This window comes from Gymnoscopelus braueri (genome assembly GCF_963280865.1).
Source record: "Gymnoscopelus braueri genome assembly, chromosome: 22".
NCBI lineage: Eukaryota > Metazoa > Chordata > Actinopteri > Myctophiformes > Myctophidae > Gymnoscopelus > Gymnoscopelus braueri.
In genome coordinates, this window is record NC_137624.1 from 20,346,806 (window position 1) to 20,463,879 (window position 117,074).

At 41.6% G+C, this 117,074-nt stretch overlaps 2 protein-coding genes across 3 annotated transcripts; one reads left to right on the forward strand and one right to left on the reverse strand.

Annotated features, from left to right (window-relative positions):
• Positions 1–12,003: 12,003 nt before the first annotated feature.
• dbh (dopamine beta-hydroxylase (dopamine beta-monooxygenase)) lies at positions 12,004–40,357 on the forward strand (the record flags this gene model as incomplete). The annotated part of the gene is made up of 12 exons (XM_080420230.1): positions 12,004–12,360; positions 22,442–22,588; positions 23,033–23,290; positions 23,809–23,985; positions 27,340–27,442; positions 29,285–29,451; positions 30,304–30,447; positions 35,052–35,090; positions 36,007–36,066; positions 36,388–36,515; positions 38,292–38,451; positions 40,235–40,357. The coding sequence occupies 12 exons, from the start codon at positions 12,004–12,006 to the stop codon at positions 40,355–40,357; spliced, it is 1,863 nt and encodes a 620-aa protein (XP_080276356.1).
• A 1,354-nt stretch (positions 40,358–41,711) lies between these two features.
• Positions 41,712–102,097, reverse strand: sardh (sarcosine dehydrogenase). Of its 2 annotated transcripts, none has more exons than XM_080419089.1 (22): positions 101,967–102,097; positions 94,496–94,681; positions 93,638–93,774; positions 91,469–91,647; positions 89,914–90,093; positions 89,434–89,557; positions 88,041–88,141; positions 86,730–86,834; positions 81,687–81,816; positions 78,253–78,339; positions 67,456–67,546; positions 67,123–67,264; positions 60,055–60,138; positions 59,677–59,790; positions 58,131–58,269; positions 57,795–57,908; positions 57,038–57,185; positions 51,607–51,700; positions 49,613–49,775; positions 48,211–48,379; positions 47,806–47,941; positions 41,712–44,442 (listed from the first exon to the last, which is right to left on the reverse strand). In XM_080419089.1, exons 2-22 carry the CDS (start codon positions 94,675–94,677, stop codon positions 44,314–44,316), a joined length of 2,748 nt encoding a protein of 915 aa, XP_080275215.1. In that variant the 5' UTR covers positions 94,678–94,681; positions 101,967–102,097; the 3' UTR covers positions 41,712–44,313. The 2 variants fall into 2 exon arrangements, with proteins under 2 accessions (XP_080275215.1, XP_080275214.1); XM_080419088.1 differs by lacking the exon at positions 101,967–102,097 and adding an exon at positions 96,905–97,092.
• Between the last annotated feature and the right edge of the window lie 14,977 nt (positions 102,098–117,074).

Sequence of the window (117,074 nt, forward strand, 5' to 3'; positions counted from 1 at the left end):
GCGATTTTGACATTTTTATATCCACGATATAGATACGAGAGTAAAAGTCAGACTCGATCAAATATCTATGATAGTCTTGATCCAAGGCTAGTCGAATCAAGAGTTGTGTGGTCCTTACCTTCAGAGATAAGATGAAGTTCCTATGTCACGTCCACGGTTTGTTTCCGCTTGAAAGATGTCAACTCAGTCGACAGTCCAAATAACCCCCCGAACGTCGGTAAACTGACTGATCTCGACAGCCTAAAACATTAAAGCTGTTCATATAATATGCGACTTTCATACAAGAGGATGTGTCTTTGTGAACAGATGGGCCCCCCCCCTTATTCCTCCCTCCGCCTCCGTGTTAATGTAATTTAACCGGAAAGGTTACGCGGTCCAGTAAAGAGATGTTTAGGACGATGTTCTGTCTTGTTTTCCCTTTACTTTTCTACGCACCTTCACATTGTTATTGACACGTAAAAATAAATATATGATCAGCCGCAGTTACCGACTCTTCTCATGATCAAGAAGAGATATATAGGCTGCTATTTCAAAGCCAATAGGGGATATATAAGTGACGACAGCCGCGGTCCAAAGGTTTTTTGTTTTGTTTGTTTTTTTAGATTTTTTTTCTTTTAATAAAAATATCTATAAAATGTATATTTTTTATAAAAAATATAAAAATGTATATATATTTTTTTTTTGACACAGTCACTGCTCCATACCATACATCGCCAGGTGCCGATCGAGTTGCTCTTTGGTTGTATGGATTTACACGGACGCCAGCTGGAGGCTGGCAAACAGCACTATATATCCCTCAAAGAAAACAATCCCACACGAGCAGCATGTGTGATGGATGGATGGATGGAGGAGACGGAGTGGAGGAAATCACGACAGCTGCGGTCGCCCAATATTAGACGACATGGATGTAAAAAAAATATATATATCGTATATCCGAGTATTTAAAGGCAAGCCCTGCTATAATACGCGCGGGCAGTAGCTGTGGTACAAGCGCTCCTGTTCCTTTTCTCCCGTCTAATTTCCTCCCCTACATACGCGCGTCTATATTCCTTTATCAAATGTATTTTTGGTCAGTGATGATCGCTATTATACTCCAGGCTGCAGCAGGTTATAGTCCAAGAGAGGCTGCTGGTCGGTCGGTGGCTCTCTGACTTGACTCGTCTCCACCGCGGGGGGAAAAGACCGTAAATTCAGCTGATTCCCTCACAGACCGACAGCGCCGTAGTGGAGAGAAATACGGAGGTGATCCACAACCTATCGCTCGCAGGCCCACGATGTGAATGCAGCCTGGAGCACAGGCTATGCATGGCGAGGGGGGGGGGGGGGGTGTTTAGACACAGGACGATTGGCCACAGAGCCTGGTATGGCTGAGACTCAGTGATGGAAAAAGTACTAATTTGTTTTACTTAAGTAAAAGTATCAATATTGCAATGTAGAAATACTGTACAAAGGGAAAGTCCGGTATTCAAAATGTGCTTGAGTAAAAGTGCAAAAGTATTGGCATCAAAATATAATTAATAAAAGTAGGCTACCAAAAGTCAAAGTACTCATTATGCAGAATGTCCCATTTACCAATTGTTTTTAAAATGTATGAAAATCCTTTGAAAATAGAAAATCTACGAGCTCAATGGTTAATGTATGTTTTTGAACAATAATCATAATCTACAAAGTACCTAGTAACTAAAGTTTTCAAATAAATATAGTGGAGTAAAAGTACAATATTTGGATCTGAGATTCAAAATGGTACTTAAGTACAGTACTTGAGTACAAGTACCTAGTTAATTTACACCACTGGCTGAGAGAGTAAAGATAAAAGGATGAAGAACAAAGAAAGAAGGGAACATTTGCTAGTGACTAATAGACGTTTCAATTATAAACTAGTGCTATGATACTTGACCAATCAAAAACTAAACTAGAAAGGGTCGCCCTGCAGAGGGCACATCTCCGCCTGGCTGGGTTGCCTACCCAGGGCTGTCATGGTTTGCAGCCATCAGGACCCCAGGAAGCTGAGGGGGGGTGGGGGGGAGAGATACATTGGGAAATACCAATGATGCTGATTGGTCCAGCACTTACCAAGAATAGCTGTGCACAGACACAGATAGGGACAAAAACATAATCACCTCACAGCCTGTTGGAGATAATATAACAAATATTAAATTTCATGCCTGAAGAAAAAACTTTACAACAACTAAACTTCAGACACACGTAGGCTTGAGTAAAGAAAATAACACTCTGCTTTAAAAAAAAAAAGGCTACATCCTGTTTGAGATGGGGGTGTATACCAAGCATTTATGCCACCAAACAGGGGCATCATGCAAGCTAAATTCTGAAGGGGCACAATTAGGGTCATGTACAGTAGGTTTTCCCCCAGAAAAATACACACAGACCCTCTTATACACTGCTCGTCTCCTACAGAGCCACTGTATACATGTACAAGACAGGGTCTAATAATAACGGTGTGGCTCCCATATGGATCTCAGACTTTTTGTAGCTGGTCATCTATGAATCATACTGTACTTAGGCAAGGTTTCTTACTTAAAGTAAAATATTTCAAAAAATATAATATGTGCCAAGAAAATGCATGGAAGTACTTCTTTGGCCTACTGGCAATATGCACACGAAAACAGACAGACAGATCCATTTGCACACGTCTTGCTTCTTACAGACTCGTCTCACACCGTAAAAATATTCACAATTGTGTGAAACACATTAAGGGATTTACTTCCTTGGCCTACTGGCAGCGTGCATAAGAAATATGTCACTGATTGGTCCAGTGGTGTGGGTGATTACACAGACAAACACACACAGACCTTCTTCTATGGCTCGCCTCCTAGGGAGCCATGACGCAAAAATCACTTATAGGTCCCAGCTGCATCACCCTGCACCTGGGTGTGTGGAATCTTGAGCTGATAGCATAACTGTGCTTCAGGCTTTGTGTGCTAGTGATGATAAGAGTATAGTGAGTAAAGTCACTGAGCATTGAGCTTATGGTCCTTAACACATTCCCTGCCAGGTATTATCTAATTAATCCATCCGCTGCTGCCAGCGTATTTTACCTTGTTTTGACGATCTTTAGAGAGCCGCAGAAGCCACGACGTGCACGCGAATGTAAAAAAGTGTCTGGGGGGTGGGGGAGGGTCTTGTCTATCCACCGGAACACATTTCTTTTTACCGCGATTGGCCATTTTGTTGCTATCGCCCGTTTTCACCGATATATTATAACTCTATGGTTTTCACCCAAAAAAAAAAGAATCCGAGCTGGAAGTGTTTTTCTACAAATCCTAATATAGGAGTGGACAGAAGGGAAGTTCTTTGGGACGACGTCACATTCGTCCATTCCTTCTATCAAATTGTTTTTTGAAAAGACGGAGCTCACCGTCCATGGCGGTGAACGGTTGGATTTGAAATGACGTACTGTAGATATCCGTCCATGGCAGGGAATGTGTGTTAAATGTAATTGTGAGACATCGTCATTCTGGCATTTTGTGGCATGGTACTATAGAGCACTGGTTCTCAAACATTGTCATGCATTTGGCCACAGACCCCCATCGGAAAATATTTTGTGCCAGGGGCTCCATAAGAGAAGATTTGTGTTGTTAAAAGCTTTCAAAAATGTTCTCAATAAAAAGATTATTTTCAAAAGTACAAGAACTACAAACTCACACCACGTTACGATATGACGCATTGTGAGCTTGTTATTTTTTAATTGTTACTGATTTTGCTGGGGACCCACTGTAACCTAACCTCCCCCAGAGGTCCCCGGACCCCACTTTGAGACTGCACTGCTATAGAGAGCTTAGTCTCATGTGGTCAGACCCACAGTTACGTAATCTCCAGCGACGGAGGGTCTGAATCAGACTGAATCAGCATGTCCGGGTTTTGCCCAAGGAGTATATATTATATGAGAGGTCACACAGAACACGTGCTAGGCACTGGGAGGGAAACTGGAGCTCTAAGTTTCATGGACTGCATTGGAGTCAATGTGAACCGGGTGGACAATCAGATCAGGAAAATAAAAGAAGACAAATTGTTTTCAGAGCTCTTGTTTTTCGATGTGCACACTATTATTTGATTGAGATATCTAAAGAGCACAGTTGGCTGTCAGCTGTCAATGAGCACTGTGGGGCAGACCAAAGCTGTCAAGGGAAGAAAGCTCCTCCCTGCCTCCCTGCTAATGAGCTAATGAGCAAGTGAAATTATATAATATATATAAAAACCCATCTTGGTTTTGATTCATCACAACTATGAATAATTATAAACAGAATAATGAGTCAAACTCCAATACATTCCATATAACTGTCAGCTCCAGTGCGCTTAGTTAGTAACGTGATGTTTCTGACCAATCCTTCTTTACATACTGTAGCCTTGTTTTGCCAAAGAAAATACAGTATCTGCTTCATACATCATAGATGACTGATGTCTAGACTGGCACATTACCTGCACATTTTTGACACTGCTGAAAAAGATTATTGATTATTGTCCCTGTCTCACAAGATCCTAACCCAAAATGTTATTTCTATTGCATCCAGTATTTTATTCTTAGCTTTCTATTACCTTGATATTGTAGTGTATTATGTTAGGACAGTTCTGCCGAAGTCCCACCAACATTTGACTGCTTGTACTTGTATAAGTAAGTGACAAATGAAACCTTTCTTTATTAGGGGCCAAGCACGTAGTGCCATGGTCCCCTATTGTTTTCCTTGGTTATATAATTATTCTTTGCCGTTTTACGCATAATCGCAGAATTAGCCTAACCATGCAGTCGGTTTTTAAGGTAGAGGCAATATGGTAGAGGGCTATGTCAAATTGCGAAGAAACGAAACCCACAACCATTGGCCAAAGGGTGGCGCTATAGCAATCAATTGAATGCAAAACTTTGAACAGGTATAACTCATGCCCTGTTTGAGCTATTGCCAATACACACATGCGTCTCCTCATGGTTCCTAACAACTTGACTTTTGAACTCTGACGTTTAGATCTCCCTCCATTTTGAATGATATGAAAAACTGTTCAAATCTACTCCTGGGATTGTTGAGCAATGTGCACGAATGTTTCTACACATGAACTTTGGACCAATATCTAAAGAAATTGTTGGGTTTTTGTTTTTAAGTCAAACAATTTAGCTTTTATGAGCTAAATTGCAGAGTCACATTTTTATGAAACTTTGCAGTATGGCAGAGGGTCATTCCAAATACAACTGAAACCAATCTTACTCCAATTGGCTATAGCAATTGTTTGAAAATGCAAACTTTGAACAGGCATAAGTCATGCCTCGTTTGGCCTAAAGCCATGCGACTTGCTTACACATGTGCCTTGACTCATGAGGAACACATCTGTCTCTTTAACCAGTAAGCTCCGCCCTTAATTTTTTTGCCATTTTGAGCAGTAAAACACTTAAACCCGTTTTTCTCCTGGGATTGTGCAAACTTGTTGTTGTGATAACTGAAAATTTGTTTTGCAATCTGCAATATACGCAACACAATACAGAGATACATTACGATATCTACATTCCCTCAGCACACTGCTCAGCTGTTTAGATTGCTCATTTGTTAATTGCATGGGCTGCTGTCTCTCAAGTTCAATCCATTCTGTTTCTATGGCTTGTTGCATATATTGCATTTTCCACATTTCCTGTTGCATTCCTTGGCCCCTGTATCGCTGCTTGCAGCTATATTTCTTCTTGATCTTGACATAAGGTCGGAGACCCACATGGAAGCCACACCGTTATGTGGCTTGTGTGCCTGTCTTGTTGTTTTTGTGTTTTTCATTCCTTAATCTCTTTTCAATAGTTGAAGATGTTAGATATGCCAATTGTCTGGCTACTGCAAGACTACATCTTGTCAGTGAGTTGTGTTGCTAGGGAACAGCTCAGGCCCAAGTTTATTTCCTGTCAGCTACTGATATTACACAAACACTGCAACGTGGACACGTTAATATATGAATATGTGTGTTAGGAATGTTTAACATAAAGATAAAGAAAGGTTTATTGTCCATTACTTTAACATGAAATGGAAATTTGCCTTTGGCACACCGGCATCCAGTTTACTAACAATAAAAACACAACAAAATACATATAAAACACAAATGCAATTAAGTACAATAAAATACATAACAGCAACAGTGATCATGGGCTGTAGGGATTGAGTGGTAGGGTTATTTAAAAATGTTCTTATTCAAAATGTCCACTGCAGATGGCACAAAGAATTCTTGTAAACCTTATGTTGTTTTAAGTGTGGAAAAAGTCTATTCACTGTCACTCAACAGTACAATTTTTAGTCCTAATGTTCCTTACATTTCTTGTAATTATACTCTAGTCACAGTCACATGACATTTATCCAAAATGATATTACCATAGACTGTGCACATTTCAAACATGCCCACTGCGTTTGGACTCAGGTGGCAGCAATAGCGCAGGGCCATGCTTGACTGATGGAAACATTTAGCCAGTGGTGGAAGAAGTACTCAGATTTTTACTTAAGTAAAAGCAGCAATACCACAATGCGGAAATACTCTCTTACAAGTAAAAGTTGTGGCAGCAATAGTGCAGGGCCATACTTGACTGATAGAAACATGGATGGAAATACTCTGTTACAAGTTAAAGCTCCGTATTCAAACTTTTACTTGAGTAAAAGTACAAAAGTATTTGAATCAAAATATACTTAAAGAAATCAAAGAATACACTCATTTAGCTTGCATACAACATCCTACTCATACAGGGTAGTACACAGATACACATGTATCTATGTTCCCCAGGTTCTATGTTCCCCACTTACCTAACCCTAAACCTAAAACTAACCCTAAACCCTAAGGTAAGGGTGCCACACAATTTTTTTTCGTGCCACACAAAATACACACATCAGAAATAACATGAAACATAAACATGACATAACATACCAGGCAGCAATGCTTCCGTAAAGGCAGAACTGAAAACAGGTTAAATCCAGTTATTATCCTCCACTTTACAGGAGAGATATGGACTGTGTCTGCTGCTTTTCCACAGTGATGACTGACTGATTACCATCACCTGGCTGCATCCTACTCACCGTATTTTATCAATGAATTAACTCAACTAAACTCCTGTCTTAAAGGTACACAACACATTTTGAATACAAGACAGCACAATTATCTATATGGATCACAGACAAACCCTCAAAACAATGCAAAAATAAACAGTTGGAAAGTAGGTATGTGGCGAAAACTCGAGTATACTAGAAGTTGAGGAAACATGGATCTGAGTCTCCAAACAAACTATAGGCTAACTAAGGATACATTTGAGCAGCTATGATTTTAAGTGGGCTATTGCCTTCACCTTCACCTATCTGTTGCTTTGTTTTAATCCTTGTTGTATTGTTTTATTACTCTATTTATATACCTTTATACTCTGTTGTTAACTTGTTAATTTTGTTTAATCGTGTTCCATTGTACAGCACTTTGTAAACTTGTTTTGAAATGTGCTTTATAAATAAAATGTACTTACTACTACTTACTATCTTGTTCTCTCCACCAGGCCGGAGAATGTTTTCGGCCCTGTCTGTCTGTCCGTGACCGTCTGTCCGTGTGTGTGCACAGCAACTCTTACAAAGCCCTGGCCCAATCTGCTTCAAACTGTGCATACATATTCCTAATAGGCCAAGGAGCACAGTCCACCCCACATTTTGAAAATCGGCCTCATGGTGGTGCTTCAAGGGGTGCTATGCAATCAACTTAAAATTTCAATCACACATTGCGGGGCCTCCACACACAGAGGCAAAAGTGTAGATGATAAGTTAGGCAATTATATGCAATAATTAACCAACCTATCGATCGAAATCCAGGATCTGACAAATAATCAAAAGAGACGTTAAAAAGGTATGTAAAAAGAGGACACACAACAGCGTATTAAAATAGGTTATTATATTTCATTAACTTAGCACAAAATGGAAAAGATTGGAGGCTGTACAAACAAGCAGTCTAAAATGCGACTGTAGTCTATAATAAAAAATTCTCTTCTGCTTCGATAGCATGATATTAAGGGGTTTGTTTCGAGTCTGACAACCAAGGGGAGTTGAATTGTTATCACTTCAAGGAGCCATGATGACCTCGTCTGGGTTTCTTCAAGACCATCCACCGTGATCTCCGGCAAAGTAGAATGATGTTCTTCAAGCAAACACTGCCAGAATGCTTAGGCAACACATATAGTAGGTTTCCGGAATCCACAACAATACGCAGTTCTCACCGATGTTAGTCAAAACCAGGTGCATGGCCAGACGAATTAACAACATTTCAACTAGGCTGTCGTACAATACGCAGTTAAAGTTCATGGGGGTTGTGTGCAGTCTGGCAAAAAAATCACTCTGTGGCCTTTTATGTATGTACTGTTGGCTGTTAATGTTAAAACCCAACACAATATGTCTTATACAATAAAATCATTAATACATAGATATCAAAATAGACCCATCAGTAGACCCATAGGAAGTGCCACAAATGAAGTCAGAAAAAACTACAGACCTATAATTTGCAATGACTGGTGCGTGCGTGCGTGCGTGCGTGCGTGCGTGCGTGCGTGCGTGCGTGCGTGCGTGCGTGCGTGCGTGCGTGCGTGCGTGCGTGCGTGCGTGTACTGTATGCCCACGTGTAACCAAAAGCGCTCTATACAGCCAATACCTCAAGGTTTGTGGGTTTTTGGAACATTATCACTTTTAAGGTTGCAGCACTTTGTCACAAACTATATTACCTCAGGGTGATGATATGAGATGGCCAACCCAATAAAGATAATTTAGAAATTACACTTGTCCTCTGTCCAATGCTCAGACAAGGTGGAAAAACAAATGAGGACTGTGTCCAGTACAGAACGCTCATTAGATTACATTACGACAGACATGACTGTCCTCTGCACAATCTCTCCTCTCTCTCTCTCTCTCTCTCTCTCTCTCTCTCTCTCTCTCTCTCTCTCTCTCTCTCTCTCTCTCTAACTGATTCTCCAGCGATAAATGGAAATGTTCTAAGAACAACAAAGTATAAATTAGGCTTTTTATCTCTCTCTGTTTACCACCCTTTTTTCTTTCCACACATCAGAAAGTAAACCATGGGAACAGAATCCAAGCAAAAGAGAGAGCCTGCATTTACATTAGGCTGTTTCTGCTTTTGTGCATATTAAATACTTAATTGTTTAAGTCCCCCACTCATTTTCTTCCCGTTTCTCTGCATTCATACCATTTCCATCCTTCTTCGTCCTCTCATATCCCCAGGTGTCTCTCTGTCTCTGTCTGAATTTCATCCTCTGTCCCTCCTCTGTCCTTTCAGTCTCTCTCTTCCATCATTCCATCTCTCATAGCAATGCATTATGTTATTGTATATATTAGAATACAATCCACAAAGAACAGTTATATTCTGCTAATGACCTGTGCATCTTATCTGAGCACAGTGCATCATTTCTGACATGGTGCTGATAGGATGCAATCTAGCGTTGATTTCTAATTTGCTGTGAGTGTGTTTTTGTGTCTGCAAGCTGGAAAGGAAGACACACAGTACAGTCTGCCTATTTCCCTGATGTCTCAATCTGAGTGCTGTGCAGGATAGGAAGGTTTTGGGGAAGAAATTAGGAGATTGTTCCAGGCAGGATAATGTCAGTTAATTCCCCAGGCTCTCTGGACACACATGCACGCACATCGCACGTATGAACCCACGCACGCACGTATGCACGCACACGCACATGCACACGCACACGCACACGCACACACACACACACACATTAAAATTACACACATGCACAAATGGAACATCATTCTCTCACTCAGACATGACACTCTCTGTTTCAATATTCTGTTTGAGCCCCCCACCCACCCATCGTCTGTCTTTCTCTGTCGATCACAGCTATCTTTCTGATATCTCTTTGGTGTACAATATGCTGACAGTATAGCAGCAAAGAGAAATGTGTGTATTTAACCACTTGGTAAGACTGTATATTAAGGTCGGGTCTATCATGCATTATAAGCGCACTCAAAATGCATTAGAATGCGCTTATAAGGCATTGTAACATTTGTTATAAATGTTTAAATCATGTATGACAACTTATAACAACGTATTATAGGTACTGGTCATAATGCATTATAAGCTCAGCGGAGCAGCACATTATAACTACTAAAAGGCAAAGAGAGAAACAGAAAGAAAGTGTTAACGTGTGTTGTTTATATGTATATTATATGTGCATATGCATGCAAATGAGAGCGAGCGAGCGAGAGAGAGAGAGAGAGAGAGAGAGAGAGAGGGGGGGGGGGGGTAAAGATTCTATGTTATCTGCAACAGGGCATATACAAAAGAGAGAGACAGATCTCTTTCTTTGCCTCTGGCAATACATGCCTTTATTACATTAACCAACACTCCTGCTCTCTGCTGCATGTTCTGCTCTGCTCTGCTGTTCTCTGCTCGGATCCGAACCTGTGCTTTTCTGAGCCTCTGTGGCTTGACGTCCCACACATACAGAATTTAATCCGGTGCTCAGAATTTTAACTCTGTGTCTGAAAGATAGAAAGAAAGGAAGGCCATAATTCAATTCTATGGCAAGTATACAGGCTACAGAATAGGTCCACATGAAACTGGAAGATATATGAAATCTGTCTGTTTTCTTCTATCAATCAACTCTCTGTAAGTAATTAATCCTCCTCACAACTACAGTAGCCCCAGCTTTCTATCCCCCCTGTGTGTGTGTGTGTGTGTGTGTGTGTGTGTGTGTGTGTGTGTGTGTGTGTGTGTGTGTGTGTGTGTGTGTGTGTGTGTGTGTGTGTGTGTGTGTGTGTGTGTGTGTGTGTGTGTGTGTGTGTGTGTGTGTGTGTTACATTAACAGCATCATTTCCACAGGGGTGGAACTAACCTTTTAAGCCAACAGGACGGTGCCCATGTGTCTTGGTTGAGAAACACACAGCTGTCACTTTGAATAGGTTGTCTCTGGCCTCAGGCATCAGGTTAAGTGGGGGGCTTAATGCTGTTTACACTGACTTCTGCCCTCCAGCTTTTTCTTTGAATCAAAACACTTGAAAAGCCAGGTGAGAGTGGTATAATGTACTGTTTGAATATGTTTAATTTAATTAAAGTTTTATTCATTTAGTTTAGGGTGTGATTTAATTTCTTTCAATATAGTTTTGTCTAGCTTTTCTGGTGAAACATAACATTTTCATGATGCACTCTACAGTGGACATAATCACTGAAATGCTAAACATTTCTGTAATTCTGTCATTTCTGTGTAAACAGAAAGGAAAAACTCCACTTAAGTCTATATACGCAGAGGAAGAGATTGAGAGGACAATAAACTTCAGTTAGTCCAAGCCGATTGTCATTGATAATGTCCATGGTTCAATTTGGATCAATTAGGGTCTGGCAGATGTGGAGAATCATGCTTGACCCCAGGGCTTAAAGAAAACAATCCAATTACCCTCAACAAACCTAATGCCATTAGGCTGGATAAAGACAGACAGCCCATAAGGGAGGGGTCTCTTAAAAAGCAGTGGGATGAGACAGGTCTTTTAAAAAGCAGTGGGATGAGACAGTGCAAGATCAGTGGCACAGAGAGGAGAAACAGTGTCCATTAGGTCTCAGAAAAAGTAGAAATGAAAGAAAATGGAGCAGTGAAAAAACAAGAAATCTTCAACGCAGAAATCCTGACGCTAAACGAGGGCATAACTACAAAGAAACAGAAAGAGAGAAGAGGAACATTTTGTGTGCAGCAAGAGACATCTTATTTGACTGGAAAGGAGTAGGCTCCAAATGCGAAAAAAGCAAACAGAGAGGCGTGAATTTGGAGAAGTCTGGTTCACACAATAGTCTTGAAAAGAAACTTCCTTCACAATTTAATAAAAGTGAACGAAATATTGACCTCCGTTATCGACAGAAATACACAGACACACTGTGTGTGACACACATCGAAAGGACAGGCAATAACACCCAGAGGCCAGTGCACTTCAGCCATTTGGAAAACACATCTTTCCCTGCAATACAGAAATTAGACAGGACTATTCTATCATCAGGACCATGAGGCTCAACCTTCGACTACAGGACGTCACCATCGTGTATTTCACCGTCCTGGCTACGCTGGTGGTCATCTTGGTGGCCTCCTACCAGGCTCCCGCTGCCACCGTCGTCGACCCTTCGTCCTCCGGCCCCTCCGTGGCGCTGCCCCCTCTCCCCATGCCCTTCCGTGTGCCCCTGGATCCACACGGGGATCTCCAGCTGGCGTGGAACATCAGCTATGCCACTCAAGAGATCTACCTGGAGCTGAAGATAGCACAGCTCACGCACGGGGTGGTTCTGGGGATGTCCGACCGCGGGGAGCTGACCAACGCTGACCTGGTGGTTCTCTGGGATGATGGAATTAAGAGCTACTTTGGGGTAAGCAGCCGAGTATCTGTTCGAACCAATCGATATGTATGTATGTTTATCATAGTTGGCCCGGTAATTGATTTGATCTAATGATTTTTTCGTCCCACGTCATTAATGTTGGATTATATTAGGCTAACCACACATTTCAGTGAGGTGCAACATAACCATGAGGCTAAACTGTTATGTTTGGGAAACTGAATTTCCCCCGTGGGATTAATATGGTATACTGCTTTCCATGGTGACTTTAACCACTTAAGCCCTATTTTATACTTGGGCTATTCAAAAATAGATGATCTAAAAGCTCACAATGTGTCACATCGCATGTTGTGAGCTTGTAGATCTATTCTATTTTCTATTCTATATTCTATTCCATTTTTGAAAAGATTGGACAATACACTGTATACACAGTTATCAATACACATTAGTAGCCTACATATTAATCAATCAGCCCAACTTTACACAACACACATTGATTCTGCAAGGCATTTGGGACTGTTTGTGTAAAAAAGAAAAAACACGCTAACATAAAATGTACTTTTGCTATTTTATTAATGGATCTTTTATAATAAGAAATCAGTGTCAATAAAGAACTGAAAGGTTCAGATTTGGCAACGTTAGGGGGGATAGTTCATAGTTAAAAAAAATATTTTCAATGTCTAAGTGGCCTTATAGCCGAGGTGAAGGAGGATTGCGTGTTTTGTTATCTCATAACAGAATAACAGGTGGAAAATTTAGCTGCAAGCATTGGGAAGTTGAAGCTGATAACCCCCTCAGCATGACAGAATGAAATGTTGCTATCTCCTTCTTGTTTTAGGTGTGAAGCTATTGACGTTATGTAAACATGTTAATTCTGCAAGTGAAGTCATTGTTGAGCTTGCCTCAGTGTAGAAGTAGAACCCCCCACCCCATTGCTAAAGGCATAAAAGCATTGAGGACGTATGACATTCCTCGAGGAATGTAGATTTTCCTTTTGTTCACTATTCAGCATCTATCTGTGATCGCTGAGGTGTGAGATTGGTGTTTTTGCTTGAGGAGATATAGTGGATGGTTTTGCATGATCTCATAATCACAAGCAGTGTTTCCTGTCTGTGCTAAATGGGAATCATTCAAACTGCACTCATAGTACACATTCATCAGAGAACCATTAGCAGATAGCTAAATTGAAATATCTATTGTGTTTTTATAGTAAAAAAATAAAGAAGAGAAAGAAAACGTCCTTGCTCAAATTGTATCTGCATGCGTTGTAATTCTACCTCTACCTCTGTATGATTATTTCAATGTTCTGCAGTGTGGTTGTATTACAACACCCATGCAGTATTTCTAAAGAGACAGTCAAATGTGCAGCAGGTATAAGTACAGTACTCGTTACTCCTAACAGAAAGCCATGCAACATTGCACTCAGGTGACGCAGGGGTCCACCACCGCAGAGTGTAGGGGTTGCATGGAATCCACGGCGATGCATCCGGTTTGGTTGAGTGTTTACACAAACACAATTGGTTATGTTTGTGGGTTAAGGTTAACAATCCCTCCTGGGCAGAGTGTAGGGGAGCAATCTTTCCTTGTTGCATTATAGCAACTCCGGGGCAGGTGGTGTTGAATAGGGGGGGGCATTATGTCCTCCTAGAGGGTGCTCCTCAAATGTGTGGGGAGAGTTAATTGGCATAATGAATAAATTGGGATAAAAATAAATGGCTTATCTTAAAAATAAAATAAAAGCCATGATACTGTAAGTGACACTTATCCTTATTCATAAAGCAACAAAGGGTTATTTTCTATCTTCTCTAGAAACATCTTCAGTCAGTACTTTTCATTTATTGAAAGGAACAGGGGGATGCAAATATTATTATTATTATTTTCGTAGTAAAGGACTAGGATGCTTCTATCCTGCATGCCATCCACATCCACATGTGAGCTTTAAGCTGTGTGTCCGTGCAGATCCTCTGCTTTGGTTTCAGTGAGCTCTGAGGGACTGGCTCTATAAGTTACAGTATGTAGATTTCCAGTGGCCTCACAGCAGCAGAGGTGGCTGGCCATTTATCATGCACTAATCTGGGTCTAGTTATTTTATTAGGCTTTTCTTACCTTATTGATAGTCATAGTGTATGGCATCAGAGCCTATGTAGTACGGGCCCCAAGCGTGCCACAAGCGTGCATGTTGAGGGGCCTCTATAGACTCTATAGAGGCTCTATAGATTATGAGACTCAGAAGTGGAAGCAATTTTGGAGGTGCTCTATAGTATAGAGCACCTCCAAAATTGCTTCCACTTCTGACCATAGGGGTGCCACAAATGCAATAAGTTGAACCGTACAGCGTACAAAAGCTATTTCTCCCTATGGATCCCTCGACTGGATGAGCAGTTCTCTTTTCTCGGAACTTCATCAAACATCATTATAGTTTTCCTCAGTGATTAGGAATGTACAATTAAATATGGTTGCAGTCCAGACCAGTTTGACCTTGTCCTGTGAGAGGAAATGTATTTCTGCAGATGTTTTCTGGATTTATAAACATGTTGTGGTGTTTCATTTTCCATTTCAATTACCCTTTGGGGTAAATCAACAGATGGTCCTTGCCATTAATGAGATGTAATGGTTTTTCTGATGTCAGATTAGAAACTCCCACACTCTTACAGAACTTTATCAGAATTGATGAAGGTCAGTTCGACCAAAACATCATGTTTCCTCATAATTACTTATTGGGAATGTACAATTAATACTTACTTACGTACTCCACACCATTTTAAATTTGTGAGTAGAAATGTTGTTTTTATGCTTTTGTTGACGAACTAGAATTTGGTAGTCAAAGGTCAAAGTCACTGTGACCTCACAAAATACATTTTTGGCCATACTGTAACTAAAGAATTCATATGCTACTATGACAAACTTTCATACAAATGTCTATCAGGGTGTATGAAGTGAGGATTTCGGTTGTCAAAGCTGAAGATTAACTGTGACCTCACATCTGTCTGTCTGTCCGTCTGTCTGTCTGTCTGTCTGTCTGTCTGTTCCTTCAAAGTATTCAATACATACTATTATATGTCTGGACAGACATGGATGCACCTGGTTGGCTGAGGTATTGTACGATGGGCGTTATGTCTAGTTATGTGGATCTTTGCTGGATTCATGAAAATTCCAAATTACCCTGGGGGAAATCAACTGCAAAAGGAATACTTCACCCCCAAAATAACTTTTTTTCCCCATCAATTACTCACGCCGCGAAGCCTTCATGGAGATTTTTTTAATTTATTTTTTATATTAGGACTTACTTGATTATAAACTCCCACACTAATAGAACTTCATCAAAGATGATGGTCAGGTCGATTGATTGGTTTTTCTCATACCAAATAGTCAAAGCCAGCTTGTACTCACACCACAAAATCAGCCAGTACTCATATCACATAAGCAAAACCAGTTGGTAGTCATACCACATAAGCAAAAGCATTTAATACTCATAGCACATAAGCAAAACCAGTTAGTACTCATACCACATATAGTAGGCAAAGACCTTATCATAATATATTGGGTTTGGATGTGGCTCCTGATCTGTGCTGCATGACATCTCTCTCTTCCTCTACCTCTCTCTCACTTTCCCTCTCTTTCGCAGATGTGACTTATATTCATAATAAAAGTCACATCTGCTCTCTTTCTCTTGCCGTCTTCATCTCTCTCTATCCATTCCGTCTCACCACAATGCAGATTATAGGTGTAAAAGAGTGGGTGAAATAGTTTTTTGTGCAAGCCCTAAACATTGCATTTACAGGGAGAGTTAGAAAGGGAAAGAGAGAGCAGAAATAACAGGAAGGCACAGTGAAATCAAATATATAAAGTCCAGTATGTAATCCTGGGCGCTACTCTCCCTCAGAACTGAGCTCATGCCTCCTTCAATGCATGAAGAGCTAGCAAGCCGCTTCTTATCACCTGACAGGGGGGGAGTTTCCCAGGTAGGACGTAGTGCATAGAAGGAACACGTTATTCCAACCAGTTCCTTTCCCCTCCATCAGGCGCCCCGGCTGTCAAGGGGGAGGCGGTATAGTGACCAGGATTACTGCATGTTTTTTTGTGAGGGTACCTACCCTAGGGGACACGGGGAGAACATGCAACGTGCAACATCCTACCGGGGAAACTCCCCCCTGTCAGGTGATAAGAAGGCCAGTTGGCTCTCATGCATTGAAGGAGGCATGAGCTCCGCTCTGGGCTCCCTAGGCTGGCAGAGGGAGTGTAGCGCCCAGGATTACTTAGACAATTGGCACTGGGTGAAAAAGGGTTGCAAAATCGTGGGATAAAAAAAAAAGCTATTGTGGTACGTACTCAGTCGATTTGGGGTCCCATCCAAATTCCTCCCCATCCTCCAGCAATGTCTTGATGGTATAGGCAAGCCGGGGTTCAAATAAGTGTCAGTCTGACCTCTTCTGTGTCAAAATAGGAGTGAAACAAGATGTGTCTTAGCTCCTAATCCTATTATCTTCAACATCTTCCTCACAGCAGTCTCACTTATCTCCCACAACTATCTACAAAGCACAGGTGGAGTCAGTATTCCATCTGGATTGAAACCTATTCAACATACAGTGCCTCCAGGCATCCACCAAGACACCTGCACTGCCCTCCAAATATATAAGTTTGGTATGCTGATAACAGTACTGTGATTGCCCCCTGAGTGCCGGTGGTTAGTAAAAGATCGCCACAAGGACCGTAAGATTTACTTTAGTCATAGTCTTCTGAATACAATTCCGTTTAATTTAGTCATATTTTAGTCATCAGATTTTTTTTTAGTTTTTGTCTAGTTTTAGTCGACTAAATATCGAAAGATTATAGTCGATTATAGTCGACTAAAATGTATTTTGGCGGTGCCTTGATGGCGTCGTAATGGCTGATTTTATACTTGGTTACATGCTGAAAATAGATCTGCTATTTTCAGAGCGTAACCAAACTTGTCTTTTAGTTCTACTGGATCTCTTCTCCACTCGTCCCTCACTAACATTTTAGTCTAGTTTTTATTTGTTGACGAAATTGTCATTATATTAAGTCTTAGTTTTAGTCATCATAGCTTAGTTTTTATTCATTTACTTTGAGTGAAAAAAGGTAGTCGACGAAAATAAATCGTCATAGTTTTAGTCGACAAAATCAGCACTGCAGTGGCATGAGCGCACCAATCGTCATCATCGATAACGATGGACTGCCATTAGAAGAAGGGGCTGGGCAGTTGCAAAAAAAATCCCTCCTTGCATTCGGCTCCCTCCATTGTGACCTGTCGGAGTGGAGGGAGCTTGACTCGTCGCATGGTCATTATCTGACCATATACTCCTCCACACCATCACCTCAAGCAGCCATTTATAGCAACACCTGTCAGGGCTGCTTGGCTTCTGAACACATCGACGGCATTTCCGTGTCCTATTCTCCAGGGCCTGCCTAATTCTCCCTCCTTGTCATGTCTCCCTCTCTCTCCAAACCCATCATCATTTAACCGCATGAACCTTAGCGTCACTATTCTGGGGGGCGAACATCGAGCAAAAATTGCAGATGTACAAGCTTGCCTTGTGTGCTATTTTCGGGGAGGAGAGAGGAGAGGAGAGAAGAAAGGAGCGGACCGACTATAGACCCCTGGGGGACCCCGGACAAACGCAGTACTGTACATAGAGTTTAATTAACTGTTGTATCATAGTTAAACATGGTGTATAAATATACATTTCTGTTCTTCCTTTATCCTCTCTTAAATCTTCAGCGCTGTCCTCCATCCTGCCATCCTTCTCTCTTCCTCTCCTCATTCCATCAGTCTTTCCTCCCACAGGGGAAATAATTACGAGAGGAAAGGTCACTGCTGTACTACAAACACTTCTGTCATCTCTCTCTCTCTCGCTCATTCACACACACACACGCGTGTACGCACGCACGCACGCACGCACGCACGCACGCACGCACGCACGCACGCACGCACACACACACACACACACACACACACACACACACACACACACACACACACACACACACACACACACACACACACACACACACACACAAAGTGACTAGAAGTTTAAGCACACTGTACCTTTTACATGCTGTGCTTCCATTATCTTATTTTTTTAAGAATATTGTATAAAATAAAATAATTACTCCATGGCATTTATTCCTTCATTTGCAATACATGTGTAAAAATAATAGTACACACACATGCAGAATGTAAAAGGTCATATTAGACTCCAGTTGAGCAACAACCAAGGGAACAGAAGCTAACAGGGTGATAGTCTCGCCTGATTAGGAAGATTAACTTCACTATAGTATATTCACAAATATGACTTTGCGATTAAAGGAATCGTGAAAGCATACTTGTGTAATTCCTATCATTAAAGAGAAAGGACCAATTTGCGATTAAATGAATTATAAAAGCATACTTGTGTGATTGCTATCATTAAAGAAAAAGGACATCAAGTGTATTTCCAATGCTTTGCCTACTCAGTTTTCTTTTCCCCCCCACAAAATCACATTTAATAAGCATTTATTCCAGCTGAGATGAATGCCGTGGTGGTTTGCGATCATCATAATTAACGCTAATTCGCTAAATGGAAATTGTGCTGGATGATGTGGTATGGCAGATCACCTAGAACAGCTGGTCTGAGTTGGTGTTTTTTGGTGGCTTCTCTCTGATTGGCTTAGCTTTGAACCTGGCTTCAATATCACTTGCAGTCTGTTCATATTTAGCATAGATTCAATAAAAGTACATACTACTTTTACCTACTGTACTGTACATGTCTGTACTGCATGCATAGCATACATCTTACATTCTTACATTACAGTCAATGTATTGTGTTAAACATCTGTGTATTCTGCAATGTTCTTTTGCACTGTCCGCAAGTCTTGTGTATCTCTTCTTCTGCCTTACATCTCATCCAGAATTCAGCAGCCTATCTCACATTTAACTTCTTTTCAGTTATTCCATCTGAATGCATTCCTCCTTGCACGCTCCACTGGCTACCTGTTACAACTCACAATGAATTCAAATTCAGTGCTGTGTTCTATTGACTTCAAAAAGGCATTTGACCAGTGGTGGAAGAAGTACTCACATTTGTTACTTAAGTACAAGTATCAATACTGAAATGTAGAAATTTAATTCAGCAAAAGTATTGGCATCAAAATATACTTAAAGTAACAAAAGTAAAAGTACTAAAATGTTTGAAAATAGCAGATCTACAAGCTCACAACGTGTCGTGTTGTGAGCTTGTAGATTTGCTATTTTCAAATAGCTTTGGTAAAAATAGGGCTAAAGTGGTAATGTACAGTATGTTTTTTTAATAATAATCTAAAAGTAACTAGTAACTAAAGTTTTCAAATAATTGTAGTGGAGTAAAAGTACAATATTTGCCTCTGAGATGTAGTGGAGTAAAAGAAAAAGTAAAAGTATAGAACATTGGAAATACTCCAGTAAAGTAAAAGTACACGGGTACAAGAGACAGAGTGGTGACCACAGATGGCAACAGTGAGGAGTGTGACATCCTGGTGAGTGTGTTGCCAGGGGACCCTCGCCTACTTCCTCTTCATTAATAGTCCTGGACAATGCACTTATAAGCAAGCCATCAGTGGCCAGGGGCAAGAACTCGGCTTAAAGGGCAAAACACTTTAGTGGAGGTTTGGGTTGTGTAGTCACCTTGCCATGATGTATCTTAGAAATTGATGATTCAAATTAAGCTCCTCATTGACTTGCATTGTACGGTGAAACAGCTCTTAAAATCACTCTTTTAGCACGTAAACAAACACAAACAAAGCAGAACGTCACGAAACAGTACTGGGTTTTGTGACGTTCTATTATGTCTGAATCAACTTTGTTTGCATTCGTTTACATGCGAAAGAGTTTGAAAGCTGTTTCACCGTAATCAATGGAGTAATTATTTTTTATTTCTTGTCCACATTTGGAGTTACATCATGACAAGGTAACTGAACGACCCAAACCTCTACCAAAGTGGTCTTGCCCTTTAACTATTACACCTTGGAGCGCTAGACAACTCCCACAGCTGTAGTCTTAACAGACCTAGACTATGCAGACGCCTGCCTATCTGACCATGTGGAGCAGGCACAGATGCTCCGGACCAGAGTGGAGACAGAGTGTGCCAATTTGGCCTTGCCCTAAATGCCAAGGTTATCACATATATATAACACCCTCTCGGACCATCCACCTCTAATTACAACAGAAGGCAATGCGCTCAAAGAAGTCTATGCTTTAAATACCTGGGCTCATAGGTCAACTCAAAAGAGCAAGACCTTAAAGTGAGTCAAGTGCCTGCATGGAGGGCTCTGTCTGAATATCATGGCCAGTGTGTGGAAGTCCAACCTCCACCACAAGCTCAACTTCTTCTCAGCGACTGTAGAGTCTATTCTCCTAAACGGCTGTGAATGCTGGACCCTGAGAAGTCCCTGGATGGGCGCTACACCAGAATGCTTCATGCAGTACGAAACATCACCCAGGATGAACACGTTACCAATGAGTATATGGGGAGTGAAGATTGTGGCCAGGAGAATAAAGCTGGCCAGTCACTGCCATCAAGAGGGAATCCCACACCTACCTTACTAAAGAACGATGCAGGGGCCGAAAGTATTGGGGGCGAGCTAACCAGATATGTGGTGGATCAAGATGACTGGAGATGCCACTGGCAGGCTCGTCTGAGGATGACATAGAGAGAACAGATACATGATTTTTTAAAAGATTAATTCATTACTATTATCAATTTAAATTAGTGGGCTGGGCAGAAAGTTACATACCTTGGGTTTTCATCATCCTTTAAGAATGTATGTGGATGGATATGTAACCCTAATTTGATGTTCAAAACAATCCCATGGGTTTAACACTTTCGTGTTCAGTCCTACATGCTATTGTAGCTTGTGCTTTTCTTTCTTCCATTACTTAGTTGCATTCCATGATTTTGACTCCTCTCAGTGCTGGCTTCTCAGCTGTGGAATGACTTTACTCCAGTTCGATCAGCAGTCAAAAGAAATCCCCCATCTCCCAACCCCCACCAACCTCACCCCACTGTCAGCCACCAGTGTTGCCATGTCCGCTTATTAAAAGCGACCTCGTTGCTCGTTTCTCTGGCAAACCAGCCAGCCACCCCATTAGTCGTACTTCACCTTGAACAGAACTTAATATGTATGCTTTACAGTACTTACTACGTTTTTTTTCTTTTGGTGTCCATCCTCTCCGTCTCTGTCTGTCCTTGTCTTTCCTGTGTGTGTGTGTGTGTGTGTGTGTGTGTGTGTGTGTGTGTGTGTGTGTGTGTGTGTGTGTGTGTGTGTGTGTGTGTGTGTGTGTGTGTGTGTGTGTTGCAAAACAAAATCGATGGGATGGGATAAATGTTTTCACAGCAGATAGTTTGATATTAAATAGTAGAGTTAACACAGGTACATCTTCCATTTAGGTCAAACAGAGAGCCAGGCCAGGGGGGGGCTTGTGTTGGCTCACAGAAAAGACTCTGCTACATTGGACCTTAAATGTATCATAGGTAACACCTGTTTACCTTTCAAGTCAAAATGGCTGCTGTGAACCCCACTAGAACAGTGAAGCGGCCGTCGCCTGTGGTCAAATCTGGGATAGCAACACTTCCGCATTTAAAATGCTACTGCGCGTGCATCTACCGTTTGTGCGCCTGCTCACAACTCTATGGCCGCTCTAATGGACCCAATATTGGTACTTCCGGCACCCAATGGACCCAATAAGCCCAAATAAGCAACTACACTTTAGAAACAAGGCCGGAAAAAACCCAACCACCAACATTTACAAGCGACTACAGAAAAACAAGCCCAAAGTCGCTTATAATAAGCGGACTTGGCAACACTTGCACCGCAGGTGCTCTCTGGGGTGCGGTGGGAGCGTTGCAGAGCCTCAGAGCGTAACTCTGAATGCACCACTGGTCTCCTAGACCCACATGACCCAGATACAGGAAATCAATCAAAGTTAGTTTGGGAGTTTTGCTTTCCCATTGCCTTTGGGTCTATTAGACATTAATAATTTAAAATGTGTGTGTGTGTGTGTGTGTGTGTGTGTGTGTGTGTGTGTGTGTGTGTGTGTGTGTGTGTGTGTGTGTGTGTGTGCGCGCACCTCCCTCTCCAGGATGCATGGAGTGACAGTGAGGGTCATGTGTCATTGGACAGCCAACAGGACTACCAGCTGCTAGAAACCAGACAGGGTGCTGCTGGATTCTACCTGCTGTTCAAAAGAGCCTTCAGCACCTGTGATCCCAGAGACTACACCATTGAGGTGTGTGAACTGTGAACCCCTGCATTTACACTTTGGAGCCCTAAAACCTTGACCACTAGTTCACCCAAAAAAGTACCTTTTTCCTATCGATTAGTCACCCCATGGAGACTAGAATTAATGGATATTTTTTTGTTTTTGTTGCATTCCTATGCCAATAATTTGATTAACGGCTGTGTTTCCGGTAGGAGATTCCAAAGAGACTCTTTGGGTCTCCTACCGGAAACACAGCCCGTAATTAAATTATTGGCTTAGGAATGCGTCAAAAAAAAAAAAAAACACTGCATGAATTCAAGGCTTCATGGGGTGTATAATTGATCGAAAATATTTTTGGGGGTGAACTAACCCTTTAAGGCCTATTTTATACTTCATCGTACAACAACATAAAAATAGCAAAAAAAATGATCTTATACAAAAGAATACAACAATACATCTTTCATTATTCAGGAGGGCACTGTTCATGTGATATATGGAATACTGGATCGACAAATCGCGTCGTTGGAGCAGTTGAACCTGTCCCGGATCCAGATGGGGGTACAGCGGGTGCTGATGCTGCGGCCTGACACACAACCCCCCTCTCTGCCGCCAGATGTGGAGACATTGGAGGTCCTGGCCCCAGGCGTCACTATACCGAACCAGGAGACCACCTACTGGTGCTTTGTCCAGCAGCTGCCTGAAAACATGCCCAAAAACCACATTGTCATGGTATGAATGACCTTGAACGTCGACACACACAACGCATACAGTAGATGTATACATTTATGCTTACATCAGGGACACTCCAGGTACCAGCCTAAAACCTAAGCAAAGTATACAATACATTTCCATGGAGGTTCAGTGGTAAGCAGTGCACGGACAAACCGTTTGCACAAAGCTGTAGACGGTTTGTTTTTAATACAAAATAAAGATTTTAGAAGCACCCTGCACAACAAGCTGTCCCAAAACATCCTCAAAAGCCCCATTGTCATGGTAACAACAACAAAACAACATAAATAAATAACGTGGCTGTCATGGTAACAAATATCACCCGGTTCACTGCAGCACATTCTTTTACACACAATCGATACAGTGCAATACAATTCAGTTTAGATAGTATTGTATTTGTAGGCGTGACAATTGAAACTTAATGTCAAGGTATGTTAATAATATAATGTACAACACAACACGCAACAATGATTATGCTGCTCTCATGCCTTCCCTTTCCCTTTCTTTGTCTCTGTCAGTATGAGTCAGTGATTTCTGCAGGCAATGAGGCCATTGTGCATCACATGGAGGTGTTTGAATGTTCTCCTGATATCCAGAGTGTGCCACAGTACAGCGGCTCCTGTGATGACAAGATGAAACCTGGGAAGCTCAATTTCTGCCGCCATGTACTGGCTGCCTGGGCTATGGGGGCTGAGGTATGCTTACAGACACGTACTGTATACTGTGATTTGACTGTATGTATGGATTGAGTGTGTGAGTAGGGAAACAGTGTTGTGGAAATACATAGAGTATAAGGCAGAGAAGAAGAGGTGTCATCATTTCTTATGATTACATCCAGCCAGAGCCAGCAAATTAATCATCAAACAAAAAAACAAAAAATGAATGAATGAATGAAGCAGCTAGACAGTCAACAAGCCAAATACTCAGCAAGGAAACCATCCAGATAAACCATCTGGCAACCAGCCAGATAAATAAGCCATGATTGGGCTAGCTAGTCAACTAACTAGCCGCTCAGTGATACAAGCACCCAGAGAGTTAAGAAACTACTAACTATAGAAAACATAACTGACCTACCAACTAAGAAAGCTAACCAACGACCAACCAACCAATTTACCCGTCAGCCTTGAAACGTTGAAGTCAGGGGACAGCACGTTTGTAAACCATTCTACTCTGCTTTGCCTCGCACTGCATCATAAGAGCCCAGTCCCTCTCTGATTGGATTATCTGTCAGCCAAACAAAAACGAGCTGTGAAGGCAAGATTAGGAGAGAAATATTCAGGCTTCTTTCATTACTTCTTAATAGCGTTGTTTTATTCTGCCCAGCACCTTGGAGAGAGGGGGGCAAGGAGTTTGGGAGGAGGGTAGGAACATCATTGTGTAATATTCTTAAACAGATACTGTAAGAAAGAGGAAAACAACTCATGAGAAAAAGGAACAGAGAGGAAGAGAATGCCACCATGTGTCATTCAGAATTGAACCATTCTCTCATTATCTCAAAAATTCCATTCTCCCATTATGTATGCATCAAAATAATTGGTTTGTGGGTTTGTTTAAGAAGGGTCTTGACACACTGTATTGAGTAAGACAATAACGGCAAACAAACAAAATCAAATGTCCTTGCAGTAATTATTTGGAGTTTCAGTTCCTGTGGCCAGTGCTGAGACAACAATTGTATTTTGCCTAGGATAAGCAGAATGTTTTTATTCACACATCAAATGAGGAAAACAGAAAGAAAACAGTGATCCTCTAAAACAGCATTATTTAACATTTAAGCCTCAAGATCACATTGAGGGCGAGCCCTTCATTTTCAATGCCACGAGTTACAACGAAACAGCAGCAACAACATAAAAAACTATTACAATTAAATAATATAAGATTAAAGGCCACATTATAAGATTGCCTTTGAGACCATTTTCAAAGAGTTTTGCAATTAATTCCAGCTATATCTGTCTCAACAACAAAAAGCTGTCTGTCCCAATAAGAGTTAGGAACCTCTGGAGTAGAAGTCAGTCCTGCATGTGTGCATGATAGTAGAAATCGATAGTGCTAATTTAACTCACGGTGTACAAATGGACCCTCCATTTGTACACATTTGGAGTTAAATTAACAGTGAGGATTGTACTGTGTGAAGAGTGCTAATGACAATGAAGTTGAAGTTGAATTCTACAGTCCAACAGAGAAGAGAGGGAAGGGCAGGCCAGTCAACCTTTTCATAAAGCGGTAGTTCTCAAAAGTGGGGTCAGGGGACCCCCAGGGATCATTGAGGCTTTTAATAACAATAATCTTGCATGGGGCTCCCTGGCACCAAATATTTTCATATGGGGGTCTGCGGACAAATAAAGATTAATTTTGGGGTCCTTGACATGAAAAAGAGAACCATTGGTATAGTTACGTCTCCATAATCTAAAAATCAAAGCAAGAAACTGCTCCAACTACTATGTGCAAAAGATGAGAAGTGAGAAGTAAGTTTGTTGTCTTTCCAAATGCCAGCATATTGGGTAATAACGGGGAGATTTCTCACTGAGAGTGCCATTTAATTAAAATGTAATAAGGAAATGACTGCAATAAAAAAATCTCCACTCTGGAGAACAGCATACACTGAAGGAGCATTGTACATTATTGGCAGAAGACTGTTGAATACTTGAATTAGCACAACAATGCAGATCAATATCCTCTGGATATTACGATAATTCGATAACTACAGGTACAGAGGTACAGTTTCTCTCAGAGGTACAGAGGTACAGTTTCTCTCACTTTTACACATTGATTTCTAGAGGCAATTTTGGAACCACAGACAAGCAGCAGAGACTAAGCTTATGTTCCATTGTCAGGGTATTGAGACATGTATTTGACTAATCTTTGCATTCTCAGCTTAGTTGTGAGGACAGGATTTATTTTATTCAAACACAACATTAGGGTGATATCCTATTCATATAATTCTCCTATACTGTGTAATCTATGTAACCAAATCTGTTTCAATTACTTTGGAGGAGGTTTACTGCAGGATCTTCAGATGTAAACCTATCACTCTGGCATATACAGTATATGTACAGTCGCTGTGTCATGGCTGTACAAACAGCACCTTACTCGAGGTCTCTGAAGACACATTACTATTTTAACACACTTTAACTGTAGCTACTTATACACTATACTAGGAAATAATGAGGATATCATTTTCTCTAGGGAGCACCTTAAGACTTGGAACTTTGAAGCGCCTAATGGGGAATATGAAAAAGTGCCTGTGTGTGCATAATTAGAATCTGTTTATCGGCCAGGTAGGTTCAAGAAGAATCAGAATCAGTTTTATTGTCATATCACAGGTTTACAGAAGTAAAAAAGTGGGTGAAAATCCTTGAAGTAAAAAAGTGGGTGAAAATCCTTTTCGTGCATAGTTCCCATCATATCGTTATTTCTATAGAAGAAAGAAAGGGGGAAAGGTACGAGATCAAACAAGAAAAACTAAAAACAAATAACAAATTATCTACATATTTACACATGGTACCTGAGATAAGATATAAAGGTGCGTGAGCATAGCAGCAGATGTATACTGTGCATGATATACTTATGGACTTATAGTTAAGGTGCTCGAAAAAAACAGACAAAAGTCAGTGCGTTGTACATGGGATTAAAGGGACACTTCACCCCAAAAAAACGTTGTTTCAATGGATTAGTCACCCCATGGAGACCTGAATTCATGGATATTTTTTAGTTTTTGTCTCATTCCTCAGACAATAATTTGATGACCAGCGGACCGGTAAGCAGCGGTTCCGGTAGGAGACACAACGAGTCGTTGTGTCTCCTACCGGAACCACCAGAAACAGGATTGTGTCAAAGGTCTTGTCCAATCTAGAAACAGGATCTAAATGTCTCAATAAAAGAGCAAGGAGAACTTGTATTAACATACTCTACCATACAGATTGGACAAAATAACATTTTATTCACTAAAGAAAATTACATAACGGAGCTTCAATGTATTAATATTAATATATGTAAATATCTATTATTACGCAATTCAAATATGTTATGTTAATACATTTGAACTGTTGCAGGCATTTTACTACCCTCCTGATGCAGGGCTACCATTGGGTGGACCAGGTTCTTCAAGATTCCTTCGGCTGGAGGTTCATTACCACAACCCCCTGCTGTTGTCTGGTACACACACACACACGCGCACGCACACACGCACGCACGCACGCACGCACGCACACTCTCACTTGCACACTCTCACTTGCACACACACATGCAGTAAAGTTATTAAAGTTTTGGATTTTACTTTTACTTAGTTTTGACTATATTTTAAATTTCAGTTATTTTTAATTCAACTCTCTCACTTTCTCTCTCTCTGTCTCTCTCTCTCTCTCTCTCGCTTTCTCTCATCTTTCGTGCTCAGCAGGGACTCTCCTTTCTTTTCCCCCCAGAAACCCCAGTCTTTTATCCACTGAACAGACTACTTCAAATACAGACGATAGACAGCTTTGATCTTGCCTACCTCTAGTCAATATAGGGTTCTGCTGTCTCATCTCCGCCATTGTAATTCTTCTCACTCGACTGCCTTCCCTCTGACTGTACAGTAGCTGTTCTTTTTCTTCTTTTTTTTTCACTAAATCCCTCCTCAAAAAAGCATGTTCTTTGGTTTCTTCCTTCTCAGCATGTTCCCCTTCCTTTGCTTCTACTCTATTCCAGTGATTCTCAAACTTTTTTAATTTCAAGGACCTCATAACTCTCAAGAGTCACAGACCTGTGAGGGTCCATTTGGAAGCCCCTAAGGAACCCTGAGGGTCCCTGGACCCCAATTTGAGAACCACCGTTCTACTCTATTCTCTACTGATGAGTTCTTGGAGTTTTGCTTGTGTACACAGTACAACCCACGTTAATTTAACACTCTGGTTTTTACTGTGCATAACTTTGCCTTTTGTGTTTAGTTTTTAATTTACTCTTTGTAGATTTATTATAGTCTCTCTAGACCCTAAACTCCTGTTTCGTCTAAACTTTTCTTTTTTAGAATAGTTTTTTTTGTGTGACTTTTCTGCCTTTCGTCTACACTTTTTAATTAAACCATATAATCTTCCCCCTCGCCTTATCTTTTTTCCTTTTAAACCATAAATTTAAAACACCTTCATGGTCCTCTCCACTGCTATAAACACTCACATGTATTGTTCCTCCCATAATGTTATAGCCACATCAAGATCAAATAGTGGATCATGTTCATAATAGAATCTGTAATCACATTGTCATGGAAGTTAACGCTTTTTCCAGTTAATTGATACAGCTGTGTCTCATGTGTAAAGATTTTTGCCTGAACATCGGGGCAAGATACATAATACATGCAGGGATCAGAATATTACTTTTGCTCACTAGAATTTGGCACAAGAACTTTGCACAGACCTCTCAATCCGGACCAGCACAAAATTGTCATTGTTATCTAGAATGTATCCAGAATTTGCGTTTGCATGCACAAAACCTTTTCAGATGGGGGTCCGCGGACAAATATATATATCAATTGGGGGTCCTTGTCCTTGACACGAAAAAAGTTTTGAGAACTACTGCTTTAACCCTTTAAGACCTGAAGCCGATTCTACAAATGTTTTCTAAATCCCAACAGTATTCTGAAAAACGTGTGTTTCTATATCAGTGGTTCTCAAACTTTTTCATGTCAAGGACCCCAAAAATTATATGTATTTGGCCGCCGACCCCGGTCCCAAAATATGTAGTTCCAGGGACCCCCAGAAGCAAAGATTTGAGTTTAAAAAGTTCCCTTTAAAAGAATATATATATTCAAAGATTTGCAGACATTTTCACGTTTTTTCAAAAATAGCAGATCTACAAGCTCACAGCGCGGCACTCGGTGCTGCGCTATGAGCTTGTATATCTGCTATTTTTGAATAGCCAAAGTGTAAAATTATGCTTTTTTAGCTAAAATAAAAAAATGACCGGTCTTAAAGGCTTCAGTTTCATAGTTGATTATGGATGATGTTCTCTATACTGTACATGCAGGACGGCGTGACTCCTCTGGGATACGTCTGCTGTATACACCCAGTCTGAGGCGCTATGATGCTGGAATCATGGAGCTGGGCCTTGTTTATACTCCAGTTATGGCTGTCCCACCAAAACAACACAGCTTCTCCCTCACTGGCTACTGCACATCCAAGTGTACCCACACTGTATGTATAGACATTTTTTCTTTATTTAATACTTTATTAACAGTTATACATATTTGTTACGTTATCGTTTGTGAATTAAAGGAGTTCTGCTGAGCTACTTCTGCTCCACTTATTTAGTAGATTAGAGAGAGAAGTAGAGACTTTTTGGTGTCAGTACAGTGTACAGTAGGAATCAATTGTTGTATGTTATAAAATCTTGACACTATAATGAACAAAGAACTTTGATAAGCACCTTCATGAAAAAAGATGTACTTCTTCATCAGCAGTGTGAAGTAACTAAGTACATTTACTCAAGTACTGTACTTAAGTACATTTTTTTAGGCATTTTTACTTTACTTGAGTATTTCCAATTTTCAATACTTTTACTTCTACTCCACTACGTCTCAGAGGCAAATATTGTACTTTTTACTCCACTACAATTATTTGAAAACTTTAAATACTAGTTACATTGTAGATTTTTATTATTATTACAAAACATACATTAACCACTTCAGCCCTATATACATTTCGGCCATTTGAAAATAGCCGATCTACAAGCTCACAATGCCTCATGCATTGTGAGCTTGTAGATCTGCTATTTTCAAAAGATTTTTATACATTTGATTTGAAAACTTGTGAAATGGGACATTCTGCATACTGAGTACTTTTTACTTTTGTACTTTAAGAATATTTTGATACCAATACTTTTGTACTTCTACTTACAATTTTTTATTCCGGACATTTACTTGTAACAGAGTATGTCTACATTGCAGTATTGATACTTTTACACAAGTAAAAAAAAGTACTTTTTCCACCACCACGGTTCTTCATTAAACTTTTCTTTCCCCCTCTCCCTCTCTGTCCTCATCCCAGGCCTTGCCTCACAGGGGGATCAACATTTTTGCATCCCAGCTGCACACACACCTGGCTGGGCGGGGCGTGAGGACCGTGCTGGTGAGGGACGGCAGGGAGCTGGAAGTGGTGCAGGAGGACCAGCACTTCAGCACGCACTACCAGGTACAGTTAATAAGCAGGACTGATGTTTCCTAAAGCATTGGTTCTCAAATGTTTTCATGTCAAGGGCCCCCCAAAATGATATGTATTTGGCTGCGGACCCCCATCGACAAAAAAATATCTTGTGCCAGGGACCAGGGTTGCCAGATCTACTTATTATAATTTCCCTGTAAGATTTTATTTGAAAATAGCCCAATGTATATGTTAAAGTGTGCATGTGGCCGATAGTCGCTTCTTTTGGGCTGGTTTTCCTAGACCTGGTTGCTTGTTTCTCTCACAGAATCTGGCAACACTGCCAGGGACCTCCAGAAGCAACGATTGGAGTAAAAAATGTTCGCTTATAAAAATGTACAGATTCTTCCAAAATTGCAGATCTACAAGCTCATATAGGCTCTATGAGCTTGTATATCCGCTATTTTTGAATAGCCAAAGTATAAACTGTGGATTTATACTTTGGCCCCCATGGACCCCTGGGGGTCCACCCCACTTTGAGAACCAATATCCTAAAGGAGACCACTATTATCATTGTTCTCTCGCTGTATATTACACTGTATAATGCAGCGATTCTCAACCTGTGGGCTATGAGGATATTGCAAGTGGGCCCCCAAATAATTGGCAAAACATCAAGATTTGAACGATAATATAACATTAAAAAAAATGTATAGGAAAAACGTCATAGTATTTTTTTGTTTTAATATACTGTATAGTGTGTTAGTTCCGTTTATCCAGGCCGGATCATAATCAATTGATTGATCATTAAAATATACAGCTCTGGAAATGCACACGGCCCGCTCATCTGACCACTTTTGGCGTTATTGTGTCCGCTATACTGTATTTTGATCACCATGGCACTGTAACACTTGTTGGTTCTAATTTGAGAAAGAACTTGGGTTGTAAATACCACAATACTGCCCCAAATACACCATAAGTGATTTTTTTCTTTGTACTGCGTGTTGTTGAGCAGAAAGCCCTGCCCGATTTAGCAACCTTGTGACAACATTCGTATTTAATTGCACTTTACAGTAGTACCAAAGCTGGGAAATTGGATTCCACATTTGGACGACGCACAGCAACCGTACGCAATGTGCAGTTTCGGTAATGAGCAGACAGGAACAGAATCGTTTTTGGATTCATCAAAGCCATTTGTTTCATTTGGGCTCATTAAAGCTTACTAGGTAATTATGTAGTAGCGTGGTGGAAGAGGCGCCACCTGAGACATGAAAAGCTAAAGCCTTTGTTAGACAATTCACTATGTGCCAGAATAACAAAGAAGGTAGACCTTCAATCCCATGGGAAATTCAGTTTCAGCTTCCCCCGGCTGATGGCTGCTCAGGCGTTTGGGGTGGGGGGATCGGTTAGGGGTTACATGTCTTGCTCAGGGACACTTCAATACACACAGTATAATAGGGCAGGCAGGGAAGCGAGCCGGTGACCTTCTGATTACCAGATGGGACGTGACTGAGAAAAAGCCCTGTCACCCCAGGGTTGGTTTCTTTGTCGTGGGGACATCCAGGAGGTTGGCATCACCAGACCTGAGGGAACGGCAGAGGGCGTGACAGTGAAGGAGGTCAGAGAGGTAGGGGGAGCTTGGTTGTTGAGGGCCTTGTGGGTGGTGGTGAGCAGTATTTGAAAATCTATTCTGTGTTTGACTGGGACCCCCAGTGGGAGCCAGTGAATACAGTTGTATTTCACTATCTGTGTTGACATACAGATACAGAGGTCTCCATATATAGGCATAAAAGAGACACAGACAGACAGACAGACGGGTACTCTGGCAATGGGCAACACTGGGGCAACACTGGAGCAACACCTCTGGCACCTCTGGCAATGGGCAACACTGGGGCAACACCTCACCTCCAATCTATGCACAATACCTAAACACAAGCAGTCTACATTTCTTTCCAGGCTGTGAGATAGCATTTTATAAGACTTTAAGATGTTAGTTCTTTCCTTCTTTTTTGCAAACTACATTCATTCATGAAATATTACATTATGTCCTCTAGTAAGAGAGAGAGGGAGAGAGAGAGAGAGAGAGAGAGAGGGAGAGAGGGAGAGAGGGAGAGAGGGAGAGAGGGAGAGAGAGAGAGAGAGAGAGAGAGAGAGAGAGAGGGAGGGAGAGAGAGATATGCAGCTGTTTCTATGCCCCCTGCTGATTTTGACAGATACATGCGCAAGTGCTCTGATTAACAAATGCATTCTTTGACTTTGATAAAGTAGCCTATGTTGTGGTTATTTAGCCTTTATGTGACTACTGCGTGGTTGAATCATTCAATTTTATTTCTCAAAGTTCAGTCACTTCATCCTGGTCGCTTGGGATTAAAACTCAATTTCTAACCACCAAAGCTCAAAGTGCCTACACTATATGCATGTAAAGTACTCGGCGTACTTTTACTGTGTTACATTATTAGCTATGCGTAGTGTTTATGGTCAGTGCATAGAATTGCTGTTATGAACATAACATTGCCTATGAGCTATTGCATAAGACAGTGTATATATCATTATTGAGCCGTGCCTCCTGGTACTTGATCATGGTGCGAAGAGGAACATTATGTACCGTTGTTAAATGCAATAATAATATTATTGCATATATTATACTTGTTGTCTGCCCTCCAAAGCTCCTACACCAAATAGTCGCATTTATTCTGTCACTCTGTAGCTCTTTGTGCTCCGTTACTCAAACAATGCCGCTATAATAGGATGACAGCTTTACGCTCCAATATTACAGCATAAACAAAAACACGTGATCAACACATACAGTACACACAGTACAGATTCTAAGCAATGCAATTCTGCCATCACACAACCAGTCATTTTACCGACGCAATGTTTACTATTATGCAAGTGCATGCGACCGTACAACATACAGTACATGTTTGTTGGGTGGATGCAATGCCACCATAGACTGTATAAAAGAGATGGACAAAGCCAGACCGCTGGTTTCTAAAGACCGAAAATGAAGCCGTTAGTTCAGGAATTTGAAATCCGCCATCTCTAATATAAGCCCAAAAGCATGTCGGGAACAGGAACCGGAAAACAATCCCCAAAGAATGCTATTGGTTGGGTAGCTTGTCAATCAAGAGCGGGGGCGGGGAATGAATGCTATTGGTTGTGTAGCTTGTCAATCAAATCATCCCGCCCCTCTTAGAGAATCGCCTACTTTATCATCAATTTTAGAATACATGGGACCATAATTTAGCAAAACGCATATCATGATGATTGAAAGGAGACTTTAAACTAGCGACTGGAAGCATATAGAATTTATGAAATTTTTTATTAAGGTAAGAAAAATCTAGTCTAAAGTTTGTCAAAAACCCATCCGCTTGCGTTAAAATAAATTCAAGACACCTGCAGGGGTAAAACAGCGAAACTACAGGTCATTCATATGAACTGTCTCTTCCGTATTGGAGTCAATGTAAAAAATCTCAAGCTGGCCCCTTGAATGCCACACACCAGCCGATGTCACATCTTACCAGGTACTTTGGCCTAATGCAAAAGCTGAAAAGGAGGGTAGAGCTACTACTATTTAGTGACATTACACAGCCCTGGGTAGGCCACCAGGCCTGGTGTAGATCTGCACTAGGCGGAATGTCCTTTTCCACTACCCTGTAGTTTTAAGTCAGTCCAGCATACTGTACGTGTAAGTTAACCCAAACCTTATGCACACTGGCTGGCATTAGTTAATGCTACTGTCACTTGCTGTTGATGTCGTTGTCACCACAGGGTGAGTCAGTCGTAATATCCTCAGAAAAACTGAGTCAGACTTCACCCGGGCCAGGGACACTCCAGTTGTTCCATAGAGCTCATTGAGGTCAGGCGAGTCTGACCAAACCCAGAAGAACAGCAGAGCAAGTGTCTATTTTGCCGCTGGGTTTCCTTCAGAAGCTCAGTGGAGCCTATTGTAGTGTCACCTCATTTCCACAAACAGGGATGCTCTGGCAAGCTCCCTGACAGTTTTGTCATTGCTATTCAACATGTCACCAAATGGGACAGCCTTGTGACGTAATTCCACTCCTCTCTTTCCTGTTTGGTGTGAAAGCTAATGAATGTAAAAAGTGCATTATGTAAAAAGAAAACAATTTTATCGTTTAGCTCACTTAATTCTTTGCATCCTACAGTATGTGAAAATTGGAGAAAAGCTGTTGACTCAATCCAATCAAGCCTTGCTCTTTCCAATCCCCTGCTACAGTATGTTACTTTTCCATCCAAGGTTAAGTCCATGTTGCGACCACCAACCTCCCACAATCTTGGTTGGTGTGGTCGGAGTGTGGCGGTCGAGTAGGGGGTCCGTGTGTACAGTCTCATGCAGACTGTACACAACTACACGTGGATACACTTTGAGTTAATAAACACACACGCCATAATAACAGAGGCATCTGTTCCACTGCCAGATAACGTCTCCAGCTGTTATTGAATGTACACTTGTCTGAATGCCTCCTTCTAATAAAGGCCTGCCTGGTACCCTCTGCAGTTGAGGCAAATAAAAGCCCCAGCCACTAATAGAGGAAATAAGGGAATTTCAATAATAAAATATTTAAATAAAATGACGATGTTGACGGTGGACACTCCTTTTCATATTTTGTAAATGTTTTCTGTGCTGCTTCTTACAGACAATACGAGTTCTGAGGAAGATGGTCAATGTTCTACCTGTAAGTACCTGCATTCACAATAAAATTTAACACTGAATCTAACATTGAAGAGCAATGGTGGAAGAACTCAAATATTTTGTATTAGATAACTACCTTTTATACAGTATAGACAAGGATTGGTTTTACAGGCACTGTGGTTTTCAAAGTGGGGTTTGGGGAACCTCAAGAGTTCCTTGAGGGGGTTCCTGGGGGTCCCCAACTAAATTAGTAGATTTAACTATAATTCAGTTTGATTGATATTACAATACAAACAAAAATAATAGAATTGTATATATCATACAATTATGGCATTTCATTTAAGCCAAACTTCCTTATAACAGAATAATTTGTTATGGCCGAATGAAATTGATTTTGGGGTTCTGTGACAGGAAAACAATTGAAAAGCCCTGTTCTAGCACATTGCTACGTACAACATAGTAGTCTCAACAGGGACAGTTATGTCAAGATGTTGGCCACATCTAAGCATAAAGTCTCTTTCATTCTCCATTTTGACAATAATATGTCTCATGATGTTTGTTGGGACAGACAATGTTATGTTAATGCTATAACAGCAGCCGTCAGGCATAGGTACAAGAAACCCACAAGGCAACAGTCCTGTTATTGTATCTGTTTGTAGCCTTATAACCACATGAACCCTGGCATCCATATTCTGGGCATATCATAAATAGATGGAACATTCGGCCTAACATTTGCTGAGAATAGCAGACCTGCAAGCTCACAAGCCAACTACAAGCTCACAACAAGCCGCGTATGGACCCCGATAAACAAAGTATACAGTATACTGTAGGGTTTAAGTGGATAATTATGTCAGTTATATTCAGAAAAGCAAGATGTAAAGTCTGCTGTTGACTTACTGTGTGTGCATGTGTTTGTGCGATGTGTTTGCGTGCATACTTGGCCGCACTTCAATCCACAGGGTGATGTCCTCGTAACCAAGTGTACCTATAACACAGAAGACAGAACCAAGCCAACAGTGGTAAGCACCACAACAAGTGCATAACCTGGAGCTATGTTTAATTGACCAGGGTATATACAGTACTGTAACCTTGGGGTCCCACCATCATCATCATCTCTCTCTCTCTCTCTGATCTACTCCTCTCCAGTGTCTCTTCCCCTTCCTTTCTTTCAGCCCAGTTGATCTTTCTTGCTCTTTCCAAACTCACCATTTCACACACACTCATCTACCTCTCCAACTCATCACCTCTGGAATTAGCTATTAAAAAATAAAAAGGTTATTCGACAAAGTATCCATAACTCTTTGTTGTACCCCACCAACCTTCTGTCTCTGTCTCTGTAGGGAGGTTTTGGCATCATGGAGGAGATGTGTGTGAACTACATACACTACTACCCTCGCACTCAACTGGAACTCTGCAAAAGCCATGTGGACACTGGATATCTGCAGAAATATTTCAGCTTCATGAACAGGTAACAGGCATACATGGAGCTACAGTACATGTCAAAGCACTGTATGTATTCACTCCATGCACATTAAATTCCCCATTGTTAATTTAACTCCAAAGAGGGTACAAATGGAAACAAATCGACCTGTACACTCTTTAACTCTCTGAGTGGGCACTTAGGGGTGGAGATAACTGGGCACTAGGAAGAGTGGGCACTAGGGAAATGTGGGCACCTGGAAGACTGGGCACTAGGAAGAGTGGGCACTAGGTGCACTGGTGCACAGGCAGTGCACTGAGATTGTTCACCCTTCCATATCTCCCCCACGATGAGTTCTGGAATGCCTTCAACATGCTTCTATACTCTGTCAGTGAGCAGCTCCAACCCCTAAACAACTGCATCCGCAACACGTGGATTGATGTCCGGTGGAAGCCAGAGCATTGGAGCGTTTACAAATGTGCCATCAGGACCAACAACGATGTTGAAGGTTGGCATAACCGTCTGAAACGAAAGGCACAGCAGGGAAACGTGCAGCTGTACCTCCTGGTGAAACTGCTGCATAATGAAGCAAGCCTAATCCCCATCCAGCTCCAGCTTGTCTCAGAAGACAAGCTACGCCGCTACCAGTGCAAGCAAACTAGACTTTTTCAGGGCAAACTGGCCAGCTTGTGGTCTGCCTATGAGATGGAACAGCTGACTGTCTGGCAGATGCTTAAACAGGCTAGTGGATTGACTGGCCCTGTGCATACATAATGATAAGGGGGGGGGGGGATTTTTCCTATAATTTCTATGTACTGTTTAGCTATGTTTTCTCTATCCTAGCATTCAGTTCAGCAATTTGTTTAGTTCAGTAATTTTTTCCCCCCTCTATTTTTAACAGTAGGCTACTAATTTGTATCATTTTTTTTAACAGTAGGCTACTATTTATCTCATTTTTTTCTATCATTTTATAGCACACTGTTTAGCTATGTTTTCTCTATCCTAACATTGATCATTTGAACAAAAAATGGTATTGGCAATTTTTGGGGGGGATTTTCCCAATTTGTTAAATTTTTTATCAGTACTAATATTTTGGCAAATACACTCTTATATTGTACTTTGAAACTATGTTATAATGTGCTTTTGACCTCAGGACTATTTTGGCAAATAAACTCTTATATTGTACTTTTGACCTCATTGTTGTGTTGTTATCCCGGTGCCCACCTTTCCAGGTGCCCACTCTTCCTAGTGCCCAGTCATCCCAAAAATATGGTGCCCAGATGTCCCTAGTGCCCACCTATCCTGTATTTGTGTGAATGCGGTGAATGTAATGCGCTTTGGATAAAAGGTGCTATATAAAAGCACCATTTACCATTGCAGATGTGCTAGCTATATTGTGTTAACTACCATATTGGTTAAACTGATGATGATGATGCTCATCGTGTGATGTGGCAGTAAAGTTGTTACTGATTCTGACTATTCAGTAAAATAAGTTACGGATTGCAGCTTTAACAACTAAGAGTAAGTACTCTCAATAGAATTGTTTGCCCTTCAGAATCCTCCTTCAGACTCTCCACATGTCTCTCTGCTTCTATTGCTCGCGTGACGGAGGCTCTAGTCTATCCCCATGTTCCTACAGTATGTACTGATTGTTGTTTATCACAAAAGGCCAGATGCTGTGTGTCTTTTAACAAACTGCTGCGTGCCTTTGTAACACCAGTGGGAAAGGCTTTCATTGTCTCCTTTTTTTTCCAATTGCCCTCCAATACTCACCCTAACTCTTTTTCTCTTCCTATGGCTTTCTGCATCCCACGCACTGTCCAGGTTCCAGGGTGGTGACCAGTGTGTGTGTGCTGAGGTCGGTGTGACCGAGCAGTATTCCAGGCTTGACTGGGACACATTCAGTGGAGAGGTCCTGGATTCTCTGTATAAATCAGCCCCCATCTCCATGCACTGCAATCAGTCTTCTGCACGCCTCTTTCCTGTGAGTCACATTCACATTGCACACACACCTGCACTTGTGAGCCCACACACATGCACAGCCAAATGCAAAGAGTGCATGCAAACAAGAAAACACACTTGCGCATGCACACAAACACACACACACACACACACACGCACACACACACACACACACACGCACGCACGCACGCACGCGCACACACACCTTGTCATGAAAGCTACTAAATTGCTTCAAAAACCAACTCTTTAATCGAACGAAACCTCATAATACATTCATTCACCACTTGTGATTGCCGTTTGATCAGGAGTGAAATGTAATAATTGACTATAAGTCCTGACTGATAAGAGTGCCATAGATCAAGTTGTTTTTTTGTCAGATGAAAAACCAAACACAACCACCCGCGTAGGCTGGAATCTACATGGTTCAGTGTCAACTTTAGCCTGATTATCAGCCTGAAGCTGCGTGGAGCTTCAGTCTGAAATTGGCTCCAGTGTCGGCGATTACAAGGGGGAGGGGATTCGAATTTCCCTAAACCAATCACAAGAGATCCACGGATCCGCCTACATCTGACGTCATCGCACGGCTTGCTTTAGCAGATATTCGCTGATTGGCTTGTCGTTAGACCCACCCCCACCGCCGACTCTCATTGGACGGTATTTTTGTACCGAATAAAGTCCTAGGTTCACATTTCAACACCAGACCAAACGGGGCAGTCCACTCAGAGAGTGGGCGGGGTCTATGGTCTGGAACCAGGCTATGTCAACTTGTGACTTTGTCATCTGTGACATCTGACAGTAAAAGAAAATTCTCGCCTTTGTCTTTCAGCAGCTAGACTGGGCCAGAGTGGCCCAACAGACGCTACGCTTCTGAACACAACATTAAACCATTTAAATTGATTAGCAATAGCAGCTCCACAAGTCCCCCAAACCAGAAAGCAAAATAAATAAGATTCAGGTGTGTCCAAAATGTAGATGGAATTTAGCTAAAGACAGGTTTGGGTTCACTTTCAGTTCAGCCACAAACACACCCCTCTCTCTCACACACTAACATAATGGTGGATTACTGAATTAGTGTAGAACCCTGCAGTTTTTGTAGCAGCAAACATTCACACACTCACAAACACGTGCATACACACACGCACACGCACACCGACCAGTCAGTTATACAACAAACATGCACACGCAAACACATGTACAATATCCGTGCATGCACGCATGCATGCCTGTGTGTAAACAGCAACAGCCAAGCTGGCACTTTCTGTGTGCACCCACAAACACAGAAAAAGGTCAAGAAATCCAATTGCATTTCTTTCTACAGGGTGCAGTGGTGTAAAGTAACTAAGTACAGTACATTTACTCAAGTACTGTACTTAAGTACAATTTTGAGGTATTTTTATTTTACTGGAGTATTTCCAATTTTCTGTACTTTTACTTTTACTCCACTACATCTCGGAGGCAAATATTATACTTTTGCTCCACTACAATTATTTGTACTAGACTAAATTACCCACTTCAGCCCTATATACATTTCGGCAATTCGAAAATAGCCGATCTACAAGCACACAGTGCTATTTTCTAAAGATTTGTATACATTTGAAAACTTGTGAAATGGACATTCTGCATAATGAGTACTTTCCACTTTTGGTAAGTAAATTTTGATGCCAATACTTTTGTGTTCCGGACTTTTACTTGTAACAAGTAAATTTTGAATTCCGGACTTTTACTTGTAACAGGGTATCTCTACTTTGCAGTATTGATACTTTTACTTAAGTAAAACATTTGAGTACTTTTTCCACCACTGGCAGGGTGAATGGGACAAGCAGCCTCTACCAGCGGTCACCTCGCTCCTTCAGAGACCCCGCTACCCCTGTGAAGGTGGACCGATCCCCACGAAGCAGCCTGACGCGCCCACTCCCACCGTGGTTTGACTGATTGATTGAATACTTTATTAGTCAGAAATGTAAACGGCACGTGGACGTGGTGTACAGTAAGACATACATCCATTAAGACCGGGGATACATCTGTGTCATTTTAAGATTTCTTTGGCTATTCAAAAGTAGCTCATAGCGCGGCACTATGAGCTTGTAGATCTGCAATTTATTTTAAAATCTTGAACTTTGTGCAAATCTTTGAATACATATTTTTGTGTATAAATATTGTGTAAACATATTGTATTGTGGAACAAAATAATTGTGTAAAATATTTTGTTCCAGGGAGCCCCAGAAGCAAATATTTGAGTTACACGTGTTCGCTTTAAAAAGTATATATTCAAAGATTTGCACAAATTTTCACGCTTTAAATTTGTTTTCAACCTGAACTCTGGCAACATAATGACTGCAACATGGAGAGGTTTAAAGTCAGTGGTTCGCAACCTTTTCTGGATCAGGGGCCCACTTGAAAATCTTGGAAGCGGTTCGCGGTCCACCCATCTGACCACTTAACCGGGCCGGATGAATTCTCAGAGCATGTTTATCTTAGCGATCAATCGATTGTGTTCAGGCTTGGATAAATGGACCCAACATACATTAGTATACTTTAAATTCGTATTGATCTGTATCACAATGAAAAGGTTTTAATGAAAAAATACCATGACTTTCTTTTTTCATATACTGTATATATATATTTATATTTTTAATATTAATGTTGAATTATCATTAACATCTGTTTTGCCAATTGTTTAGGGGCCCACTTACAATATCCTCTAGGTCTAGGCCCACAGGTTGAGAACCACTGGTTTAAGTCAAAGAAAATGCTCTTGAATTGTTAGGCCTTGGTCTCATGTCTGTGCTTGGGAACTGATGTCCCCTATTTGCTTTAAAAAAATCTATTGTAATGATATGCATATTCAAATATCTAACAGCTGTGTAATTAGTCTTACACTAAGGCAATGGAGTTAGGATTGGCATGTACTCTAAGTTAGACAGAACTTAAATAGATAAATGTACTGTAAGCGAAGCGGCTGATTAAAGGATTTTGAAAAGTGACAGTCAAAATTGCCTATTTACCCACTACTTAACAGCATTGACAACAGTTACAGTGAAAGGTTATCTTCATAACATGATTATTTTATGTAATCATGAGTGCATGTATCTTTATTGTGGATTACGTGTGAGTTGTTATTGAGTGTTATTGTGTGTGTGTGTGTGTGTGTGTGTGTGTGTGTGTGTGTGTGTGTGTGTGTGTGTGTGTGTGTGTGTGTGTGTGTGTGTGTGTGTGTGTGTGTGTGTGTGTGTGTGTGTGTGTGTGTGTGTCCTGTTATCAATAAATACATGGCACAAAAAGTACATTTCAAAGGAACTTTATTGATGAAGAGCTTTGGACAGAAGTGGGTGCCAAGTGGCAGAGTGTGAGATAAATGCATTTGAACGGTAATCACATCCTTCAACTGTTCATCTTTGTGCTTATGAATGGTTATGGCTTTTTCTGTAAGACGGCTTAGAATGAAACCATTGTCCAAACATCACATCACGACTTCCAAGGTTTCATAGCAGCAAATTCAAAGGCTCAGCATTAAGAAAACCTGTCCTCTAATTTCCTTATGACACAACTTCATCTACTTCCTTTTACCAGGGCAGCTACACAGTCACATCTATCCATCAGGAAGAATAATTACCAGGACATAATTGAATAACAAAAAAAAAAAAGAAACCACAACAGTGACAAGTGCTCAATGTATCCACAATGAAGGTGTTTTTTTAATCTGTTTCTTATATGAATCAACTCATTAGTCTAAGCCAGGGCTTCCCAAACGTTTTCAGCTTGAGATCTTAAGCCCTATTTTAAAAAGAAAATAGACGATCTATAATCGGTCTTGAGAGGCGTTGTGAGCTTGTAGGTTTTTTCACAACTTCTTAACTTATTTTTTTGTTTATTTATGGAATTTGTACTGCTTTTTTTTTTTTTTTTCTGAAATTCTTTTTTTTTTTTATTGGAAAATAATAAAACAATTGTAGGAAACATAAAAACTGGGATATTTACTTGCGACCCAAAGAAATGTGTTCGTGACCGCCACTTCTGACTATGAGAAATATTGAAATGAAGAATGGTCTTTGGTGTTGGATCAATGAATCACGGAGTGGATCAATGAATTACAGGGAAATAGCTGTCAGATATTTGATGTTGAACTTGCAGTAGGCACACATCAGAGAAGCAATTAGTGGCTGTACAAATAAACATGCTTTTGTACTTTAAAGTATATTGTTAATTGACTGGCATAGTATGACAAGGATTAACTTTTGTTAGTGTTTGGTTTGCTTTTCAACAATCTATCTATAAACACTTTGTGTTATCTGACACAATGTCTCCCCAGCTCCTATTCAAAGTATCTCAAGGTTAAGTTTACTATATTGTCATTACACTACAGTATGTCATACTTCGTTGTATGACAGTGTCGCGGAAAACTGGCGACACTATCACTATCACCAGGTTACAGGCTGGTCATCAAGGTCCTTGGCAGGGATATGTCCTTGTATGTTAGTCACAACATTATAGTAAATATGTCATATAAAAAATCTTATCCAAAAGCAGGGCAAGAAATGTTCCTTGTGCATTTTTATACAATTTTGAAATGAATTTATTTGCATTTCTTTTCACAAACATTTACATGAGTCCGATTTACATGTCTGACAGACACAGATGAGGCACTTTCAAACTCTTTAAGACTACTCAAGTTGCTTTTAGTCAGAGGTGTAGGGTCTTCCAGAAGTATATTAGCGGATAACTATTATCTTTGTGTTTGGGTTGTGTCCACCAAGGTGTTTGTGTTTGTATGTTTTGAATTGTTCCCAATGGGAGCGCTGCCTATTTATGCTAAGCTGGAAGCCGCCAGCAGCGGGATGAGGCGCTAAGCATTCTGTGCTGCACGTGTACAAATATTTTCAACTCTGGCCTTTTGGAAGCGAGAGCCTTGCGTTTTCAGCTGGGAAAAAAAGACTATGGAGGACACAAGGCCTAAGGCTGCAACACACATGTTGGCAAAACTACGTTTGGCGAGGTCTTGGACAAAATGACGCCATTGTGTGGAAAATTAACAAATGCGTTGCCTTGCTGAAGGTGGAAGGTTTGTTTCGGCAGTTCTTGCACCTTTGAGATTCTCTTAACTAGTCGAACATTAACGCAGAGACACCAATGCAAACATTGTGTGTGATTAGTGAGAAATTCAAGGTGCTCATGATTTATACCGTTTTATTTCTAGCTGGCTTCTAGATGTACTGTACCATGGACAATTTTGGAGAAGGCAAACCCCAATGTCAAAATCATCGTTCCAGCAATGTATGTACAGTTGGCGGGGTTTAACGTTCAGCACTCTAAAGGGAGCAGCATCAAGTATAAAATAATTTTGTCCGTAGAGAATTTGTTCGGCTTCAGCAAGGCTAAAAAGGTTTTGGCCTCTTTTGAAGCTTTAATGCAACAGCACAAGGTATAGTTTCAGATCTGGCTTACCAGTTAAAATTGGTGCTTTGAATATTGTTAAAAACTTCCCTAACATGACTTCTCGGTTTTAAGGAAGACTGTAACTCTCCTAAACTGGTTATGTAAACACGGACTCACACACAACTGAGCCACTATATCCCAAAAGCTTAAATCAAAATTACCTATATTGACGGTGGGCTGAGGATTAAGATCATAATATATTAAAAGTCAAACTTTTAAGAGAGAGGAAGAGAGGGGCTTAATAGCTGCACCCTCTTATGCCTAATTTATGCTCCGTCGCACGATGGCATCCCACGCCAAATATAACAGACCTACAAGCTCACAAGCGAAGCATTCTGAGCTTGTAGGCCGGCTTATGTTCGGCCTGTGACACCAATCGTGCAACAAAGTATGAATGTGGGATTTAGCCTCTAGCACCCACCAAAGTGTTCTGACACGAGTGTGGTCATTCTCAAGCATAAATGCCCTTAACACGTTTGTTCTCAGGGTCAAAAGGTGATCTGAGGTGGGCCTTAGCCTGGTAAGTCACCCCCATCCTCTCCAGGGTGAAGTCTCCACTCCGTATAAAATCAGGACTCACCTGAGAGAGAAAAGAGAAAGAGAGAGGGTGGGGAGGGGGGGGTGTAAGAGAAAGTGGAATGGCGTAGGAGAGATAATGTGAGAATATGTGCCGGTGAAACGATAAATGAATCACTTGAATGGTTGATCCCACTGCATCATGCTTACAATGTGAGAAATCTCTATTTATCTCAGTCCACACGGCAACAAAAATCCAGCGTTTTTAAACATTTTCACTGTGGCCGAAGTAAAAAAAAAAGTAGGAGTGCGCATGAGTGCGTTTTAAAACATACAGTACCTGTGTACGTGTGGACGGGCCTAAGTTTTGTTTTAGTTTTAAGTATAAAGGGGTTAAATGGTTAATCCACACCCTTGGTAAAATTGCCATCCCGACTGGCAGACAGATTTTGTGTCTTTTATATCTGCAATGGAAAATGAAATAGAGCACAGTGCTGAATGACAGATGGGTTATAAAGTGCTGCGAGCAATTTCATTCATCCATGAGTCAATGTCAGGTCCCTTGTAACCTAGAGAGCTAATTTGCGCTCTCCTTCCCTTAAACTCTTTCTCCGGGAAATCACACACATCTGTCTCTGCCCCCCACACACACACACAACCACCTCTCATTTTGCTTTTAGTAATTACAGCTAAAGGCTGGTGAGGGCATAGTAGTCAAACGTTTTAAACAACCATTTTCCTTATGGTTCTTATGGTATTGTTGCAATGTTTCTTTCCTTATATGAACAGCAATTATGTGCAAGACGTTTGAAACCAACAACCCATGACGCTACACACTAGACTGAATAACATTATCTTATCTCACTTTGAACCAACACTGGGATAATACAAAAATAAAAAAATCCGGTGCCTACATCATTTTGGCGTGAATGTCGGGGGCAGACACTTGCGAATAAAAAGAGTGTTTAATAATGTTTAGAGACGTTGTCAAAGTGTGGAATGGTAATGGTGAAAATATACCAGTGTAAGATTACAGTATATCAAAAATAACTATTGTTCATTTTCCTGTTGTGTCACACAGTACTGTACACACACACGTGTATGCTTCACTGATTTCCTCATTGCAGCAGAGCACTGAACACCACAACGCCTGCCTGCCAAAGCGTCTAACTACATTTTGTCTGAGTGTCAGGCGCACAGTCGTCCTTGTATTCAATTCATAAACACATAAAATAGCACCAAACATAAAAAATCATCATTACACAAATACAGAGTAGGAAAAACAACGTATCACAAACTATATATATTTCTATTTTATTTTTTATATCGATATTTTCCGGCAGTATATCGATTATTTATCGCGGGAGAAAGTATCGCGATATATCGATATATCGTCCCACCCCTAACACACACACACACACACACACACACACACACACACACACACACACACACACACACACACACACACACACACACACACACACACACACACACACACACACACACACACACACACACACAAAGGCTCTACAATCACATCATTGGCTTCAATGGAGATAAAATGGGTCCAACATGCATGCACATGTGAGTGTGTGAGTGCCCGCGTGCATCTGTTTGTGATTCAAATTTGAAATGCTAAACAAAACTGAACCTCCATCCAAAAACATGCACACAAACCCTTGCACACACACACACACACACACACCCACAACACACACAGCTGAAGACACTTGCAAATGTGCAAATTACAGCACTCTAAAAAAATTATAAAACTAAAGTGACGGCTTTGCCTTTTGCATCCCACTTAATTAAATCAAAGGTTTCTCTTTTCATCTCTCTCTGCTCCAACCTCTGCATCTGAGGTGATCTTCTGGAACTATCTGTGTTTGTGTATGTGTGTGTAGGGGTACAACAGTTAATCAAACAAACTGATTTAATCCATTATAAAATAAAGATTTTATCAAAATAATCGATTTTAATAAAGAATTCTCCATTTTAATAAAATAAAAAATGTGGGAGGAAATGTTTTACATAAACAAAAACATTACAGATCTACAAACTTGTACATCTGTTTATTGTGAGTTTGTATATCAGCTATTTGCGGTATTCTTGGTACCGTTGTATAACAAAGTATAAAATAGGGCTTAACTGGCTAATGAGACTCAATTTAGTTGACAGTAAAACATTATATTATGTGGTTGTTTGTGTAATATTAAGGGGAATGATAAAGTTGTTTTAATTGTAACCGTGTAGGTCAGTAGATTACGTAATGCAGTGTGCAGGGAAATGGAGCTGTGTGGTTGGGTCTCTGGACTGGGGCTAGTGGTGACAATGATGATTAGTATCTGGTGATAACAGCAGCAGAGAGACTCATTTTCCTACTGGCTCTCTCTTGCGCGCGCACACACACACACACACACACACACACAGTGATGTTGTTTCAATTTAGTGGTCCCAGGATCCACGGGTGGTCAGAGAGAGGGGGAACGAGGGAAAGGGAACGAGGGAGAGAGAGAGGGAGGGAGGGAGGATATGAGGGAGCGAGAGTAAGAGAGCCTATTTCACCCACACAATAACCCAGGCAATGCTGGCTACAGAACCTCGATATTCCCTTAAAATGTATTAATTTGGTTATTGTTATTATATTGAGCATAGAACATGATGCATGTAATGTCATAACTGGTCAGTACCATTATATCCATAAGAGGTCGCTCACTGCGGATTGTCAATAACAGGCTTTATCGTTAAACCAATATATTTATTTTGTGTCTGACCACATTCAACCAGGCAGCGTATCAGCGGATCAGGTAAAATAGTTTATAGCTGTCCACCTTTCCAAAGTGTCCTGGCCCCCACACACATGTAAAGCTTCTTTGAGTACTTAGAAAAGCGCCATATAAATCCCATATATTATTATTATTATTATTACTACTTAAACTGACATGAAAAGTGAAGCACTGCAGCTGCAGCTTACCACAGTTTCGACCAATGGGCTCGACTCACGGGCACACAAAGGTAGATAGTACTACGCCGAAGGGGTTGCGTGGACACTACTGTGCATATGATGGAACATGGAAGAAGCAGTAAAAAGGGAGTATGGTAGGTGAGCAACTCCATAGAAATGAATGGGTGGGGATTTCCGGTTACCACTCTAGGTATATTATGACTCTATGGTCTAAAGTCACTTAAATTCTGCAATCGTTTATAGTTGTCCACCTGTACAAAGTCCCTCACGGTAATACTGTTTGGTCGATGAATAGTCAAGGTTTGAATATTTATTTGACAGCCCTACTATGTGTGTGTGTGTGTGTGTGTGTGTGTGTGTGTGTGTGTGTGTGTGTGTGTGTGTGTGTGTGTGTGTGTCTGTGAGAGAGAGAGAAAGATTGAGAGTGAGAGAAATGGGGAGAGAGAAAGTCATCCTTACCACTCCTCCATCAGGATTGCGGATGTAGCCCATTCCCATTGACTTGTCGACGTAAAAGCCGTATTCTCCACGTCGCAGATGACCAACAGGGACGCCGTTACGGAAGACCGCCTCAAGACCCAACAATGGAACGTGACTGAGAGAGAGAGAGAGAGAGAAAGAGAGTGTTCACCTTAGGGTTATTAAACTGACCAGTAACTGTGTTCTATTGCACTAAACCAGAGGCCTGTTAAATAGTATACGTATTATTGACTTTTATGCAAACTTTATGAAAAGCTACAGTATTATGTACTGTATCTGGACTTGGAAATACCAATCCTATGCCATTTTTGGTTGATTGAGCAACAATATGATGAACTTATATGGTTGAAGAATTTTTAAGGCATTTAAGGTGCTATTACTGACTCATCAATGGTGAAGCAAACGATACGTCTTCTTAGCCCCTCCTCCTTCTGTTTCTCCAGCCTTTCACGGCCCAGAAATGGAATGGAGCTCTTCATCTTACAGGTAAACGCTAGCCCCGCCTCCAGGGGAGTGTCATCTGGTCTGAGGTCAGCATGCCAATGTCTATAACCTGGGGGGGGAAACAATGGAGATGAGGTGCAAAATACACGATGATTTGAAATAGAACCAGTCAGTCAGTCAGTCAATCTATCTAGAGAATCCATCTATGACATGTATTTATCCCATCATCTGTTCTTACTGTGTGTATACATACATACTCTCTCGTCATAATATCTGGTGTGTGTGTGTGTGTGTGTGTGTGTGTGTGTGTGTGTGTGTGTGTGTGTCCATCTTATGGCAGTCAATACAAGCAGGTGCATTTTAACACATTGGGTGCCAGAGGTTTATTAAAATATTATACGTTCAGTGCCTGCTATTCTTCCATCCACTTACGTTGATACGTTTCGTGCTGTAGAAGCCCCGACGTGGAAGTGCATGTAAACAAAGCGTGCGTGCGAGACGGCGGAGGGTCCCGACTAACGCCTGGAACAAAAGTATTTCTAACGCGATCCTCCATTGCAGAGTGATCGCCGATCGAAAACGGCTTGCTTCCACCACGTTAAAAAGAAATGGAGATATTAAGCTTTTAGTCAAGGAGTTAACATTGGAAAGGCCGACCAGAAGGATTTTTGACATGGATCCACATCCGGCCTCTCCTTCTCAGAAACTCCTTGGATGATCCCAAAGTTTCGTTAGAGTGCCCCATGTGGGCCCCACGTATAAAAATTAAATTCGGTCAAAAACGGTCCGGACCGTTTTCGGCACTCCTCGTTTGGATTCTCAAAAACGGTCCGGACCGTTTTTGGTACCCCATGTGTTAATGTTTCACGATACAATGGTGGAGAGCAGTAGGGTAGAGGAAGCAAATGGGAGACAGAGGACATGTTGTGAAGTGAACCATGAAAGTCAAAAACACAAACACATACGCACACCCAACGAAAACAGCCGAAACACACTCTCACACACACACACACACACACACACACAGAGGCAAATCAGCCGAAACACACACTCACTCACGCACGCACAACAATGAGTCACATAGTATACTGTGGCAATTCCCTCTAGAGATAGCCGAGAGAGCAGAGATAACTGTTATTGATATGGAAAGTCAATATATAGAAACCTCTCGTGTGTGTGTGTGTGTGTGTGTGTGTGTGTGTGTGTGTGTGTGTGTGTGTGTGTGTGTGTGTGTGTGTGTGTGTGTGTGTGTGTGTGTGTGTGTGTGTTCTCTGTAACATATATAGCACAACAGCATTACAGCCAGTGAGTTGGCTACTGCATGTTTTAATAATAACTATACCTTTCTCTATGCTGAGTGAGTCAATAGCTCTATAGCCAGAGTTGATGATTCCATGTTTGGCACCGGCAGCCATGACAGCATTGTAGACTGGAAGACAAGATGCTTTGGGAATGTGTAACTCCCAGCCCAACTCTCCAACAAATGACAGACGCATGGCTCGCACCTAGGAGCGAGGGACATGAGAGCTATTAGTAAGAGAGAGAGAGAGAGAGAGAGAGAGAGAGAGAGAGAGAGAGAGAGAGAGAGAGAGAGAGAGATAGAGAGATAGAGAGAGAGGTATTACAAAGATACACAATAGAGAGAAGAGAGGTCAAGAGATAGAGGTAGAAAGAGAGGTAGATTAAGAGAAGAGTTCAAGAGGTAGAGAGAGCTAGAGAAAAAGGTAGAGAGTAAGTGGTAGAGAGGGGTGTCTTCAGGTTCATTCACACCGGGTGTGTGACAGTCCTTTTTTGAGCGTCACATTTCAATATGAATGAAAAGGCACACCATTGAGTGATATTCCACCTCTATGCTGGAAGCTCTTGTGAACAGAGCGATGCGTGTCAGTTGAAAAATGCTCAAATCAAGTGATTTTCACTGAAGCGAACAGAACAACATCTGATGCAGGGTCCAGTGGTGTAGTGAGAGAGAGAGAACTGCCTGTCTCACCATGCTTAACAAACACACTGGTGACACACACAAAACATCAGATGAACATGGCTCCTGCTATTGAAGTGACGTGATTATTTTGATCATGTACTGCGTGAACACAACTTTAGAAGGAGACACGAATAGAGACAGGGTAAGTGCTCAATCCCTTACACAAAAGCACGTACTGTATGAATGTGCGTACACACGCACGTCCCGCCCCCCCCCCCCCCCCACACACACACACACACAGACACACCCCTTCAAGGACAGAGGATCTACTTGTCATCCATTTTAATGCCAACATCGTCTCTATCTGCTATGCTGGGGGAGGGGGTATTAAAATGAGACAGAGGAAGAGGAGGAAGGAGAAGAAGTAGAAAAGGGAAGAACGGGTCTTAGAAGACGAAGAAGAAAAGGAAAGAGAAAGGAAATGAAAGAGGAAGAAGAGGTGGAAAAACAGGAAGAACAAGAAGAGGTATAATCTGATGTATAATAATAAGAAGAAGAAATAAGACAAAATAATAAGAATGCAATTTTTTTTATAGAGAGAGAAGGAAAGACATAGGAGAGAGAGACTGAGACAGGCAGACAGACAGAATGAGTGATGGGTGAGGAGAGGTGAAGGGAACAAGCGCACTGGTCTAACTCTCTCAGACAGTTTCTCCAGTGGATGCTGCGTCAGCCAGACCATCTGGCCAGGCAGCCAGGCCCCGGGACACTGAGGAGAGCACAGCACCACTAGGCTGCCACCCCACAATACAGACACACGCAGCTTTATAAACACACACAGTACCCTGTAAAATCATGTTCATTTCATCCTGAGAGCGTACAGTACACACACACACACACACACACACACTTGCACACACACACACACACACACACACACACACAGACGCTCTTGTGACTCAACCTTTGAAATAATAAATGGGTTTCAATCAACAGCATGTAATTTGCATACATACTGTATTTCTAATGAATGACTCTACGTACTAACTTACATTGACAGGGTTGTTTTGGAGCTGACTGAAATGTACCATGTCCAATAACAGTAGAAATGGGATGACGTTCCTCACACTGAAGAATGTGTGTGTGCTTCTATTACTATACCTGTGAGGGGCAAATGTCCCCACACGTATAGAAGAATCTTTGAAATAAACATTAGACATAATTTTTCATACTTTTTTTTTACAGTAACGTGCCCAACACTGCTGATTTATTGTGGTTAGTTGCACTCTGAAAATAGCTGATCTACGGCACTATTTTTTACAATTTTTAAATGGCTTTCATAGAATTGTCGTCCTTAAATGTTGATGTCCTCACAAGTATAGGAATACAAACTTGTGTGCTGGTGTTATTCTCACCTGATGTCCTGCTGCATCGACTACTTTGTGAGTAGAGAAGGGGAAAGCCTCGTTGCTCAGGTCTGCATCCAGCACCTCCTGAAGCACCTGACGACTGCACACAAGAAACAGACAACACATCACTTTTTTTAGAAACAGTTACTGTCTACATTAGGCTGTCAACTTGACCACTGAACTCGGACATGTCCAAAGACAATGGCCCGCAGCTTCCTTACTAAAATGTGTTATTCATGGCCGGCCAGTATATCCGAGTGTTTTGATATTAACCTGAACTGGAGAGCTATTTCCAGAATTTGTACGGATTACTAACTGCATGTTCCGTGTGTTGTATCATTCTCACGATGTGAAAGAAAGACATTTTTGTAAAGACCTTAACCTGGTTGCATTTTTCTCCATTTGAACAAAAGACAAATTATTTGGACTGTAAATACAGTACAATAGAAGAGCAGTGCATGCATGTGAACAACAGGCTGAAAAAAGACTGAATTGTTTTAGTTTTGTTCACAGCACAGATGATTGTCTTACATTTTGGCTACACTGCCAACAAGAGACAATTGATATTGCACTGTACTGTAGTTAAATAAGACTTCTGTAATGCGATCCATTTGCATGTGACTTGATCTTGATCTTCCAAAGGCACAGTATGACAGGAGATGCAGTCGGCCCTAAGCTATTTTCATATTTTCAAATATGGCCCCCATTGAAAAAAGTTTGGACACCCCTTACTTAACCACTTAAATCCAGTGATATTCAACTGGCAAGCCAAATCCGGCCCCTGGGGAACTAACTGCATTTAGTTCCCCAGGGTAGTTGATTGTACAATAACAAAGCACAGGGATAACCATTTTGAACGTTATTCATAACCATTAACTGAAAGTCGCTAATGAAGAATTAACCATTAACACATTCCCTGCCAGAGGTTTTTTTTTATTTTACTTCCCCCAGTGCCAGTGTTTAATTTTTTTTTACACAGGAGCCGAGATACAGGATTTTAAAGTAATAAGTTAACCAAGGAGTGAATGGAGCTAGAAATCTTTGGATCGTGATATCTCTGGTTCTGTGTGGATAAATTGAAAAAAAAAAAGACAAAAAAAAAAAAAAAATTGAAAAACGGTTATACTCGTGGATGGCAGTTTTATGGCAGTAAACGGGTGTATTTTTCATCAACGGTTATACTCGTGATTGGCAGGTAAAGTGTTAACTGATAAGAATGTGATTTAGTTGCACTGGACAAAGAACAATAAGCCTATAAAAAGTTGAAAGCCACTAACTACCAACAATTTAACTACAGTATGGTACCATCAGAGACCCAGGCAATGCATACTGTATCATATTTGGAGCTTATGTTCTACTTATGTGTTTGTGTTGTGCATAGCAATGCTCTCAATTGAGCAATGCTTACACTCTGTATTAGGCAGTGGAAAGCACTGGCATTTGTGCTTTCAGATTATAATCACAACCTTGGAAGTGATGTTGCATTAATTCTCTATTGTATGTACACAATTGCATCAAATGTACACAGCTGAGTGCAATACACTGTATTCAGTCAAAGGAAAATATCATTGATCTATAACCATAATGTCTGGGTTTCAGTGTCATGAGATGTCATGTCATAACCACTTTCAACCTGGCGTCCTGAAAGCTTAAAAGGGTAAAACAAAATTAAAAAATCTACAAGCTAACAGGCTTGTAGATCGGCTACATGGGGCTAAGTGGTTAAAGAACATAACATACGCAACGTACACAACATAACAAGTTTTAGTTAGTAAAACAATGTGCAGGGCCATTTCATAACGCTATACATTTTTCTGACCCTGGTGATTATTGGAAAAGCATACTGTAGGTCTCCCTGCAAATGATAGCAATCCTGCAATCTTTGGACTGAAAAGGTTGGAACAATATGTGACATATTGTGCTGCGAAATCAATGAGCTCGGTTGTTAAAGAGCTCCCAAGTGGGCTTTGCCATATCAGCTGGGTGAAGTTTGCACTCGATTTTATGAACCACATGAACGCTACTGATCTCTATTTTGGGACAATAATGGCAAAAAGATTTGGTATAGACGAAAACAATGAGGGGGCCGGCCAAGGATAGATAGACCCTGGGGGACCCCGGTAAGGGTTTAAGTGGTCATACTGTACATGCCTTCCTGGTGGCAGAGACTGAATCACTGGTGAGAAGTGGCAATTAAAAATAAAAGACAACATGGTGGAGGACCATTCAAATGGCTATACACAGAGGCTTTGTTTTGCCACGACTCTTTATACACTGGATTCCTGCAATAAACTCTGCCTGTCATGTGACCAGGAAGGATACAAGGTGTAATTAACCAAGTGCACCCAAAGTGAACGGGAGACTCTGGAGGTGACTTCATAAATGTGAAGTGTGTTCATGCTGCTTTTTAAAGACCCCAACCCCCCCCCCCCCCCCTTCTGTCTCTCTCGCTCTCAAACACTACACATACAGCATATCATTGAAATTACATAGATGAGTCAACAGCAAATAAGACTAACTTTATCTCACTTCAATACATTGACAGTGCATACGGCATGTGTAGGCAGAACAAGGATACATATATAGACATATTTAACAACGTGGGATTGGTGGGATTATTTTAGACCTCATATGATAAATAAATGAAGAAATAAAAGAGTGTGTGTGTGTGTGTGTGTGTGTGTGTGTGTGTGTGTGTGTGTGTGTGTGTGTGTGTGTGTGTGTGTGTGTGTGTGTGTGTGAGAGAGAGAGAGAGAGGAAATTCTCTTCCATCTTAAGCAGCTTTGTTCACTTAAAGATCCCAACAACCAGGCCAATTAGCTATATATACTCAGTGAATGGCTGCATGTACTGTATATGTATGTGAGAGAGAGAGAGAGAGAGAGAGAGAGTGTGTGTGTAATCTTGGACACATGTGCATATACAGTATCAATATATGCACGCGCGCACACACACACACACACACACACACACACACACACACACACACACACACACACACACACACACACACACACACACACACACACACACACACACACACACACACACAGCATGCTCTGTTGCAGAGCATGAAAGCATTTCATATGGTTCACAATTGCATAGAAACAACACATTTGTTGCCAAATTGTCTCTCTCTGGGGTGCATGCTGTATCATACAGGAGCAGCAACAAGTACAAATACTGTAGAAATACATGGAAAAGCCATGTTTTACCATGTTTTACATCTTTACTGTACAAGCACATATTGGAAGAGAAGAGAGAAGGAAATGGAAAGATGGAAAATGGTAAAAGAAATAAAGACCGTAAGAAAAAAAGACACCATGGGGAGCGAAAAGATGGAGAGGTAGGGGGGTAACACAAAGACGGGGAGAGAACCAAGTCAGAGCAGCCTGACCCTGATATCAGGTGGAGAGAACAAAGAGAAAGCCTGGGAAGTGGAGAGAGAGATAGAGAGAGAGAGAGAGAGAGAGAGGGGTCCAGCTGCAGTATTTCTATGTGCAGACCTGACTATAGTCTATTCATTGAATCCACTAGATTTGGGTTTAGGCTATTAGGCCAGCTGTGACAACAACCTTCGACTGTATCAGCTGTGTGCGAGAGGCTGTGTGCTCAATAATGCACTAGAGAGGAGTTTATTAACCCTGTTAATGAATGAATCAACGCTGAAATATAAGGCTGAAGTGAAAGGTGGGACTACATCACTGACGATATTTTTACTATTTGCTTGTTCATACTCTGTTGCGTTGTGGTGTGTTATGAGCTTGTAGAACTGCTATTTTCCTGTGTGCAATACCAGCATGCAACAAAGTAGAAAACTAGAAATCACACTAAATGCTGGCATAATGAGGCAAGCCTGTGCTCATCATTTTCCCTTGCACAAGCCAAGGACTTCACAATGATTGCATTTCTAAACATTTGACCTCTTTTTCTCTTCTTAATTTTCTTTGCCATTATGGAACCGAAACCGAAAGAATAGATAAAGCAGATTCGGAATCGGGATCGATAAAACAAAGCTAATGGTGTTCGTATGGACGCGCAGGAAAAGCCAGATGCACCGGATCTGGTTTCAAAACCCTAGACTCTGTGGTGGTGGACACGGGTACTTTACCCATGAGTCATGGCTATAAAACATCTTACAACTGCATGGGTTTTCTCAACACAGACCACATTTCTAGACTATCAATGAACCAATATTATTGGCTCTTTCTTAATGTATGGGTTGGTAAACATAATTGCTCCTAATTGGATGAACTTTTGCTGGCTTACCCACATGACTGTCTGTCGTGATGTTATATGCAATACATTTTAATGAACCAGGGTACTTGGCTGACAAGCTAAAAGTGCAGTTTTCAGCCTAGCCCTAGAGAGGCGTGTACAGTATAATCATAGACAGCAAAAGTTAGATTGCTATCTAAAGCGTAATGACTTTGTTTAGCCTTGATGCCTGTTGCATAACTCTCTCAGGCTTGATCCTCAAATATGCATACACAGTAACAAAAAAAGTCCATGTTAATTTAACAGTAAAAGTCTGAGTGTAAAATGTTTAAATGAACACTGAGGATTTTACAGTGTGTCTTTAAACTTGGCCTGCCCCCCAGGCATGTCCTGTCACCCCCCCCCCCCCACCCCAAAAATGGCTTGAATCAGCAGTTGTTGTTTTTTTACAGTAACTACACTACCTCTCTGGGGACCAGCATTCTTTAATGATTTTATTTTTGCACCCAAGGGCAGAATTTTAAGCTACTATAAATAAGTGTGTGGTATTCCAGGTAGAACGGTTGAACGTTACACTTCAACAGTGTATTCCAATCTTTTTGCTCATTAAAAAGATACTTTGTCACCATGACACAGCCTGTAGCTTCATGCAGAAAGATATAATTACCGTAAGCCTCTCTAAAACAAAGTTTTGATTCACTACAAATAACCAATGCCAATGCAAGTCTTCCACATGTCAGGTTTTAAGTCCTAAAATAAGCTTTGACAACCAAGGTAATCCCCATCCCCTCGCCTACTTGATACTCCTCTATCTTGTCTCCTCAATCCCTCCTTTCATTAACAGCCATTCTCTTTTCCTTCCTCTTTATTTATTCTCTCTCTCTCCCTCTCTCTCTCTCTTCCATCACCATCCCTATCTTCCTTCTCTTCCTTTGTGCCATATCTCTGTTCCCTCAATATCCACAGCTCTTTGTTCTTGGGTGCATTTACAACAATGATCTTTCATCCTCTTAGCCCTTAAGTCTTTCTCCACCTCTTCACCACCCGGACAATAATCACACCTACGTTTAGTGCAGGGCTAGTAGAACAAACCTTTCATCGCCAGCAAAAAATAATCTCTCTACTGTATCATTACTCTGCATTTGACTAATATATTCTGTTTCACTTTTCTTTTAAGTTGATTTGAATGATTTTACGTCGGCCCCCATCCCTTGCCCACCTTTTGGGTCCCTGGACGCTGATCATGCCCATGTTTTCAGAATGGTCAGTCAGTTGGCAGTGGAGGCCATGGTCCTGTAGAACGGTTCTGATGTGGTTCCAGTTGTGTTCTGCCACACCTCCTCCAATCGCCAGGTAGTAAGCATCGCCTAAAGGAAGGTGAATAAAGGCTAGTGTAAATAATTATAGATTATCAGACTAGTATTCATCATTGCCCGTGGGTTGGTTAACAAGGGAAATGACAAAAGCCTGGGCGATATAATTTCTGATCGCACACCCAAAGCCTAATTTATTCACAAAGATAATGAGAAAATATAATTTGATCAACACAGCAACTGTGGCGGCCATGTTTGACCTAATGAAGCCAGAGTCACCAAAAATAGCTTACAAATATCTACAAGCTCACAACGCGTCACAGTACAACGCCTTGCGAGCTTGTAGATTGTAGACCATTTTTGGTGTGTGACACCCGTGCGCAACTAAGTATAAATCAAGCTTGATTGACTTTAAAGTATTACTTTAGTTTGCGGTGATTGGTCAGCTACCATCATATCAGCCCCTAGGGCTGATAACAGCTATCAGGATCAACCTCTCAGTCCTTTTATCAATACCAGTCACCCAGCAAATAAAGGCTGGGTATGGCATAAATACATGTATAATATCAGTTTTTTTAAGGGGTATGTATAGTAGCTCGAGAGAGAGGAGAGAGAGAGAGTGAATATTCAACATAATCCACCCACATTCTCACACATTCTTACCATTGGACTCTGGTGCCAGGGGCAAATTGGCAGTGCCAGGCTCCAGTCTGCTCACAGTGAGGTCAGCCTCCACCCCTCCCATCTTATTCAGCATGCAGGTATACACCGTAGAGCCTGGAACACACACACACACACACACACACACACACACACACACACACACACACACACACACACACACACACACGTGTGCGCACATGCACACACAGACACACAGACACACACGCACACGCGCACACACACACACACACACACACACACACACACACACACACGTTGGTTGGTTGTGCACACATCACCTTTCTCAAGGATTTCTGCTGTGGGAGCTAGACTGACCTGGCTTTTTGTTGACGTCACCAGTGAAGAGCCAATCGGCAGCTTTCTTGGCGTCTGGTCCAGTGAGGTAGAACTTGCCAAAGTAGGACATATTAAACACGGCCACACCATGTCTACATGACAGACACTCACTCTTAATCTGGAAGACACAAAAAAAAGAGGAGAAGGAGAACTTAAAAGAATGACACATCCATAGTAGCATAAGGCCAGTCCCTTCTGGTAGTGGATGGATAAGATAAAGTTAGTGTAAATATTAATGGAAGCTTATCACCACTATCTTTAACAGCCTTCTACACCTTCAGGGAAGGCATAGCTTCAGGCGGCCATAGCTCAATGGGCAGGGAAACAGAAGGTCCCAGGTTCAATTCCCGGCCCCGGCAATGTGCCAGGTGTCCCTGAGCAAGACACTTGACCCCTAGCTGCTCCCCCCCTGCGTTCAAGTCTGACCACTTGGTCAGCACTCGGCTGGGTGAAGTTGAAAACTGAATTTCCACCATTATTTTGGTGACTCTTGGTGAGTTAGAGGAGAGGTGTGATAGCACTCAATCGGTGTCAAGATGATTTACGCTATCTGCCGATTTACGCTAAATTACCTTTCAATCAGAAACACTCACGTCAAAGTAGATAAAGAACCATTTATTGCCACAAATGGAATACAGTTAAGCTTGGCGTTAAAGCTCCGCTCCTGGGAGAATATTCACTGAATTTTGTCGAAGCAGCCTGCTAAGCATATATTCAGGGAATGCTTAAGCAAATCCCCCATAGGGATACAATGTCAACAATAAGCAGTACATTGACATATTAGTTAGAATTAGCAGATATACATGATAAACACAAGTATTTGAGCCTATGCAGGACTCTAAACAAAGCAGATATACATGATAACCAGAAGTATTTGAGCCTATGCCAGACTCTAAACAAAGCAGATATACATGATAATCACAAGTATTTGAGCCTATGCCAGACTCTAATCAAAAGGTGGAGGCTGGGGTGGAGGAGGAGCTAGCAAAATGCATTGGTTCAGCAACCAAGAAAGAGAATATGAAGCCGTATTTAAAGGAACCTCTTTGCTCATGCGTGAGCTGTGATTGGATAACGAGTGTAATGACCAGCAGTGCTGTGAATGGGGAATAGAAAGCTGATGTTCACATCAGCTGACTGACAGCTGGTTACAGCTTTGGCGTGCAAGACTTCCGTGTCCTGCATGAACTAACGCTATGCTTCATTTACCATATCAAGCAATAATAAAATATTGATCCAATTGAAGTTCATGAACCAGTATATCACCCAGCATTAAGTGATTAAGTTAGGTTAGATTCTATTCAATAAACAGATCTGTGGTTTAGGACATTATATGTGTTACTGTATATGCTCTGTCACTACAGTTCTTCCCAATATAGTGTACTGACCAAAGACCTAATATCAGTTTTTCTGGCTGCTGGCCACAGCTCTCACCTGCATCTAGCTTGGCGTCGTAGAGGACTTGGAATAGAAAGCAATCAATAGGCACATGTAAACTGAAGTACAAACGCACACACAATCTTACCACATCATGATGTGGAGGGAAGTCAAAGGTGTATTCTTTGCCCAGTAGCTCATTGTATTTGTGGTTCACATTCTTCTGAGTGTCATAGGCCCCATAGTAATCATAGCCCAGAACCTGCAGTTGAAAAGGAGATGAAAATGGGAAATAAGAAGGAAATAAATCATCAAAGAAAAATATATACAAAAATAAAATGAGATTATTTGGTATATGGTGTCCTTTTTTGTTTTTGTTTGTTTTTTTGTTCAAGTCCTTTCACAATAGGGGGGCCACAGACAGATACTAAGGCTATTTGGGGGTCCTTGGCATGGAACAGTTTGGGAATCCCAGTCAGTCAAGTGCGAGTGTGTGTGGGGATTGTGTGTTTTTCTCGTCTCTTACAGGAGCAGGTGCCTCTTTGTTGAACCAGCCTGGTCTCTCCCAGCCGTGTCTCTCCTGGAACACACATCCCTGCTCTGTCAGCACCTACATCCCGCAGACAGAGAAGAGAGAGAGATTTACAGTACCATTTAACATAATCAGGACGGTCACGGCACATTGTTTACTGTCGCAAATCCTAATACCTGTTTATACTGTATAAACAATGTCCAAAACTAATATCTTATTACCTCTGACCAGGTAATAAGGTTCTGTTTCTCGTAGGATTATTTAGTGCCTTCATGTGACAAATGCCAAATAGAGAAGGCAATATGAGTCATTTTGATATTTTAGCACTCTGAGCCTTCCAAAAGTCTATATTTTGTAAGGAGGAGGCAATCCCCCATTCTTAGCACAAATTGTTGCATGGTTTCCAGCTGCTAATTATAGATTTTAGGGCAGTCTGTAGAAAAACAAACAATTTAACAGCTCACCACCCTCCTTGTTAAAATGACAGTTGCCTACAGTCGGTAGGTAGGATAATGCTATGTTCTCCTCCTTGCTAGCAGTCTCCTGCCAAAGCTTCCCACACTGAGCTATAATTACATCCATGTTCCTGAGGTAGAGAGAACACGTGGGCACTGGTGTCAGCCATGGCCTTTTTATGTTCTAAAATGATCACATCTCACTCGCCTAAAAGTAGACCGTCTCATTATTTGTACAGGGCCAAGCTTCTCTGGCATCCATCAACATCTGTTGATGCTGCGTGCTGTTGTTCATGTTGTTGTGGTATTTGCCGCAAACCCATAATACGTAGCATCGTGGCTACCAGCCATCGCAAATATCTTGAACAAAAGCAAATTTTCACAAATAATAAATAGATTTCAACCCCCCACCCATCCCTCCCGTACACCCCCATAAACACACATTCCTCCAAGGCTCTTGGCTGGTTGCTAGGCGATGGGCCTCGCTGAGTGATTAACAGGGTTGTAGTGGGCCGGCCGAAGGTTGGATTGACCCTGCATTGCCGGGGCTGTGCTTTCCACCAAGCTATAGCCTCTCAGCCAGTGAGCAGTCATTTGAGTCTCTTCATAATGACAATGCACTACAGCGAGCTGGTTACAGAGCTAGCATCATAATTATACAGGAGCATCATAATAACTGGCCTTGTATTGGTTGCCATGCCAATAAGGGCCATTTTATCAGGCCGAGAAAACTGTGATGCATGCAAATATTCAGTCTTTGCATAATAACATCACACGTCACAGCGCAATAAGGTTTGAGAGGTTATATGGCAATATGGGCCATTCAAGTGATATGTCAAATATATAGTTTCATTAGGCTCTCATCTTTGTGAAATCTTGCAGAATGTCTGACTATCTGACTCATTTCACTCAGGCAGTGCACTCACTAAACCTGTGATTTGAGGCCTCAGGTTCACTTCCTTGCTAAATCATAAGAAAGCGCCTGTGGTTTTCTAAAGCAACATTTATACCTATTTGTGCGCTGGTGTTGCTGCGCAAGTAAATATAAGAATAGCCAATCTACAAACTCTACAATCTACAAGCTCACAACGTGTACAATTTACATCTACAGTACCAGCTCACAATCTACAATATCGCGTTGCAAAAACACATTGTAGTGCATGCGGCGTAGTGAGCTTGTAGATGTGCTATTTATGTATAATAAGCTTAAGATGAAATGGTCATCGGCTGACAGAATGGATCATGCTGGAGTTCTGTCGACACCGACTGGTAATGCAGTTAATTTGACAGTGATGCATTTAGAAACACCCTGCGTTACCATTGACTATAAAATCATAGTGTATCCGAACGAAGATGCTTTGCGGTTAAATGAAGCATGGGACAGAAAATTACCACAAAGTGGGTCATTATAGCGTTGAATCAAGGCCCATTACTGGAGTGTCAGAGTACAGAGGAAGGAACGAAGTGGAATGACGTTTAGGTCGAGGCTACAACGTCAAGGCCAAATGGCTCGTTTAGAGTCATCTTGGCAGGGATCACAGTAATAAACGACCTAACTGAGAGATGCTAGGTTCCCGCTGTGCAAGCCTGAATCAGCTCTTTGACTCTAGATTTGTAGAAAGAACACAGAGAGAGAAACAGAGCAAGCGGGAGGGAGAGAGACAAATAGAAGAAGCAAAGGGGGGGGAAAAAAAGAAGCGATATTAAATGCATCACCAGAAGGATGCTGTGAGCAAGAAGTGTACGTGGTCAGTCGTTGTATTTTTGTAAACACTTAAATAGCTTTCTCTTAAACTGTATCTTAGCAACAAGTCAAGCATGCAAGTCGTTGCCGTCGGGCAGAAACCTCATATCTCCATACTTTTTATGTGTTTTCGTAAATTGATGCCCGGCCTACTTCTTCATACAAGAGTGTCGCACAAAAGTAGTGAGAATAACAGATCTACAGGCATGTGAGCTTGTAGATCGGCTATTTTCACCATTTTAAATTGTATAAAAAAATTATAAAAAAGGAACGGTTTTGGACTTTGGCAAAAAAGTTAAATCAACCCACATGTTGGACGGTTGAACATTCCCTCTTGTTCTACAGGAATGTGTAATGGTTATAGTCAGGGGTATTTGCTGGAGGGTGTCCGGGTCTGACAGGGTATGGGGGAAAATACGTGCCTCTGCTTTTGATATTTCCCCCTCTGGTCATCAATGTGTAATTGTGTATCGCCGGTGGGGATATGTTTTATCCCCGTTTCTGGTCAGACTGAATTAAATGCATGCATTTAATTTTGGGAATGTATGTATGTATGATAATTATGTTTGATATTTGCGTTTGATGATATCACAATCTATATCACAAAACATAGCCAATCAAGCTCACAGCACATCATGCACCATATTTCTTACCTCAGGTACTTGCCGCACCGGATAGCTATTAATAGTCCTACTATGTGTAAATATGTTGATAAATTGATAAATTGTTGTTTTTATTGATCGCTCTCTCTTTTAAGTCCCCCCCCCCACAAATTTCACCCACTTTTTACACCTGTAAACCTATGATGTGACAATAAAGTTGATTCTGATGCAACACGTTGTGAGTTTGTAGATTGGCTATGTTCATTATTAAATGCCCCCGCCCCCTTCTTAATTGTGAGCCTTATTGAAGTATTTGTTCAGTATGATTTGAGCCAACGTACACACTCTCACACATCCACAAATAGATAAGAGCATCTTCACCCACACAACCTGGGGTGTAATGAATAAGCGGTACCATTTATATGTAGATTTGCCCTGTCATCATATCACTTTCTCAATTAGCCAATCGGACGCAAAGGTTACGGAGGCTAATAGAAGCAAGGGACCTGTGGTACTTTGTGTGCACCTGTGAGTATGTGTGTTTCTGCTGCACGCACGCGCACACACACACACACACACACACACACACACACACACACACACACACACACACACACACACACACACACACACACACACACACACACACACACACACACACACACACACACACACACACACACACACACACACACACACACACACACACACACACCTCCATTTAATCTTCATCATTACAATTTAACTCCTGTCTGTCTCCATCTCCGTTTCTCATTCTCTCACCACACACAGGAACAACAAAAATGAGAACACAGAACATTTAGTACATCAATGAATAACTTTCCTACCCCTCACAAAAAGGCAAATGTCTCTGTAATGAATGTAGCGCTTTGAGTTGGTGAACACACCATTTCAATAGGCAGGGTTTTACAAGTGAGCTTTGTTCCTGTAACATGTTCAATAATGCAGGAAAATGACTTTGACATTAAACTCTCTCTCTCAGTCTCGTGCTCTCTCTCACTCACTCTCTGCCTCACTCTGTCTGTCTGGCTGTCTGTGTGTTGTCCTGGGCACATGTGAGTGAAAATTCACGTTCGACCCAGATCATATAAGGACACAAAACTGGCCAAAGGAGCTATATCAACCATTTCAGATGAAATGTCTGTCATTTTATCAATTGCGACATTCTTTTGCCAGAAATGAGTGCGTTACATAAAATAATTGCATCCAATAAGTGCCAGCAAGTCTCGCTCTATGTCTCCACACTCCCTGCCTCACTCAATCTTTCTCTCTCTCTCTCTCGTGTGTGCTGTCCAACATACTTAATGAGGTGATCGGGCCCCACTAATGCCCGACTATCATCGATGCGGCCATGCACACAAATACAAACACAATCGCTTTTTGGGCACAGACGCTAGCCGACAGCCGACATGTGTGGGTCATGTTGACCAAGTCCCGCACTCATAAAGGTAGGGTGTTAAGAATATAGAGCAGAGACTAAAATATGACAAGTCGTGTTATATGCAGAAATGGATGTCACTAAATGGTCAACTGGTACCATCTTTTCTAAGATACATATTGATTAATTATGGAAAGTAATCATTTTATAAATGTTTCATTTCATCTACCAGAGACAAAACGTCTTGTTTAAAGGGGAAATATGCCATTTCTATCCACGAGAGGGTGCATCAACTGACAACAACCATGATGTAAAGAGAATTTGGTGACACCAGCATTAAAAAAGTTTTCAAATATCTGCAGGAATTTGTCGAAAATTATGTCAAAATAAGATGAATGAGTCCTGTGTAAGCACCCAACGCCACCAGATAGCTTTGTAATGGCAAAAAAACAAAACAAGAAACATGAAAAAAAACGATCAAAACGAGGATAAACATCGGAAAGCTTTTAAAGGATGGAGAGCCCTCTTGGCAGCAAAGGGAATGAATGGACCCTGAATTGCAGGGTAAACACAAGCGAGGAGTTGTTCTGTTGTCACAGAATGCATTTTTCTAAACAAGCTGCCTCAGGCATATAGTACACTTGGTAGGCAGGTAAAAAAAAAGTAGAATCCCTCATGGGGAATTGGATTTGCTGCGTACAGTACAACAACATTAAACGGGTTGTGTTGAAGAAACAATTTAAAACCTTAATGTTCAACATTTCCTGCAGGTTATTAAATCCCTAGTATAGTGTCCCTATTCTGGGGGCGAACATTACCCAATGGAGCCCTGGGGTACCCCGGTCAACTAAGAATATAGGGTTTAAGTGGTTATTGCTAGCAACACAGCAGATATGTACATAGGTACAGACAGATATTAAAATATCTGTCTGACCGCTGGTCTGGGGAGAACGCATGGGAGATTGTATGCATCAGCTCCCCTGATTGGCCAACCCAAAACGGTGGCTTCACGGATTGGCGGAGTCCCTGAATGGCCAACCCGACCGAACGGCTTAACTGATTGGCAGAGCTTTGCGTAACGTGTGTGCCGCAGAGCCAATATAAATGGAACTGAAGGTGGGCAAAAGCCATAGTATGGGAGAACGTGACTCCATCATCAGCAAGGCAGGAGATGGGAGCAGAGACTTCGATGCATCACTACACGAGCACAACAGCGGCGTGAGCACCACACATGAGCTGAGGATGGAGGAGAAGATTGCAGACATTACACAAGAGCAGAGGGAGGAGGGGGGGAGATGGGAGCAGACACTCCATGAGATCTCTGTGGAGCAGAAGAAGGACATGAAAGTGATGAGGATGACAGAAGACAAGCTCCTGGAAATGCAGAACAAAATGGAAGAGCACAGGGAGGAGGCGTACAAATGGCACACTGCGAGCATCAAACTGATTTCAGAGAAAAGTGATGACATGGACATGCATGGCCCTGACATCGGCCGAATCGTCAACAACGACGAGTCTGACTATAGAGAGGAGATCAACTCACTGGCACTCTGGTGCCGGGAGAACAACCTCTCTCTTAACGTCGACAAGACCAAAGAACTGATCGTGGACTTCAGGAGGCCGCGGAGAGACCATGCGCCCATCCTCATCGACGGTGCTGCAGTGGAAAGGGTCAGCGAGTTCAAGTTCCTCGGAGTACACATCGAGGAGGACCTCAAATGGGAGACGCACACCACACACGTGAGGAAAAAGGCTCAGCAGCGACTGTACTGGCTCCGCCGCCTGAAGAAGCTCGGAGTAGGACATCGCATCCTCAGGCTGTATTACAACAGTTCTGTTGAAGGCATCCTAACAGGCTGTGTCACGGCCTGGTACGGGAACTGCACTGCCAGAGAAAAGATCAGCCTACAGCGAGTAGTGCGATCGGCAGAGCGGATAATGGGAATCGAGCTCCCAGCGCTCCAGGAACTGTACAAAAAGCGGTGCGTGGTCAAAGCCAAGCGCATCATCAAGGACAAGCACCACCCAAGTCACAGACTGTTCAAACCCCTACAACGACCGCGACCGGGCAAGGGGCTCTACCGCAGTATCAAGAGTTCCACCACCAGGTTCTGGTGCAGTTTTAATCCGGCTGCTGTCAGGATGCTGAATGAGGCATAAGCCTTGTTCAGCAGCCTGACAGCAGGCGGTGCAAAAACTTTTCTGGCTCTTCCTGAACACACCTGTGGATTATACCAGGGACAATGACTTGGACTTAGCTCCCCCTCGGACACACCTGTGGACTACACCAGGTACAAATGACTTTTTTGTTGCACTCCCTCATGGAGCTACTTGCGGATTATACTAGGGTCAGTCCACCCTAGGTGGACACGCACTGACCTTTTGCACCTTAATCCCATGTATAACGCACTGACTTTTTTTTTGTCTTTTTTATTGTGCTCTTTTTTTCTCTAAGCACCTTAACGTCCATATGTATATCATGCACAGTATAAGTATAACATGCACAGTATACATACATTGCTGCTATGCTCAGGCACCTTAGTTTTTTATTATCTCAGGTACTTTGTAAATATGTAGATAACTTGTCTGGCCTTCTGTTGCTCTCTTGTTTTGATCTCCTTCCCACTTGCCCCCCACCCCTCTTCTTCTCCCCCCCCCCTCTTCTTTCTATGGAAATTAACGTTGCGATGGGAACGATGTACAAAAACGAATTTCACCCACTTCTTTACCTTGTAAACCTGTGATGTGACAATAAAACTGATTCTGATTCTGATTCTGACATGCATGGCCCTGAGTAGGGAAAAAGGTGTCTAGTATTGCATAATGTAACTTTGGAATGGAATCCAACTGGTCATTTATTACCTGGTGGAAAGGGTCCTTCCTCATATTGCGGCTGGCCAGCGGCTCATCATAGGGAAAGACAACAGAGTAATTCTTGGCATATGACTCATGACTCCTTTCTCTGATCCAGAGGTTGTTCGCGGTCAGGGAGTTGTGGAACCGTCTGAGACAGCAGAGGGACGAATGTGAAAGATTAATTAAATAACTCATTAATTAATTAACACACCTGTCATGTTCACTTAATGTAACAGATTCATTCAGACTTGGAATAAAAAAATACAATAAAAAAATAAATAAAAAGGCGACCTTCTGGTTTACTTTCAAATGTATTTGTGTGTCTGAGTGTTGATGTACCTGATGTCATATCCATACATATCCTTTTCTGGACGGCCATGTATAATCCAGTGGGCCAGTTCTCTACCACAACCTCCACCCAACATCATTCCTGCAAATCGCACACACACACACACACACACACACACACACACACACACACACACAGAGAGTAAGACCTCACACAGTAAGACCTCACACAAATGTACAAGCTTACACTTGTACTTCGTGCCGCGCTGCGAGCTTGTACATCTGCTATTTTCGAACATTTTTGAAAAATCGTGTGAGAACTACTGATTTAGAAAGCATTTGTAGAATCGGCCACAGGTCTTAATGGGTTAAAAATATTGAACCTATGAAAAGTATTAAAAAGAGCTTGTTACTACATGGGAACACAGGTGCTTTTTTCCATTTTGGACATACAAGGTTTCCACCCGACAGCAACGATATACAAGAACATGACATGAACATGAAGCAATGCCATTGCAGTAAAGCATTAATTATTTTCTTTTTTTGCCGATAATAGTCATACCAATTCCTGATGGTATTCAAGTCCCTTGTCGCTGCTAACTCCTACAGTTAGTCCTATAGGGAGAGCACAGACAACCATGTGTGTCCTCTGAAACGTGTGACATCAGAGCAGCTTCTTTTCACCCGACAGTGAGGAGTTTCACCAGGAGGAAGTAACGCGTGGAGAGGTACAGTACGTGCCATTCTTCCACAGCAAACTGGTGCCCCTGACCAACATGTAGGAGTCGCTAGCGCAGTGACAGAGATCACACTCGTCACCTAGTTTCCCTCCCGCGAACGAGGCGAATTGTGTTAGTTGGAACACTCAGCGAAGTCGCAGCCGGAGGCACCTAGTCCCCGCGGTTTGTTCTTGAGAACAACATCAAATGGCCGAGAATTATTTTGGGCCCCTTGACCCTTTCCTAAACATGCTCCATGGGGATTTGACCTCACCAGCTCCACCCAATAGCTCCACCCAATAGCCCCAACAGTTGGGTTGTGTCACCCTAAAAGAGACAAGCGAGTTTTTTATTCATAAAAAACGAAATCATTATATAAAAAAAAAATATGATAAAACACTGCTGGACAAATGAGTTGTTGCCTTTCAGCACTGCCCTCTTGTATTGTTCTAGTTGCTGCTGATGGCATAATTTGTGTGTGTGTGTGTGTGTGTGTGTGTGTGTGTGTGTGTGTGTGTGTGTGTGTGTGTGTGTGTGTGTGTGTGTGCGTGTGCGTGTGCGTGTGTTTGTGTTTGTACCATGGAGCCACGCATGTATCGAGGACAGCATCAACATGCAGCAACACGACTAGTGCGTCCTTGCATTCATCTTTCATCCCTCCTTCTCTCCATCCCTCACCCCCACTCTCTCATCACTTCAGTCGCGTACAGGAGCTGTCGCTCTGGGCCCGGGCAGACATATGAATGGACGGACGGATGGACGGAGCGACGGAGAGATGGAAACGAGGGGGTGGGAGGGATGATGGAGCTCTCCCAAGACATCATTGAGACGACCAGCAGGAGAGGTGACACTGATAAATGTCAGCCAAGATATTCACGCTGATGTATGGTGCGTGAGAAGCCCCTCTCATCACCCTCCCACTCATCATGTCATCCCTCTATCTGTTCTGTCTTTCACTCATTTCACCCAGCTCAATGTCTCTTTCTGTCATTATTCTTTTGGGGATTTTTGGGTGGCAGACGCTTGTGCTTGTGGCAGATACCCATTTCTTTCATTATCTACAGTATGAACGCCTGGCATGCATGGCTCGATCTCTGATTATCGCCGTCTTGCATCCCTCTGACTCTCTCCTTTCCCCTGATATTTATAGAAATACCACCAGTGATTCAAATGGTGCTTTCAAAGAGAGAACGCTTGTACCCACTCTCCTTACCTCTCAGCTCCCTCCTCCCACCCTCAATCCCACTGTTTCTCAACACTGGGAAATGTGTCCCAAATGAACACTTACGGGTCTATAGCTCTGAAAGTGTACAAATGGTACCAAATGGACCCTTGTGGGTCCATTTGGTACCATTTATACACTCTAAACACTAGGATATAACACTCAGGATAAAATGGGAGTCCGCGGCCTAATACAAATACAAACGGGAGTCCTAGAAATTCACACGTTTGCGAACCACTGTACTCAATCTCTCTCCTCTTTTGGGCCATGGGTTGGTTGACTTTATGAGTCATGTCCTCTTTTTCTTGTCCCCCACTAAGTTCTTCGCTCCATCACTCACAAATCCATCTCTACTTTACTGGGGGATGGGCAGTTGGTGAATCAGCTTTATTCCTCTATTCATCCGATACAAGTCTACTCTTCCTTTGCTCCCACTACGCCTCCTCTACCATCAGAGTACTCGGTGCACTACCCGTTATCACAGTACTCTATGACGTCCTTCCATCCATGACGCACCGACCTGGGAGGGTGCTGGGATCTCCATATGGGCAAAAAGTGTGCATGCACGCAAGCACACACACACACACACACGCACACACTCCTAGATTTATAGATAGAAGAAGATTAAGAAGATTCATAATCGACATCAGAGACAGACAGTGTTTGAGTGAGTGAGTGCGCGCGCGTGCGTGCGTATCAAGCGGGGGGTAGATGTCTGGGGGCATCGTCGCTGTGCATTCACAGTGGGACATCCTTTGTAGTTAATTATCCAGTGTCTGCTGCTGGCTGTACCACCAGCTCCATAAGAAAATGATCTCTGCTCCAGTTTATGCTAAAAGACTGACAGACCAATGGATGGATTGCTGGAAGGATGGATATAATTTATCCATTTAATGTAAATTACCATGTTTTCATACAGTCAAAACACATTGGTCATAAAAAATTAAAAAACAAAAACACTAAATGCATGAACCTGAGTGTGGTTTTAGTGTGGCCAAGCACACTAAAGCAGACATGCATGCAACCCATCTTGTACAGTATGTGGGTTTGTCTGTATGCCCAGATTATGCCCAAATATGTACACACACCCATATGTGGAGAGGGAGGGAGAGAGGGAAAGTGAGAGGAGGAGGGAGGGCCTATTAGAGCCCACGCAATAACCCGGCCAATGTTGGGTACCGAAATCTGATAGTACACAACAGTTTTTGAAGACAGGGGCAATCTTTGCTAATGGCTAGAAGTCAGAATTAAGACTGCGAAGGTACTTTAAACTTGGCAGTGGCACAACTCATTACTGCGTGGCAAACCTTTACTTGATTTATCAGCTGAAGGTGACACATTGTTTTCTTCGAGGAAGAGGCTTTGGTGGACCTAACATCTCTCTCCTCTCTCATTGGCTGGGGCAGGTAGGCATTTTAAGCATGGAGGAAGATTTCAGAATGATTGTCATTCATCGTTATCTGAATTTCAATGTGATATTTATCAATATTTATAGACTGATGTTGACTTGCTAAACTGTAACATCCTGCATGTAGCCAATTTACAATACAAACGCATTTACTCATGATTAAATAACATTACTAGCAAATGTAGTAATAGGAAGGGGACGTGGGGATGGGGAACTTTGCTTCAAGGGAGGTTGTATACTTCATGTTCTGCTCAAAGAAAGTAATAGATTTTCAGCTGAAAACCCTCAAGCGTCTCGATTTTCAGTTGTCAGACGACTGTAAATTAGCCTTAAAGGGCAAGACCACTTTGGTAGAGGTTTGGGTTGTGTAGTTACCTCGCCATGATGTAACTCCAAAGGTGGTCAAGAAATAAAAAATAATTGCTGCATTGATTAGAAATTGATAATTCAAAATATGCTCCCCATTGACTTACATTGTACAGTAAAACAGCTCTCAAAGTCACTCTTTTAGCACGTAAACGAATGTAAACAAAGTTGATTCAGACAATATAGAACATCACCAAACCCAGTACTGGTTTTTTTTTTAATAAAAATGTTAACTTACTGTTGATTTAGCTATTTTTATTAGAAAGAAAACCTGGACTGGATCGGCGGATCCGGATCCGGATCTTCAAATAGTAAAATCATCAGGAAGTTGACATTTTTATAAAAAAAATTAACAATACTGGGTTTGGTGATGTTCTATATTGTCTGAATCAGCTTAGTTTGTGTTCGTTTATGGGCTAAAAGAGTGACTTTGAGAGCTGTTTCAGTGTACAATGTAAGTCAATGGGGAGCATATTTTTAATTATCAATTTCTAATTAATGGAGCAATTATTTTTTATTTCTTGTCCACCTTTGGAGTTACATCATGGCAAGGTAACTACACAACCCAAACCTCTACCAAAGTGGTCTTACCCTTTAAGCCGAGTATTACCTTGTACAGTTGGTTGAGCATTATACTAACAGGTGATGAAGCCTAGATCTTATCATCACTGACATGGCCCAGTACTATATCCCACCACAGTCCTCCAATAGGGCTGAGTGACCACAGCTCAGTATTATGGGTACCCAAAGACCCCTAAAAGGCAAAAGTCATTAACTCTCTCAGTGCCACGCCCCGACATATCCCGAGTTTTTCCCGAGTACCCTCAGTGCCAGCACGAGAAATCCCGAGTTTTTACTTTTGACTGTGGTCTCGCTATTCTGTGTATTTTTCATGATCACTTTCGCTTCCTGACTACATCAGACTCACCCGGAGCCGGATGTAAAAAAAAAGATTCATTTCCGGGTCACGTTGTTTTTCTCCGGTGATTTTCGGCCAGAATAGGGAAAGTCACGGTTTTTCACACGTTATAAAAAACAAACGGAGAGGTCCACGTCTACTCTCTTTGGTCTGGGTGACGATCAGTCATCGTAGTCGTGTATCACATCGTAATTTAGCGCGATCAACGATTGTCAAAAATGTCAACATCCGGTTCTGACCGGATATGACGTGAGCCTGTTTGGGAGGGGGTGAGTGAGCCAGCGAGATCATCAATGTGTCGATTTGTTGCTCTCTACTGGTAGAACTGTATTATGGGTTTAAAACCCCAATCAGATCATTTATTTGAATGAAAAATTACAAAATTAAAAAATTAAAAAAAAAACGCAAATTCCTGGCAGTTTGGGAGTACTTTATGAAAATACTCTTGGCACTGAAAGAGTTAAGTGCAAAAATCGACAGATGGAACCCACAAACATGGACCAGTTTGTAAAATGGGTTACTTCTCACACATACAGTGAGGTCTATGAAGCTCCACACAGAGCTTCTAAGACCAGTGCTTTCTACCAGACATTTAACACTGCTTGTGACCACTTCTAGAAGGATGGTTGAGGCCATGAAGAAACATCCGACTGACAAACCCTGGATGACCCCTGACATAGAACTCAAAGACAGAAGGCATACACAAAACGGCAAGAGCAGCACTTCAGCCAAGTTCTATTGAACATAGAGCCATCAATAAGACCAAAAAGAGTTCTATCCCACACAAATCTCCTACTTAAAAAAAGGAAAGCCAAAACGGTGGTGAAGTGAGAGTCGGTCTATGGCTGGGATGAAGAAACCATCCCTTAAATTGTTATTATTATTGACAGCCCAAACGACAACATTTAGCCCCCCCCCCCCCCCCCCCCCCCGTGATATCACAGCTTTTCCTGCCAGCTCCAAACCCCCTCCCTCAAATAACATCCATGGGAGGTGTATGATAAATTGAGGATGATTAATAACAACAAAGCCCCTGGCCCTAGTGTAATACCTCAGAAAGTCCGGTGTGTACTATTCTGAACACATCATTACAAGAAGGGATCGCCCCTGGGCCCTCAACGGTGGAAAGAGGCAAGTGTAATTCCTGTTCCCAAATCTCAAACTCCCTCTCAGTTCAACAACTCCGACCAATATCTCTGACAAGTAGCAGAGGGGTTTGTAGCAATTGGGTAAAATATCCCCTGTAACCTTGCCCTGTTTGGAAGCAGACCCAGAAGATCTGCCACCCATGCTCTTGTGGGTATTCTGGACACCCCACATAAATAATAAGTATCCTTTTCACCACTGTCTTTTCAAAAGTGTTTGACAAATTGGACCAGACTGTAGCAATGGAATCTTGAAGCTAGGTGTCAGGCACGCCCTAATGCCCTGGTTAGGTAGCTTTGTCTCTGGCCGCAGGCAAAGTGTACCGGTACCAGTACTGCCACTCCCAGTGGGCAGAGCTTACAGCGGACGTGTGGGCCGCGGCCTGGGTACATTACTTGGATCCTTCATCCTACTAGCGCTCATTAACTGTGCTGCCAGTGATGTTCAAAATCGCTGGAAATATGTGGATAATCTAAATCTCATCCATGTGCGTCATGCTGATAATGTCACATCTCCCCAGGGTGTCCTTGACAACGTTGATCGCTGGGTCCTCAGCAGTCTAAATCCATCAAAGTGCAAAACCATTACGGTGAAATGAATGCGAAGTTCACCTCCCCCATTCTTCTTTTCCTGTGTGGCCAGCAGCTATAGTACCATCACGTGACAGTAAGGAAGTGCTTGGAGTCCTAATATAGTCAGACCTAAATATCACACACCACTAAATGGAGCCATCACATTTATGCCATGGTGAAGAAAGCCAACACCAAGCTATATATCCTGAGGAGGTTGAGACGGTCTGGTTGAGGTTGAGACCTGCCAACAATATATACTGGTTATGTCCACCCCACACTCGAGTACGCCTGCCCAGTTTGGCATGGAAACCTGAAACAGGCTCTGTCAGACCAGATGGAGCGTATCCACAAACGTGCCTGCAGAATCATCATTGGCAGGGCATATTCCAGTTATCAAGATGCACAGTGGAAGGGATTTTGCACTGCATCTCCTGGATTCCCCCTTCAGAAACTGGTTGCCCCTCACCAGAGGAGATATATCCAATCGGCAAACCAGAAGTAAAGCACGCAGCTACAGATCCCCAGAACAAAAACTAACAGATGCAAAAAATGCACCTATCCCATTCCTCACAAGTCTTTTAAATGCCAGATAGAATGTACTTTTTTAAATCATTAATATATTGGTTATGATTATTTGTGTGTAGATTTACGTATGTGCAGACTTTTTTATCTTCTTTTTTATACACAAATACTGTAAATATTAACATATTTCAGTTTTGTAAACATGTGAGTATGAATAAATAAACCTTAAAACGTATAGTCTTGTAGATAATATCTGACTTGACACTAACATTTTTTTTTTTTTTGCTTTATTAGATAGCAGAGTGTATAGAGACAGGAAACCCAGGTAAGGTCAGAGAGAGGGGAGACTTGCGAGACACAATGGAGTCAGATTCAAACTCGCAACTTACAAAGAGCTACAGTATGGTCCGTGCACTACCTGACTGAGCCACCAGGCACCCCAAAGACCATCAATCTGGCAGACAGACACAGGCAGACAGTTTGACAGACAGACAGATGAAGAGGATAAGAACAGCAGAAGTGAATCAGCGATGAGACACAGCATCCTACATCAGGAGGTCAGATTGGGAGACGTTGACGCCCATAGAAGTCATTTCAAATCCAACGCTTGACTGCCATTGACTTCCATAGACGTCATTTGGTGTTTTCAGTGATTAATTTACGATAGAGGGCGCTCATCCGCAACCTGTGACTGATCCTGGGACTCCCGAAGAAGAATACACCCGGAAATCACGTGATCTAAACAAAGTCCAGCCCGTCCGGTTTAACGTTATCAGATTTATAAAAATACATTAACTCTGATTTATTTTCCCAGATAGCGTTTTTGGTGAAAACAAGCTATATTCAACTGCTGATAACTAAAGAACGGAAGATCGCGGTTACAATTTTTATTTTCCAGATGATAGAAGAGACCCTCGTCCTCGCCCCCAGACATCTGTTGTTTACATCTTCTTTCTCGGAAGATTAGTAAAAAATACTGGCGGTGGCGGATGAATGAATGAATGAATTCCTGGCAGTCAATGTCAAAGTTGCTCCTGCCCGCACAGACTACACATTGAATAAATCTACCAAACTGGGCGAAAACATGAATGAATTAACATTATACCGTCACGTTACCCATTGCAAAAAGACAAGTCTGTGAAGTTTGTGCGTCTCTCTCTCTCTCTCACACACACACACATACCTCGCTCTATCTTTCTCTCTCTCTCTGTGCGCGCTGTCCAAACAATCGACCCAGTGTTCATACAGTTCCTAAACTCAATGTTTGTCCCATGTCCCAGTGTTCTGTACCGTTTGACATACAGTATAGAGTTTGTGTACAACAAAATGTTGTGTATAGTTCCTAAACTCAGTGTTTGGATCAAACAGTAGAGTTTAGGAACGATGTCAAACTCTACAGTGTTCCTTCCAGTGAAACAGTCCAGACCACTGGGTCAGTGTTCTGGACTGTTCAGGACGTTTGACCCAGTGTTCTGTAATGTTCCAGTCTCAACACTGCCAGGTACTCAGTCTGCCCTTAATATTTATCCTTCTCTCTCTCTCTCTCTCTCTCTCCCTCCCTCCCTCCCCTTGTCAGATCACTAAGACACTCGGGTTCTCACTGTCTGTCTTGCTGACACGGGAGTGATTGGGGGGTGTCTTTTATATTTATGTGTATGAAGAAAAGAGAGGGCGTGCGTGCATTAGGGCTTTCACGACTAGAGATTTTTACAGGTCGACTAATTTGACCCAGTGGTAGTCGACTAGTCAAAATTTACCTAAAAAAATTATAATATATATATATATATATATATATATATATATATATATATATTTTAGGGGGGGCATTGTTTCAATGCCATCCTACTACTATATTACTATTATTATTATCCTCCTGCCCTTATTTTTATGGTGTTTTAAGGGAAGCGCTTCTGGCACAGCAGCACAGCACCACAGCAGCGTCTCCAAGGATCCCCATTGCCCAATAATAGGCTTTTATTGGGCATACCTTTGACCCCCTTTTGATAAAAAATAAAGTCAGGAGGATAATAATAATAGTAAGATGGGCCATTACTATGGCATTAAAAAAATACTATTTTTTATATTTTCAACTATTCGACTAGTACCAACAAGGTCGTGGTTATACTAGTCGACTAGTCGACTAGTTGGTGAAAGCCCTAGCGTGCATGTGTGTGTAGAAGTGTCAGTGGATTCAGTGTAAAGACAAGAGCACTCCATTATTCACTTTTACCCAGAGTATGTCCACAGAGACTGGTGAGGGCTAGGCCAGAGTCAAGCAAAAAACTATGCTATCATCACTTCTCATTCATATTCGTAAGTCTATTCTCCATAGAATCTCTCCTCTGTGTTTTACTATTACTCTCAAGCATTGTTGAATCTACTTTGTTGGAAGACTTCCCTTGCTAGGCTGCGTAACTGCCATATTGTAGCGTATACAGATTAGATTTTCTGTAAAAATAAATTCTCCCCAATTTAGACGTTATTCCATTTCCTCATAAGTTTAAAGTCCCTGTCACTGATAACCCCTTCTGTTGGTCCTAGGGAGGGTGAAGACCAGGTGACTAGGTCTCGATATTCCTGCCCACTGTCGTGGAGACTGTGGTTTCATTCCTCCACTGTACCTATGACTCGGCCGGGCGCTCCAACCAACACAATTGGCCGTGTTTGTGGGTGGGAAGTTGGCAGTGGAGCGTGATCTCCGTCACTGCTCTAGTAACTCCGGCAGGTTGGTCAGGGTGCCTCTTCAGCATAGAGCAGAACTGGGAGCGATAGTGTGGCGTCTCTGCACGTGCCAGACCAAATCTGCTGAGGGCCATTTTTGTTTTTGCAATGTCAGATTTGTCTGGTTTCCAGGTTACAACATTAGGGGTTGCCAGTGACAGGGATTATAGAAACACAGGGGGAATGAGCAATGACTCAATTGGGGAGGGAGAAAATAACAAAATAAAAATAAAACTGAAAAATAAAAATTTAACTGCATTACCATGGCCTAAGACTGTGGCAGCATAACCCAACCATCTTTCCCTTTCACTCTCACCGCCATCTCCCCCACACCACTTTAAAATGACTTACTACCAGGTTGTTTGCTAAACAGTTCAGCACTCCTTAAGTCACAACCATGGATGATTCCTTCTTCCTCTTTAAAGACTGTTACTTCATCCCACAATGGTGCTGCTCGCCGATTTTCAATCTAACAACGTGACGCATAGCATCATGATGCAATGCGTTGCTAGCTTGAAAATCTGTTATTTTCGGCAAACAACACCATGGCATTTAACAACACTTATCTCAGAAGAGATCTACAAATTCCATGGCCAGATACTATCAGTAACAAGGAACTGTGGCAGCGAACAAGACAGCGGCCTGTAGAATCCTCCAAAGACGCTGGAGGGGGATTGGTCACACTCTTCGGGAGCCTGCATCTAATGTGAAATGCCCTCTTTTGGAATCCACGAGGGAAAAGGAAAAGAGGCAGACCAAAACACCAAAACACCTGGCAGTGTGACCTGGATGCAGATGTGAAGAGGTCTGACCCTACATGGGGACAGCTGGAGAAATTAGCCCAAGATTGGGATGCCTGGAGAGCCCTTGGGCTGCAGCCGTGAGTAAAAGGTCCCCGACAGCATAATCGGACCAAATGTCTTGCAGTGTGTAGTAGCCCTAAGTAAGTAACACCATCATGAAACGAAGTATAAAGTAGGCTCAACTGTCCTTATCCATCTCTCTCTCAGTTTTGAGCACATAGCAGATGCTCTTATCCCAGACTGACTCATAATGAGTGAGTAGGCAGCAGTTCAATGTCTCACTTTCACAGTTAGTACACATGGTTATTGATGGGACACATCAGCTGTCGCGAGGATCGAACTCGTGACCTTTCAATTACAGGATTGCCTTTCCAAAGCAACGGGGCATCCTGCCACTCTCCTGACATTATTTCTTCTGTCTATATATCCGCCCATCTCTCCCCTACTTACCAGCACTGTTGAAACCACAGCCCAGGAAGAACCCTCTGACTTCTGGAGCCTCCCCCATGAGGGGTTTATGGTCTGCTGTGAACGACTCTGGAGGAGAGAAGGAGACACACAGTTTGGAGCTGCCAAATGCAAACACATAGCCAATATGTCAGCACATTAAACACATATATCAAATGCTGAAATGTGCTTAATCAATTGTAAAATATTTACGTGACAAAACATACAATTGTTCATAATATGTCTTCAAAATGAATAGGCGCCAAACTCTAAGCCTGGGCATATTGTAAGACATTGTCAATAGAATCGACTGGTTGCAGCTGAACTTTAATTTGATAGAAAAATAGAGAGAAACCGAGTCTGCCTCTCTCTCTCTCAGGGCATTCTCTGAGACCGAGAATGGCACAGAGAGAGAGAGGGGGGGGAGAGAGAGAGAGAGAGAGAGAGAGAGAGAGAGAGAGAGAGAGAGAAGAACAATGAAGAAAAATTGTGTCAAGGTCAAGTATTTCCTTTAGGGGTACGATTGAAAGAATTACACAAAACACACACACTCACAAAATGGTGATAGCCTAACCAGCAATATTCGAGATTTCATATTTCTGCTCTATTCGCCCTGCTGTCTCTCCGGGGAACCGGCTAAGTGCTCAACAGGCCTACCATCTAAACACAATGCTCCACATGCCATGCTTAGCAGGCATACAGCAGTAAACACAACGCTAGAATTGAAAACACACAATTAGGTTTGCCAAGGTCACAGTGGGGAGATGTACTAGCCTGGCTTCAGCTGGTTTCTAGGCTAGAGATTCAGACAACATCCCAATTTTCTCTCCCATCTGTTTTTCTCTACATTTCTGTCTTCTCTCATTGTCTTTCTATACATTCTTCCTGATATCTATCTATCTATCCTCTATATTTTTTATTTAATACACTTTCCTGTGTATTAGTATGCGTGACAGTGGGGTTTTCTGCCTGTGAATCTTTAAACATCTTTTATTTGTTTCAACCTCCAGGTTCAGGGTTATATCTCTTCAGGCAGCTCATTAACACAGCTTTCAGCTCCACTTGCACTATAGCACTTGAAATGTTTTTCAAGTGCTTACGGTCAGATATGACATGATCAGTAAGTCACACATCGATTAGACAGACAGACAGACAGACTTTTCCCCCGAACCTAAATCCTAACTTAAACCCTACATAATCGAGCATACATTCCGTATGCACGATGATGTGAAATCATCGTGCGGTAACCAGAACTGATTACCGCACATAAATCCACCTCTTTCTCTCTCCCTTTCTCTAGAAGGTTTGTACTATGCATATGTTATATCAAGATGCCTCAATCCTCCTTGACTATGATCCTCCTTGAACTATCTGCTGCATCTGAATGATACAGTCAACCGCAGCCTCTCATGGACACCCTTTTGAAACTTGGTATTGTATCACAGGAAATGCCCTGAAGTGATTCTCTTTCTATACTCGACAGGTCTAACTCACCATGGTGTCCTTCAGAGGTTTGCTTTAATCACCCTGTACTCGACCACAGTTCCCCAGGACTCAGTTCTGGTTACCGTTCTCTATCACTCCACAATGAATTCCTCTGCTCTGTCATCTCCGCTCACAACTTCTCCTATCACTGCTACACGGATGACATGCAACTGTTTTTCTCCTTTCCTTCCTCGGCCTCAAAAGTTGAAGAGCTCATCTCTGCATGCCTGGCTGACATCTCTCGGTGGATGTCATCCCACCTCCTCAAGCTCAACCTAGATAAAATATAAGAGCTTATCGTCTTGTCGCCTGCAGGATGTGCAGGATCCTTCCATTTCTTCCATTGACAACATCTTGGTGACTCCTGCTCAAACTGACAAAAACGTACAGAGAGCACTTGCTCTTGTGTCCCGACCGGTCCTTGGTCGGCGTCGAATGACCAATGTGACTCTTGTTCTTGCAACTCTTATTGACTAAGATCATATAAAATAAGATAAGACTCTCTATACACCCTCAGCAGTGCTTGAATAGTGCAATACAAAGGAAAATACAAGAGAACGCACAGTAAGCATGTCCATACCGTTACCGTACTGCTTGTTTACGAGCAATTAGTCTACTGAGCGGCCATCGTGCCCACTCAACCCCACCCCAGGTATCTACTGACATGGGGCATCACAAGTTTAGTGAGTTAGATGCCAGGTTCACGAGGTGCTTCTCCCTTTGTAGTTTTGAAATATTGAAGATCACCCAAATATTATAAGAGTATATTTTTTTCCTGTTTCATGCATAACACTATATGCATGAAACATAGGACAACTTGTCCTTGGAATTCTATCCCTGCTGCTAAACCTTCCCACAACCTCCAAGTGAAGGGGATTTGAGTGGTTGTTCATAATAGCGTCCAGCTTCCTCGCTATATGCACCTATATCACCTCCGCCACCCTGTCCAGGTTAGCCCACACGAGGGAGCTACAGTGGCTTTCCTGAACAGCCTGTTCAGGTTGCTTGTGTCCCCAGCATTAATGTAACCCCCCCCCCCCAGCATGCAATCGCAAAGAAGAGAGAGCTAGCCATTACAGACTGATAGAACATCTGCAGCATCCTGTTACACACACCGAAGGAACTCAGCCTCCTCTATCTATACTAAATAAAACGTCAGGAGTCTGACCAACTTTTTAATATAAAAAATATATAAATATATATATTCAAATATATGAATCATCTAATTATTTTGCTATTAGGAATGTGGATGTGATGACCAAACAGCTAAAGGTATTTGTTGTTCACTTCATTCAGCTAATAAGTTCAGAACATTCTATCACTTAACTGTAATGCAGCATTTAAGATCAGAAAATAATTTGATTGGCCAGGTATGTTCACATACAGAATGAAGAATTTGACTGTAGTTGCTTTGTAGCTTGTACTTAAAAAAAAAATTGTAACTGGTGTAATTGTGTATCTTTTCACTTGACACTTTGGCAAAACGTACAATAGTGCACACACCTCTGTCTGTCTCTGTGTGTATGTGAGTCTGTGAGTCTGTAGCCTGAGGCTACGAGCTCAATCCATGGTCTTGAAGGGCGGACCCAAACACAGCCGCCTGGATTTGTGCGTGGCTTCCTATTGCTTCACCAATCTATGTCCCCGCCTCCCCTCCCCTCCCCCCCCCCCCCTCGGCCTGTGCACGGAGCACGCTGACGTCACCAAATTTAGAGCGACGCCCCTCTGCACTCTGATTGGTTAGGAGATAACAAGGTCCAAGACCATCGTTCCTGCATCGCTCCCCCAGGCTTTTTTTCTTTTGTAACAAAAAAAAAAGCCTGGGTTTCCGAGGCTAGTGAGTCTGTGAGTCTGTGAGTCTGTGAGTCTGTGTGTGTGTGTGTGTGTGTGTGTGTGTGTGTGTGTGTGTGTGTGTGTGTGTGTGTGTGTGTGTGTGTGTGTGTCTTAGTTACCTGGTCCACAGACAGTGGATTTAATGCCAGTCTGCTCCAGAGCAGGAACTCGGTTCATGGCGCCCTCTATGTGCTGCATGAACACATCCCAGTCCAGATCAAACAGGCTGAATGCAAACTTATCAGACACCTAGGAAACAACACACGTGTCGAACTAAATTAAAGTTCAAAACAAGCCATACTGACCACACTCTTAGTTTCAGACAGAGACCACCACTGAATAGGCATAGATGAAAAGGCAATACTGCACATACAGTACTACTATAGTTATACATGCATGGTTCAAATGATAAAACTAAGTGGGATATTTTCTTAACCACCCACAAATCTTTGTGTGATGGGGAACATAAGCCAAAAATAGCAGATCCACAAGCTCACAATGCCTCGCGCTGTGAGGCATTGTGAGCTTGTAGATCGGTTATTTTCAGAGAGTTGGTGTGGACGAAAAAAGAAAAAGCCAACGGTCAAGTTGACTGAATATTGAGGGTTTAAAATCTTAACTGTCTGTAAATGCATATTAACACAAATCCAACATGTTAATAGAAAAATGATGTATGTCAACCAAGTCTATGAACCTATCTAGAAAATATATGATTTTGTTTTATCTGCAACACAATTTTATTCAATATGTAGTGGGGGTCCCTGCTTCATCTCTTTGTCAACTAGGCGGCAACCTTGGCCTGAAAAACGTTGAAGACCCCTGCTGCATACTAAACATGTGCACACATTCATATACATCAATGTACCAAACATGCAAAACATGTACAGACTCAGCCAACTCAGCCAATATTTATCATTATTATTTCATTATTTGTTAGAACAAACGTCTTTAAAGATAATGATTCTAATGTAGATACAATGATGTAAGAAGACTCCTATGTTCCCATATACTCCTATGTTCCCATACTCTTGGTGCTCTTCTTATTATAATGGCAAAATCCATCCACTCTTGGTAAGTTTTAATAAGTATACAACGTGACATAGATGCAGAGCTCAAACCTTTAGCACCCCCTGGTGGTTCTGCAAGTTTGTTTATGTCCCCAACGTAACTCAAGGGCACAGACTTTTAGTTAAATATTAAACAACAACACAGCTGCTATTGTGGTGTCTGTGGACCACTGTGACAGAAAGTCTTCCTGTTTCAACAGAACTAAAGCTTGTCCGTGTTTTTAACTAGCCTTAGTTTTCTTTAAGCAAGTTACAGGTGATACAGCACAGCTTGCATCTCTCTCGATGTGATAGCACAGTGAGGCATGAACCCCCCCCCCCCCCCCCAGTATCTATTGACATGGGACATCACGCATTTAGTGAGTTAGATGCCAGGTTCATGAGGTGCTTTTCCATTCATAGTTTTGATTTCATATTGAAGATCACCCAAAAGACAGCTTTTTTCCCTTTCATATAAACTTTTCATGCATAACACTGCAGAATAGCAAAGCTTGTCCTTGGATATTGAAGGAGCAATTAACTTTATCCAAGACCCTGTAGCCAATCCCTTCAAAGCCATCGATCCAGACAGTGCGTCTTTACCCAGTAGGTGTCTTTTCTTCTATCACTCTGTTAATTCTGTTCTTTGCACTTTCCACCCTTTCTTCTAGATAGATCGTTCACACTACATCAAAGCACCCATTGACCAGACAGAAGGGGGGAAAAAAACCTGCCGTTCGCATAAATTCTGTAGAATGTCAAAGCTCTGCCACTATATGCAACAAGTCTGCACATGACACAGACATGAGACAGAAAGCATAAGTCTGACTCTGAGCAGTAGACTGCATACATATATTGACAATACAAATACAGTATATGTAGAAATATATAAATTGTTGCTCTCCTAAAACCTGTGCAAGTACAGTTTTTTTTTGGTGTTGAAATTCACAGAGGCGGATAGTTTTCAACATTCAACACATTTCATGTTTCACTGCTTTGGCATTAATAACCTTTTTATGCAAACTAAGACAAACGTGGTTAATTGCAGGAAACTAAACTTGTTTTGACAGTGTGGCCCTGTCTACATACAGCATTCATACTGTACAGTATGTATGTTAATCTGCCACCTCACAACTCATCAGCAGGGTTTCGTTGAGTTCCACAAAATAACCTTGTATTCCCAAAATGTGTATGGCACTTGTAGCTTGGTTTTGGATATGTTGCTAGGCAACTAAAATAATATCTTTTAGTCACAGACAGTTTAAAAACACAAGGCGTGGCTCCCATCAGGACAGTACTATACATACATCTATGATGTATCTATGACGTATGACTTGATATATGGATAAGGTTCCAGCCCTATGCACACCTCACTGACTTCCATTGTAAAATGTAAGTCACGTATTTCAGAAAATATAAAATGTGTGGAGGTACAGTATCTCCTTGGCCTACTGGCAGCGTGTACAATAAATGTGGCACTGATCGGTCTTTTGTGAGATTAGCCCCTGTTTAAAGGTCGGGTAAGTGATATTTTTTGGTTACATCAAAAGGTTTTTTGTTAAAAAGGTAAATCACTATATTCTGATAGTAATCATTGCTAGACTCCTGTTACTGAACAAACACTCTATAGCAATGAGTACTATATAGAGCAATTTAACACTTATTTTAACCAAAGAAAATCACTTACCTTACCGCTTTAACACAAAAAAAACAATAAACAACTAATCTTCGTTACCGAATGCGTTCCCAGATTGGCCTCAGACTAACAGGCAGACAGAAACACAGACAGACCCTCTTATAGACAGCTATCCTCCTACAGAGCCATGCCATAAAAACAGCATACAAAAATCCATTATAATATGTCTGTGATAGGCCTACCGATATACTTTGTTCAAGTGAATACTTTGTTCAAGTGAACACAGGTCAATAGGTAATAAGAGGAGTAAGGAATGGATAGATTTTCAAAGGAGAAACAGAAGCAGGTAAAACATTCTGGAAATGTCTGGAAATCTTGTCTTCTCATTTGTATTTGACCGGTAGGGATCAAATGGATCATCAAAATAGAGGCCTACTGTATGGCTTGTTTTCCTAACACATTTAAGTGAGTCTGTACAATTCTTACAATATGAATCTACTAAAGAATGTTTCCATCTCATTCAGTGCATCATTATGAAAATGAATAGGATGAATGGTTGCTATTCCTGAGTACTAGAGGGTCTATGTTCCAACTGTGCAGGAAGGGCGCAGATAAATACATGCAATCACACAGCAAGAGCGGACATGAAGATACTGCTTGACACTACATAGCAAATCCACAGAACTGAACAAACACTGCAAGCTTTCCTGAGGATCACTCTCCATGCTTCTCAATGATGAGACCCATCCCATGGAACTGCCTTGAAAACTTTGTTTGTTTGTTATAGTGCACTTTTCTGCTCTGCCAACATTATTTGAAAGGCACGCAAGCCTGCTACACTTTTTACACTTTTTATTTGGCATTAGTAAATAAAACTAAACGATTAGAGTCGTGAGATTGATAACACGTGTTATAGAGGCTATTTTGGACGGTTATGAATACAGGTGAGCCTTGAGAGTTTGCCTTGGCTTGGGCCCAAAAACTTTTAAAATTGAATCCAGTAATCCACAACCCCCCACCCCCCAAAACACCACCAGCTGAACCATAGTGCATGCCAGAGTGTGTAAATAGCAATTGAAAGTTGAATATATATTTGTGTAGTGAAGTGATATGCTGAGTCTTCTGGCTTGTGGCCTCCAAGCTAACACAGCAGGAAGTAATACACTCAAAAGAGAATGCATTAGGTAGGCATATGTGGAAAGAGGGGGGGGAGAAAAAAACATAAGAGGATAGACAGGAAAATGCATTAAATAATCAAATGAAAGAGATTTGATGTTTTTCTGTTAATCCATTCAAGCCGGGAACGCATACTCCGTCATTTTAGATTTTTAGCTATAACCATTGTTTTATACTTTGGCCTATAGCAGATCTACAAGTTTGTAGATCTGCATTTTTTTTTGAAAATGTGTGTAAATCTTTGAATATATATGTTTTTTAAAGCAATTTCTTTTTACTCAAATCTTTGCTTCTGGGGGGTCCCTGGAACAACATATTTTGATGGGGATCGGCGGCAAAAGCAGATCTACAAGCTATGAGCAGATCTACAAGCTCATAGCGCGGCACTCTGTGGCGCTTTGAGCTTGTATATCTATTATTTTTTGAGTAGCCAAATAAATGTAAAAGGACAGAGATGCGTTCCCGGATTGAATGGGTTAACTCAAACTGTCACAGTCAGAGATAGACAGGTGGACAGACAGTAGAGCCCGACTGATATATCGGCCATTATTTGACCTTTTTTTGACGACATTGGCATCTGCAATTATGCAGCCGATGTGTCCAGTATTTTAAACATGTTCAACCTAACGTCCCTATTTTGGGCATGCTATTATAGCGTTGCTGTTGGGCAGGAACCGCGTATATTCTCCATATTATAACTTTTTGTGTTTTTTTGTTAATTAATGCCCTACTTGATCATACTACAGCGTCAGTAAGTAAGTAACGTTTTGGAGATATAGGAGACTATAGGTAAAAGTTTTCAAAACAGCAGCTCTACAAGGTCGAAAAGCGTTGTGAAATCTTTTCATAATTATATTGAAATGTAACACTTAATTCAAAACTCCTCTATCAAAAATGTATTTGTGTTCCATTATTATTTGCTTGCTTATAAGTTAAAATGTTCTCAAATAGACACTTCAATCAAATCAAGTTTTTCAAATTGATTAGAAACATCGGTAATGGGTGGTCTAGGACTTTCCAAAATCTCGGTTGGGTTTAAAACGGACAGTAATTCAAGCAGACAGTTGGACTGATAAGATAGGAGGACCAACAGTAATTCAAAGAGACGGTCATGCACACAGACAGGGGGGGTCAAAGAGTCAGACAGGAAATCCGATATTCAGACAGTATTTGATGCCGTCTAGTCTCAGGCCAACCAATAGTGGGACACAATAAAAGGGACCCAAAAAAAAAAGAACATTTAAGGTCACCTTGTCATTAATTGTAAAACAGCCAGAGAGTTAAGTATCATTTGGGTTACTTACGTCATCCCAGAAGACAGGATTGTTTTCATACCCCCCGACGGAGAGAGCGTCACCTTGCAGACGCAGGTACACTGAAGCATCATGGTCCCTGACATTTGGCATATTCTGAAAAAAAAAGAAAAAGAGAAGATACAGTAGAAGTGAAAACTTTGATCTGTGATGAAAAACTAATCAGACTGAGTTTGTTTAATTCCATGTCCTTCATGGCAGTAAATTCAGTCATAATTAAAGTCTTGGAGGGAGAGACGCTGTGTTTGTTCGATAATGAACACACACACACACACACACACACACACACACACACACACACACACACACACACACACACACACACACACACACACACACACACACACACACACACACACACACACACACACACACACACACACACACACACACACACACACACACACACACACACACACAATACAACTATACTTTCTTTTCCTTTTTTTTTTAGTCCCTCCACCGAACATGGGCCAATTGTGTTCGTATAGTCGCTCTAGACACCACGGTGGTGGATAGGTACTTTACCCGTGCGCCACCCAAGCGCCCTCAACTACACGTTCAAACGTTCACACACACACACTGTCAGGAAGATGCTTGGTCTGGTATTTTGTGCAATCTAAAGTCTAATCTGCACTCACATGATGTGTCACACATGAAAAACAATGCAACACATCGTCGCACAAGTCTGGTTGAAGGTACAGCTCTCCTGATGATATGCGCATGTGTAAATATCTGTATATATCTTGCTTATGTGTGTTTATGCATGTGTGTGGCTTTGCACATACAGTAGTAATGCTGTATCTTCTGAAAAACTGCAAAAGACAGTTCAGCTTTGACCTACACACACACACACGCACACACACACACAACTGTACACATACATATACCATAGAATCTATGGCATAGATGCATGCTGATGATGACATGGAGAATAAATACAGTTAATAAACCCTCATTACCATCATCACTCACAGACACAACCACACACACTGTCACTGTTGTCAGTGGCATCCAGTCACTCACACTTACAGTACACTCACATCTAACACGTTCAACTCAGCACTTCCTACACATAACGGCCTGTAGTGCCCCCTGTTGGTCAAATAACTAATACAGGACACAAGAACACACAACACAAGACAAACCCACAGACAACTTTAACTTATTTATACATTTATAGTAATTACTAGTGCTGCTACAATGTCTGAGGACCATAACAAAAATAAATGTAAATATATAAAGATTTTGTTTGACTGTAATAACTGAGTGAAAGTTCAGAGGGCAGGGGTCTGGTCTTACCTGTATACCCTCAATTCTCTCGGTTACTACGTAGGCATGGTGCATAGCAACGAGAGGCACCCTGACTCCTGCCATGTCGCCCAGCTTGGGGGCCCAGACACCTGCATGGCACACGTGGACAGACACACAACATAAGCACACAACATATCAAAAATCTCACCTACAAATCAAGAATCTCTTTTATTTAAAAGATTACTGTTATTAACAAGCTATAAAGGACCCAGGCCAACTAGCAGGCCTATAGGCTAACTGCGTAGTACAGTGTCATCAAGCTGTACCGACTAGGTTTGGGTAGGATCCATTCATTCCAATGATGGAATATTTTGATAGGTTCTCATATTTGAATGTGCAATGCCCCCGTTAGCTATGCGCCCACTTGAGACACTAAAAGAAAAAAAACAAGGGGAAAAACGCAGCTAGACTGAATTAATATTTTGTCGCAAGTCTGTGTTTGTTGTAACATTTCTTCAGCTGAAAAAAGTATGAATATAACTATTTTTTTTTGTCACCAGAGAGAATAACCAGAGACTTCAGTATACTTTTGCCTTAACATTAGCTAGTTAATATGGGAAGGATGTGGTTTAATGTGGTGATACATACAGTATTGTAGATTGTGATATGATAGATTCAACATTAGGATATCCAATGAAAATAGGACCCTGCTGGCACAGCCCCTTCATTATCTACAGTACGTACTGTAGGGGCCTTCACAGACTCTAAAGCCAGAGTCACATTAACCAGGCTAAGCCAACTATTCGTTTGCACTCAAGTTCTAAGACAAACAGAAGAGGCCCCTAATGTTTGTGCAATCAGTTACGGACTACCCTCTGGTGGTCAGTGCAAGAAATACATGGGTAACTAGAAAAAGTGCTCCTTGGAGCAGACGGACGGACACACAGACACACGGACAGACAGACGGACGGACAGGGTGCAAAACACAGTCTCGGCCATGCCTTTGGCCTGGCGGAGACAACAAACTGTTGTACTGTACAGCACACTTTATCTGCAAGAGAGATTACAGGCTGTATCTCGACTGCACCTTAGACCAGCTCAGCCTCAGACCTCATCTAATGTCCAGGCCAGCACAGTCGAGGTACAGTATTTTCCTGCTATTTAGAGAGCGCATTATTCAGATTAAGATACGCCCCTACGTAGGTTGCTTCACAACAAAAACTGTTGAAAAGTAGATGCTGCATGTGCATCTTTGAGAGAGAGAGACAGATAGAGAGACAGACAGACAGACAAAGAGACAGAGAGAGATGCTTTATTTCAATAACATTTGCCTAGACTTTATTGTTTTTTGTTACGTTTCACAATTAAAATGTTTTAATAAAATGTTCTAAGTAGACTTAATGATTCCTTCATAGTAGTTATGATATTAATAGTATCTAACCTGCACAGTTGACCACACAGGGTGTCTCAATGGTGCCATGAATAGTCTCTACTGCTTTGACTCTCTTCACTCCAAGGTCATCTGCCCGCACCTGGATACCAGTCACCGGACAGTTCTCTATCACCTGTTTGGAGGAGGGGCACACAGACACAAACGTCACAGCCAATCAGATTAAAAAAAAAATCAAAATTCAGTTATTTTCCAGATTATAAAAAATACTACAGTTTTAGGGGATATGACGTTATCTAAAACATGCTTCTTGGCGAGACATAATGGAATTATCAGAGCAGTTATTTAACTACTCTCCACTTTATATTATAGTTATTACAGTTAAAGGAAAGAAACAATTAGACTGGCAAACAAACAAATCTGGGGAGAGGAGATGAGAGGAGAGGAGAGGAGAGGAGAGGAGAGGAGAGGAGAGGAGAGGAGAAAGGAACAGGAATGAGACCATTGTGTCAGTAGTATTGTACACATTACCGTTGCTCCCCTGGCAGAAGCAGCCCTGGTCAGAGTGGTACAGGTGCCTGCTGGGTCCATGGTTCCATCTTTAGGTACATACAGTGTTCCGTATAGGTCATCAACATTCATCAGTGGATACAGGTCTTTGGTCTCCGCAGGGGACAGGACGTAGGACTCGATACCGTAAACCTTACCCAGCTAGAGAGGAATCATTAAGAATATGATTAACTTTACTTAAGTTATGCGTTCTTGGTCATCTGCCTGGCCACTATGACATCAGCGGAACAGGATATATGCCCTGTTATTGTATATGCATGATTCTAGCTTAAATACTAGATTAATTACAGGATTACATCTGTAATTGTCAGGCAGACTAATTGGATAATAAGCTAATTATGAATAATTGCAAATATTAAAACTAGCTGATGTCAAATACCTTTACATAAATTAACATAATGCATAATTTACCAGAATGGTGTCAACTTCAGTACACATACTCGCTCACGCGATTTCTGGTCTTTTCAATTCTTCTTCATTAAGAATTGCCAAACGAAAGGTAAGTGCCATGAATTCATACATATTTTTGAAAACATATGTCAAATTGTATCAATATCTTCCAATATTTAGGCATATAAAATATGTTAACTTAGACCCGTATTTTAATGCTGATGATCACCCACTTCTCTCCTATACCACTTCAATCCAGTACATTGCTAGCCTACTGAAAATGGCCCCGGCACAGCTGCACTCTTAAACCCATTACTTCCAATAGCTTGTGCTGTGAAATGACGAGTTGCCACGGTGAGCTCAGCTCAAGTTCAACCTTGCTGAACTTTGACCGCTGCACGCTGTGACAAATTAATGCACGGCAAAAGCTAAACAAGGCATCCAGCCCGGCACAGAAGGGAAACCAGAGCTGAGATGAACCCGATGAACCATAAGTCTTTATATTTTATTATAGTTTTATCCTTGCTTATAACCATACATTTATGATTCCTCCTGTAGATGTTGTAGAGGCAAATTCCAATATTTAGTTTAGACACTACTGGCTGATGACAGAACTTATTGTTTAGACGTGTGCTCAGAAACACAAGTTAATGTTCATATCGAGACCGTGAGATGAAAACACTATGTTGGAAAGATGTTTCCACTCAAGCAGACATGTCAGGGTTTTTTTAACAGCTTGTTGTAGGTTAGCAATATGTGTGGTGTATGATAAATACAGGTTATGTGTATCCCCTAAATAGCTCAACAGACCTATTATGGTGTCTTAATTGAAGTCATAATTTTCATACAGAATAAATTATAAAAAACGTGTCCCGACGACCCGATAGCAGAGTGGTTAGGGCTCAAACCACATCACATGGTCTCAAATGCCTGACAGCGAGTCCAATGCAGTGCAATAAAAAAAAAAATGATTGTATATTCACCGGTGCATCTTCCCTCCCTTCAAACACCCCTACCTCCTTCCCTCTAACCCCCCAATCATCCATCCATCCACCCTCTCTTCCACTCATCTCTACCTCTTCCACAATGACCAATAACAAGGTATCTGTCTGGTGTCAGTCCGTACCGACATGAGGCGCTTGTACTCGTCCAGTCTCTGTTTGTTGGAGGCGATGAAAAGACCTCCATTTTGGATCCATCCTGTGTCGAGGCCAGTCTCCTCCTCCAGGTCTTTGCTGATCACGTTCCTGGTGTGGGCTAGGAGTTCAACTTCCACATCACTGGGCCGCAGCTGCCACAGAAGGCCTATTGGTAACACAGGCGGGAACGCATGTAATCATGCTTATGTAAATGTATCACAGCACAATGTAGGCTACAATACATATTAAATACACATAAGCAGGCATACACTCTAACGTGAATATTACTCATATTACTCGTATGTATGTGGGCATAATAGTGTTTTTAAATACATTTATTTAAATGTATTTTCTTTTTAAATCAAAATAACTGGCCAGCAAAAGATATGCCACTAATACGGCTAGTATCAGGGCTTTGTACGTGTATGTATGTACTGAGTGTTCTATAAAGCACTGTGTCTAATAACTTGGCATGAATGAAGGCAGACCACTGGGTTAATCCTGATGGTATTAACTGTGTGGCTCTTATTCAGTCAATTCTTTTTGCAGTTTAAAATGCATTGTTCATTAATAAGCCATCACTAGCACAGGCTAATCTCTAAAGTCAACTGAAGTCACATGCGTCACATGAGTGATTATACACTTTCTTTTTTTCCCTTGCAAATTACCATGTTAACACAAGTATATACAAATTTGAAATTCTTCAAATCTACCCCAATTATTATGGCCCAAATCAATTAATCAGTCAGTCAATCATTTAAAATGAGGTTGAGTTTTTCAATATTGTACAAGACATCGAGCATGTTGCCATCTCTAGCATTCCGGTATATACAAACAAACAAGACTCTGGTACAGTAAGTGACAATGGGACCACAAGTGCAGATTCCAGGGACTGGGAAGGGTATCGTACATGGCCCTGATAAGGAAGCTCAGCCTCGCTTGGGGCATCTTCCACATGTCTGCCCAGGTGATGACCCTGTTGACTACGGCCTCCCAATTGATCCGTCTCCCTTGTTGCTGTTGGCCCACAGCCTTGAGCATATAGCTCTGCTCTCCTCTTCCATCTTCACCACTTCGAGCTGGAGGATTTCCATCTCCCGCCTCCCGTTCTGTTTGGGAATAATCCTCCTCTGAAGCATATCTCCAAATCGCTCTTTGACTTCCTCGTAGATGATGTGTCCCATGATGTTTAGTTTGGAGTAGGTTACGCTGCCTCTTAGTGCACTTTGGAGGGTGGTGCATAGATTCTGATCGAAGCTGCTCCAGGAGTCTTTGTCGTTGGCTTTTGGCCACTTGACTTTGGCTTTCCGGATTGGCTTCTCTGGTGCTCCTCTTGTGGGTTCTCTGCTTGGTGTTTCGTTGTGCTGTGGGCTGTGCTGTTGTTGTTGTTGCTGCACCTCCTGCTGGGAAGGCTGGTCCTCCTCTCTCTCACCAGCTGCAATGGTGGGATCAGTAAAGCTGTGGTGCTCAACCTGGCTATGATTCCTCCTTGTCTGATCTGCTTTTGCAGTGCATGCTTGCATCTGGTTGCGGCCGGGCTGTTTCTTCCTTATACTACTTGTAGTTGAGTTAGGGAGTCCATGGAGCTTGCTTCACAGACATGTGTCTTCCCTGGACAACTAAAATCTTTCTCTCACTCTCTGGGGAAGGCTGTGAGTGCATAAATAATTAAATGCACCGCCAACTTTTGTAACGTTCACGTTACAAAATAATATTTCCTGCAGGATAGACACAGCAAGGTGCATCCCTCTACTGTCAATAGTATGCACTGCATGTCATTGCTGAGAACTAAAATTATGTTTATAATATCGACGAATCAACACAAAAAACTCTTAATAGATTTATTTTTATAAATCGACTTAATATATTAGTACTCTATTATACAGTACTTCATTGCACTATAATGGTGTGCAAAAATACTGTTGTGAGCTTGTAGATATGCAATTGTCACTAAAAATGTGAAAATGTCATTAATCATAACCGAGGCAAAAGTGTCAAATAATTGTGGTATTGATTTGAAGTCGCCCAGCCCTGCACGAACCCCCCTTCTCCTAAACACATTACATTACATTACATTACAGTCATTTAGCAGACGCTTTTATCCAAAGCGACTTACAATAAGTGTATTCAATATAGTACCAAACACATGTTGGTACCTGCAGTGTGCCAGGTTGTTCCAGCAGTCAGTCGGTCCCTCTCTAGCAGGACAACATTGGTCATACCCATTTTAGCAAGGTGGTAGAGGGTCTGACAGCCCAAGCTGCCCCCTCCGATCACAACAGCATCTGCAGACCTGAGGCAGATAGCAGAGACCCGGTTAATCATCAACTTCATCATTAGATTAGAAAGTGCTACTTTCTCTGTCACAGAATGAGTAGTGTCTTGGAATTGTGATCAGCAACATAATCTTGTTGTATGTAGAATGCACCAACTCATTAATGATGAGCAGTGTGTGAGCCATCAACACAATCAGAACCACCAAGCTTACCGAATTGAACAGTTCCTTAAGTTCCTTGAAAATGTGGCTTTTAAAACTTGACTTAAAAGGGATAGTTCACCCCCAAAATGACTTTTTTCCTATCGATTAGTCACCCCATGGAGACTTGAATTCATGCATATTTTTTAGTTTTTTAAACCAATAATTTGATGACCGGCAGCGGTTCCGGTACGAGACACAAAGAGTCTCCTTTGCGTCTCCTACTGGAACCGCTGCCTACCGGTCCGCTGGTCATCAAATTATTGGCTTATGAATGCGACAAAAAACAAAAAAATATCCATGAATTCAAGTCTCCAGAGGGGGGACTAATCGATAGAAAAGTCATTGTTTGGGTGAACTATCCCTTTAATACAATCCGTATTTTTGATTGGTCCACCCATCCATTCAGTAAACCCTCATCCCATCCACAAAATCCAAACATCCAAACACCAACTGACACATCTATCAATTCAACCATCCATCCCTCTACTAACTACTGCATCTATATTCACCTGTCCTCTCTTCCAAACATCCTCACCTTGGTAGAGGTTTAGTAGGCCCTTGAACCCCGCCTTCCTGTTTGAGGGTCTTCTCATAGGGAACGCTCTTCTCCTGGGTGTGGTCCGTGCTGTAGGAGTGAGCACTCACCCGGCATAGAGGGGAGAGCGGGGGTCGCACTGCTGACACTGCCCTCCAAACTGTACTCCCTAGGAAGGCCATGGCCCTTGTAGACAGAGCACACACAGGGAGAGAGCATTTTGCATGTAAGCAAAGGAAACCAAAGTTCTGCTTGTGGTGAGGCAGAGGAAAAAATACTGAGGCACTCCGTCTTCAGGTGAAAAAATATCAGGGTTTATTTGGCAGATGAGCACTCAGGTCTTCAACAGGGTTGAACTCCAGTGGTGTGAAGTAACTAAGTACATGTACTCAAGTACTGTACTTAAGTACAATTTTGAAGTATTGTTTTACTTTACTGGAGTATTTCAATTATTTTACTTCTACTCCATTACGTCTCAGAGGCAAATATAGTACTTTTACTCCACTACAATTATTGGACAACTAGTTACTAGTTACTTTGTAGATTTGAAATAATATTACAAAACATACATTAACCACTTCAGCCCTATATAGACTTTGGCTATTTGAAAAGAGCCGATCTACAAGCTAACAACGCGTCGAATCACGACGTGTTGTGAGCTTGTAGATCTGCTATTTTCAAATGATTTTATACATTTTGAAAACATGAAATGGAAGATTTCTGCATAATGAGTACTTTTACTTTTGGTACTTTAAGTACATTTTGATGCCAATACTTTTGTACTTTTACTCAAGTAAATTCTGAATACCAGTACTTGTAAAAGAATATTTCTGCATTGTGGTCTTGATACTTTTACATAAAAAATGTGAGTACCACCACTGATATTCTCTGACTGTTGTTGCATTCCCACTCTGTTCAGCTGAGCTAATGTAATAAAGAAACGGTACGCTATAAGTGAGACTAAACAAAGGTCAAATAATTCTTAGCCAAAAGATGTTATCGATCGTCTCGCAGACAATTGCCAAACAAATCAGAAAGACCACAAAAAAGGTAAACATGTGCCAGCCAGACAGAAGTGTAAAGTAAACTTCAAATAACCTCAAAACTAAACAGCAGTTTTAGAAAACATTACGTGACAATATCACATGTCGAATGAATGGTGAGGAGTTTTGTGGATAACGTTGTTCAACAGGCGCAAAACAGGACCTGTACAACTAGAAAATCAACCATCAAACATCTTAATATGTATCATCACAGGTATGTTTTTTGTCAGTTTAATACTGGTCGCGTACTAAGCTAAAATGCTGAGCGCCTACTCTGTAACTCATCAATAATTTTGTCAAAAGACAAATAGAACATTTACAATGATATTTGGTAAGTTGAACTTGTTCCCTATGAGAATATTTGTTAGATGTGCAACACCTAAATGGAATTGTATTTTGCAGTAGCCTATGGCTAAATATTCAGACCCCATAAAGTGTACCTGATAATAACTTTAAGACTGTTTAAGAGTAACAATGAGGCACAGAAAAAGTAGGATATAAAACTCATGGCAAACAGAACTTTGCTGTAGAAAAAATGTGGAAGGTTATTTTACCCCATTTGACACTAGCCCACCATTTGTTAAACATTCATTATTGGCGCTGCAGAAAATGATCAGAGCAGGGAAATGATCAATGGAACACAGCTGGATATATAGGCTACTATGGAGTATGGGAAGCATAAGCAATTATTTATGAACATTTGAAATGTATTAATTCCTTGCCATGCAAAATGGCCAAAGTGAAATAATAAAATTCACTTTAATTTTCTAAATAATATAAAGTTTTATATTCACATGATATGCCATTACTACAAGGACAAGAGTTGATTAGCAGACGCTGGTCCTTTAAACTGCTCAAATAATAAACTGCCTTATGTCAGCCTGCAGAGATCAACATGGGGGGGGGGGAAACTAGCTAAAGAATGCGTGCATTGCCCCGGGTTGGCTTAATAGTACAGTAACAACACTGATAGGCTATACAAATTCCAGGCATCGCCCCGGCTGCGAGTAAACAAAGTAACCGAGATCAAGAAAGTATCGAAAGTTCAATGCACCCCGAAGCGCGCAGATGTAGCCTAGTTAGTAAGCCTACACACACCACGCAAACATTTCAAATGAAACGGGACACTACCACATGCCCACAGCCCACCACCACAGTATCAAAACAGACACGAGCAAAGAGGTAACGGTGCCAACTGCCAAGTATAACGTATGCGATCATAACATATGCGATCGCATGCGTTATACTTGGCAGTTGGCACTGCCTTTACTTCAAGGCTGCTGTATAGGAAACGACTGCAAGTGTAAGTTTCTCCACGAGCAAGAAAACAGTCGACTGGAGTAGCAGCTGCCACGCGCACACTTACAATCCTCTTCGTCTCCGCTTCTTTTAGAATGTTTCCGAAATGCAGGCCCGTTACAATCCACTGATTTAAAAAAAAAAACTGGTCGGAGTGAAGGATTTAGCACCGCGGAAACTCGAAAAATGGCCGAATAGTTGTGTGTATCGTTGCTGCTGGTGATCTCGGCAGTGCGTGGCAGGCAGCTCTCGGGCTGTCAGATCCTTCGTATCGTTCCTATGGGACTAGAATAGGTCTCGTAGTAACGTAATGTCAGCTACGTAACCTGGGCTGCCCTGACCCACACTCACAAGACAGACAGGCTGCAGAGTACAGTAGGAGAGGGAGACACGTCGCTGCAACCAAACGAAACGGAGCTTATTACATTAATAATTAATTAATACGTTCAAAATTTGAAATGCACGAATAGCATTTTGTCTGTTTGCAGATTATGTATCCCTGTATGATTGGCAAAAACAAAAATATCCTGTAGTAGCTAAACCTAAACAAGTCTGGTCTGGTGTTATTATTCAAAGACTAAGTAAATTGGAGATATTTAATTGATTTAAAAGATGAGTACAAACTTGCATAGCCTACAACAAGCTAGAGATGAAAAAGTGGGTAAGCTGAGTTTATAGTTGGTGCTGGTACCTACCCTCGACTACATTGCTGAATATTTTGCCGAATAAGGCCTGTGGAAGTAGAGGCTTGACAATCGTCTATATAACCTTATTTGGTTTTAACCTGCCTTTTTTATTTTTGTATAAACTTTTTGGATCATAAAGTAAACGCATGAAATCGACTGGTCCGACTTGGAGAGAAGAGGTTTCTGCCCGTCAGCAACAGTTCACTAACTCCCTCTCTCATTTGCTCACCTGCTCACTCACTTGACTTGATATAACAGGTTGCCAAGCAATAGAGGTTGCAGAGGCGAGGATATAGAACCCTGGGGGACTCCGGCATCCCAGAGCTCTATCCATCCATGGCCCCCTCCTTTTCCCCTCTACATCAAATCCTTTCACCGGAAATAGGTGATCAACACGTTGTGAGCTCATAGATCTGCTGTTCTCACAGATTGTTTGCCTATTATGTCATGCCCAAAATAGGGACGCTAGGATTCAAGTGGTTACATTTTGTTATATCATATCTCAAACCACTGGGCCTGAGGCCGGTGAAGAAGACAAGTCAGAACAGGTTTATTCCGCTCTGCTCTACAGCCCAGGTCAGATAAGCCAACAATGTGGTTACAAAATCTATGACCCTTGAACCTCGTCTACGAGGGGCACTCTGCTGGTTTCAATAAGAGAAAGCATGCAACACTCGCATAGCTTTAACTCACCCATCACCCTCTGCCTACAGATTACACAAGTCATGACTGTCATGATTTATGACCTTTATTTGCTTGATCCTGTACACAGATGTGGTGAATCACTCATCTACGTAAGCATGATTGATACCCGTGATCCGTGATTTGTAAACATGTCTCATATATCTTCTGGTCACGTAATGTGTCCAATACTGTATATATACTCTCCATGTGTGTATTAAACTTCAGAACTTGTCATGTGATACTGCCTGGTGTCATCTTGTTCTCCGCTCAACTGAAACATCACTCACCACCCTAAGTTAGATGGAGACTTAAGGGACCACATGGTTGGTCAACCAAAATCACAACAATGACCGAGTAATTGTAAAGTTTCATCTGCATTCGGAATGTTCGAGATATTGAACTTCAAAGATTTCATATTCTAAATAGCAACGCTGGCACACTGAGGGGTTACCTTTTATAATTCAAAATGAACTCTGAATGTAAACAACATTGCCTAGACTTGTTGGGAATGATGTATTGGCAATACAACATAAAAATGCAATATAATCTAATTAAATTAAAACAAAAGCCTTTATCTAATGCCTGTAACTCACCTTTATGGAATTGTAGCTGTTGGTTCATTTCTAAACAAAGCACTAGTGTACTATTGATCTATATGGCTTCTGGGATGATGCTGTTTGGTTACAGCATCGCAGTCTTAAGAGCACGAACACGTGCACGCGCGAATGCGCACAGAGCCACTCCAACCAGCATAATGAAATATTCAATTAGTTTGATGCTTGATCATTTTTTGTTAGGTTTACAAGTGTAAAAGTAGTTTCATTTTAGTTAGGAATTGACTTGCTTTAGTTTTTATTTAGTTTTAGTCTTTGTACGTTTTTTCAAGGAATGTTTTTGATTTATAGAAGCTAAAAAAGGTGGGATCATAGCATGCACATACACAATACATTTGATGGTGTAAAACAAAAACGAAATTTAACACGTGATATTCCATGGCTTCCTCGTTCATTAGACTGGAAGAACAGGTTTTGAGCTGAATGGTCTGAATAGAAAACGTTAATCACAGATAATGTTATCAATCTGAGCTGTTCCTCCAGCCAGTGCAATTGCTCAAAAAGCTGTAGGAACGGCGTGCAGTACCATACTTGTGTTTTGTCACTAAACACAAGCTGGGCCATTCCAGAAAATGGTGTATGTTTGTATCATACAGCTTGGAACATGCCTGTACGGGTGCAGTTATTTCAGGTATGATGATGATTTTGTGACCAAGCGTCCCTATATTGGTGGTGTGACACACTGTCAAACCACACTCAGCTGGTTAGGTCAGTTTATGACATTCCTGATCACTCCAAGAGCCCCCAGGTTATTACCTGTAGTCAATTTGGAGATGTAAAATCCCCTCCCTCGTTCCTATAAGCTCCGCTTCCGCAGAGGTGGAGTTAACCACTCTACCCTCACATTATAGTATAGTTACAGTACTCTCCACAGTTTCCCTTTAGGCCAGTTTTGCACTTTTTAGAACAGGTTGTACAAGACCACTCATCTCAGTATAGTCTCAGTATAGATAGCTATTTCTATGGCACATTTTGTGACCAAACAAAGTGTAATTTAGCCAGTGTTCAGATTTAGAGTGCATAGTTCTAAGAGGAGCAACCTTGTCAAGTACAATGTATATGACAATATCACTTTGATGGAACAAATAAGGCGTGTGTGTGTGTGTGTGTGTGTGTGTGTGTGTGTGTGTGTGCGTGTGTGTGTGCGTGTGCGTGCGTGCGCGTGTGTGTGTGTGTGTCATGGGCAGCAGCTGTTACTATCTCCAGTCATCTAAACCCAGAAAGCAAGCCAAGCAAAAGTAGAACATGAGCAATGATCAAATCTGTCTAGCGGTTTGCAGAAAGAACATTGTGTGTGTGATGTGTTTTAATGGTATTTTTCTGTTAATATGATATCTGATCAGAACATGTATGTATATTGTATAAAATGCATCTTTTGTACAATGTGCCCAATACAGTAAAACTATACTATAGTGTCACTTTAGCCAATAGACAATCTACAAGCTCCCAATGGGTTGTGTTGACATTCCCAAAATAGCGACGCTAGGGTTAAAGTTGTTAAATTAGCACCCCAAATGTTACTGTCTGTGTGGGTTTGTAGTTGTGGGAGCGGTGTAATTAGAAATGACAGCAACACACATGCTTGTGGCAAAGCTTGTAAATCCCTGGTGATCCTGGAAAGAGAAGACCAAACCCAATCCTGCACAGTAGGCTACAGACTTCCCTATCATGAAACAACCAACTACATAGCCATGTGTGTCAAGGGCACTAGTAGGCTGTAGTGTTTTACTGGTGGGCTGTTTGCTTCTTGATTACCTGATTTAACCTCTCTCACACACGCACACGCACACGCACGCACACACACACACACACACACACACACACACACACACACACACACACACACACACACACACACACACACACACACACACACACACACACACACACACACACACACACACACACACACACACACACACACACACACACACACACACACACTTCCTATAGCCAAGCTGTGGCAAAACCCAGCCTCTCAGGCATGAGCCAATTACATACTGAGTTTGAACACCCTCCCTCCTCTCCCATGCGAGTGGGATTTCTCCAGTTCATTCAGCCCTAGACAGGCCAGACTAACTGCTGGACTATGAGCTGAGTTTTGTGTGTTACTGTATGTGTATGAAACATTGATAATAGACAGTGGTGGAAAGTAACTCAAGTACACTTACTCAATTACTGTACTGAAGTACAATTTTGAGGTACTTTGATACTTTGATACTTTAAATAATTCTACTCTACACATATCAAAGACAAATATTGTAATGTTTTACTCTACTACAATTATTTGACAGCTTTAGTTACAAGTTAGTGAATTTAGATTTAGATTATTAATACAAAACATACATTAACCACTCAAGCGCAATTTTATACTTTGGCTATTCGAAAATAGCTGGTCTACAAGGTCGCAGTTGTTGACCTTGTAGACCAGCTATTTTCTTTTCAGCAATGTACTTTTACTTTAGCACTTCACTGTAGAATGGCACGCACTCTTGGACGGGTGCACAGTACACACAGACAGACAGACAGACAGACAGACAGACAGACAGACAGACAGACAGACAGACAGACAGACAGACAGACAGACAGACAGACAGACAGACAGACAGACAGACAGACAGACAGACAGACAGACAGACAGACAGACAGACAGACAGACAGACAGACAGACAGACACTACTTTTGTACGACACTGTCATACAGCAAAGTATGTATGTAGTTACGTGGGTAGGTACAATAGGTATGTACAGTATGTATATCGTTGCTGACAGCCTCAGGCAGAAAGCTCATCATCTCCATATTTTTAACTTTTTATGTTTTTCCCCCCATAAATTAATTAATGCCGTAATTCATCATACAAGAGTGTCACACAAAAGTATTGAAAATAGCAGATCTACAAGCTCACAACACATTGGTGAGAGACAGAGAGAGAGAGAGAGAGAGAGAGAGAGAGAGAGAGAGAGAGAGAGACAGACAGACAGACAGACAGACAGACAGACAGACAGACAGACAGACAGACAGACAGACAGACAGACAGACAGACAGACAGACAGACAGACAGACAGACAGACAGACAGACAGACAGACAGACAGACAGACAGACAGACAGAGAGAGAGACAGAGAGAGACAGAGAGAAGGGGGTACCTGTAAGTATTTGAGTCAGTAGTTATCTCCACAAAGCAAGATCTGCGGTTTAATAGAAGCAAACACACTTCCTGAAAATGCAGTAGAACCCCATGGCGAATGGCTCCTCAATTGGCCTAATCTGTGTGTTTGGTAATAGGTTATGCACAATCAGGTTGCAGGGCATTATCAGGATGGCGAGAGTAGGGTGTGACCAGACGTCAGCCGCACGGCTGCGCAAAAAAACTTGAATAAGGCTGATTGCATCATCAGTGTCCCTACCCATTCTCTACACAGCAGGTTCCAACAAAGGACAAGGAAAATAAGAACTGCAGAGTTTGGCAAGTCTTTTGTTCCTTCAGCTGAGGGACAGGTCTAAACATAGGATGTGATGGCATTGTGATGAGGGCCATAATTATCAATTATGTGCAAATTGCAATGGTTAATCCCTATGCAATAGTACAGTACTGAACATACTAGACCTCTCAGATTGCAGACTGATTGTTTGCATGGAGAATGTGCTTGACTGCTTGTGCAGACTAGTAAAGTATTGCTATCAAGCAAAAATGTTAATGTATTTAACGTATGTGTTTAAATGATCCCTTACACGGGCTTAAGGCTCATTTATGTTCAACATTTTCTGAAAGTGTACAGACCAGACAAAATGGAGCAGAGCAGGGAATTACATGAGCAGGGAAAGTACATTTACTCAAGTACTGTACTTAAGTACAATTTTTTGATACTTTGATTCTTTATAATTCTACTCCACAACATCTCAAGAGGCAAATATTGTACTTTTTACTCCACAATACTTATTTGACATCTTTAGTTACAAGTTACTTTGCAGATTTAGATGTAATACTTCAGCTATTCGGAAATAGACGATCTACAAGCTCACAACGTGTTGCGGTGTGGCGATGCACGTAGTTAGCTTGTAGATCTGCTATTTTCTATTTGCTATTTTTGAAAAAAAAATTTGAAAAAAAGTGAAAAGACATTCTGCATAATGAGTACTTTTGGTAATTTAAGTATATTTTGACATCAATGCTACTCTGTTTGAATACAGGAGTTTTACTTGTAACAGAGTATTTCTACATTGTGTATTGCTACTTTTACTTAGGTAAAAGATCAGAGTATTTCTTCCACCACTGGTTGTCAGAAGATGTTTGATTCTGAACTGCCCTCTAGTGGACATATTGCTTAATATCCTTGTCAACATCAAGGTCACACAGAAGTATGAGTGACCGTCACATTGTTTAAATGGACAAGTTTATTTTCTTTGTCCCAAGAAATAAAACTGCCTGGTTAGATCCAAGATCCAATAAGTTCACACCATTACTCCACAAACAATGGCCTGGGCATATTGACTGTTGTAAAAGCCATGAACTCCGGCAGCCTGTGATTTTTTTTGGTCTTTTCACATGCATATGATGCTAATGTTTTAAAATAACATGTACACACCTGCATAATGATGCTAATGTTCTAAATAGCATGTACACGCCTTCACATACGCTACCTGTATGTATTGTATCATTATTTGTTCTATTTTAACCTGTTTTCTATCTCTTTCCCTTTGCTCTCACTCTAAATCTATACTCTTTCTCACAGAATACTACAAAAATGGAGCGTGAACAAAAAAAGGAAAACATTTTACCCAGTGCTTTACACCTGTAAAACGGTGATGTCCTTAATAAAACTGATTGTGATACGGTGTACCACAGCACCCTGACGTTTGTCACAGACTGCAGGCTTCTCACTCATCATTGCGCCGTGTATGCCAGAGTTCAGTGGTCTTCACTGACCTCGTGCAGACTCACTACTTATTTATTTATAAATCCATCCTTGGTTTGCTTCCCTCCTCCTACCTTTGTGGGTGCATCTCACACAAAACCAGTAATTACAGTTTACGTTCAAGGGACACTCTCTTACTTACTGTCCCAAAGACAAGAGTCGAACTGAACTTGACATATGAGTCTTCATGTGTGCTGCCCCTATACAGCTGGGAATCACTTGCACACAGATCTGAAGCTTAAGGAACTGATCTCGCTTTAGGTCTTTTAAAAGTTTATTGTCTGATGGTAGGCTCCATCCGAAATTGCACTTGCTTCCCTATAGTTAACGCTTATTGTACGCTTTCTATATGTGCTATTATTGTTTTTTTATGTAAATGTTTGTACATGTTTGTTGTATGTTGTAACTTTTGTACTGCTGCTGCCCTGGACAGTGCTCCCTTGAAAATAGTTTTTCTCAAAGGGATTTTACCTGAAAGGTCACATAAATAATAATATGTAAAGGGAGCATGAATGAGTATTAAGACAAATATAATATATATTATAGTGTCCTTTAGGCTATGCTTCTACTTGACTATTATCTGTTTTTCAGATTTTTTTCTGAACTTTGCCTCTGCCCTTTACCCTAGTTTCCATTTCAGATGAACATAGATCAGTGTATTGTGAAGACAATTTACAATTAAGGCATTTAGAAGACACCCTTATCCAGAGCAACTAACAAGTGCGGAATCGGAATACCGGTATGCAGATTAAGCATGAGCTCTTGAGAGAACAATGTAGTGCCTTGAAGAAGCTTGGATGGCAGGTAAACAATGAACATCTGTCTAAACAGCGTGCTATTTAAGTCACATTCTTAACATTTGTGGTAGAGAAAAAAACTAAACTAAACTAACAAACAAAACAAGAGAACAAACCAAGATACTGTATATCTGCATAGTAATAATCTAGCATCAAGAAGAGAGTGAAGTACTAGGGAGTGAGGTACAGTATAGTCTGAAGAGCACAGGTCTTCAGACTACAATGTAAAATTGAGAGTGAGACTGCAGTTCTGACTGCAATAGGGGGTTTATTCCACACTTTGGGAGCCAGGAGGGAGAAGAGTCTAGGTCTAGGACGTGTTTCAAGGATTCCTGTGGTGGCTGATTTAAAGTGAGCGGGAAGGGCTGTAGGGTTGGATCATGTCTTGCAGGTATAGAGGTGCCATGCTGCCTTGTTGGCCAGCATCAGTGTTTTGTACAGGGCAGCAACCAAAAACCAATGAAAGGAGCGGAAAAGGGGGAGACATGCGAAAAGTTTGGGTGGTTGAAGACCAGGCGTGTTGCCACATTCTGGATCATTTGGAGGGGCTTAAGTAAGCGTGCTGGGAGGCCAGTAAGCAGGGAGCTACAGAAGTCAAGCTTTGAGAGGACCGTGGCCTGGATAAGGAGCTGGGCAGACTCCAGGCTGAGGAAGGGTCTGATCATTCATGAAGTGTAAACCTACGGGAATGTGTGCCTTGAAGGACAGCTGACTGTCCAAGACAACACCCAGGCTCTTTGACAGTTGAAACAGAAGACAACAAGGGAGTTGTCATGGAAATAGTGAGATCCTGCATGGGGCAGGACTTACCTGGGAAGATGAGAAACTCAGTCTTATCTGCATTGAGCTTGAGGTGGTGGAAGCAATGCTCTCTTCACCCTGAGTGGGGTTAAGGAGAAAAACAGTTGAGTGTCATCAGAATAATAGGAGGTGGGCTTGTGAGCAGAGATGACAGAACCAAGAGATTTGGTGTAGAGGAGGGGGCCAAGTACAGACCCCTGGGGGACCCTGGTCAGGAGGTTACGGGGGGATGGAAGCATGGGAAATTACTGATATAGAACTGATATAGTAGCATAACTCTTTGTATAGATGTGTATATTATGTAATGATAATGTCTAGTTGTCGCAAAATCACACACCATTCAGAACAAACTAATGTGTCTCTAGGCAACAGGTGCTTACATTGTTATAATCTGCAACTTTTAACACTAATTTTATTTATATTTTCCTTTTTGTAGTCTACATAAGGTTGCATCTGCTGCCATTTTAACTGCCTCGTCCCACGGTTATTTTAACCACACACCTACAGTATATACATGTTGATATCTTTTCCACCTATACACCTGTGATGAGACAATAAAGTTGAGTAGAGTCCTCAGAGTGCAACTGGACTGTGAGTGGTGGTGGGTTCCAGTGTTTTGCAAGCTACTTTAAAAGCTTAGCTAGCTAATTAAGCTACTTACTCTTCATAGGAAATAACTGAGCAACAACACAAAACACAAAAAAACTCAAAATTAAGGAGCTACGTAGGCCTACTACTCTATATATAAGTAGCTACTTTGTAGCCTACCTATGTGACTGTCTGGCTGAGGACATGTTGTTATGACATGAGTGATGGAATAAAACATAATGACTGTGTATTAAAAGCTACAAACATTTGATGTTGTTGTCAAGCTAGACAGCTAGAACATATATAGGTCTACTTGGGAAATGGGATACATGCAATATGTTCAGTGAAAGCAGTTTATTGGGCCTGTAGACTGTGTAGAGTCCCATTTAAATCTTGTATATGCTAATGACTTTAGCATATACTTTTCAATAGCTATTAGCTGAACCTGATTTTAAATAAGGCATGTCCTTATACTTCTAAAGAATTGCTCAGTTCAACGCATTTTCACCAAATAGCTACACTTTAGGTGTAAAACAAACCAAGCAGAATAATATACCACTTCCTAATTAACGTCACCTGGCACTCTCCACTCGACGTCTTCCAAGGCTGGTTGCAGGTGGTCGGTCGGTTCCTTCCTACTACTAAATGTACATGGTTCCTTCTCTAGACCTTTCATATGGTTTTGGAAGTGGTGTGCTGGGAACATCTCTGCGCTAAACTTCATATCCTTGAGGAGGAAGGGAGTGGGAGTGGTAAGTGAACACTGTATAAGCCTAGCAAGGCCCGCCCAACTGTTACTAAGCTATTACATTTATTTATTTATTTATTTGTTTATTTAGACAGGACAGAGCATATTAATGAACGTCACATGAACGTAAATACACCGGATTTAGCAAAGATGTAGCCCTGAAACATGACTGTCATGTGAACCATGGCTAGCAAAGATGCTAATTTTCATCCGCAGTCCACACACAAAACATAAAATCAGCATGAAAGCATGAAGCTTTGATTGATTGAATGGTTGAATACTTTATTAGTATTTTCCAAAAAGGAAAGTACAGTTCGTTCAATACAAGGTCTAGACCTCAGACAAGGTCTGCTAAGAGGATTTTAAACCCAAGAAAGCCTATGGCTTGTTTCCATTGGGGTCCTTTGTACTCAATTCATCAAACATGACAGACACAGCGTATCTTTCACTTATACTTTGCTAGATTGAGAAGTGTTTTTATGTGGTGGTGGTGGAGGTTGTTGTTGGTAGAGGCATGGTGGTGCGGTGATGATGCCGATGTCGAATGATGATGGTGATGATCATGATGATGATGATACTTTATCGTCAGATGAGGTTGGCTGAGGTCGTCAGCTTGCAGGTCAAAAAAAAAAAATAATAATAATAAGACAAGAAACAAAGATACATAAATGTAACATAACATCACAGAAGACAAAGGCCCTTCAATGTACATGATCTGGAATTAAGCTCATATTTATTTATATTTATATTTATTTCTTTTTAGGACCGACTGGTGCACAAATGTGCTTCAGTCGACCCTGTTTTATCATGGATCCCAGTGTCTCCTGTTGGACCAATCCAATATTCACTTTTCAGGTCAGGACATTGTTGGGGTCAGACATTCAGCCTATATACAGGGTATATAACACATCACAGTGCGACACACTGTGAACCTGTAGATTGGCTATTTCAGAATATCTGAAAAACTAAATTGGGCAAAACATTCCTCATTTTGCTGGGACCCCCTGGAACCCCCTCTAGGAGCCTAGTGTGAGAACCAGTGGTATAAAGAATGAAAAACATTGAACTCACAAAACACTGGGAATTGTTGATTGTTCACCTTAACAATCTAATGAATCAAGTATGGATTCAATTCCATATGAATATAACAAAATATAAATGAACAAAACATGCTCACAAACAACAATGTCTCAACAGAATACTGAAGATGACCAGCACACAGAAGAAGAGAACTGAAGAGGCTGACATTCCGGCCGTAGAGGTTCTGTCTACCATCTCTAAGGTCAGAATGTTGAGCCCATCTCTTGTTCTCCTTGAAATCCCGACCGACACCAACACCGACCTCCCAGTGTGGGACGCCATGCGGTCTCAACAGGTCCATGTTGCCTGGACTGTCAGCCCGTACAGCATCAGTGTTCTTATAACACCGATGCCCTCCACAGTCTCACAGAAGGCAGCGAAGACCAAACGCAGAAGCCCGAGAAATGATGCACATCATGACGCCCTGAGAACTTCAGAGGATCCTTCCCCAACGAAGCAGCCTCACATCACCATCCAGCACGTACCTCTCCCCCAGAACACCTCCAACGTTCTCCTCACCATCCTGCCAAGTAGCCGCACAGCCCTCACTCCTGTTAACCCCTTTGCCCTGACGCCAGGAACAAACAACTCATTCTTCTGCCCTCTCCCGATCATCATCTCCCAGCCACAGCCAGCAACCCAACCCAACTCTCCTGCCAAGAAAGCGCTATCCTCCCCTCTGACCCCAGCAGCGCGTACCTCTAAGTCTAAGAAGCGTTCGGCCCCGGACAAACCACCCGCATTCGAGAATTTCCAAACCAAGCAGCCCTGTGACATCCAGATCTGTGATGAGTTCCTCTTGAATTGGTGCTATAAGGGGGAGAGCTGTGAGATGCACCACACTCCCTACCCTTTTCACTGGCAGTTGTTACCCGAGAGCACCGGTCAGTGGGTTGACCTAAACCCTCGCGCTCAGCTCTGTCTGGAGAGGCACTACTGTAATGTCAATATGGAAGAGATTGAAATCAAGGATGGGTGAGTAATGGCTGATTCATATACTTTGCCGTACGATGAAGTATAATTTAGGTGTAACCACTTAAGTCCTATTTTCAAAATGTTCAACCGTTTTTCAAAGATTTCTAACACTTTTCTGATATTTTTGCCTAAAACAACACGCATAAAATAGGGACGCCAGGGTAAAGTGGTTAAGAAAACAGGCCCAGTGAAAGGTGACATATGCAATGTCAGAAAAAACACATGTAATAATCAAATTATCATTGACAATGTGGGTTTTTGACAGGTTTCAAACGCCTGTTGGTCATGAATCACTACACATATAGAGGGAAAAAAGAATAACACAAACGTTGTGTTTTGTGTGAGTGTGTTTTCTCTGTAATATTATTTATCAGAAATGGGGTTCACATAATGAAAATTAAAGTCACTAATACATTCATGTACTGTAGTGTATTAGCAACTGCATGTTCATGTACCACTCATTCCCAATCAGGACATTTATGGTATTGATGATGGTAAAGGGAGCCATTTTACTGTAAACTTAAATTCAATGGATTTCACAGGCAATGATGTATCCTGTATTCCTTTTAGTTTGGACACATTGAGCCTGAATCTTGGACTGATGAAGGTGAAAAACAAAGTGGGGCACAAGTATACTAGTGTGAGACGTCTGTCTAACACCACTGACCCCATCAGGAACGCCCACTTCCCCACCAAGTGGCGAATCTACTGGTGGAACGCCGGTATATGGGAGGAATACGCAAAGGTTAGGACTTTTTTTTTCTTTGTGGTTTAGTTTGACCCTAGCCCCTTTCGGGACCCTGTTTACCTTTTTTGTATTTGGGAAGGCGGTATCCAGGGTCCCTTGACGCTCAAACCACTCTCTCTCGTACTCGCGGCTACCACTGTCTGGTCTCGGGCAAATATCTCGTCCCTTAGAAGTTGCAGAGATTTCTCAAAGGTACCATTAACTGCAGTAGTATGACGCAGAAAGCTGACAGTGGTAGCCGCGAGTACGAGAGAGAGTGGTTTGAGCGTCAAGGGACCCTGGATACCGCCTTACCAAATACAAAAAAGGTAAACAGGGTCCCGAAAGGGGCTAGTTTGACCCTCAGTTCTTGAACTTCTCACTTTACCTCCTGTTTGCCTCACTTTTCCTCTCTGTGTCACAATCTGTGGCAAGATGAACCCAAACACAGGCAATCACAGACAGAGTTACTTCAACAATAAATGTATTGGCAACCAAACCAGAGGGGAAGAGGCTTATACGAACATGAGGCGTTCAGAGCAGGTCAAAACCATGAAGCAGTCCAAAGCAGGCAAACACACCCAATGGAGCAATAATAGTACAGACAGGACAATATGGAGATTGAACTCTTCAAAGGAACAAAGTCAAAACTAACAGGACAAGAAACACTAGGGATTTACGATCACTAAGGAAAACACACATTATGATACACTTTACCAACTGGCAGTGATTGAGTAGAATGAGTCCAGTCTTATAGGCAGCAAGCGGATTATTGAAGTGTCCACAGAGCAGGGAACTGTAGGACTGATGAGGGAGTGGAGACAGGTGTATTAATAGGGCTGAGTTGAGATGGAATGGCATGTAGGGGTGGCCAAGGTGGAGAGACAGAGACAGACCGTGAGTAAAAGAAAGACAGAGACAGACAGACAGACAGACGGAGATGGAGACCGTGACACTCGGTCTTGCTTCACGTTACTGTGATGTCATGTGATCTCGAGTGGAGGAAGTGTTAAATGTCTACCATTCAAAACCAGATATAATATTTGCAATGCTCTGGAAGCCTCTCTACTGTAAAAGGTTAAGTTAGATGTATATATAAGGAAATATCCTTGTATTTGTTTATAGGGAGTTTAGGTGAGTTTACCAGGGTGGACTTCCTCCACTCACTTCACAACTGAATGTTGGGGCGGGGCATATTTATAGTAGCTGTTCAAACACCTTTTTCCAACATTTAAAAAACATATTTATTGTTTATGGGAATGCCAATTTATGAAGTACTGTTTGTTCACATTATTTGAATAACCGGCATTTTAAATGATCAGCTGTGCCTTTAAAACATTCTAAAACATTTTCCAGAAAATAGCAAAATCAGCAGATCTACAAGCTCACAACGTGTCACAGCAGTATGCGTTGTGAGCTCGCAAAGGTGGGTGCTGTAATATTTCCATGTTTTATTGTGTCTTTTGTGACCTATTAGGAAGTGTCCGAGTTGCTTTTGCTAAGTATTCCCGTATGCACCGTACAAATCGGCAGCGAAAAATACAATGTGGACTTCGACGATATGACTCAAACCAACGTCTACACAGGATCCATGAGAAGAATTCGCTGCAGGCCCACCTACCGATCCCCAGCATCCATGGAGCCATACTTACATGTTAAGTAAGTGTCTGTACGCGTGCGTGTGTGTATTTTACTCAACTGTCTCTGTCTCTTGTATCTCAATGTCTCTCAATGACTTTGTTGTCAAATCTCATTCCATTTCTCTCACGTACTAGGGCTGTCAAATAAATGATCAAACCTTGAATAATCGGCTTTGGGTGGGAATTCTATAGATTTTTTATATATATATGCGATGACTGATTACCGCTCAATGTTTATTTAGCAAATTTCTTATTATAAACATGTACATAGCATACAAAAGATTACATAAAACACATATACAGCCCCCCCCCCCCCTCTATACATCCAATTCCAGCATTTCACATCACTAAACAACATCTTAACCGGACAAGAAAATGAATTTAATTAAAGGAAAATCCTTCAACAAAATCTACAAAGAGGTTTTTGCGGGCTTTACACACTCTATATCATAGGTAGGAAAGACAGAACTTATTTTAGCCATTGCAAAAAAGAGGGTGCCTTACTGGACTTCCAATTAAAAAGGATTAGTCTACGACCTAATAAAGAGGCAAATGCCAAAGAATTTGATTGTGGAGATTGTGACCGTACAGTTCGGGGGAGTTATGCCAAAAATGGCTGTGTTACTGTTCCACACATATGAGAAAATACATTGAATATTTGTCCCCAGTAGTTATTGAGGGACCGCTCAATGTTTTATAATGTCAATTCAACCAAAGCAGTGTGCGTTAGGTCATTACCTCTGATACTGTATGTCTTGTTTTTAAGATTAACTTTGATCGATATCATTGATAAAGAGATGTCCCACATCTCATCAAAACCACATTGACAGTATGCCAGGTCATTTTACCAAATTCTTTGGACCACTCGCTCTACCTTCTCAGGACAGGAACTCCCAGTGAGCCTCCTGAGGCCAACTTTAACGTGAACCCGCTGGAGGACTTTGCTTGCTGGTACCCTCCTGTATGGAGTCTGGTCCCACATCTGGAGTACAGGCTGGTGGATGTCCCGACAGGCACACAGGCTTTCCTCAGGGTCCAAAACCTGTTCCATCAAAGCCTTCCTGAAACCGAGATGGACATTATCAGCATCCAGCAAATCCAGAACCTTCTCCACTGGGACAAGTTCCAAAGGTGTGTCTGTGGCCTAACTCTTTTGCAACATCATGGTGCAACAATGACAACAATATTTTGCGCAGTTGACTTGTTTTGATTTGTTAAGCAGAGATCTGTAAGCAAATTAATTTAAAAAATAATTTAGCAAAATGATCCTTATGTTTTTATATGAACACAAACATTTGTGTTGCAGGCACAAGGTGTACATGACGCAAAACTCCGATTCAACAAGGTCGCTGGAGAGACACGCCTTCCATGGAACCACCAGTAAGGTAGTGCCACAAATATGCCGCAACAACTTTGACCCACGTGTGTCAGGGACCCATGGATCGGCCTACGGTCAAGGTTCTTACTTTTCCGTGGACGCCTCATACTGCCACCCGTTTTCACGCGAGTCAGAGGATGGAGTCCAACACATGTTCCTGGCCAAGGTCCTGGTGGGAAACACAAGCCGGGGAAATCCCATCTACCGCCGGCCACCACCGAGAAGAACACCGCAGGTCCTCTTTGACACCTGTGTGGATTGCGTGTCAAAACCTTCCATGTTTGTAGTATTTGATAGCTGTCAGTGCTACCCATACTACCTCATCCAGTACAAAGAGCTGACCCGCATGATTGACATAACACAGTGAAGGAGCATGATTTTTTTTCTTTTTTTACATTGAGCTTTATTGATTATTTTCTCTCTAGCCTAGTTCATAAGAAAGATGTTAGATTCATAAAATGTGCATGTGCTAGGTATTGCAGTGCATTTAACCTGACTTCTGAATTCAGTACACTTTCTTCCAGTTATTTCACACTATGTTTGCCAGTTTCAGTGGTTTTCTAGGCAATTGTATGTTTTGTTAGTGGACACAGAATTCAAAGGATGTACTGTATCCACACTAATGCAATCTCCGGGTGATAATTCCATTAGCACTATTTGACATAGGGAGTGATGTTAATCCATACTTTGCCTATAAGATTGCCTATGAACACTTTTGGTGGTGATAGTTATTGCTGTTGTTTGTTCTGTTATAGACCACTTAACTTGAATTGAAATAAATGAAACAAAATATTTTGTTTTGTTTGATTGTTGAAAATGATTTCCAAAGGTATGAAGTTTAATGTTCTTAAAAGTGCTTATGTTTGGCTACTTATTTTACACTGATGAAAAATAATGCTTTGTTCTCAGATTTTCAGGATCTAATAGAATTGTGTGGTCTATATAGGACACATAATTAAAAGGCTGGATGGGTTGCATGTTTTCAAAATGCATCCTGCCTCTTGTTAGTTTTTGGCCCCTAAATGGATGCTGGGATGCCCTGGGATTTGTGAAGATGGAGAGCAGATGGGTTGACCTATGACCCTGTGTTACATAGTAAAATCTCACAATATTGTGCCAGTGGCCTTTTGCACAATAGATCCTCCTCGATTACATATACATTTTTTTTTTTTTTTCTATAATTTTTTTATCCCGCGATTTTTGTAACCCATTTTTTTCACCCGGTGTCAATTTCCTAAGTGATCCTGGGCACTACACCAGCCCTACACCAGTATTACACCTGTCACCCCACAGTAGGGAGGCCAGGGCCGAGCTCATGCTTCCTTCAGGCATGAGAGCCAACTGACCTTCTTGTCACCTGACAGGGGGGAGTTTCCCTGGTTGGACGTAGCGCGTGGAAGGAACACGTTATTCCAACCAGTTCCCTTCCTCTCCATCAGGCGCCCCGGCTGTCATGGGGGAGGCGGTATAGTGACCAGGATTACTACATGTTTTTGTGAGGGTATTAACTACCCTAGGAGACACGGGGAGAACATGCAAACTCCACACAGAGTAGGCCCTTTCGCCAACCCCACCTAGGGTATGGGCGCTGATGACGCGGAGGAGAAGACACGCCCCCAGTGCCCACAGCGTCCCCGGCGGGAATCGAACCCAGGACCTTCTAGCTGTGAGGCGACAGCGCTACCGACTGCGCCACCGTGCCCCTTACATATACATTTTTTAATGAATTAGACACAATTTTAATTGTGAACAATCACATCTTTATTAAAAGTTGAACACAGATGTTGACATACTCACCATAATATATTTTTTTTATAACACAGGGACTATGTATGGGTCACTCAAATTCAAGATTCATCTTCCAGGGTGTATTAATCTAAAAACATTTATGTCACACACTGCTGAAGAGTTTTTCCATTGTTCTCTGAGCACAACAGCAATAAAGATCTATTTATGTATTAATGTTTTTTTGGTAATCATAATCCAAATATACAAACTAACTAAAGTTTTTAAATAATTGTAGTGGAGTTAAAAGTACAATATTTGCCTCTGAGATGTGGAGTAGAAGTAAAAGTACCTCAAAATTGTACTTAAGTAGGCTACAGTACTTGAGTAAATGTAGCCTGCTTAGTTACTTTACACCAGTGCAAAAAAAAAATCAAAATTAAGGAGCTAAGTTGCTATACTCGTAGGACATGTTCTGACAGGACTCATGAGTGATTGAATAAAACATATATGACATATATTATGTGTATTAAAAGCTACAAACATCTTTGACGTTCTGTCAAGTTAGACATGGTGAAAAGAAAATGCGAAGCAGCCTACTTTGGAAATGGGATGCAACTTAACTCTATGGCTGCAATATGTTCTGTGAAAGCAGTAGATTATTGGGCAAGTCCTGTAGAGCAGTGGTTCCCAAAGTTTTTAGCACAAGACCTAAAAAGAGAATTTAGACGTTTGCCCGGACCCAAACTGGTGAAAATAGCAGATCTACAAGCTCACAATTGCGAGCTTGTAGATCTGCTATTTTCACAACTTTTTTTAAAATTATTATTATTTATGGATTTTTTTAATATATATATATATATAAATAAATGCAGGAAACAAAAGAGGAGGATATTTACTGACTCAGTCGCGACCCATAAAAATAGGTCCGCGACCCACTGTTTGGGAAACCGTGCTGTAGACTGTAGAGCCCCATTTAAATCGTTGATTATGCTAATGACTTTATTTGAATAGCACTTTTCAATGTGTAGCTATTTTAGCTCAACCTGATTTCAAATAATAAGACTTGACTTTTGTTCCATATCCAATTACTTCCAAAGAATTGCTCAGTTCAACACAGTTTCACCAAATAGCAACACTTTGTGTAAAACATAGAATATATACACCACTTAATTAACGGTCACGAGTCATCATGACGTCTCCCCAGGCTGGTTGAAGGTGGTACGTTCCTTCCTACTAACTAACTAAATGGTTCCACTACCTTCAGCAGTCTGCTCAATGCTCATTGATTTAGGTCTTGGAAGGGGTGCTAAGAACATCTCTGCGCTAAACTTCATAATCCTTGAGAAGAAGTTGAACGAGGAAGGGGGAGGGATCGTGGTAAGTGAACACTGTATAAGCCTAGCAACTCAAGGTTTGATTGATTGATTGATTGAATGGGCTCACTTTATTAGCAGTTTGCAAAAAAAAAAGCCCAGGAAAGTACAGTTCAACACAAGATCATGGCTCAGGCCCAACTGTAAGTTATTAAAACGTGGATCCTTCACTTTTACCTTGCTAGATTGGGACGTTTTTTATGTAGTGGTTGTTGGTAGAGGTGGTGGTGCAGTGATGATGACAATGTCGGATGATGATGACAATGATACTTTATCGTCAGATCAGGTTTGCTGAGGTCAGCTTGCACTGCAGGACAGGTCAACTTGTACGAAAATAAAAAAAATAAGACAAGAAACAAAGATTCATAAATGGAACATAACATCACAGAAGATAAAGGCCCTTCTATGTACATGATCTGGACAGTGGTGTAAAGTAACTGAGTACATTTACTTAAGTAATGTACTTAAAGTACAATTTTGAGGTATCTTTACTTGAGTATTTCCAATTTCCAATACTTTTACTTCTACTCCATTACATCTCAGAGGCAAATATTGTACTTTTACTCCACTACAATTATTTGAACACTTTTGTTGTGAGTTACTTTGTAGATTTTGAGTATTATTACAAAACATACATTAAGCACTTCAGCCCTATATACATTTCGGCCATTTGAAAATAGCCGATCTACAAGCTCACAATGCGTCGCGATGCAATGCATTGTGAGCTTGTAGATCTGCTATTTTCAAAAGATTTTTATACACTTGAAAACTTGAAATGGGACATTCTGTACTTTTACTTTTGGTACTTTAAGTACATTTTTTTGCCAATACTTTTATACTTTTACTCAAGTACATTTAGAATTCCTGACTTTTACTTGTAACAGAGTATTTCTACATTGCAGTATTGATACTTGAGTACTTTTTCCACCACTGGATCTGGAATTTAGATTTTTAGGACCGACTGGTGCACAAAAGTGCTTCAGTCGACCCTATTTTATCATGGATACCATTGTCGTGTGACTTGTGATGTGTCTCCTGTTGGACCAATATTCACTGTTCAGGTCAGGAGTCAGGACATGGTTGGGGTCAGACATTCAGCCTATATACAGGGTATATAACACATCGCAGGGCGACACACTGTGAGCCTGTTGATAAGCGATTTTAGAATATCCGAAAAACAAAATTGGGCAAAACAAAACTGTTCCTCATTTTGCTGGGGACCTCCTGGAACCCCCTCAAGGAGCCTAGTGTGAGAACCAGTGGTATAAAGAGTGAAAAACATTGAACTCACAAAACACTGGGAATTGTTGATTGTTCACCTTAACAATCTAATGAATCAAGTATGGATTCAATTCCATAGGAATATAACAAAATATAAATGAACAAAACATGCTCACAAACAACAATGTCTCAACAGAATACTGAAGATGACCAGCACACAGAAGAAGAGAACTGAAGAGGCTGACATTCCGGCCGTAGAGGTTCTGTCTACCATCTCTAAGG

What these genes read in the sequence shown, in the direction of transcription:
- sardh (XM_080419089.1), bottom strand. Translation starts at nt 94,677, where the DNA reads ATGGCCTTCCTAGGGAGTACAGTTTGGAGGGCAGTGTCAGCAGTGCGA. An exon ending in ATCCACTGTCTGTGGACCAG is followed by an intron (nt 78,340 to 81,686) that starts GTAACTAAGACA and finishes TCTCTCCTCCAG; the next exon opens with AGTCGTTCACAGCAGACCAT. An exon ending in ATGTATGGATATGACATCAG is followed by an intron (nt 67,265 to 67,455) that starts GTACATCAACAC and finishes CTGCTGTCTCAG; the next exon opens with ACGGTTCCACAACTCCCTGA.